Genomic DNA, 144179 nt, shown 5'->3' with positions numbered 1-144179 from the left:
GAAGAATATAGCCTAATTTGTAGAACACAGTGATACAAATGTCTTTATTTAACTTGTTCGTATTTGCTGGCAAGTGGTTTGTGTAGTTAACAGCATTGCAATGTTACAATGTGGAAACTTGGGCAAGTATATCAGTTCGAAGTTATAAATTTGAACTTCAGGGAATTCTTTTTTTAAGCTTGCACTACTGTTAGGAATGCTTCAGGGATGAATCAGTTAATTAGCCCATCAAGTTTGTTAGGGACTTGTTTCCGAGGTGGTGAACCTTGCCTGACCCTTGTCCTGCAGGAAGCTTTGCATTAATAAAATTGATCTGAGCTTTGTGTGGGTAGAAATACGTGCGTTTTCAGCAGAGTGCTGGTTATAAAATTGTATCTCCTTTGTATGCGACACTACAATGGGGTAAGAATATAAGAAGGTATTGACAGGAACAAGACATTCAGATCATGTACAGAACACATTCAAATCATTTGTGTTTCCCTTCTGCCTAGTCTCCAGAAGTACAGTCACTGGTAATGGAATAAGCTGCTATTTTGGGCAGTGAATGTAGACATCGAATAAAACTTTCAGAAGGGAATTGCTTTTTTTTTTGGGATGTTTCATTCCAAGTCTATATTCACTACCCAAAGTGGCATTCTGTTCCATTATGTAATAATTACAAAGTGTGAAGCAGTTGAAGTTTCATTTGGCTTGAGGTGACCTTAGCTTGTAATCATTTCTCTATTCAAAATTTCTCCAAGTTCCATTGTGATCTTTAAAACTTGGATTGTGTTCCTGCCCAGTTTTTTTTTCCCCAAATCAGACAGATTGCTCTCACTGTGAGACAGATTACTCTCTCTTTTAGAACATGGAACATAGAAAAACTACAGCACAAACAGGCCCTTCGGCCCACAAGTTGTGCCGAACACATCCCTACCTTCACAGCTTTTCTTCACAGCTGAATAATTTAAGACCCAGGGTGGAATTTTGTGCTCGAGAGAGGAGTGGAGTTGGTGTGTCTCCCACAGGCTGGCAGGACAGGTTACTTGGTGTGGACCTAGTGGGGTGGGTTATTGGCTGGTGGGCAGGTTGTTGCACCAGATTGACCACTTTTCACCATGTTACGTATGAAAAAAAATGAGCAGCACGTTGTTTCTCGTGCCGGGGAACGCTGGGATTCATCCACCCCACCATTACCTCATCAACTTGCTGTTATAGACACCATATTTACACGGCACTCAGGCACACATTTATTCTCTGCAGCTCAGGACTTATTGTTAAAAATTATGTCCCCCAGAAGAGATGAGTGCTGTGCCCCAAAATTCAGCGATAAGTGTCTGGAGAGATTCCTCCTGGCTGTTGAGGATCTGCAGGAGATCCTTTACCCACATAATAGGAACCAGAAAGCCAGCAACCCTATCACCCAGGCTTAGGAGGAGGTTGCCAGTGCTGTCAATGCTCACCAATGCAGGAAGAGGATGAATGATCTCACTCGCCACCAGGGTAAGTCCCATCACTGATTCTCTCCCACACACACGCACACTTCTACATCTTCATCTCCTGTCACTTCCTGCACAAGTCATGACTTCAGCCCTTGCATGTGTCCACTCGACACTCACAGAAGGCAGGCATGCTTATCATCCATTCTTGCATCCATCCTGCTCACAGTCTGTCCGTCTATCTTTATGAAGGACAAGATTTCCCACGACAAGAGGGAGAGATCCCAGGGAGCAGGGAAGCTGGAGCTCAGGCTACTCAACCCCTTTGAAGAGCAGGCAGCAGAGCTGGGCTGATGAGGACATATGCCAAAGGAGAGATTGTTGTCTCCCAACAAGCCAGTAATGGTCCGTCCTGTAGTCTTCGCCCACCTGCTGACACTGAGTGCTCATTAACATGGATGGATTATCCAGCCAATCACTAATATTCACTTCTTTACATTAGAGCTACCAACAAGAAAAGGAGGAGGCACACTGCCAGCCAGTCCATCAGCCATAGCCCCCAAACCACCTCAGGAGCCACTAGATGTCAACCCATCACTGTGTTCACCCGCAGAGCAGAGCAGAGACACACACCTCGGTGAGACCTGGTTGTCGAGCAGGCTCAGGTCACAATGTGGTGAGCGCAGCACAGATTCTGGACCACAGCAGGTGGAGGCAGTGGCAGCCAAGTTCACCAACACTCAGGATTTCTGGAGGCCAAGATTCTACTGAGTCCATGTCTGATGGTGAGCCCCTGCAATCAGCCCTCGGAGAAACGTTGGAGCTCCAGAGACAGGCAGAGATACAGCAGGCAGGGCTGTCAGAGGCTGTCAGCAGATTAGACCAGAGGATGGAAGAGTGGGACCTCAACATTGTTGCCCTCATTGAGCTCATTCCTTTTGATGCCCTCTTCATTGGAGGAGGTGTACAGCTCCTCCATTTCTCCATGTGGCAACTCATCCGCACTTTGGAGCATCAAGTTTCATGGAGCACAGCAAGCCACGGAGATGAAGAGTGTGAGCAGGTCGCACATGAGGAGAAATAATAAGGATGCCTGGCATGTGTGGCATGTGTGGTGAGTTGAGCCCTGGACAGGATAAGGATGCAAGTTCCAATGGAGATGTGAGGGTTGTGAGAGTGAGTGGTGCTGTTTCTTGAAGTAAGAAGTCTTACACCAGGTTAAAGTCCAACAGGTTTATTTGGAATCACGAGCTTTCGGAGCGCTGTGCCTTCATCAGATGAGTGGAGAGGTAGGTTTCACAAACACGGCATATATAGACAAAGACACAATTGCTAGATAATGGCTGGAATGTGAGTCTTTACAGGTAATGAATTCTTTACAGGTACAGACAGGGCGAGTGGAGAGAGAGAGATAATCACAGGTTAAAGAGCTGTGAATTGTCTCAAAACAGGATAGTTGGTTGGATTTGTCAGGTGTGAATTGATGGATGAACACTTGGATGTCTACCCAAGGAGCCATGGACCTAATGCTGGAAGATGGGATTAGGCTGGGTCAACTGGCACAGACACAATTGGATTGAATGGCCTCCTCTTGTGTAGTCAATTTTCTATGATTTCTGTGCCCTACCAGAGCTACTGAAACTGGGAAGTTTACAGTTTATTTATTAGTGTCACAAGTAGGCTTTCATTAACACTGCAGTGAAGTTACTGTGGAAATCCCCTAGAGGCCACACTCCGGCGCCAGTTCATGGCCAATACACCTAACCAGTACATCTTTCGGACTGTGGAAGGAAACCAGAGCACCCAGAGCAAACCTGCACAGACATTGGGAGAACGCGTAGACTCTGAACAGATAGTGACCCAAGCCGGGAATCGAACCTGGGGCCCTGGCGCTGTGAGGCAGCAGTGCTAGCCACTATGCCGCAGTGCAGTCAGTTGCCCAGGCACCTCATAAGGGCTATCAGTCATTACCCATGAGTCTATCAGACACCCCCATTGGAAATTACAATATTAACAAACCCGAGGTGCAATGGCTGCCAAAATTGCTGCCTCTGACCTATTAATCCATCTGGATCCTTAAACCATTGTTATGACTAGTGAGGACATGTGTCAGAACTCGTCTTTTCTTTCCCACTCCTTGATTGATCGTAACAGCATTTTTGTATTAATTGAAAGAATGAAGGCATCAACTCAGCATTCTGTACTTAACCAGATAACAGCTTTTTGGGTAGCCAGGTTACACAAAGTGCCAAGTCACTCAGCATTTCCAATGAGAAGTCCAACATGTTTGTGTCTCAGAATATCCCATTCCACTTTTTGTTTTTCTTTAGTAACTTCACCCAGAGAAAATGCCACATTTCAAGTTCTCTACAAAGCAAAAATAGCCTGGCAATTTATATGCAGAATTTATTCAAGATTTTGCCTCAAACACAAATTGATTGTACGAGGTTCATAACGGTTGCAGTTCATGTAATTTCAACCCCTTTCCCCCTTTTACTGAACAGTTTATTCCCCATGAGTCCGTGGGCTGCCAAACAAATGCATACATTTGTAGAGGGATTAATGTAAAACCTGGCCAAACCTTCCCAATAAGCAGTTTTATTATTGGCCGGTGCAGATGCAGTGCCTATCAATTTCCTCCAGTCAGACGTTGAAATGTGAATAGTTAGCGATGGAACCTTTTGACACTACATCCTCCAACATTGCCAAACCTCCACATGTGAACAATCATCTGGGTTTTCTAACAGGTCATAAGAATTTTATTATTAATGATGCACTGAGACAACATTTGTGCCCATGAAGCTGACAGCTGTACGGAGCCCCCGCCACAGTTTAAAAGTACAAGGTTTTTTTCAGGTGCAAGTGTCTTTTTTAATTGCTAATGTCTCCAAAGGAGAAATAAGTTAATAAACAAATGTTAATTATAAGTACTTTGGTTTCAAGTGGAAAACTGGAGCTCTTGCTGTAGTAACATAAAATTCTTAAATGTGGTCTGTGAATGAGCAAGAACCCTGCCAGGTAATGGAGAGTGATTGCAAATAAAAGAACACAACAAATATAAACAGAGATATTGTCAGACAAGAAAATCAAGATTGTCAGAAAGAAATAAGAGCTATTATAGTCAAAAGGAACATTCTGTGACCATGGAGAAGTTTGTAATTTGGAACAATAATGTAGGGGGCAGTGTTAAAGATTAACAGTCAAACTTCTGGGTTAGGTTGATTGGCCATGCCAAAAAAATTGCCCTTAGTGTCCTGGGATGCGTAGGTTAGAGGGATTAGTGGGTAAATATGTAGGGATGAGGGGGTAGGGCCTGGGTGGGATTGTGGTCGGTGCAGACTCGATGGGCCGAATGGCCTCTTTCTGTGCTGTAGGGTTTCTAAGTTTCTAAGTTTCTTTGTATCATGGAACAATAAACATTCCAGTTAAACAGGGTGGTTTGAACTATTGTGAGAGGAATGTATATCCTGTCTACTGATATATAGGGGTGAATTTTATGCTGGAGGCAGGGCCCCTCCTCATGGCATAAAGGTCATGGGTGCACCCACGTGTACTTAGCCAGCTTGGCCTGCAGCCATTTAATGGCCATGAGTCAGGTTGGCATGACCTGGTGAGGAAGGTTGGGGGTGGAGGGGTGGGGGGAGTGTTGTCAGGATGAGGGATCTGGAAGATGAAGCCTGGAAGTGGAGAATTACCTTTGATGTGGGTGTGGGAAGGGGGTCCTTCAATGGGCACAGGGGCCTGAAAAGGAGGTACCTTTCCCCTTGTCTTGCCAGCAAACCATCAAGTCTCACATGGTGGGCTTCACACCAAGTGCCAGGCTCCCAAGGTGCAGGTAAAATTGTAGCGGGACTGGGTGGTGGCAGGCACAGTCCCAATGCCATATGCCCCCCCCCTCCACCTCTGCCAACTGCGGGCAGTGTTGGCGGGGCAATAACATTTCAGTCATAATGTGACTGTACAAAGAAATACATCAGCAATGATATCAGCCATATGTGATTAAAGTATAATTTAGGGGGTAGGTTAGTATCCAGCAGCTTTAGTACAGAAAGATACCAGATGACAAAGCCTATTCCTCAAAAGGTTAGGAACTGTTACAACAGGAAGTTTTGTTTGAGAGAAGTGACTTTGGAGTAGAAGTTCAATCTTCCATTGAGCAATTACCCTGTACTGGGAACAATCCAAAACACCAATCGCAAACTTCAGATGGTTCCAACTGTCTTACAGCAATAGTTTAAAGTAAAAGAAATCGAACTGCTGGTAGCTATAGTATTGACTCAACCTCATCACCCAAAGGACCCCTAACCCCTGACTACCTCCAACCCCCCCATGGGGATTCCCCCAAACCCCTGATTTTCCATGGGACCTCTGATGACACCCCCATATCCCCCACTACCCTGACTACCGACCACCCCCCCCCCCAACCCTCACAGGACTGACCCACATCTCCAACCCCCACAAAATTCCCTGACTACTCCCCCTCCTCCCGATTACCATTTCCACTCCCTGACTGCACCCCACAACTGCCATTGACCACTCCCCTGACTTCCCAACTTCCCCAATGACCAAAACTCCAATACCAACTCCTCACTGACCACCCCCCCCCCCCCAATAAAAAATAAATTCATATCCTTAACTTAAATTTCACCACAGACTGTATATGTTCTGGCATATATATTGTATATTGTTGTTGACAAAAAGTTAATTGTTTTGCATCTAAAAGCAAACATGTCTAAACTTCAGCTTTGGAGGAAAAGGAGCTTCCTCACCCTCCAGTTTCTTTCCTCTATTACTTCTAACACTAAAGCCATATTTGTTGGAGTGAATGGCTTTTTCTTGTTCGCAATGCAGTTTAATATTCTTAAATCTCTCTATATCCTCTGTACACTTTCCAATGTGCAAATAATGCAAAAGAAGTACTCCATAGCCTTGATGTGTAGAAACAGCACAGAAACAACTGTTTCTACTTTTGGAAAGATAAATGCCATATGAAGAAAACAGCTAGACCAAGCGTCTGACTTCTCTCAAGAGACTCCTGATGATCCCCAGAAATTTTCTCTTCGAAGATGTGCAACAGAGCCCCAGGGATGAATCTATCTCACTTGCCACTGAAAATGTTTGGCCTCTGTTGATGCAGCTAAGGTCAGGAATTCATCAATGTGAGGGAATCAAGTCTGCAAGCTATCACTGTTGTATCACAAATTACTATTGCTCAGAGATGCTGCAACATCGTGCATATATAGAGACAGAAAAGGTTCAACTTTTTCCATAAACAAAATATGCCTTTTGGCCGTGATTGTGAAGGGATCTTTTTCGTTAAAGTTCGACTTGCTGCAGTCACTGCAATTGTTTGAACTAATAGGGAGAAAAATGAAATAATGTTTGATTGAGGGACATCTGAAACAGAATGTTGGAAATGGAATTCCAGTTGATTAACATCAGAAAGAGAACAACTGATACATTTACCATGGTTTTGTCTGACTAATATGTGAAAATTTACAGCATGTTCTGGTTTTGTGTTAGTTCTAACTGTCTTAACTAGCAAAACTCTTTTAGCAATTGGTTGTGAAAATGGATTGAATTGACCAATATTGAAATGATAATTGGTTCTGAGTTCACTGATTCAGATGACTTAAACTCACTCGCAGAAAAGTGGCCGCCTGAAGGTTTCCACCAAGGTTGGTAATCACAAGTCTATCGAGCCAACTTTGGCTCCAACTGAAATTATTTTTGGCTGACATACCGCCAAGATCCAAAGAGAAGACATTTGGAAATCGCCCAAGGGCAGAAAACCTTAGCTCCTGAGCCAAGTTCTTCTTTGTTTCAAAATCAAACCACACAAGTTGTTTCCGGACCACTCCCTGGATACCATTCCTCATTAACAGGTGTCAAACATGAAGTGACACAACCACTGGGATTAGTAGTACTATACTAGAAACCAATATGCATCGGACATGCACCATTTCCAAATCCAAATCTCTGTTATGCAAGGGAAAGCAATCCAGAGTAATTTAATAAATAATTTAAAGTAAGGCATTAAATGTCATTGGCTCCAAAATGATCACATAGTTCATTTCTGCTCGTTGTTCAATAGTCCCAATCAAGGCTGTCCTTAGGCGCTGTAGTTTACAGTAATACTCAATTACAGTCTGAAGATTTGCATTGTTTAAGCTATTTTTCATTATTTTAATAAGCACTAAGAGAACCAATATGCTCTTCTTCCCTGTTGTACGAGCAAAAGTTTAATCTGAAATCTGGATACTCTACTTTTTAAACAAAAGCTCTTCCCTTCTCCACAATTCCTCTTGAGAAATGTCTGTAGCTGACATCTTAAGAAAGAAGACAGCTCACAGAAGTGGAAAGAAGAGAAGCCACAGGATTTGATTATTTAATTATGCCTCATTACTATTACCTATTGGTGCTCTTTTTATTGATTCTTAGCATGTGGGTGCTGCTGACAAGGGTTCCCTTGAGAAGGTGGTGTTGTGTCTTCTTCTTATACCACTGCAATCCATGTTAGGGAGGGAGTTCCAGGATTTTGACCTCTCAACAGTGAACAAACAGTGATGTATTTACATATGTTCAAGTCAGGATGGCGTGTGACTTGGGGAGAAACTTGTAAATTATAGTATTTCCATGTCCCTGCTGCCTTTGTCCTAGGTAGTGGTGGCCATGGATTTGGGAGGTACTGCTAATAGGGCCTTGGTGAGTTGTGCAACAATGCACAGCAACATAGGGAGGACCTTTCATGATCTGATGAATTGCAATCATCAGTGAACAGTCCAAGGGACAGATCTGAAGCTGAAGGAGGTCATTGATGAAGCAACTGAAAATAGTTGGGCTGCGAATGCAGCGTTAAGGAACCACTGCACTGTTGTCCTGCAGCTGACATCAGTGGCCCTTACTGATCATCCTTAATTGCCCTTCAGAAAATGGTGGTGAGCTCCATTCTTGAACTGCTGCAGTCAATGTGAAGTAGGTACTCCCATATTGCTGTTAGGTAGGGAGTTACAGAACTTTGACCCAGCAACGCTGAAGGATTGTTATATTTCCAAGACATGGTGTGGGATGTAAAGTTTAAAGCTGCTGACTCTGTTCTACATTTATATCATGGAAGTGGTGCCATAGAATAGGGTGGAGGGATCACATTAACAGCAGTAATTTTATCTTAGCTTTTGCAAGCACAGGCTGGTTCAGTATTCTTTGTCCTCTACTTATTACAAACATGCTGTTTGATCCGATAAGCCAATCAAGACAATCTGCAAGCTTGACTCAGAAATAAAGCATATCAAAGCTATCCTTTGGGACAATGGCTATCCTGATCAGATTATTGTTTACTGTGTATCAGGCAAACGCACAAATGCGTCCCACAAATTACCCTGGAAAGGTAAGGCATCTCAAATATTTGAACAACAGATTAAGCAAGCTGTTTCCCACTGCTACTAGGCTTGGCTATGCAGGTTGATGCTGTCAGTCTAAAAAGATGTTCTACCTACCACATAGTTGAGCAACTTGGTGTATGGATTTTAGTACTGGTATGATGTTCAGTACTTAGGCCATACATCCCAAAGACTAGTTGATCAAAGCAAACAGTATTTTCCTTTGGGTGTTTGCAACCAGCCTACCCTTGCAAAACCCAAAACAAAAAAGTCGACTGTTATATCGTGCTTTGGAAGGAATTGCCAAACAATTCTGAGTGCACTAATAGCTACAGTAATAACCAATTTAAGATAATTAGTGAAGCTCATAACACATTTGCACTTGCTAAAAGTCACATAATTTCATATACACAAAAGAACCATGTGCAATCTTGCACCTCTTTCAAATTTCCCAAGAGTTTGGGGAAGGCCTTGACCTATCAGAATTGACTTGCCAGCCAATCACCATCTTTTTCTTCAGTAGTATAAATTGTTGTAATTATTTGAAATTTGGCATTCTTGTATTTATCCTGATGAGTGCAAGATGAGAAACTTCAGCAACCTGTCTCTCTTTTAAGAATATTCAAGTTCAATACGACCAAGCAACTGTTTAAGACACTCCTCAAAATCTAGCTTTTTGGTCATCTGTCTTAATATCTTCTTATGTGGTTCAGTGTCATATTTTGATTTATAATGTTCTTGTGAAGCACCTAGAGTGGTTTTACTATGCAAAAGGCGCTTGATAAAGAAGTTGTTTTTAGTTTGATACAACTGACTGCTTCCTGGGGCACTTCAGAAGGCAGTAAGAGTGGGATTAGTGTTGTATTTGGGCAAAACTGAGTAAGGATGACAGTTTTTCATCCCTAAAAAACATTAATGAACCGGCTGGAGCTTTATGACAATCTGACAGTTTCAGGTTTCCTTTTACTACCACCATGCAACCTCTCCAGTCTGTAATGCTTGAAGGTAAGTCATTTCTGGATTTTGAAATTTTCTGGGGTATAGAATGGCTTTAGAATGCGAAACCACAAGTGCGCGAACCCCAAAACCCTGCAGATATAAATAATTACCTGGAACATACAACATTGATAAAACATTGCAAAGCAGCAATAAAAATTGTATTACTTATTCAAATGCCAATCACCTTTACTGAGCCTGCCTTCTCGACCTATTGCAGGCCCAAACAGTTGAATGGTGAGTCTGTGAACTAATTGCTTGGATCTGCTCAAGACATTTCTGACAACTGGTGTTTTTGCAATGGAGAGGTTACAGTATCCATCTTTCCCTATGCAGATGTTTAATAAAAGTTGAATTAAAAATCTCAAACAATTATAATGGAATTTGAAATCACATTCTCAGAAGGTGCTGGTGCAGTAACATAATCACCATTCTCCAACTGCACTGAACATAATTTCGTAGCTGAACCTCTTCCATCTGGAACTGACAAACATTTGGTGCTATGGTTAACGGTTCAGTGATTGCTATCTTCTGGACTGTAAAAATTAAGCTATTACTTTGTGTATCTCTCCCATTTGTGCTGAATACTATTTCATGTGTTCAGTGGTATAGTAGTGTAGCATAGCTAAGGAGTCAGATTGCAACATTAAATTCAGCATGTAATATCAAAGAATCATAAATCTTATTGCACAGAAATCTCTTCAGAATTGATATCCTTTCTGAAGTGTAGTGACCCAATTTGTAAAGGGTAACCATAACTTCCTTGGTTTTGTACTCCATGCTTCAATTTATAAAGCCAGGATCTGATGTATATTTTTAACAGTATTAGCAACTTGGTCCTGCAATCTTCAAAGCCTATCCAGCTGCAAAGATTCACAAGCATCACACACTGCATATTCTGCCTGTGAACCTTTACAAGATGGCTCTCTGCATTTTGGAAGTAGATCAGATATAGTGCTAAATATCAATTGCTAAACCACAATTTCTGCAGAAATGGGAAATCATTGACTTCTCTGCTAAGTGCCCAGTCTAACTTCTCCCAGTATATCTGTGTTGCCATGTGGGTCAAATTAATGTTCTTGTTCAATTTGCATCCTCTTGCATCTGGTTTCAGTGCCATTTAAAAGAATGGTGCTATCCCATAATTAAAAACATAATTAGAAGAAACCATTTAGAGACATATGAACAATCTGGCAAGCATCTCTTTAGATTTCAATATATGTTTAAAGCGCGGATGGATGGATTCCTGATCGGTAAGGGAATTAAGGGTTATGGGGATCAGGCGGGTAAGTGGTACTGATCCACGTCAGATCAGCCATGATCTTATTGAATGGCGGGGCAGGCTCGAGGGGCTAGATGGCCTACTCCTGCTCCTATTTCTTATGTTCTTATGTTCTTATGTTCAAGAGAACAGAAAGTACCTTGTAACTGGTGTCGAAATTAGAATTGTGACAGTCTTCAGACACAGTGTCAGCACTTGAGAGTGTAATAAAAGTGTGTGATTGATTCACAGATCTCAGATTTCCAACGTCCCCAGTACTTTTCTCCTGTATTGCTTATTCACAGATTGGGTTGTTGTACATAATTGAGGGATGGGAAATAATAACAAATGATTAACAAATGCCTGTATTCACAGCATTGAAGGATTGTACTGGTCATTATCTATCCATTTTGTGATTATACAGTGGTGAAGTACAAACAGCACTGGGGAAATACATACATCAATATTCACACTGGTTTCAAACAAATATCTGGCAGGATTGATTGTGATTCCAACGGTGGAATTTTCATTCTGGAGACTAAGTGAGGTGGTGCGTAGGAAAGTCAGCATCATTCCAGCTGGGCAGCAGGTCAGATTAATGTGTGATATTCCAGTTTTCATCTTGTTAATTATGCACCAGCATGGAGCTCATCTAACGTAATGGCAAGGCAGGCAGGAATTTGTCTGCCCTGCCGTTACCTCATGGAGCTGAAGGTCCTGGCCTTATATTTACATGGCACTCACACAGACATTCAACGACAGCACACCGGGTGTGTTATTTCTTTCCAATTCTCAACAGCACCCAAAAGAACCAAATCCTCCATTCGACAGTTCATAGAGGCCTCTCTGGGGATTGTCTTCCAGGCCACTGGGAAAAGCTCAAGATGGGAGCAAGAGATCCTCCCACCTGACCATGCTGACCTGGGAGGATGTCGCCAAGGAAGTCAGCGCCTGTGGCCAACAATAAAGCACCACCCTGCAGTGCAGGAAAGGGATGAATCTGTGCTCTGCCAGGGTCAGTGGAATTTCTACTCACTCCTACTTCACATTATCACAAGGGCATCAGGCAGTCTCAGGGTTAGATCCCACAGGGATTTCACATACTACCAGCGGATGGGACATCAGCACTCAATGTCTGCCAGTCACTTTAAGCTCACGATCTCATCTAAGTTCTTGCACTAACAGCATCTTCATCCCTTACTGGGGCGGGCTGATCACAAACAACATAAATGCATGCTTCTGAACTGCTCTTTCATCCATAGTGTTCATAATTAATCTACCTGTCTTTATTCAAGACACAATTGACCACAACAGAAGGGGCAGAGCGCAAAATGGAGGGAGGACCCCACAGTTAAGGACACTCTGACCCACAAGGAGTAGGTGGAAGATCTCACTGGAGCGGATAGAGATCATTCATGCATGGGAGGCGAGGTTGGCCTCCCCCAACATGTCAGTTCGGGTCCATCCAGTATACATTGACAACATATGGACAATGGCTGTAATGATTTGTAATGTCAGTACCTGTTCAGACATTCACCAATTATGGGTGGCATGGTGGCACAGTGGTTAGTACTGTTGCCTCACAGCACCGGGGACCGGATTGGATTTTGACCTTGGGTGACTGTGTGGAAATTGCACATTTTCCCCGTGTCTGCGTGAGTTTCCCCTGGGTTCTCCACAGTCCAAAGATTAGGTTAGGTGGATTGGCCATGGTAAATTGCCCCTTAGTTTCCAAAGATGTGTAGGTTAGGTGTATTAGCCTGGTAAATGCATGGGGTTATGGGACAGGGTGAAGGGGAGGGCCTGGGTGAGATGATCTTTTGGAGAGTCAGTGCAGACCAGATGAACCAGATGGCCTCTTTTTGCACTATAGGGATTCTACGGTTCTATTATCTCTTTTTTCTCTTCCAGCTACCAGCAAGAAAAAGGTGAAGGCACTCCTCAAGCAAGCACCTCAGTTCAGGCCTTTAGACCAGCTCAGATGAGAATGTTGAACATTCATTTGATGAGGATCCATCATTGCGTTCACCTGCACTCTAGACCACCTTGCACGTCAGTGGGATCTTGTGCTAGATTAGGCTTGGGTTCACTATCTGGTGATCACCTCACAGACATGGGTCCACAGCAGGTGGAGACAGTGGCAGTCAAAGTCTCTGCCAATCAGAGGACTGCTAGAGACTAGGCATCTGCTGATTCTGAGTCCGATGACTAGCTTCTGGAATTGGGCCTGAAAGAAATGTTGGCAACGCAGAGAGGCAGGGGAACTTCAGGCAGAGTTGACAGAGGCTGTCAGCAATCTGGGACAAGGGATAGAGGAGTCATTCCACATTCTGTCTAGTGCCATTGCTTCAGCATGAGAGTACCTCAAAATCACCATTAGAAGGTAGCAGCCACTTTAGAGAACCAGACAATGGGTTGTTGCTGGCTTTTCACTCAGACATGCACGCCATCACTCCAGGCATGTGCACATTCCAGCAGTGACTGGTCAAGAGAGGGATGGGGCATCCTGACCTCCCTCCAAGTGCCCCATCTCAAGGAGTCAGGGAGGGACCAGGACACAGCAGGGGTATCCATCCAGGATACTCCAAGGATGTCCTGCCATTCCAAATCCCCTCTGCCAGTGACCCCATCAACTCCAGCAGTTCAGGCTGAAGGTGCACCTGCCCTAGAGCAAGAGATCCTTAGCAGGCTGGGGCCCTCCAGACTGCTTCTGTTTTCCATGTATGTTGTATGACTGGGCCACAGTCACCAAGGCAATGCAGGAATTAGACTTGCCAGGCTTCTGACGAATGCAGGGCATGAGTGTTTGTAAATAATTAAACAATGGTCCTGCTGAGCCATTCTGTGTGGGGACAATGTAAACATAACTCACAGTTATGGACGCATGATGCCAAGTAACAGGTCACTGCACCCTGAGGAATACTGGGGCTCAATAGCAAGATCAGGCCTCTGCATTATTCATCCAAGAGATCTGGTATTAAGAGAGATGGTGCTGTCCAGTTGTTGTTCCTTCCTGAGATGATCAAGCACTAACCATTGACAAATAGTTTTTCTGTTGATGACGCTTTGCTAAATTGCTGCCAGACTGGCATGAGTGCATCAATGTGTGTAAAAGCGTCAGGCTGCCATCGCCACTGACTTGTTGATGCCATGGTTGAAAGGACTGCACTATGTACATTATGCTTAAAGAGGTATGCTAATGGAGTTCTAATCATATTCCACCGTGGCCACATGTTCCCAAAGCTATTGCACCTTCCAAGGATGATCCCATCATTAGAGTGGGATCATCTACTACTTTATTGCTGAGATTGTGAGATTGATGACCTTTCCTGATATGTTAATTGTGAGAATTAAGGCTTTGTTCTGTTCCCTGCATTGAAGGCTAAAGAGAACTTAATTTCTGAAAACTTGACTTCACCTTACTCCTCTTGAAATCTTATAGCTATGAAGTTGTCGTGGGTATGTCTGCAGCGCAATGCCTATGCAATGGCATCCTCATGTGGCCCTCTTCAGATTCAACCTCTTCCAAGTCCTCATCTTTCAAGGAGACATCCAGCTCCTTAATGTCTCCTGCTGGCTACACATCCCCCCTATGCAGCACAAGGTTGTGAATGGAGCAGCAAACAAGGATAATGAGGAAACTCTCTGCGGTGGGTTTTGGAGGGCCGTACCTTACTTGTCCAAACATCAGAAATACATCATTAGGAGGCCAATTGTTTGCTCTATTAGGACCAATGACAAAATGTGAAGAATTGTATCTCTCCTCTGTGGCCAATGAGCTGGCACCATTAGCCAAGTTTTCTGGGGTACCCTTTATCACTGAGGAGTCAAACCTCCCCAAGTGCTAAGGTCCCTCGAATATCTCTGACACCTGGGAGTAACTCAAGATGTAAAAGTGGTGAGAGTTCCATGGATACCTAGTACAAACATGCATGATCTACTCTCTGTGATCACAAATTAGCTGGAACATTCAGATAGTGAAATCTTTTTAATTATCCTCACTGTCTCCTCACTGTCTGCAAAAAAATCTGTAAAAAAAGTACTCGTTGGAACCACTCCCTTTGGGTGAATAGACCCATTTGACTCCTCCACGGAGGACTTGGGAACAATATGCTGAGCACCTTGGATATTATTTCCAAGCAAATGAAATAGGAAAGGATGTAAAATACAAAATAATTTTCCTTTTTGTTTGTGGAATTCAGATCTATAACCTTATTCCAGTCTTACAGCCCCAAATGGGCCCAACTCCAAACCATTTAAAGAGCTTATGGATTTAGTGAAGACTCAATTGCAACCTCAACCATCAGTCGCACTCCAGAGATGCAAATTTAATTCAAGTGTGAGAGCCCCAAGCGAGTCGACCATGGCTTGCTTTGCTAAACTGAAGCAATTGTGATTTTGAAGCCATCCTGAATGACATGTTACGGGATATATTAGTTTGTGGCATGAATAACAATGTTATTCAATGCAGATTGCTTGCAGAGGTTGGCATAAATTTTAAACGAGCAATGGAGATAGCATTGGCCATGGAAAGCACTGAAAAAGGTGCAGAAGAGCTGCAGAGCACACAAATTGGCACTGTTCACCAGTAAGGGCAGGAACCTGCAGCCAGCCATGGCACCAAAACTGCCAACACAATCGGAAAACAATTTCAGCCACCAAGAAAACAAAAAGGTACAGAATAGGCATTCAGTCAGTGACTTTTTCCATCATCCAAATTAGTGCCTCACCCATCATAATTTCCGCCGCTGGCAGGAGCAGGAGATCTTGCCCTAATTTTGAACATCACCAACTTGTAGGCTTCCTCTACAGATATGTTTTATTGATCTTGATTCAGTCTCCAGATTAAAGAAGGTAAAATTAGTCCAAGACTCCTGCTAAAAGATACATCCTCCTTTAGATGCCAGTATGTATAGGGCCATCCTCCCATTCAAATCGAATGGAATACTTCCATTCATGGCAAGGACAACATCTGAAGAAGTATATTTTTTGACGTATACAAAGCCCAAAAGTGTATAATTTCAAATCTTGTGGACGGCACAAAATTGGCGCAGGGTGCCCAGCTGGACTGGGTGAGTGTGTATGTTTGTTGGGGGGGGGGGGGTGGTATAATTATGTGAGGGACTAAGACTTCATTCACCCTGAACATTTTTCCTATTAAATATATCAAGGTATTCTCATTGCTTTCATCAAAAATTTAAAACTGGCCAAAGTATGTCTGAATCAATGCCTATCCTAGACCCTTGAACAAAAGAAGCTAGCTGGCAGTATTGGGAAAATTCACACATTGTTGTCCCTGAAGAGCCACTAACAAACAACACATTATCAGCTCCACCGGTCAAATACAAAGAGAGCTATACAAAGATCATCTGCATTTCATAACCAAGGTTGGCTAACAGGAGTCTGCTCACCTGCTAAAACAAAGGACCCCACAACCTTCCTTTCAATTCTTAATAGTTGAGACATTTAATAATCTTGGGGACACAGACGAGGGGTGGATAGTCCTTGTCAAAGGCAGAGTGAGAAGTGGGAGTCATGTGACATGGACCACTAGCTTGTTGAACCAGTAATATTGCCACGTGGAACTGCAAAGTCAGTCTGCCATTTTGCCATCTAACTAGCAGCAACACAGACAAGGAATTGTGTACCATCGCCTACAAGACTGAATCATCTCCGCTCGTGCCTATCTCATCATTTGAAGTCCACACCACCAGGGTTATTAATAGAAAATTGGATCACACCAAAAGCAAGGGATTGGAAAATACATCACAACTTATAGTGAAAAACAGCTTTCTGTTTATGGATGAGAGGTGAAAGGAGAAATTAGTGCTGTTTAAATTCACCCCTCTCCTGTCCGTAACAGTTAATATGAAGAATGAATGTGACAAAATACAAGAAGACATTAATTCATTTGCAGAATAGTTGTCTAATTGGCTAATAAATTTCAATAGAGACAAATATAAGGTGGTGTATTTTGGTAGGATAATAAGAAGGCCACACACTACTTATAAATTGGAATAGGCAAACAAAGGCATCCAGGCGTACACATTCACGAGTCATTAAAAGTAGCAAAGCAAGCTAATAAAGCCACAGTAAAAAGCAAACTAAGTGCTGGGTTCATTTCTAAAGGATTATCATTAAAAGGCAGAAAAGTTATGTTAAATCTGGTTAGGCCCAGTGGCGGATTTACAGTTGGTGGGACCCTCCGCTCAGCTTCATTTTTGGGCCCCAGCCCATCCCGGGACCTCAAAGCCGAAACCCACGCCCCTCACAAACTCCCTCGTCCCCCTATCCCTCGTGCACATATCTCACTCCCCTACACCCCTCACACACACTCTCTTCCCTCACCCTTCATACACACTCTCTCTTCCCCCACCCCCCTCACACACTGACTCTCCCCTCATCTCTATACCCCACCTCATCCACCTGCACTTCTATACCCCACCCCCTCGCATTCTCTTTCCCCCACCCCCTCACACTTGTTCTCTCTCCCTGACTGCCACTGGTGTAGTTGGAAATTTTGAGGTGTAGTTCTAAGAAAATGTGCTGGCCATATAATTTCTCAGTCTTATGTTACATTGTTTTCCTATGTATTAATCATTTGAGGCCCCAAATGTCAGTAAAGCAATGCTGTATAAGTGAAAAATACTAGTGCCAGTTGGCCTTTTATTTCAATCCATGAATCACCGAATCATTAGTTCTAAGCATAGCTAGAATTTCATCATGCAAAAGTTTAATTACATATTCAAGCTTATTAAACACATGAATTATAGAGCTTTACTTACAAGATATGAAGAACTGGATAATTAGAGTTAAGGTACAGGTCAGCCATAATGGCAAAACAAGCTCAAGGGGCCGAATAGTCTTTTCTTTTTCCTCCATATTCCACCGCGACACCGTGGCACAGTGGTTGGCACTGCTGCCTCGCAGCATGGAGTTTCAATTCCGGCCTCAGGTGACTGTGTGGAGTTTGTATGCTGTTCCCGTGTCCATGTGGGTTTCCTCCAGGTGCTCCGGTTTCCTCTCACACTTCAAAGATGTGCAGGATAGATTGATTGGGCATGCTAAATTGTCCCTTAGAGTTCGGGGGTTTAGCAAGGTAAATACGTGGTGTTATGGGGAAAGTTGTCGGTGAAGGTTCAATGGGCCGTATGCTCTCCTTCTGTACTGTCGGGATTCTGTGATTCTATGTTCCTATCAGGATATGAATGAATAGGACTTGGCTGTGTGCAAGCCTTCATGCATCAAGCTCTTTCTCCAGCCATATCAAATTAGACCAGATCTCAAAGAATTATTAGTCAATTAAAGTAATTAGTTTGCAAACTATCTCTCCTATTTGCTACAACATTTGAGGTATCAGGTCCAACGACCAGGTCAGTCTTCAGTGCCTCAAACCAAGCTTAGGTAATTTATGAATTTACATTTAAGAGGTCAATATCTAAAGGATTTGTACTATCACCGTATCATCTTCAAGAGTGAAAATGAATAAAAGATATATATATTTTCATTTCAGCCATATCCTACTCCTCAGTCCTAACCATCATGCCAAATTCTCAAAGGACCTATGTGGCTTTTCTGACCACCAACAGAGCTTTTAAAGCTTTGCCATGGGAACAGTTGTTTTCTCACAATGCATTTTTGGCATTCAATTCTGGCTTTAGTTAAGTTCAGCAGTATCTGATACCTATGCATGCAATATTGCCGCTGTTTTATACTTTGTGAAATATTTATTTTCGAGGCTGCGATGGCACAGTGGTTAGCACTGCTGCCTCACAGCACCAGGGACCTGGGTTCAATTATGGGCTTGGGTCACTGTCTGTGGAGTCAGCATGTTCTCCCCGTGTCTGCGTGGGTTTCCTCCGGGTGCTCCAGTTTCCTCCCACAGTCCAAAAGATGTGCTGGTTAAGTGCTTTGGCCATGCTAAATTCTCCCTCAGTGTACCCGAACAGGCACCAGAGTGTGGCGACTAGGGGATTTTCACAATGACTTTATTAAAGTGCTAATGTAAACCTACTTGTGACTAATAAATGAACTTTACTTACCTTTCCTATGTTCCTTCATTAGGACATTTAGATTTCAGCTTAGCATATATTGTCCTATTTATGAAAAGGACAGAATGTTTTCTGACTATATATGTAAATAACATTATTTTTCATTTCTGTAATGTATTTCTCTCAACCAGCACACCCTATCTCCATTTTTGAAATTTTTTTAATAGTCTGTGTGGAGTTTGCACATTCTCCCCATGCCTGCATGGGTTTCCTCCATGTGCTCCAGTTTCCTCCCACCATCCAATGATGTGCGGGTTAGCTTGTTTGGCTATGCTAAATTGGCCTTCACTGTCTGGAGGATTAGTAGGGTAAATACGTGGGGTTATGGAGATAGGGCCTGGTGAGATTGTTCTCGGTGCAGGCTCGATGGGCTGAATGGCCTCCTTCTGTACTGTAGGGATTCTATGAATCTATCTGAAAATTGAATCCATTCTTACAGCAGGTAGTAAGTTGTCTGCAGCAATAATTTTCTCAACCAAATGAAATCTGATAGTATGGTGGCTATTGATATAAATTGAAGGGTTGTTAGGTCTTGGAATATTCTAGAAAGTGGCAGGAATAGAATTCATAATATTTGTTACATATCTGAAATGAAAAAAACAGAGAAGTATAGGAAATAGGATGACATGGATAGTTCTTTGAGAGGTGTTCAATTACAATGATGGGCCGAGGAGCCTCCTTCAGTGTTGTGAAATTCTACAGTGTCCATGTGGAAATCAGATATCACCTCCGGAGTAATGTGAAAATCTATTACTTCCCAGAAAGCTGAATAAGGAAGGAATTCTTGCTTGCACCCTCACCAATTTTTCCCTGCCATATCTCTGTTAGGTAAGATAACATACCCTAATTTCTGACCAATTATCATTGCTTCATAATACACCTAGGCTGGGATTTTCCGGCCACGCTGTGGTGGGATCCACTATGGGGGGGGGATCCGGTAGACCAACCAAAAGTGCATTGACTTTGGACAGAAGCGGACAATCCTGGTGGCGAGCAGAGCTGGAAAATCCCACCCATGTCCCTTTTTGTTTTATGTATTGTGATTAAGCTTCATATGAAACCTTTATATTCTTTGAGAATTTGGCTATACTAGATCCAAGTCTTGATCCTTGTAAAATATTTATTAGATTGGGAAGCTTATAGGCCATTGCCTAATTTGCTCCTGTTTGTGATAACACAAAGGAAGAATGGATATCAATCAAAAAGCAGAGTACATTGTGCTTTCAGAGGGAATGCAGGCTTAACTTGGACTGATTTAGCCTGGCCTCAGAAATAGGAAGAAGGATTCACTGGCAGAATGTGTTTCTGTTTGCTGGTGAGCTGACGGTGCACTCCTGTGCACCACATCCCACTGCCCTGGTGCCGCCCCTTGAACATTTCTAGTAGTCAACTGTATTGGGTGGAGGCCCTTGTCAGGATCAGTTCACTCCTGAAATACATGGCAATCAGCCTTTGGGGGGGGGGGGGGGGGGGGGGGGGGTGGTGGGGGGGTGGGGGGGTGCGGATGGGGGGAGTGGGGGTTGGTAGGTGGTAAAGGAAGGGTGATTGGGTTGAAGGAGTTGCGATATGGGTGAAGGTGAGGGGATACAGTTTGAAAGAGAGGAATGTGGAGATGAAGGAGTGGGGGTGAACGAGAGGGGATGGAGTGAAAGAGGGGTGATGAGGTGAAAGGAAGGGACATGCGGGTGAAGGACTGGGGATGGGAGGGTGAAGGAATGGGGATGGGGGGTGAAGGAGTGGGGATGGGAGAGTGAAGGAGTGGGGATGGGGGATGAAGACAAGCGGATGAGGGGTTAAGGAGTGGGGATGGGGGTGAAGGAGTGGGGATGGGGGTGAAGGAATGGAGATGGGGGTGAAGGAGAGGGGATGGAGGATGAAGGAGTGGGGATGGGGCAGGGTGAAGCAGTGGAGGTGGTGTTGCAGGGGGAGGAATGGGCTTGTGGGAGGAGGAATGGAATGGAGGGGTTAATCACCTGCGACCCTGCTTCCCACTACCTGGCATTGGGATTTACAGGTGCATACCTCCAATCCCAGCCTGGCCCACATGACAACCATTCCTGCTTGCACTTTCTCAGATTGAAACTCCCAAACGCTGAGTGCCAACAGCCACTGCACTGCCATCAGGCACCAGGGGCTGGGTCTCCCCAGATTCCACACTCCTCACTGCGCAGATACCCAGCCACATGCAGCATGGGTAATGTAGTTCTGAATGAGTGAATGTCTCCACAGCGCCTGCAGCAGATTAGATAAGTCCCACTTTCTCATCTCTGGTTGGCTATTAGTGATTGACTTTTCAATTGAGGGCAGGTTTGCAGTGTATGACTCTAAATGATTGGCTGTGAGTGACATCAATCAGAGAGCCTGCATTTTGGGCAACCCCCTGCCTTTGGATGTGCCATGCCAGGACATGGTCTGTCCGATTGATTGTAAATTCACTGCTGTTAGACCCTTCCGAGTATTGACCTCAATAGTACAACTCAGGTATAGAGGCACTAGAGAAGGGGCAAAAAAGTTTCACAAGGATGACACCAGATTTGAGAGGATATGTTTATCAGGAAGGGCCAAACGAGCTGCAGCTCCCTCCTTTGGAAAAGAGAAGGCTGAGGGGCAAGAGGTTTTTAAGATCACGAAATAATTTGTTTGGAGCAAGAAAATATTTCCACTTGTTGAAGTGTCCATAACTAGAGATCAGAAATGTTAGACAGTCACTAACAAATTAAATAGGGAATTCAGGAGGTTTCTTTAGCCAAAGAATGGTAATTAATTGAGGTAAATGGCACTTTACAGTCAATTAAGTCATTGTTGTAATGTAGGAAACCAATTTGCACACAGGAAGCTTCTGTGAACAGCAATGTGATAATGGCCAGATGGTTTTCATCTGATGGTGATTGAGGGCTAAATATTGTCCAGGTCACTCCTGCTTACTGCGAAAAGATGCCGTGGGATCGTTACACCAAACTCAGAGAGTAGAGAAAATCCATCTGTAGAGTCAGCGAACAACATATCCTAAGGATAGGCCTGACTTCTCCATTGCCCACTTAAAATGGGATTCACGTGGCAGACGCAATGGAAAAATTCCACCGCTTAGCTCTGTTTTTAGGCATAACATAGTAACACATCTTTTCTCCTCCTGTTGCATCTCCCCCAAACAAGGCAGCAGAAACTGGTAAGGTCCAGGACCAGAGCACTTCTCAGTGTACACCACCACCTGAACATCCTGGGGCATGGAGATAATTAATTTGGTCAGAGAACACTGACAGAAGCACGGGTCAATCGTGAGAAAGAACAAGTGGAGTTGGCAGCTAATAAAGAGAAACCAGCTGCCCATACGTTCCGCTTGAGACATTCTTCTGGCCAAAGGGCTTGGTACCCCACTGGGCCAGCCTTCATTAATCAATGACCCAATGAGCTCATGACATTTTTTAAGATGGCTCAAAACACCTTGCAAATGTTTTCAGGCAAGGAATGGCAGTGCAACTTTCACTTCTCAGTTGCAATGAGTTGAGGATTTTCACAACTGTACTTTCATTTTGGAGTATGTGACAACTCCATGGACTGCAAAGTTGCAGGGGATCAGACAGAAACTCATTGTGGGGAAAATTCCAATGGAATGTTTTCAGGCCTGAAATGGGCTTACACCACAATCGAAATTGGACCTTGATCAGGCCTCCTTAATATTATTTACGCAAATCTGCTAGTGCCTTTACAGGCCAATGTAATAAAAGTTAGAATCATACCCCTCACCTCATCATCTCCAGCCCCAAGATAAATTCCCAATGAGGATTAAAGTGATTCAAATATCTTGACTGCTTAGAGAATTAAACGAGCGATGGAATATTTCAAATGCAACATTTAGCTTGTCACATTAGTTTTGTCACACACACAAAAAAAATCAATCAAGCAAACATCCAGAAAGGATTCAGAAACCTCGTTTCCCATTATTTGTGGGAGTTTGTTGCGTTGGCTGTTTTGGTTCCTACATTACAACAGAGATTGTAGTTCGGAAGTGCTTCATTGTCTGCAAAACACTTCGGGACATCCTGAGGTTTGGAATGATGTTATCAAAATGCAAGTTGTGTTTTTCCTTCCTTATGGCAGTCCAGTGGACCCAATTGACTCGTCAAGAACCAGCGTCCATCAGAAGGGAAACAAAGTTAGTACTGGTATAATTTAACACAACTTTCTCTACTTCACCATTCAGTGAATGTGCAACAACCCAAATTTTCATTCCTTGCAGAATGAGCCCCTTTCAAAGCCAGTAAACTTGCTGCCAATAAGCAGCAAGGAAACAGTAGCCCAGATGCCACTCAGTAGCTAAGCAGGGTAAGATGATGGAAGAGTCAATCAAAGCCTGCCAGCCATGAGTATGATGTTCTGATGATAGTTCACAAAGAAACCTCTCTCTGATTTGTTTCTATTTTAAGGGACCATCATGAGATCCAGTAACATATAGTTTCTTTGCCACAAAACATGATGTCTTGGCAAACAACATACTCTCTAGAGATTGTATACCATTTAGTTCAGATGGCACAAATTCATATTGTCCACTTAGTTTAGAATTTTAAGATTTTTCAATAGGGACATTCATAACATAATGTGTGCATTCTATTCTGATTAAAGGGTGATGTGCGTATTGATTTAGTTAGAAAAGTATTCACTACATTTTGACTTTTTTCTGGCATGTTACCATCATGGTATTTTTTAGTCACAGACTTTAAGCTGTCAGGATAAATTAATCAATTCAAAACAGACAGGTTGAATTAATCAAATGACGACAGAAAGGCTAAGCTAATCAATTGAAAGCAAATGGTTCCATCTGTGTTAGGGTTCAACCACAAAGAATTTTGTAACCTAAGAATGTCATTTACATTGGATAACCCAGTGGGTTAGAACATTATCCTTTAACCTTCTGACTGGTGTTACAGGCCAGCTCAAGCAAATGGGCGTAAAGTCTCCCTCATGTTTTGTAATGGTCCTTGGTGAAATGTCTGAGTGGGCAGGGAGTGAAGCATAAGACTGCTAACAACTCAGAAGTCTGTAAGTTAACTTAGCCTTGGGCTCCAAGGATGGGAGTTACGGAAAAAGAAAGTAGCATGCTGGTGTGATATAGTTGCTGTTGTTGTATAGCTCCTGAAGCTGCATTGAAGTATATGTTGAGGTAGTGGGAAAAAAAATGTGTCACGTCCTTGTAATAATTAACGCCTGACCTACAAATGTTGAATGGTTAGACTCGACATCCAAAGCAGACAAATACTTCCCAGCACTCATGTTCCTTACCTTGGTCATAAATCATTCAAAAATATACATTATTTATATTATAACTAAGAATTGCTACATGCTGATTGGTACAAATTTAAAACTGATGCAAGAAGAGAGGGGCTTGGGATGTTCATGCACAGGTGAAGGTGATAGGATGGGTTAACAAAACAGTTTATAATGCTGAGTTATATAAATGGAGGCATAGACTACAGAAGCCAGGAAATTATGTGAAACTATATTAAACACCAGCTTGTCTTCAACTAGGGTAATGTGTTCAATTCTGGGCACTGCATTTCAGAAAGGAGGTGAATGCTTTGGACAGCGTACAGAAGAGACTTACTAGAATGATTCCAGAGATGAGGTATTACAATAATGTGGAAAGATTGAAGAAGCTGGGGTTGTTTGCCTTAGAGCAGAGAAAAGGAAGATTTGATAGAAGAGTTTACAGTCATGAAGAATTTAGATGGAGCAAATAAAGAAAAACTTCTCCCAGTGGCTGGTGTCAAGAGTTTAGATGATTGGCAAAGCCTCAACCAGGATCTTGGGTTCATGTCACCCTACATGTAACCCCCACCATTTGGCCTGGGCTTGCAAAATCCTATTAACTGTCCTGGCTTGAAACAATTCACACTTCTTTAACCTGTGATTATCCCTCTCTCCACTCGCATTGTCTGTACCTGTAAAGACTTGATTACCTGTAATGACTCACATTACAACCATAATCTTGCAATTGAGTCTCTGTATGCCATATTTGTGAACCCAACTCTCCCCTCACCTAATGAAGTGTTCCAAAAGCTTGTGATACCAAATAAACCTGTTGGACTTTAACCTGGTGTTGTGAGACTTCTTGCTATGCCCACCCCAGTCCAACACCGGCATCTCCACATCATGGCAAATTAACCAGCAGTGAGATGAGGAAGAATTTAGACAATAAGTGATTAAGATTAGCAATGCACTGTGTGACAGGCTGGTTACACAGTCACCTTCAAAAGGGTACTGGATAAATACTTGTCGTGAAAAAAAATTGGGAGTCATGGAGGACAGTGGGGGGAGGAGTGGAGCTGATTGCTTTTCAAAAGAGCAATAGATTCAGTGAACTGAATAAACTGTTTCTGTGCTGTGCTGTTCTATGATTCAATGACACACACTCTTACTGCAAAGTAAAAGTTAAAATTGCAGCCTTGCGCCAGTCAAACATTGGATGTTTTATACACCTTTGTCAGCGCATTTTCAATCCTACTCCAAGAGTGCATGAGACAACAGCACCATTGTAAGTAACTTTTACTTCTAAGGAAGGTGGTATTTTGGCATAGTTTTAGCAAATCCATTCTCTTTTGTTTATCCATACTTGTTTATGCTAGCTCAGAAACTGATGGAAAAATAATTGTGAGTTCACAGCTCCTGCAATGATCAATGTGTAAAAATTCCAGCAATTACTGGTGAGCAAGAGATAAACCCCTTAATACTGATTTGCGCCAAATTGCTGAACATATTCTGCTATTAGCCTCAACAAACCCAAACAAATGATTATTTTGCTGTGAGCCTCCCCAGCGTGTGTCATGAAATTTCTTGTCTGGCACGCTAACACAATGGTTAGCACTGCTGCCTCACAGTGCCAGGGACGCGGTTTCAATTCCAGCCTCAAATGACTGTGGAGTTTGCACGTTCTCCTCGTGTCTGCATGGGTTTCCCCCGGGTGCTCCAGTTTCCTCCTACAATCCAAAGATGTGCGGTTAGGGTGATTGGCTATGCTAAATTGGCCCTTAGTGTCAGGGGGATTAGCAGGGTAAATATGTGGGGTTACGGGGTTAGGGTCTGGGTGGAATTGTTGTCGATGGAGGCTCAGTGGGTTGAAAGGCCTCCTTCTGCGCTGTAGGGATTCTATGATTCAGTGTTAATAACAATGAATCTCATCGCAGCAGATTAGGGCTAGTAGTTCATGTTTTTAAAAAGTAGATTGCGGTCCTGACATGATAATCAACCTTGAAAGCTTAGAAGAGAGCAGTAAAAAAACTCGCTCCCACAGTCAGTAAATTGGCCCAAAAGATCTTTTGTTAATTTAGATTTTATTTTTTTCTGACTTTTGCTTTGTGTCTCTTTTTTTATCTCTCTCTCATAATCCTCCCATTTTTTTGCTCTCTACTTTGACTGTCGGCCACCCTATTACCTTCTCCGTTGTTCATTCTGTTACTTTCTCTTTCCTTAAATATCATTGGTAAAGGAGATGGACCATTAGGCCAGAGGTTCAGTAGGTCCTAGATGCCCCATTGACTTTATTATCAATTCCTATTTCCAGCAGTTTGTGGCACAAAGCTAACACAACCTGAGCAGTGAAAAAACAAATTTAATTCATACCATCACAACTTCTAGATCATCATATAAATTTGCAAATGTGCAATGATCTGTAATCAGAACGACAACCAACAGTGGCGTGATCAATATTGATAATTCATTCATGGGATGTGGGCTGGGAAAGCCAACATTTATTGTCTATCCCTAGTTGCCCTTGAGAAGGTGGTGATGCGTAGGATTCTTGAACCGCTGTAGTCCATTGTTTTGTGGGTGTATCCACGATCCTGTTAGAATGGGAGTTCCAGGTATTTGACTCAGTGACAGAAAAGGAGTCGCAATATATTTCCAAGTCAAAATGTTGTGTGACTTGGAGGAATTTGCAATTGGTGGTGTACCTGTGTGCCTACTAGGTGCATTTCTCTGTATTCTTAGTGGTAAATGTTGCAGGTTTGGAAGGTGCTGTTGAAGGCAAGTTGTTGCAGTGCATTTTGTACATGGTGGATATTAATGCCACTGTACACAATGATGGTGTCAAGCTTCTTGAGTGTTGCTGGAGATGCACTCATCCAGGCTAGTGGTGAGTATTCAACCACACATCTATGCCTTGTAGATGGTGGACAGGCATTGGAGACTTATGAGATGAGTTACTTGCCACAGAATTCCCAATCTCAGACATGTTCTTGCTGCTACTGTATTTATATGGCTGGTCCAGTTAAGTTTTTGGTCAATAGTAAGCCCCTAAGATGTTAATGGCGGGGGAATTCAGCAATGGCAACGTCCTGAATGTTGAGGGGAGATTATTAAATTGGTTTTTGTTGAAGATGGTAATTGCCTGACATTTAAGTAGTGCAAATGTAACTTGCGATTAATCAACCAAAGTCTGAATGTTGCCCAGGTCTAGCTGGATGCTGTTATGGACAGCTTCAGTACATAGAGTTGCAAATGATACTGAACACTGTGCAATTATCAGTAAACACCTGCAATGCTGACCTTTCAATGGAGAGAAGGTCATTTTTGAAACAGCTGAAGATGGTTGGGCCTAGGACATTACCCTCAGGTGCTCCTACAACAATAACCTTGGCCTGAGAAGAACGGACTCTAACAGTCATGACTATCTTTCTTTTTGCTCGGTATGACTCTTGCTGGTTGAGAGTTTTTCCCCTAATTCCCATTTACTCCAATTTCACTAGGACTCCCTGATGCCACACTTGGTCAGATGAAACCTTGATGTCAAGGGCAGTCACTCTCACAGTGCCTGTGGAATTTAACTTTTTTTGCCCATGTTTGGACCAAGGCTGTAATTAAGGTTGGAGCTGAGTGGTCCTGTCAGGATCTAAACTGAGCATCACTGAGCAGGTTATTGAAATGTAAGTGCCACTTGATAGCACTGTTGATGACACCTTCCATAATTTGATCGAGAGTAGACTGATGGGCTGTAATTATTTTTTATGAACAGGACATACCTGGGCAATTATCCACTAAGTTGAGTGGACGAAAGTGTTATGGCTGTGCTGGAGCAGCTTGGCTAGAGTTAATATCAGTGTCCATAGACTTTGCTGTATGTAGTATGTCCAGCCATTTCTGAATATCATGCGGAGTGAATCAAATTGGTTGAAATCAGGCAACTGCGATGCTGGGGACATCAGGTAGAGGTCAAGCTGTATCATCCAATTGACATTTCCGGCTGAAGATGGGTGCAAAAGCTTCAGCCTTGTCTTTCACACTCAAACTTTGGGCACCCCCAGCATTGAGGTTGGGGATGTCATGGTGTCTCCTCCTCCTCCTGTTAGTTCCTTAATAATCCACCACCATCTGATATGGCAGGACTGCAGAGCTTCCATCTGCTCCACTAGATCACATGAGTCTGTCTTTAGCATGTTAATTCCACTGTTTAGCATGCAGATAGGCCTGTGTTACAGCTTCACCAGGTTGACACTTGATTTTCAGGTGTGTCTGATGCTGCTCCTGGCATGCCCTGGTATACTCCCTACTAAATCAGGATAGATCTCCTATCGCTGTGGGCCATCTGGTTACAATTTGTGGCAGAATACAATTTTGCTGCTACTGATGGCTCATAACTTTCATATATGCCCAGTTTGAGCTGCCAGATCTGTTCTGAACCTATTCCATTTAGTATGGTCACAATGTTTCACAGGATGATGGAGGTTATCCTCAATGTGAAGACAGGATTTTGTTTCAGCAAAGACTATGCATTGGTCGCTCCCATCAATGGTGCATTAGATAGATGCATCTGCAACAAGTAAGAATAAGGTCAAGTAGATTTCCCCCTCATGTTGTTTCTCTCACAGGTCCATTCTGGCAGATGTGTCCTTCAGGTCTCAGCCAGCACAACCAATTGTGATGCCATTGAGCCACTTTTGGGAATGGGCATTCGAAATTGAACCCAGAATATATTCTCTGCCCTTGTTCCCTTAAAGGATCTTCCAAATGATGCTCAACATGGAAGAGTACGAATTCATCAGGTTAAGAAGGATGGTAGATGATAATCAGCAGGCGATTTCCTTAATCTTGTTTGATCTGATCCATGAGACTTTGTGGGGTTCGCAGTCAATGTTGCAGACTCCCAGGGCCACTCCCTCTGGACTGTATGCCGCTTGTGGGTCTGTCCTACCAGTAGGAGACCTGAATTTGAAAATTACCTCATCTACCACCCAGGGTATGTTATCTGACAGCAAAATAAATCAGTGTTTAGGATGGTCTCATAATCAATCAACCTACAGCTAGAATGATGCAAATCTCTATTATCCAAAAGAATTGACAAATAGATGTTGTTTACAGATTGAAAATTTCAAATCAGCAATTAGCCACAACCAGCCAGATTATTTCACAATTGTGTTGAGAGGATTTCAGATACAGAATGACTTGTTGGCTTCAAGTAACAGCAGGAAGGTTCTGATCTGCAATCTTTCACTGCTTGTTTTCCACATCTGGCCATTTTCTGGTCCTGTTGGAGCTCTTGCAACAGCTTAACCAAAGCAACAATTCTCCCCTGCTCCTCTGGTCAAGTATGAGTCAAGTATGACTCTAGCAGTTTATCATTAAAGACTTGACATTGGCCTGGCCTGGATGGGTTTTGCTCTTATTATTGCAACATTGATCATGGACATGTATGTGCATAAATATGTACAAACCCCCTGACATTTCAATCCATCAATTTTAGTCAGGCGGTCTATTACAGGCAATTGTTACCATATGCTCTATCAGTATGATTACTATTAAGGCAGTTTAATTGGGACAGAGAGATGCTTTAAAAACGTTAACACGAGCTTTAGTTACCCTAATTATTTTCTGCCCAAACAATGAAATAGAGACCATCTGAAAAGTTTAGAAAAACTATTTTAAGTATTTAACCCTTTTCCCACCAATTGCAGATGAAATTCCAAGAACACATTTAAACTATAGAAATATCATTGACAATTCTACAAATTATCTTGGGACATTCTGGGATTGGAATTGGAGTCAAGGGGTAGGTTTTCTTAGAAATAAGTTAATTTAAAGTAGCTGGGAAATAATTTTCCTCCCATTCCAGACAAATGCGATAAATTTCTAAGAGAGAAATAAACCAGGGATGGAAATCTTTTGAGCTTTGAGACAAGGTTTGAGTCTCCACCTGATCTGGTGAGTTGACATCTGTATGATCAGATACCAGGACTGATAAGCATCCTTTGAACTTTATGGATATGATTATCTGATTAAAACTTAGAATGTCACGATGTATATTTCAGTTTCTTTACTGTTTTGGTAGGATATGGTACACTAGTGCTTATGGCACTGAATTAATAACCAGCAATTGCGAAATTGGATTTAGTAAGTTTGGTAATTTGTAGAATTGGCACCAATTAAAATAACCATGAAAGCCAATCCTACTTGGTTTGACACACAACCTGACTCCTGTCCCACACTGTCAGGTGTGGCTCCGAGGCGGCACTCCTCCCCTCTTAGTCAGAAGATTGTTTGAGTTCAAGCTTCACTCAAGAAATTTAAGAATAATCGAATGCTGTATGAAGGAAGTGCTGCACTGTCAGAGGTGCTGTCTTTGAATGAGACATTACACTAGGGCCATATTTGTCCTGTCAGGTGGATGAAAAAGATTCTGTATGGAGAATTCTTCCTAGTATCCTGGTCATCTACTAAATCAGATTATCTGGTCATAATCGCATTACTGTGTGTGGGATTTTGCTGTGCACAAATTGGCTGTTGCCTTTCCTACAATAGTGATTTCCACCCATAGAGCTTGGTGCCTTCCCTCACAAGGCCTGTCTGACACTCTGCAATGCATTGTTCCAGGGATCAAAGGCACCTGCCCTGCATTAAACCACAACACGTGAATCTCTAATTTCATGTAACATCATGCAGGAGTTGTTGTCTTAGAACATAAGAACATAAGAAATAGGAGCAGGAGTAGGCCATCTAGACCCTCGAGCCTGCCCCGCCATTCAATAAGATCATGGCTGATCTGAAGTGGATCAGTTCCACTTACCCGCCTGATCCCCATAACCCCTAATTCCCTTACCGATCAGGAATCCATCTATCCATGATTTAAACATATTCAACGAAGTAGCCTCCACCACTTCAGTGGGCAGAGAATTCCAGAGATTCACCACCCTCTGAGAGAAGAAGTTCCTCCTCAACTCTGTCCTAAACTGACCCCCCTTTATTTTGAGGCTGTGCCCTCTAGTTCTAGCTTCCTTTCTAAGTGGAAAGAATCTCTCCACCTCTATCCTATCCAGCCCCTTCATTATCTTATAGGTCTCTATAAGATCCCCCCTCAGCCTTCTAAATTCCAACGAGTACAAACCCAATCTGCTCAGTCTCTCCTCACAATCAACACCCCTCATCTCTGGTATCAACCTGGTGAACCTTCTCTGCACTCCCTCCAAGGCCAATATATCCTTCCACAAATAAGGGGACCAATACTGCACACAGTATTCCAGCTGCGGCCTCACCAATGCCCTGTGCAGATGCAGCAAGACATCTCTGCTTTTATATTCTATCCCCCTTGCGATATAGGCCAACATCCCATTTGCCTTCTTGATCACCTGTTGCACCTGCAGACTGGGTTTTTGCGTCTCATGCACAAGGACCCCCAGGTCCCTTTGCACAGTAGCATGTTGTAATTTTTTTCCATTTAGATAATAATCCAATTTGCTATTATTTCCTCCAAAGTGAATAACCTCGCATTTGTCAACGTTATACTCCATCTGCCAGATCCTCGCCCACTCACTCAGCCTGTCCAAATCTCTCTGCAGACCTTTTACACCCTCCGCACGATTCACTTTTCCACTTATCTTTGTGTCGTCTGCAAACTTTGTTACCCTACACTCAGTCCCCTCCTCCAGATCGTCTATATAAATGGTAAATAGTTGAGGCCCCAGTACCGATCCCTGCGGCACGCCACTAGTTACCATCTGCCAACCAGAAAAGCACCCATTTATTCCGACTCTCTGCTTCCTGTCGGATAGCCAATCCCCAATCCACGCTAACACCCTACCCCCAACTCCGTGTGACTCAATCTTCTTCAGCAACCTTTTGTGAGGTACCTTATCAAACGCCTTTTGGAAATCCAAAAACACCGCATCCACCGGTTCCCCTCCGTCATCTGCACTAGTCACATCTTCATAAAAATCCAACAAGTTCATCAAGCACGACTTTCCCCTCATGAATCCATGCTGCGTCTGCTTAATCGAACCATTCTTATCCAGATGGCCTGCTATTTCTTCTTTAATGATGGATTCCAACATTTTCCCAACTACAGACATTAAGCTAACCGGCCTGTAGTTACCCGCCTTTTGTCTATTTCCTTTTTTAAACAGCGGCGTAACATTAGCCATTTTCCAATCTGCCGGCACTACCCCAGAATCCAACGAATTTTGATAAATAACCACTAACGCATCCGCTATTACCTCTGACATTTCTTTCAGTACCCTGGAATGCATTCCATCCGGGCCCGGGGACTTGTCCACCTTCAGTCCCGTTAGTCTACCAAGCACTGCCTCCCTGGTAACATTAATTGTATTGAGTACCTCTCCTACTACCCACCCTCTATCGTTAATATTCGGTAAACTATTTGTGTCTTCCACCGTGAAGACCGACACAAAAAACTTGTTTAAAGTTTCAACCATTTCCTCATTTCCCACTATTAAATCCCCCCTCTCGTCCTCCAAGGGTCCAACATTCACTCTTGCCACACTATTCCTTTTAATATATTTGTAAAAGCTTTTACTATCATTTTTTATATTTAGAGCTAGCCTAGCTTCATAACCTATCTTTCCTTTCTTTATCGCTTTCTTAGTCGTTCTTTGTTGTTTCTTAAAGTTTTCCCAATCTTCCGATTCTCCACTATTTTTGGCCACTCTGTACATAGGGTGTGGTTTGTTTAAAAATTATAGTACTAGGGTGCGTACAGCTCGATATTTATTTAGGAGTGATGTTTTAAAACTAAGATGAAATGCTTTGATTTTCTTTCAAGTGGCTTCCTTCCTGATTCAGCTGGTCAATGTTTTCACTTGTGATCATTCTTTATTTAGAAACATAGATAAACTACAGCACAAAACAGGCCCTTCAGCCCCACAAGTTGTGCCGAACATATGCCTACCTTTTAGGCCTACCTATAACCCTCCATCCTATTAAGTCCCATGTACTCATCCAGGAGTCTCTTAAAAGACCCTATTGAGTTAGCCTCCTCCACCACCACTGACGGCAGCCGATTCCACTCGCCCACCACCCTCTGTGTGAAAAACTTCCCCCTAACATTTCCCCTGTACCTACCCCCCAGCACCTTAAACCTGTATCCTCTCGTAGCAGCCGTTTCCACCCTGGGAAAAAGCCTGAGAGTCCACCTGATCTATGCCTCTCAACATCTTATATACCTCTATTAGGCCTCCTCTCATCCTACGTCTCTCCAAGGAGAAAAGACCGAGCTCCCTCACCCTATCCTCATAAGGCATGCCACTCAATCCAGGCAACATCCTTGTAAATCTCCTCTGCACCCTTTCAATCTTTTCCACATCCTTCCTGTAATGAGGTGACCAGAACTGAGCACAGTACTCCAAGTGGGGTCTGACGAGGGTCTTATAAAGCTGCATCATTATCCCCGGACTCCTAAACTCAATCCCTCGATTGATAAAGGCCAGCACACCATATGCCTTCTTAACCACCTCCTCCACCTGCGGGGCCGATTTTAGAGTCCTATGCACCCGGACCCCAAGGTCCTTCTGATCCTCTACAGTACTAAGAGTCTTTCCCTTTATATTGTACTCCTTCATCCCATTTGACCTGCCAAAATGGACCACTACGCATTTATCTGGGTTGAAGACCATCTGCCACTTCTCCGCCCAGTCTTGTATCCTATCTATGTCCCTCTGTACTTTCTGACATCCCTCCAGACTATCCACAACCCCACCAACCTTCGTGTTGTCGGCAAACTTACCAACCCATCCCTCTGCTTCCTCATCCAGGTCATTTATGAAAATGACAAACAGCAAGGTCCCAGAACAGATCCCTGGGGCACACCACCGGTGATCGACCTCCATTTAGAAAAAGACCCATCTATACCCACTCTCTGCCTCCTTCGCTGCGACAACGGATGAATGAACACCGCTCGACAATCACCAGGCAGGACTGTTCTCTTCCTGTTGGGGAGCACTTCAGCGGTCACGGGCATTCGGCCTCTGATATTCGGGTAAGCATTCTCCAAGGCGGGCCTTCACGACACACGACGGCGCAGAGTCGCTGAGCAGAAACTGATAGCCAAGTTCCGCACATATGAGGACGGCCTCAACCGGGATATTGGGTTCATGTCACACTATTTGTAATCCCCACAGCCTGCCTGGACCTGCAGAGCTTCACTGGCTATCCTGTCTGGAGACAATACACATCTTTTTAACCTGTCTTGATGCTCTTTCCACTCACATTGTTTGTATCTTAAAGACTTGATGAGCTGTAAGTATTCACATTCCAACCATTATTCATGTAAATTGAGTCTGTGTCTTTATATGCCCTGTTTGTGAACAGAATTCCCACTCACCTGAAGAAGGGGCTTGGGGCTCTGAAAGCTTGTGTGGCTTTTGCTACCAAATAAACCTGTTGGACTTTAACCTGGTGTTGTTAAACTTCTTACTCCTTTGGGCAAGCGAGTTCTTGGGCAGCAGCCCCTTGGATCCCATGCCCTCTCACTTTTTCTAGAAGTCTTGCATGGGGGACCTTATTGAACGCCTTGCTAAAATCCATATAAACCACATCTACCGCTTTCCCTTCGTCAATGTGTTTAGTCACATTTTCGAAGAACTCCACCAGGCTCGTAAGGCACGATCTGCCTTTGACAAAGCTATGCTGAGTATTCTTGAGCATACGAAACCTCTCTGAATGCTCATAAATCTTGTCCCTCAGGATTTTCTCCATCAACTTACCAACACTGAGGTTAGACTCACTGGTCGGTAATTTCCTGGGCTATCCCTATTCCCCTTCTTGAAAATAGGAACCACATCCGCAATCCTCCAATTCCCCGGCACCTCTCCCGTCTACATCGATGACGCAAAGATCATCGCCAGAGGCTCTGCAATCTCTTCCCTCGCCTCCCACAGTAACTTGGGTACATCCCATCCGGACCCGGCGACTTATCTATCTTGATGCCATTCAAAGTTTCCAGCACAACCTCTTTGTTAAAGTCCACATACTCAATCTTTTCAGTCCACCGCAAGCCCGCAGTACATCCACCCAGGTCCTTCTCCTCTGTGAAAACCGAGGCAAAGTACTTATTAAGCACCTCTGCCATTTCTACTGGTTCCGTACAGACTTTCCCGCCTTCACCTTTTATAGGCCCTATTCCTTCACGTCTCATCCTTTTACTCTTCACATATTTATAGAACGCCTTAGGGTTTTCCTTAATCCTACCTGCCAAGGCCTTCTCGTGACCCCTTCTGGCTCTCCTAATTTCCTTCTTTAGTCCCTTCCTACAAGCCGTATACTCATCTAGATCCCTACCTTCGCCAAGCTCTCTGAACCTTTTGTATGCTTTCCTTTTCGACTAGGTCCCACACAGCTTTCGTGCACCACGGTTCCTTTAACCTACCAACTCCTCCCTGTCTGCTCGGAACGTTGTCCTGTAGAACTCTAGACAAGACATTCCTTAAAAAACTGCCACCTCTCTTCAGTACATTTCTCTGAGAATACCTCCTTCCAATTTACTCCTCTAATTTGCTGCCTTATGTCTTCATATTTCCCCTTACTCCATATAAACGCTTTCCTAGCTTGCCTGATCCTCTCTTTTTCCAATGCAAGCATAAAGGAGATAGAGTTATGATCGCTATCCCCAAGATGCTCTCCCACTGAGAGATCTGACACCTGTCCAGGTTCATTGGTCAGTATCAGATCAAGTACAGCCTCTCCTCTTGTAGGCTTGTCCACATGCTGTGCAGGAAACCCTCCTGAACACACCTAATGAATTCCTCCCCATCCAATCCCCTTACCCTAGGGATATTCCAATCTATGTTTGGGAAATTAAAGTCTCCCATCACAACAACTCTGCTATTATTGCATCTCTCCAGGATCTGTTTCCCTATCTGCTCCTCCACCTCCCTGTTACTATTGAGCGGCCTATAGAAAACTCCCAGCAAAGTGATCGACCCCTTCCCATTCCGAACTTCCACCCACAGAGACTCTGTAGACAATCCCTCCACAGCATACACCTCTCTACAGCTGCGACACTATCCCTGATCAGCAGTGCCACTCCACCCCCTCTCTTGCCTCCCTCCCTGTCCTTTCTGAAACATCTGAATCCCAGCACCTGGAGTATCCAGTCCTGTCCCTGAGACATCCAAGTCTCCGTAATGGCCACCACATCACACTTCCACGATCCACGCTCTGAGCTCATCCCTTTTATTCACTATACTCCTGGCATTAAAGTAAACACATCTCAATCCTTTGGTCTGAGCTCTCCCCTTCTCTATCCCCTGTCCATCCTCCCTCTTGCACGGTCTATAATCCTTCTCTGTTTGCGAGCTAACTTCCTCGCTCGCAGTCACCGCGTCTCGATCCCCTCCCCCCAACCTATCTAGTTTAAACTCTCCCCAGTAGCCTTAGCCAACCTTCCCGCCAGGATATTGGTTCCCCTTGGATTCAAGTGCCACCCGTTTGTTGTGTACAGGTCACACCTGCCCCTAAAGAGGTCCCAATGGTCCAGGAACCTGAATCCCTGCCCCCTGCACCAGTCCCTCATGGAGTCAGTGTCGGATTTAGACTTGGTGAGGCCCTAAGCTATATAAAACTTGGAGGCCTCTTGTTAAAAAGTTACACCAAAAGGTCTCACAAAGGTGTATACCAAAACAGGACCTTGGGTTGCCACAAAAAAATTGAAAACATAATTATGCCTTTTAATTATTTAATAGCAAGGTATTTAAAGTGAAAAATACAAATTATTTTCAAATGAATGCATTTACTGATTACATATTTATCATTTGGCTGGCTTGATCTCGCTCATAGATTTTGGTAATTTTTTGAGTTGCTCTTCAAGCTGGTGCTTTCTTTTTCTTTTCTGGTATCCGCTCTTAAATGTTCTCTTCATTGTAAACCTTCTGAAATTTTGTGAGGCCCTAAGCTGTAGCTTGTTTAGCTTATGCCTAAATCCGGCACTGCATGGAGTGGTTCTAGTTGACTGCAATTATACTCCAGTCTTCAACACTGGCACTGGGACAAAGCATTAGAGCTCAAACATGATACACCACCGAGTTTCTGGTCTTGGCTATGCTGCCACAGTGACGGTGAAATCCACGGCGAGGCATTTATGTGCAGAAGTCAAGGAAGGAAAAATACAATTTGGCCACAGTTTGATGCTCAAAACTAGATATTATTAGCAGAGGTCCAGGAGCATGTTACTCAATTCTCAGTACACTATAATAGGATTGATATGTGGCATGTGGAGTTTATTCAGGAATAGATTTTTAAATATATTTGTTGTTGTGCTGCGGCAGGACCAAATTTATTGCCCAGTCCCGGACTTAGTCTGGATAGATGAAATAAAGACTTGCTCTTATAGATCACCTCTCACGACATCCCAAAGCACTTTTGAAAAGTACCATAAAGTAACTATATTGTGGTCATAAATGTAATGCAGGAAACATGGCAGCTAAGTAGTACAAGGCCAGGTCCCATAAACAGATCAGTCTAATGGTGGTGGCTGAGGGAAAAAAATATTGACCAGGGTAAAATATACGATAAGGAATTAGAAAACAAATTACAGGATTAGTCAACCACAGGCTGTTTTTGCCCATATCTTAATAACTGATTGCAAAATGGAAAGGGAGAAAGTCTATTTAAGTGGGGAAAAACATGTTGAGATTGAAGCAGCTAATATTTGAGGTGTGGGCGCGGTGTTGGTGCACAGCATATCATTGAATGTTAGCATTTTATCATATTGGATCAGTCTGACAGCTCTGAAATATTTTTTACATGAACAGACTTACTTTCAGCAAAATTGCCATTGCAGATGCATTGAGCCTTTTAGTGCTATTTTCCACTATTCCCGCTTTTTCCAATTGGTGGTGGCGTGCAGCTTAACTCTTCATTGTCTCTGTCTGTATTGCTTAGAGACCACTCTTCAGTAGGATGTAAAGTAAATAATCCTTGGTTTTACTTCCATCCTTAAAAAGAGAAATCTCATGTCACTCAGTATGGTCCCTGGTACTTTCTATGCCCCTTGGCCAAGTAACTGCTTTCCATACAGTGGTCTGCTCAGGAACTCAGCTTTAAAGTGTTCACATGCACAGGCACAAATGTTGGTCAATGCCTACGTTCAAACTCTTGGACCATCGTGTGTGGGAAACATCAGTTTTGATTATTTAAGGTCTTTAAAAAGGTGAGGATTTTAAAAGGCGAAGCAGACATGAGATAATAAGTTGGTTTGTTTCTTCTTTGTCTGGAATCCTGTCATTTCAATCTCTGGAGTAACAAAACCAATTGCACTGGAGCACAAAGAAATATTTTTTGACCTAAAATGATTATTATACACATTTTCCCAGAACATTTCAATGCAACCATGACATTTAGTCTCAAATGGAAGGAAACATTCATACTTAATACGAAACCTTTAACCACCTGTGGCTACATCCTACCCACCCTCTTCAGTATGATTGATGCAACTATTGTGTCAGAATATAATTTAATTATATCAACTCGATCCTACATCACAAAAACTGACAGAAAGCTCCACCAAAACCATAAATCCCATTGTTTTTAAGGAATATGAAATATCCTGACACCTTAATCAGGATTTCCTGTTGTGCACAACCAACCGTGAGGAACAGGCAAACTTTGCTGACCTGGTCCTGGCACAGGGATTTAATACTAAAATAAAAATTAACACTTTAGCCACCTTATTGAAATTGATAGAGACAATAAGAATGGAGATAAAATAAATGAAACCCAGTGTAAGTTACACACTAGTTCAAAGGTTTTCAATGGTCTACCACATATAGTTAAATATACCTGCAGGATGGAAACATCTTGGGCCTCATAAGGACCTAATTAATTTTGTCAACATAATGATGCTCTGATCTGAAAAGTGAGAAACCCTGATATTTCTTTATAACAAATATTAAGCACGAATGCAATTAATATTCAGGCATCATTTAACATATTCAATGTTAGTTAAAAAAAGTGTAGATTATTAAATTTAAGTGTTTCAAATTTCTAACTTATTATTTGAAAATTAGACACAGTTGAACCCCTACCCCAATTATTTGACGTATGCTGCTAATTCTCTTGAAATAATGTTCTTCGAAAACTTGATTAGTATCCCCAATTTTTGCCCATGCTACTGTGAAGAATTCATTTATGATGTGAGAAACTTTGCTCAACCATTTGTGTTGTATTATTGCAAATTTGTTGCACAGCATTTTCCCTAGATTAATTGAGTAAAATGGGCAGAGTGAGAGAAGGGGGAGCCAGTCTGAAGCCCTCAAAGGATCAGTTAAATCCATATGGTGCAAGCAAGAGGGGGATCTGGAGGCCTCCTGGTTGTGGGAAGGAGAGGGGGGGGGGGGGGGGGGGCGGTAGTCAGTGAAGAAGGTGACTGATGACGGAGACTCTTCAGACGTGCACGCCAGAAGAATGGTTTGAAAAGCTTTCACCTCCACACTCCACCAGAGCTTCAATTCGGTGAAGCCATTGGGATCCCCCAATGCTCAGGGAACCCAATTAACCAGAGTTAAAGATGAAAACTGATGGACATTAAGGCTGACGACCTCATTAGCATTTTTGGAGTTCACATTCCGCCTCTTTCGAGCATTTTAGTCATTCATTCATCTTCCAAACTCAATTAGAGTTGTGGGTTGGAGCTGTGTTTAGGTCTGGAAGTAAATTTTTCATCGTCTCAATCCCATTTCTTTGTTAAATTACAGTTTTCTCCAAGGTGTGATTTATACATCAAAAAGTGACAGGCTTATTTGTCACTTTAGTGTTTTCCTATTTCTACATCTCTTATATTCTTGCATAACAGATTCCAAAACAAAGCTGAAAGGGTGAGTCAAATACAAAAACACCAATCAAAGCAGTTCACATGATTCATAGAATCCCTACAGTGCAGAAGGAGGTCATTCAGTCCATCGAGTCTGCACCAACTCTCTGAAGAGCATCTTACACCCCCACCCTATCCCTGGACCACAGCTAATCCACCTAACCTACACATCTTGGACACTAAGGGGCAATTTAACATGGCCAATCCATCTAACCCGCACATCTTTGGACTGTGGAAGGAAACCGGAGCATCTGGAGGAAACCCATGCAGATACTGGGAGAATGTGCAAACTCCACACAGACCGGAACTGGGCATCAAACAATGAATAGAACATAGAATATAGAACATAGAACATTACAGCGCAGTACAGGCCCTTCGGCCCTCGATGTTGCGCCGACCAGTGAAACCAATCTAAAGCCCATCTAACCTACACTATTCCAATATCATCCATATGTTTATCCAATGACTATTTAAATGCCCTTAATGTTGGCGAGTCCACTACTGCTGCAGGCAGGGCATTCCACGCCCTTACTACTGTGAAGAGTGAAGAACCTACCTCTGACATCTGTCCTATACCTACCTCTGACATCTGTCCTATATCTATCACCCCTCAATTTAAAGCTATGTCCCCTCGTGCTAGCTATCACCATCCGAGGAAAAAGGCTCTCACTATCCACCCTATCTAATCCTCCGATCTTGTATGCCTCTATTAAGTCACCTCTTAACCTTCTTCTCTCTAACGAAAACAACCTCAAGCCCCTCAGCCTTTCCTCATAAGACCTTCCCACCATACCAGGCAACATCCTAGTAAATCTCCTCTGCACCCTTTCCAATGCTTCCACATCCTTCCTATAATGCGGCGACCAGAACTCTATGCAATACTCCAAGTGCGGCCGCACCAGAGTTTTGTGCAGCTGCAACATGACCTCCTGGCTCCAAAACTCAATCCCTCTACCAATAAAAGCTAACACTCCGTACGCCTTCTTAGCAACCCTATCAACCTGGGTGCCAACTTTCAGGGATCTATGCACATGGACACCGAGATCTTTCTGTTCATCCACACTACCAAGTATCTTACCATTAGCCCAGTACTTTGTAATCCTGTTACTCCTTCCAAAGTGAATCACCTCACACTTTTCCGCATTGAACTCCATTTGCCACCTCTCAGCCCAGCACTGCAGCTCATCTATGTCCCTCTGTAACCTGCAACAACCTTCCGCACTATCCACATCTCCACCGACTTTAGTGTCATCCGCAAATTTACTAACCCATCCTTCTACACCCTCATCCAGGTCATTTATAAAAATGACAAACAGCAGTGGCCCCAAAACAGATCCTTGCGGTACACCACTAGTAACTGAACTCCAGGATGAACATTTCCCATCAACCACCACCCTCTGTCTTCTTACAGCTATGATGTGGAGATGCCGGCGTTGGACTGGGGTGAACACAGTAAGAAGTCTCACAACACCAGGTTAAAGTCCAACAGGTTTATTTGGTAGCAAATTTGGTAGCTTGCCTCCTGGGCTTGCAGAATCTCACTAGCTGTTCTGTCTGGAGACAATACACATCTCTTTAACCTGTGTTTAATGCTCCCTCCACCCACATTGTCTGTACCTTTAAGACCTGGCTGGCTTTAGGGATTTGCATTCTAATCAGTATTCTGTAACTTGATGTTGTGTCGCTGTGCACTGTTTGAGAGCACATTTCCACTCCATCTGACGAAGGAGCAGTGCTCCGAAAGCTTATGGTATTTGCTACCAAATGAACCTGTTGGACTTTAACCTGGTGTTGTGAGACTTCTTACTGTGTTCTTACAGCTAGCCAATTTCTGATCCAAACCGCTAAATCACCCTCAATCCCATGCCTCAGTATTTCTAATTATGAAGTAGCATGACAACAGAGATGGGCTATCATTGTACCTGGAAAGGAAGAACCATTGAATGTCACTTATGGATATGCAATTTAATATTTTCACAGTGCAATCACATGTCACCATATTCAAGCATTTGGAGAACAGTTTTGCAAAATGCTGCACCACAGATAAATATAGTAGTAAGAAGTGAAAATGATTTCAAGAAATGATTTGGAGAAGAGATTTTGTAATATTTGCCGATCATCAATTGAATGAATATTAAGTTTAAAATCCAAAAGGTTAAAGACAGGAGCTCAAGGTACAATAGGGAAAAACAAAGTTTCAATTTATTTTTGAAATAGGGAAAAAGGAAGTTGAGAGAAGAATGGAAAAAACAAAATCAGAGAAGACGTTAGGGAAATTGGATAAAGATGTATTGTGTACACTTAGAGAAAAAAAATCTCCTTTAACGATGAAAGAGGCAATAATAAAGTGGCTCAGTTTTAATTATTCATTTTAAATATATTGCACCCCATGTTCTTCAGAATACTGTACAAGATCAATACAGAATGCAAACGAGATCATAGCTGCCACCAAGTTAATGACCCGTAAACTATGGGAAAACTTCAAGGTACAAAAATTCCACCAGGTCTAGAGGGACTTTCTTTATATTTGAAACATATGCATTGGTAATGGTGCAGGGAGGGAATGCTGTAGTAGAATTTTTAAAACTTCACATGGAGAGATATTCAAAAAATGAGCCGTCATGTTTCTTCACATAATATTTATGGCTGAGGTGAAAGTTCACAGGTGAAAGGCAAATTACAGTAAAATGGAAAAATAAAATCAGATTGGATCTTTAATACAGAAGATAATCACCAGCAGTATTCTCTTTGCTGCATTGACGAGTGACATCAAAGATTGCCTCAAGGGTCTCTAATGTTTGACATTGACAATGGATTTGATAGAAAATTTTACATAGAACATCCATAATTGTTGTTGACATCAAACAGTGCAGAAAAGGATGAAGTTGGAGATCAAAGATGAACACAGTAATAAAAAGGTGTACGGGCGTTCTACTAAAGTGCTTTGTTCTCTCCCAATTCCTCCTTTGGTTCTATAAACTATGCAAGTCAATAATCAGATTCAACCCTTATAATCAATAATAATGAAATTATTTATTTCACGTTGAAAATTGTGGGATACATACAAACATATTAGGAACAGGAGTAGGTCACTCGAGCCTGCTCCACCATTCAATATCATGGCTGATCGATTTTCAACTTCAATTTCACATTTCTGCCTACCCCCGATAACCTTTCATCCCCTTGCACATTAAGAGTCTTGTCAATTTCTTCCTTAAAGATATTCAAAGACATTGCCTCAACCACCTTTTGAGGAAGAGAATTCCAATGTCTCACAACCCTCAGAAATTTAAACAGGCAACCCCTTAATTTGAAATAGTGACCTTAATTATAGATTCTCTTACAAGAGGAAACATCCTTTCCACATCCATCCAAGTCCCCTCAGGATCAAGTCGTCTCCTACTCTTTTAAACTCCAATGGATGCAAGCCTAGCCTGTCCAACCTTTCCTCATAAAACAACCCACCCATTTTGACCTTCTCTGAACTGCTTCCAATGCATTTACATCTTTTCTTAAATAAGGAGACCAATACTGTTCATAGTACTCCAGATGTGATCTTAGCAATGCCCTGTATAATTGAAGCTTAACCTCTCTACTTTTGTATTTAATTTATAAGCAAACCTCCACTACCCAAACAACTGTTTCAACATCCTTAGCTAATTGTGATCAGTTGCATTGAAACTTTCAAGGGGTTCCATCACCAGTTCCAAATATTGCCCCAAATTCTTAATACTAAGATTAAGCAGCAGCCTATGCTGTGGAGCTTTCTCAAAGGCCTTTTAGAAGTATGCATGCAACATCTCATAAATCACAGAAATATAGTAACTGCTGTGGAGAATAGTAACAGACTTCAGGAGGACATAGACTCATAAAATGGGCAGACACATAGCAGATGCAATTTTTAGCAGAAGTGTAAAGCAACATTTTGGTATGCAGGGTGAAAAGAGGCAACATGAACTAATATGAGGTAGAATTATAAAGGGGTGCAGGAACAAAGACTAAATGTGGCAGGTGTGGGATTGTGGTATGAGTGTGCATATTTCTTTGGTAGTGGGAGGACAAGCTAAAACGGGCTTTACTAATTGAGAAATAGAGCACAAAAGCATGGAAGAGTTATGCTAAACCTTTAAAAACATTAGTCAGTCCTCAGTTAACATACTTTGTTCCATTTTGGGCACAACATAATATGAAGGATATCAAAATCTTGAGATTTACCACAATGGTAGCAGTGATAATGGACTTCACTGGCTGGAGAAGCTGAAGTTGTTCCCCTTAGAGTAGAGAAAGTCAATAGGCCATTTAAGAGGTATTCAAAATCATAAATGGTTTTGCTACAGTAAGAAAGGAGAAATTATTTCCAGCGGTAGAAGGGTTGGTAACTGGAGCCACAGATTTAAGATAATTAGTTGGAGAAAGAAGCACGTGTTTAAAAATATGTTTTCAGACTTTATATGATCTAGAACACACTGCACAATAAGGTGGAGAAAACAGATTTAATATTAACTTTAAGCAAAAAAAAAATCAATACTTAAGGGGAAGGGAAGATACAAGGCTATAGGGAAAGAGCAGAGGCGTATGATTCATTAGATAAGTCAACCAAAATGCCATTACAGGTACGACAGGCGTAATGACCTTCTTCTGTGCTGTACAATTATATTTTGTGATTTCTTTAGAAAAGTAAAAGAGCGAGGAGAAGGGGTGGTACTTCAAATTCTAAATCTGCATAGCTTCCTGTTTACTAGGTTATTATACCCCAAATACTCCACACTGTTAACCCCGAAAATCAGTTTGTTTAATTTATCCATTACTGTAGTATAAGTTGATCTATATTTGTCTGGGTATAAAAAACATAAGAAATAGGAGCAGGAATCCACAATTTGACCTCTCGGGCCTGCTCCGCCATTAGATCATCAGATTATAGCTGATCTTCTAACTCAACTCCACTTTCCTGGTCTATTCCCATGTATATTCATTTCTTAGTAATGGAAATTTTATTATTCTCCATCTTGAATAGATTCAATGATTGACATCCAAAGCTCTCTGGGATAGAGAAGCCTTCATATCTGGCATCACAATGGCATTGAAATTCACATACCACACTACTCATTTGTGCAATGGACAGAATGTCTTTTTCCTTGACAGCAGCATCCTGTTAATGGGAAAATACCGCTCATGTTACTGCTGTATATAGTAGCACTGTGAAATGGCTCGCTTCACCTATTGCTCAATTTTTTGGAGACATTTTAGTACCCCTTCTGCCCTATGCCAGGCCAATTCCCCATTCTACACCTGCCATACAATCCCTCCTTTCCCTCCTATGCTAGCGCCTATTCCCCCAACCTCCCATGCCTTTCTTCTCAATCACTGGCCTCACTTCCATGCCGTTGTCCCCTCCTCACATCTCCCATAGTTCATTGTGTGAAGAACTGGCACCAATAGATGCCATACCTCAGGAAATCAGAAAATACCTATTTGGAAAGTATGAAATATATTTGCTAAAGACGGCAAGGGAAAATTATAGAGCAACAGTTGTAATACTCAAAAATAAATCTCAGCAAGATAGTTTGTGGAGTGTAATTATTTAGGGGTGAATAGATTGGAACTTTAATACCTTGGAATTTTTGCTTGACAATCTTCAATGGTTCAGAAAACACCTTGGTAGCTTAAAACATGAGGCTAATGTGATCAGGAGTCAGGCAGTGCAAGTTGTACACACCCTTTTCCAAGAATTGACTGCTTCTGGAGGGAAAGAGTGGAACTTTTGAGGAAACTTTTAAGCATTTTGCAATCACCTGGCCACTCTTATTTATCTTTACAAGCTAGGGTACAGCGACATTGGTGAACAATTTGGCAGTAAGTAGCTTGAAGGATTGAAGTTGATGGGTCACATTGAGAAAGTGGTTGAGTATTCAAATTCCAGAGGTTATTGACCTAAGGCAATGAGTAAAAGAACCAACAATAACATGAAAAATTACTATTGTTATGTGTGAGCGATTGGAGTCTGTAATGTTTTGTCTGGAAATATGGTGGAGGTACATTCAATCATGTCTTTCAATAGGGAAATAGACAATTACTTGAAAAAAAATTGCAGTGCTTTTGGGAAAGCGTAGAGAGGAGAGGAGTGAGCCTACTTGAATTGCTGGCAAAATTACCAAGTTTCTAAGTGATCTTCTTCATCAGACTAGGCACAACAAAAAAAAAATCATAAGACAGCACCATTTAAGAGTCATGATCTTCCACAAGCGGAAGGGAAAGATCAATAAGTGTTGATGAAATATAAGAACATAATAGCATAAGCTCATAAGAAATGGGAGCTGAGGTGGACTATTTGGCCTTTTGTGTGTTCTGCCATTCAACAAGATCATGGTTGATCTTCCACCTAAACTCTATTTTCCCAAACTACCTCCATATCCTTTGATGGTACCCAAAAATCTGTCTGAATTGTCTTGAATACATCAACAACTGAGCAGCTACAGCTCTCTGGAGGAGAGAATTCCAAAGATTCACAACTCTTTTAGTGAAGCAATGTCTTAACTCAGTCATAAATGGCTGACCTCTTACTCTGAAAATGTGTCCCATTTTCTAGATTCCCCAGCAGCAGAAACATTATCTCAGCATCTCAAGAATTTTACATGTTTCAATTAGATCACTTCTCATTCTTCCAAACTCCAGTGAATATAGGCCTGGTCTACTCAATCTTTCCTCAAAGGACAATCCATGATCTTATGAACCAGTCAAGTGAATCAGTGTTGTACATCCTCTAGGGAAGCTGCACAGAGTATTCCAGGTGTGGCCTCATCAATTGTAACGAGACTCCTTTACTTTATGGCAATCCCTTTGTAACAAAAATTAACATAATTTGCCTTCCGATTTGCTTGCTGTACCAGCATATTAACTTACTGGGGATTTATGGATGATGACACTACAATCCTTCTGAATACAATCCCTATTTTGAAAGCCAGACAACAAAGTTATGAATTACCAATTAGGGATAGAATCATAGAATCTTATACACGGCTCATTGTACCTATTCAAGTGCTTTGAAAGAATTATCCAGTCAGTCCCCTTGCACTTTCCCCATAGCCCTGCAAATGTTATCTTTAAAGTATTTACTCATCCATTATAAAAGTTAGTATTAAATCTGCTTTTGCCTCTCTTTTAAGTAGTGCAATTCAAATCATAACAATCTTGATCACCATAAACAACTTATATGTACACATCTCTTCTTCTAGTATCCTAAAAGCTAGATCTTAATGAGTTTGATTCAATTACATGGTAATAGTTTTTTTAAAACTAGGTCCTTTTATAGCCCTTACCCCTTTTCTGATGTTCATTACAAAGTCTAACTGCTAGCTTTGTCCAAAAAGCAGGATGTTGTCATTGACATATCTAAATTAATCATGAAGTTTGTATATATTTGAAAATCACATGCAGAGTGCTTCTGAAGCTTGTTACCCAGGAGACAAAACAAACCTTACGATGTATGTAATAAAGTAGGATGAGGTTTTTTTTTAAAAAAAAACTTTTGTATTGTGCCCGATTTTTAAAAGGGCAGCTAGCTGACCAGTACAGAACCGAGTTGCTTTACATTTACCACAAGCTCCGCAATGAACATCTGCCTGCAGGCAAGGCGAAAAAACTTGCAAAGGACAGCTCGAGTCAGCTACCCTAATATAAATGCCCAAGTCCAGTGGTGCATAACAGGCTTGTTAATCACCCATTACTTCATCCAAATGCTTCTGACAGAAGCTGACTTCCCCTCCACGGTATGTGAAAGTTTATGTGAGCCCTTGCTGCTTTTTATTTTTGACACCTCACGATTCAAATGTGGATTTCAGGCATGAACTTGAGGAAGCACTTGGTTTCTTAAAAGCAGAGGAATTCAGAACCATGAAGCAGAAATATCTGGGAACATGTCTGACATGTTACATGCTTCACATGATGCTCTTTCTCCTTGTACTAGTATGGTGAGAAGATTGATAATTACATGTTATTCACAGAGCAGAGATAGAGGTTAAAAAGTGTAAAAGAACAGGAGGATATTAGTTACATAGGTTTCATGGTCCAGGAATTAATTTGATGATGGACAATACTGTTGACCCTAAATATTTATGGATCAAAATGTAACTTGGTTTTGAAGCAGATTTACATCTCTTTTCATTTTCTTTTCTCTTTTAATCAAACTAGAATGACAATCTCCTATAATGTTGATCATTGTGGTCCAACATGCAGGGCAAACTTGCGGTGTTTGAAAGCTAATCTACTCTGGCCTTATAAGGTCATAGCTTACATATCCTTGATGGGGATGTGATATCAATACATTGTAAGATTAATTACTGCCATCAAAAACATCTGTACCTCTACAATTGTTTGACTCCATTCCTGGTTATTCCAAAAAGGGGGAAAAAAACCAAGAAGATACCTGCTCTCTTTATAAAATGCCAACAAAATCACAGCCGAACAATATGCGACACCTGGAGTGTAATGTAGGCTGTCAGAACTTTTACATAGATAAAATGTTTAATATTTTCTTGTTACATAGTTGAATTTCTAAAAATATTCCAAAAATGAAAAAATAAATGACCACACCACATTTGTTCAGCCACTTTTAATCATAAACAGTATAAATATTCGAAAAAGATCATTTCAAGAGCATCCATACCATCAAGCAATGCAAACAGCTTTCAAAATATAAAATAATCTGTACCAGTCTTTTACAAATAAATAATATTCAGTTCACAGCCAAAAACTGTTGACCTGGACTATTTACACGGTACGTTATTAAAACCATCCCAGTCTGGGATTACTAGTGACACAGAGAACTTTTACCTTGAAGTGGACCACACATAACCCAGTGCATTATGTAAACTAAGTGCCAGTTCTAGCGAATTTATTTTCTGGTTTATATATTTTTCAAGATCAGTTCTTTACTAAGTGATATCGGAATAGCAAATGGAACTATGCTACTGGTCTTACAACCAAAGTAGTCTTTGCATCAGCCATATATCAGCATACCCTCACCAGCCAAGTGAAATCCCACAATAACATATTGTGATGGTCGGTTGTATTAATGCTCTACACCAAAGATGACGCACAAAACTGTAGTGTTAGGAAAGGGAAGGATTGGATCAAATAGGTTTTCATGAACACCAATGCCTTCATTTATTAAATCACTTCTGTGAGATAGTTTGGCGGGGGTTTCTTGCCCTATGTCCCACTTGCCAGTTTTCAGTGTTGCAACCCTTTAGTGGCATTAAGATATACAGTAGAACTCAGCCCTGATGGAAACTAAAACAAATTCAATCTGCTTCTAAAAAGACAAATGATATACAAAGGTGCTAGCCAATAAACACACACCAGTTGCCCCATTGTCTGAGCATGTCTGCAATGAATGTGATAGATTAAGACAGAAGACTCCAACACTCCATGGAACCATCAGTCAATAGAAGAAATCTATGAAATGTTAAGTAAAAGCAGGAATGACTGAAAGTACACCAGTCTGTTAACATCTGTAAAAGGAAAAGATAAATTGACATTTCAGACGTCGGTCCTAGATCAGAACTTTAAAGTGGGGTGGATTTATCTTTCAGTTTGCAGTTCTGGCAAAGAACCCATGTCAAGATCTTTTTTTGCTTCTGCTGACAGATCTGTTGCTCTTATACTTTCTGTTTTTATTTCAACACTTATAATTTCTTCTTCTGTCAAATAATGGTGGAATACACACAGAGCAAGTACTTTCCACTTAAATTGGTGATGCTGATATTAATGATGCCTGATAAAAAAAAAAGCCCACATTGCATTTTCTCATCATCATGTCACATTCCTAGCTACTGTTTTAATGCACTTGAAAGGTTCCCCCCCCCAATCTCCTTTTTCGGAATGAATGATAAGCCAGAGTAAAAAAATCTTCAAGTTAAATACTACAAGATAAAAAAAACAACAAAAAAAAAATCACCATTTTAATTAAATCTGCCTATTTAAGTGCCCTCCCTGGACATTTCTAACTTGTCTGCATTTCAGCTGGCTGTAATGTGTCTACATTGGTAAGAAATGTCTGCTAAGTATCTTTTCACAGCAGTAAATGTCTCTGCTCAGTAAGTGGAAAACATCTGCTGTGAAACTTTTTTTAAAAAAACGGCACAGATAAAAATGTTAAGAGTTAAGTGGTCTCATCATGTGATTATCGCTCCTCATTTCCCCATTTTTCCATTTACTGCTGCAAATAGTAATCAGATCACCATGATCTAATATTGTGACAGTCCAGTAAAGCAACTGATCATCCTTTCTCCACTGTACTTGTTCATCTTAATTCTTGCAACCCTCCCCCACCTATGAATACCATCTGTCTCAGTATACTTACTCTCAGCATTGGAAAGGCTTCTCTCCAGCATTCTTTCTCAAAGTGTTTAATAAATGCTTTCTCCCAAGTATATTCAACTCCATACAATCCCTCATACCAGTAGGCCATTTCCTCACCCTCCTCTTCACTTTTACCACCACGCTCCTTTCAAGCACATTTCTTTCCCAAGTTCTCAGTCCCCACTTCCTCCTTCCATGCTTGCCTACAGTCTCTCCACACCACGCCTATCCTGTCCCAGTAAGATAGCATCTAGGAACCCATGAATGGTTCTCACACCCACACAATTCCCCAATGTGCATAAAATTACTGTGCAAAAAAATGCACAACTATCTCCAAATGTTACGTAAAAAAAGTAATGCAACTGCTCCAATATGTAAATCATTATATTCTTGAAAGGCCAAGCTTATACATTCATACTTGCGATTAATTGTTGAACGTTTGGCTGCTTTCCTGTTTGGGTTGTAATGATTGACTTCATTAAATAAAATTTACCTAAAAAACAATTCTTAAATTTCACAGTAATGAATTTTATATATTGGAATCCTCTCATGTTGCTCAGCAGTCATGTAAAAAAATTTAGATTAGACTCCACTGTTCATATAACAACTTTGAAGTTTAATCCCACTTATCTATTAAAAGACAGTTTGGCATTTTAAAAGAAAGTACTTTCAGATGAGGGAGAAAAGAATGAACGGAGAAGGACCACACACACAAGGAAGCATTACTGTGCAGTGGCTGTATTAAATACACTGGTTCATGTAACAAAACAATATCTACAGTGTGAGAGAAACCCCTGATTATGCATGCCTTCCTGCCCAGTCTAACCTAACAATGTGCTACTTCTGCCCCTTACTTCCAGGAAGACATATTTCATCATTTGCAAGGTCAGTCCTGAGATTTGTCTCTCTAAACCATGCTCATGCTATAATTATGCTTGCAGTCTACTTTGAGAATCAGGAACCAATCTGACCAAGAGGAAAAAAGTGGTCAGACTTGTGGAAGAAATGGTTCTTCCACTTCTCTTTGAAGTCATGTTTTGGCCTCAACACCCACTTACATTTGAAAGTTTAGTACTGTGTTGAAGCCAAAACTATTTTGCTCCAGTTCTATACCTCAACGTGTGAATGTACTGTTAGACAGAGCATTCTCCAGGTGCAGATCATAATACTTCCCAAATTCAAATGCAATCTCCACCTCAACCTAGTCACAATAGTGTTTTAGGCAGCTAAATGTAGAGCTTTGGATAACACATCCAGAAATGAATTTACAATCCAGACCAGTATTTATAATAACTCCACAATTATTCGCACAGAATGGAATTTTTGAATCAACCATGGGAACTTCTAAATTACTTATACCTTCAGGTCATCACCCAGGCTGCAGATGCCCTCATAGATGGAGCAGTGTAGTGCAGCTCAGTTGCTTGCCTCTTTTCAGAGCCAATGTTGAGAGTTTTAGGGGCTGCTAAAAACAACCTGGAGATCTACTAGCAGTAGCAGTGTTATAGGAGAAAGTAGTTTAAAAGTAAAATTATAACTTTATAAAGCACGATTTTAAAAAGAAAACTATTCCCATTAGTAATATATTTACTTGTGCTCACCAACACACCCAGGTAAATGCCTGACACTTTGGCAGAAGTCCTAATGCTTAATCATGAGGTGCCTGCAGCCCACTTCTCCTGTAATGGTTTCGTTACTACAATGCAACCCCTTTAAATTGTGAACGGATGACATTAAGTATCACTGATCCGGGATAGTGACAGTTCAGGATTAGAAAGGATCACATCCCAGCAACAAACTCTTCATGCAGTGGGGGACAAGCTGCACTTAGTTATTGTCATGCGATTCTGGAATTTCTAGAGAAATAAATGGAGAAGAGAGACAGGGAGAGGAAAGGGAAAGAGTGTAAGAGAGAAAGATCGAACCTGGCCTTTACCTGCACTAAAATAATTTTAAATAAAACTCAATCTCTTCATTTCTTCTTAAAGGCATTTAACATGAAGTAAAGTCACTTAATTGCTATGAGCTACAAATATACTTTGATTGTTTAAGGTCACAGCCTTTCTTGCTCCCTGACCTGCGTTGTAAAATCAGTACCGAGAGCTGGCCATATGTGGAGGAATGCAGTTCATGATTTTTTTGTAGAATGGATGAGGGAGAATTTACAGTACAGCTAACTGAAATGCCACCTTGCTACTGATATTTGAGTGGGGATTATAAAAGATTGAAGTAGGTAGGAAAATAGAAACCCTGATTTTGAAATCTTTTGTTTTTTCTGGAGCTGATACTGTATATCTAGCACGCATCATCTTAGCTGAGGTATTGAAACTAGAGGCCGTCTCCACCCTTGGTGCTTCAGTTTGTGATATCCCTGTAATGAAAAGACTGAATCTATGCAGCCCAGCTGGTCACCAGTTGAATTGGGAAAACTGTCTTTAGCCACCACTTTAGACAACCCACAAAGTAATTATCAACTTCCAGTTAGAATTATCTGCAGTATACCACAACCTGACATAACATGCATCAGTCTCATCTCAACCACGCAAAATAATCATTCCTTTTTAACGAGATCCTCATAACAAGGCTCCTAATCACACCTTTGAGAGAGAACTTAGCATGTAATTGAGAATTGGGAAGTTTGTTTATTTTCTGCCTCTAGAATCATAGAATCTACAGTGCAGAAGGAGGCCATTTTGGTCCATCGAGCCTGCACCAACAATAATTCCATCCAGGTCCTATTCTCGTAACCCCACATATTAACCCTCCTAATCTCCCTGACACTAACAGACAATTGAACATGGCCAATCAACCTAACCAGCACATCTTTGGACTCTAGTGGTCTCAAATTATTTAGTGATTATTATAGGGTACTTGATTTACAATAATGCACTGGAGATGGTTAGTGCTCCCACATTTCAATCCCCTTCTTTGTTGATCAACTCATTCTTCTTCCACTTTACTGCCTTAAAATATTCAACTTCTGAAAGTTGCATCAGTTCTGATGATAGTTCATCAACCTGAAATGTTAATTTGGCTTCTCTCTCCACAGTTGCTGCCTGACCTGCCGAGTTATTTCCAGCATTTTCTGTCTTTATTTCAGATTTCCAGCATCTGCAATATTTTGCTTTTGTGTTTGTCCATCTGGAAATATGATTGAAATATTAACACCAACCTGCTACGGAACTGATTGGTTGGAATCTGTCTCAGCAGATCAGCTACAACAAAACACAGCTCACAGAGAAAGTGCAGTTATCTTGATGGTTTGGGAGGTTGGTTCTGACAGTCACTGATCAAAGGGAAGGGCCAACAGTGTGACAATACTTCAATTAACCAGCGACCTCTGGAGACAGAGCACAGAACCTGGCATTGTTTTTTGTTTCTTTCACAGTTGAGTTCCTGGTACCACAGGGTGACTTTGCATGGTCAGAGGTCAGAGCAAGGTCACTAAAACTCTCAACCGCTTGAGACCGGAAGTCCAGGTGCAAGTCTTTATGCAGTCTTATGCGCAAAATGTTGTGACGAAGAATGCTGTGTGCTACAGGAACAGACTGACAAGAAGTTCCGTGATTGCTTGCGAACATTCAGAATAGTCTTTCCTCCATTTCCTGACAAACCAGATGAAGTCTCTAAAGCATCTCCCAGATTAAGTTATTGGTAAATCAGACAAATGCAGAAGGATGTCATTGATCACAACACCTGGAAAACCTCAGCTTTGGAATGGAGTGCTTGTACGAACAGCTGGCATTACAGGCTGAGATCGGGAAGTTTTGACTGCAGCATGCTGGATCGCTCACTGTCTTTGAAACCTGTTCATCCACAGCTGAAGGCTGCATGTGGAAGGGTCGTAAGGACTTGAAACATTAACTCTGCTTCTCTCCCACACTTGCTGAGCTTATCCAAGATTTTCTGTTTTTATTTCATATTTCCAGCATCTGCAGTATTTTGCTTTCATAAAACTGAAGGCTCAGGTTAGAATAACGCAGCGATTACCATTGCTCAATCCATTTGTCTTAAAAGTGTTATGGTAGATATGGGAAGACCGTGGCAATTCTTAACTTGGCCATCACTGGACCCTGTGCTTCTTTTCTCAGCCTGCTGCTAGATATATCCATTTTTTATGTCCCAAAGCCTCAGTTACAGCATCCCAAATCCTTCGCTGCCTTCATTAATGGCCAGTTTCAGCATTTTGTGCAGTTCCTCGTAGGAATCATAGGTAGGAAGGCACAACTGGTTAAAGCTAGGTATATATATTAAAAAAGAGAGTTGATCAGTACAAAAATCATTCACAGTTGATCAATTCCCATCCCTCCACTAAAGTACTTTTCTGATCCAGCACCATTTCCTCAGTGTTAGCAGGATCATTTGGAGCTGTACAAGCAGTGGAGGTTTAGGGGGAAAGAAAAATATCTAGCGAGGGTGGGTAATCTCCCCTGGAAATAATTTTATTTCTGACACTCCAACATAGAGATTTTGCAGTAGAACTTATTGCATTCTTTAAATAGTATGTCTCTTTCCTCCCCATCCCAAAACACCTCTCGCTACTTCTGCTCATAACACTCTCCTTTTCATTGCCACTCATTGTGCCTTCCTTTTACCATATGCCCCTCCAAATAAGGGCTCATGGATAAATTACCATGGACAAAGGGTTGGTTAATGGACAGGAAGCAAAGAATAAGATAAAGAGACATTTTCAATTTGGCAGGCGGTATTCAGTGGAATGGATCTGTATTGGAGCCTCAGCTATTTACAGTCTACATTACTTACTGACTCCTTGTCAAATCATTAATGTGTCCATGTTTGCTAATGATATACAGCTAGGTAGGAATGTAAGTTGTGAAAAGGATACAGAGTCAGAGGTTTACAGCATGGAAACAGGCCCTTCGGCCCAACTTGTCTATGCCGCCCAGTTTTTACCACTAAGCTAGTCCCAATTGTCCACATTCAGCCCATATCCTCTATACCCATCTTACTCATGTAAATGTCTAAATGCTTTTTAAAAGATAAAATTGTACCTGCCTCTACTACTGCCTCTGGCAGCTCGTTCCAGACACTCACCACTCTGAAAAAATTGCCCCTCTGGATCCTTTCGTATCTCTCCCCTTAAACTTATGCCCCCTAATTTTAGACTCCCCTACCTTTGGGGAAAGATGTTGACTATCTACCTTATCTATGCCCCTCATTATTTTATAGACCTCTACAAGATCACCCCTAAGCCTCCTATGCTCCAGGGAAAAATATCCCTGTCTATTCAGCCTCTCCTGATAACTCAAACCATCAAGTCCCAGTAGCATCCTAGTAAATATTTTCTGCACACACAGGAGCAAAAAGATATAGACAGGTTAAGTGAGTGGACAATAAGATGACATATAGATTGGAATGTGGCGACGTGAGATTATTCATTTTGGTCGTAAGAATTGTAAAGCAGAATACCTTTTTAAAAAATAAAACTTATATATATTGAAATTAAGAGGAAGATTTGGACCTGCTTGTGCAACAAACTTGAAGTTAATATGCAGGCACAGTAAGCAATTAGGAAAGTAAATAGCATGTTGGCTGTTAAAGCAAGGGGATTGGGAGTACAGGAATAAAGAAGTCCTGCTACAATTGTACAAGGCTTTGGTAGGACCCCATCTACAACAGTGGGTGTAATTTTGGAAACCGGCGCACCCGGAGGAAACCACGCAGACACGGGGAGAACATACAGATTCCGCACAGTGACCCAAGCCGGGAATTGAACCTGGGTCCCTGATGCTGTGAGGCAGCAGTGCTAACCACTGAGATTGAGTAAAATGGGCCTATATTTCTGGGAGTGTAGACGAATGAGAAGTGATCTAATTGAAGTATACAAGATTTCGAACGATTTGGAAAGGTTAGACACAGAGGTTGTTCCCACTGGCTGGGGAATCAAGAACATGGACAGGGTCTCAGGATAAGGGGTCGATCATTTAAGACTGAGATGAGCAGAGATTTCTTCACTAAGAAAGTTGTGAATCTTAAGAATTCACTATCCCAAAAGATTGTGGATGCTGCTTAATTGGCTATATTTGACAGATTTTTGATCTCAGGGAATCAAGGGATATGGGGAGCAGATGGGAAAGTGGAGATGAAGCACAAAGCAGCTTTGATTGTATTGAATGGTGGAGGAGGCTCGACAGGCCATTTGGTCCACTCCTACTCCTGTCCCTTGGATACCCTGTCCTGCTCTCCCAAAAGGACTCCTCTATCACAGTGCTAGTATTAATAGAGAGGAACTAGATTTTCCTACCTCCAGCATTGCTCCGTGTTGATCGTGGACCCCTATCCTATCCCCAACAGAGGAACATAACTGTCCAGTGCTTGTTATTAAAAAATGGAATTCCATCTGTGTACTATATATGGAAACTCATTGATCTGAGAAGTTCTGCCTCCAGCATACACAGGCCTCCAGCATACACAGGAACACGAGCCAGCCATTCAGTCCCTCGAGTCTGTTCCATTCAATGAGATCACGGCAGATCTGTATCCAAATTCTATCCATCTGCCTTGGCTCTGTATCCTTTACTACTGTTGTGTCTAGCAATGATTTATTGATCTGAGCTTTATTGAGCTAACATTTTGTAGGAGTGTTCTCCAAAACTCTACTAACCAATGTGCCAAGAAGTGTTTGCTAATTTCTTCAGGCATGATAGCAGTACTCGAGGGGTAGCTATGGAGGGAGACATGAATGGTGCCATTTGCAGCAGCTGGAAAATTAGCACATATCCTGAAATGCCAGAGGATATATGCCATATGCCCACAATTTTACCCCGGCTGCATCCCTTTTGCCTAACTACTTACCAAGTATGGGCTGTGGGCAAGGTACTGTGTGTAGGTGCTGCGATGATCTGAAATGAGGGGCACATCGCCACAAATCCTCCTGGAGGGAGCTGGGAAGAGCCTGTTGTGAACTGCAACAACCGAGCAAGCTCTTCCTGGGTGAAACTGGACACCACTGTCCAAAACCACTTCATTACCTGCAGGGTGTTTGGGGGTGGGTAGGAGAGGAGGAGAGCACAATTTTCAGAATTCTGTCCATCTTATTCACTACCAATGTCACTAACCTGGCTGCAGTTGTTGTTGGCGAAGGTACCAGACCACAACACGTGAAGGCTTCATCCCTCGATATTGATGAACAAACACCAAATCACCTTTCCACAAAAGCCACTGACATTCACATTTGGCCCCATCATCCCACACACAAATGCAAGCAAAACTTGTCCTATTTCATACTAAGCTGATTTATATAACAAACACCAGTAAAGGGTGAGTTATATATTAGGAGAGAAGCAATTAAATTTATTAAGACAAAGCAGATATACCCAAAGCACTATTCAGGGCTGTGCATTTCAAATATTTTGTTTTATATTAAAATCCTTTGTTTGCTTATAATACTCAAAACTCCCAAGTTGCACCAAAAACCAGTTACAGCTTCACATTTTGTCGCTATCAAGAGTTTACCTTCTCTCGAAAGTGCCAGGATCCTCCAACAATGACAGCATGTGTCTTGAAATCAGGTACATTGATGTTGCCAGTCCCACACATCAACAGCTGGGGGTCAGAATTTAACAATGAGAATTGAAAAAGTTCCATCAACTTGCTAAATATTAAAGAGCAGCAAAGCAAAGTCAACACGTATGAATTTCATTTCGAAAAGAACTGCGGATTTGCTGCAATATTGCCCACAGTCCCAGCATTGAAGCATGTGGTACAGGAAGGGAGGCTATTGCTCAAGAAACAAATAGGGGAAAGACTGGTGGGAGGTTGCAATTAAAGAACGACAAGTTCACGTAGGTCACTTCCATTATAATCATGGGTATAGGAATTTAAAATTGAAAAGCTGGCAGGGGGTGCGAAAGAAAAGGGATAGCTTCAAAAGGCTCTGGTTGGATGATACACCTGGTGAAAAACTGTCACACCTCAATGACAAAAGGAAAATTGTGAATGCTGAAAATCTAAGACAAGCCAGAAGCACGCAAGAGAAAGAAAGGCAAATTTTCAGACGTCGCACTGTCTGTCTCTTTCAGAGACCATAGACACCCATTATGCATTTTCAGCTTTCAACTGCAGGACTTTAGTATCACACTGGATTAGTTCAAGATTGTAACACTGAGTGAGAACAGAGAAACCACAAGTTGCAAAAACAGGGCGATATGAATAAAGGCATAATCTGAGAAACAGTGATGACAGAGCTATTAACACTCCTGGGATTTTTGAAGAGCAGGCAGAAACAGGTTGGGAAAGTGAAAGAACAGCAAGCGAGAAGTCCAAATTTAAAGAAAAAAATATGTATTTATACATATATTAAAAACAGCTCTAGGGGAGGAGACAGAGAAGGAGAAACAAAATAATATGCTCAGTTTTCTTGTACAAGTCAAAGACCTTTAACAATGCCACAGTATTGTATGTACATTCAGAACAGTGCCACACCTAGCCATTGGGTATGGGCCTTCACCCATATTGACACACATGACAGGGTAAATTCATGCCAGATACTTCCAGGAGAAAGAGTGGGTCAGCAGTCTAGTAAAGTTGTGTGCATATATTTCTTAAACCTGCAGACTAGACTTACCAAAAGAGCCCACCTCTTTGTCACAGAATGGTAACCTTACTTATCCACCAAGGACCTCAAATTAAAATCACCTGTGTTGAATATCATAGCATTGTACTGTTCCACTGCAGGACTACCCTCAACCTGCAAACAGACATTAAAAACAAAGTGCTGAAAAAGCTCAACATGTTCTTGAGAAGAGTGATAATGGACTTGAAACGTTAACATCGTTTCTCTCTCCACAGCTGCTGTCAGACTGGTTGAGCATTTTTAGCTCTTTGTTTTTATTTCACATTTCCAGGATCTACAGTATTTTATTTTCATGAGCATAAATCGATGTTGCTGACACCAGTTTGCATTCTAGCTGCATCACTGCCATCTAGTGATATGAAGAGATTAGTGCAAAGTTAGCTTCATAATTGTCGTAGCAAAACCAAGAATCAAAATCAGGAGAATTAACAGCATAGCATTTCATTGGTTGTCCAAAGGGCCAGATCCAAAGTGAAGGCTCTAGGTTCAAAGCTGTTTTTCTGCTGATTGTGTTTTCTGACATGGAGAAAAACAAAAAAGAAAATCAGCTCAGCTTCCTGTGAAATGCATATCTTAATTTTAAGACAAATTTGCCAAAGCATTGAACGGAAAGCGAAGTCACATCCAATGCTCCCGACAAACTCTTATGTTTGGCCACGCAGCAACCGAGGTGGCGCAGGCTGCTCACATGTTGTCTCCTTTAAAACACCACCACACACATAGTGGTACAAAAAATTTAAAGGTGCCGTGTATTCAAATAAACAGGCCATGCACATGAAAAGATTTAGGAGGGACGTTGATCACAGTGAGACTGAATGAGCCACTTCATGTGCCATTACATACCTCCAATTCATTTTCATCAAATATAGCCAAGAGATTTTCTGGAATTAACTCATTCAAACCTGTATAAAACAGAAAAAAAAAATCATTAAGAGGAAAGTTTCCTTAATTCATATTCTTTTTGAACAGTGACATCACTTTGAAAGTAATTAATTAGCTGGAAACACTCTGAAATGTCCTGAAGGTAAGGAAGGTGTAATAATTCCAGCTTTGTTCTTCCTGCTTGTTTCTTCATTTCACTGTTTTTTGTTGTTAGGCCTAATGCTTACAGCTGGCAGACAGAGGTGCACCATATTCCCTAGTCACTGTCAATGCCCTCATAGCTAAGAAACATCAGATTACATAAATATAACTGAAAGATTCTTTTGTCTTTGCTTGTTGCCTTCCTTCTCAATGTGGAAATTTCAAGAAGTGAGGGCAGCGATTTAAACTTGCATCCCTCCAGAACCTAAGGCAACAGTTACTTTTCTCACTCACCTTTAGAATTCTTCTTCTTTGGGTGGCACATGGTTAGCACTGTTGCCTCACAGCACCAGGGACCCAGGTTCAATTCTGTCCTTGGGCGATTGTCTGTGTGGAGTTTGTACATTCTCCCTGGGTCTGTGTGGGTTTCCTCCGGGTGCTCCGATTTCCTCCCACACCCCAAAGATGTGCAGGGTAGGTGGATTGGCCATGCTAAATTGCCCCCTAGTATCAGGTGGATTAGCGGGGTAAGTACGTGGGGCTAAAAAATCAGGTGGGATTGTTGTCAGTGCAGGTTTGATGGGCCGAATTGGCCTCCTTCTGCACTGTAGGGATTCTGTGATTCTCTTCACCTCTTCTGCACACATAAGTGCCAGAGGAGTATTTAGCATTCATGAGGCTTTCACAATCGACACAAGACTTGGGGAGAACACATGGCTAAGATGGAGGAGATAACGCTTCCCACTTTAAAAGAAACATCTTAGCCCAACCAGCCCCAACATACCGGGCACAAACATACCCTGCTACAATAAGTATCTTCACTCTGGGTTTATTTTAGCGTTGGAAAAAATCTCTCCATTTATATTGCTGCAACTAAAAATAAAGAGATTGAAGTGTAATGTGGTACCAAATGCATGGATAACAACGCAAGAGGAGGAAAGTGAATACCATTTATACTTAACGACTTTACACTCAAGTTGATAAACATGTGGAAAAGACAGTGCTAGAATATAAGAACTGTCCATACAGTGGTCAGCAGCATCAAGCAGGATGCTGTTCTTAGAATAAAGGACTGGACGGTGGGTTATCTAAGGTAGCTCCCTAACATCTCTCAACAGACATTTGCAGAGACTAAACTATGGATCTATTGGAAGGCTCAGAAGAAGGAATTAGACAAGGAACATGAAATTAATTGCGCTTGCATAAAAAAATTGGAAACTTTGGGTTGTGAACAAAGGGTAATGTTTGGTCCTTAGGTCAAACATTATGATTTATGTTTTGGCTACTTGGACCAATTACACAAAATTCCACTTCATTTCTATTAATTTCCCATCACTGCTGACGAGGTAAGATATCATACCTTTAAGGAAACACTCCACTTCCTGCCGCACCTGAGTGGCCAGTCTGTACTGTGCCAGCATGTTCAGGTAGAATATCTTGTTGTCATTGGTTACTGGTATCTGTGCACCTCCTGCTATCAGCTCGATAACCTGAAAGGTAGAAAATGAATAATCTCAAAGTGGTGATCCAAGAAAGGATACAGTGAAGCTCTCTCATTGAGACTGCCAGCAAATTCAGTGATTCCAGAATGGTGCCAGGGTATGGCACAGGTGCAAAGCACTGAGTCAAAAAATGAAAGTTAACCAGAAGTTGAGATTCAAGTCAGAGCCTTCAATGTAACAGGTTTCACAATCTACAAAGGGTGCTTCATGAGCTAGGGGATTGACTTACGTGTCTTAAATGCAGTAAGATTAATATCTTTCTCGGCCATCAAAGACAGGAATGGACAGAATAGTAACATGCTGCTCCTCTCATAAGCTGTGGGTAATCAAGCAGAGCAAGTAGATCCAAAGGTAGGGGAACATAAATATATTTAGGTTCAGTGTATGAAATGAAAAAAGAAAAAGAAATGATGAGGATAATGATCACGAAGGGAAGTAGAAAAAAAAAAATCAGGAAATTACAGGCCAGAGAGTCTCACTTCAGTGGTAGGGAAACCACTGGAAAAAGTTCTAACAAGGGACAAAATTAATCTCCACTTGGGAGGCAAAGGCTAATCAAAGATAGTCAGCATGAGTTTGTCAAAGGGAGATTATGTCTTAAAAATGTAATTGAATTTTTCAAATGATTAGGTGTGTAGATGAAGGTAGTGCAGTTGATAGACTTCAATAAAGCTTTTGATAAGGTCCCATGTGGGAAGCTGATGAAAGCAAGAGTGTATGGGATCCAGGGCAATTTGGCAAACTGGATCCAGAATTGGCTTAGTGGCAGGAGGCAGAGGGTGACGGTCGAAGCTTATTTTTGTGACTGGAAGCCTGTGTCCAGTGGTGTTCTGCAGGGATTGGTGCAGAGTTCCTTGTTGTTTGTAGTGTACATTAATGATCTGGATGGGAATGTAGGAGGTACAAGTAAGTTAGTTTGCAGGTGACACAAAAATTGGTGATGTGATAAATAGTGAGGAGCAAAGCCTTAGATTAAGGAAGATATAGTAGGGCTGGTTAGATGGGCAGAACAGTGGCAAATGGAATTTAACCTTGAAAAGTGAGGTTATGCATTTTGGGAGACTAACGAAGCAGGGGAATAAACAGAGGGAGCTTGGTGTCATGTCCATAGATCCCTGAAGACACCAGGACAGGTAGATGAAGTGATTTAAGGCGGCATATAGGATACTTGCTTTTATTAACTGAGGCACTGAATATAAGAGCAGGGAGGTTATGATGGAGCTGTGTAAACAGTGGTTAGGCCACAGCTGGAGTACTGTGGTTAGGCCACAGCTGGAGTACTGTGGTGCAGTTCTGGTCACCACACTATAGGAAGGAAGTGATTGCACATGGAAGGTGCAGAGGAGATTCACCAGGATGTTGCCTGGACTGGAACATTTCAGCTATCGAGAGAGACTGGATAGGCTGGAGTTGTTATCCTTGGAGCAGAGAAGGCTGATGGGGGACCTGATTGAGCTATATAAAATCAGGATGGGCATAGATAGGGTGGATGGGAAGGAAAGGATCCCTTAGCAAAGGGATCGATAATCAGGCGGCATAGATTTAAATTAAGTGGCAGGAGATTTATAGGAGATGTGAAAGAAAACCCTTCCACTCAGAGGGTGGTGGGAATCTGGGACTCTCTGCCTGAAAAGGGTGGTAGAGGCGGGAACCCTCACAACACTTGAAATGCCATAGCATGCAAGGCTTTGGGCCAAGTGCTGGAAAATGAAATTAGAATAGATAAATGCTTGATGGCCACAATGGGCCGAAGGGCCCCTTTCCATGCTGTAAAACTCTGACTCTATGAATTAGTTAAAAAGACCAAAAAGGACGTTTTGCTCAGAATAAGTGGAAGGAAACATTAACGAATGGTACAGAAACTTTACTATTGAAACTAAATATGTAAAGTGTTAAAATCAAGCACATTCCAGTTAATGAAATAAAGGAGTGTATTGAAGATTGGGATTGATTAGATTATATAGCAATAAAAAAAATCAGGTGAAATAGGATGAGTCAATATAGGAAAGTACAAAATGGAAATTAAGAGTAAGAATGAGTGTGATTGGAATTTGAAAGGTTTTTGAAGACAGATTAATAACAAAGATAAAGTAAAGTTTCTCAGTCTGGAAACAGATGCGCAATGCTCCACAAATATCTATATTAGGCACTACTTTTACTTAAGATATAGATAGATGATCTGGCCTTAGGAATGGAAGGAGCAATATCAAAATTTGCTAATGACACCAAATTATTGGGAGAGGGATTCGCACAGAAAATGTGAAAAGACAGCAGGAAGGCAGATGCAGAAATGTAAAGTTATACACTTTAAAACAGCGAGAAATATTTATACCTTAAAAGAGTGGCATGCAAATATGTATGTTATCAAAAGTTGGCAGCACAAGTGAGTAACAAGAAGTCCTTGGTTTTGTGTCTAAAATATAAAACAAATGGTATAATAGTGAACTTGTAAGTAGTCTTAGCTAGGCTGCAGTTGGAGTATTATATGAAGTTTTTGGCTCCCCTTTTAAGAATCACAGAATGACACAGCACAGAGTGGCTGTTCAGCCCATCAAACTTGTGCTGACTCTACGGCAGAGCTATCCAACTAATCCCACTCTCCCATTCTTTCCCAAGAGCTCTGAAATTATTTACCATTCCCTCTTGAAAGTTATTATTGAATCTGCCTCCAACACCTTTTCATCAGTGTATACAAGATCACAATAGCGCAATGTGTAAATAAATACTTCCTCATGTCACCTCTGGCTCTTTTGCCAATCATCTTAATCTGTGACTTTTGGTTATAAAAAGGATATAAAGTCTGGAAAATTAGGTTCATTAGGATATTATCAGGAGTTATAGGCTGGTTATAAAAAGGAAATTAAGAAATTGTGGCTTATTTTTACTGAAATAGAGAAGGACGAGGCATGACGTGAAAGAGATCTTCAAGATCACAATAGAGTAAATAACGCTAGATGGTTTTCATTGGGCAGAAAGGGGGCACAATGTTAGATTGCATAGCAGACCTATCAAGTGAATTTAATGAACAACGCTACCTTCTCCAAGTGTCCCGATTTGTTATATTTTTCCTCAGCAAAAACAAGATCCATTTCACTCACATCATTCTTCAAGATGTAACATACTTTACTCTTGTAGAATTCTGGATCATCCGTCGCAAAATACTGCAAGCAGAGGTGAGAAGACAGAGGGGGTGTGTAAACTGTAATCACAAAGGTCAACACTCTGGTACTTGCCAAAGCAATATAGACACGAACAGTGGAAAGTGATTCTTCTCTGCTCGTTTGGGTCACTGACACTATTTCAAGGAAAAGGCATATTTATGATTTCCTTTCATGTCAACATTGAGCAGTGGCCCACATTTATAATCTGTGCCAACATCTAGTCAGAAGCTAATGAGCAACTTAAATCAAATGCAGAATGCAAAGTAATAAATGAAGGCTTGTAGCAAGAAATTTGCAACCAACCCCACCACCAAACTGGTTTCCAACAGACCAACATATTTTCAACTTTCCATGGATTCTAGTAATTTACATAGAAAAATGCAAGGGTATAGTTAAGTATAATTGACGAAAAGCATTTCATCAACAAGTTCTGCTCTTAATCTGAATGCTTTCATCTGAAGTTTCACTTTCTGAGTAATCCACAGCTCCATCTGGAGGCAACCATTTCCTTCAGTGGTATCGGAAAACTATTTCAGGCTGGAGGAGGACACAGAGAAAGAGAATCCATTCAGAGCCAGAATTAAAAGCTTAGCCCTGTAAACACCAATCAGGTTTGAATTTTGTTGAACTAGGAGGGATGTTTTTGGGGGGTTTTAAATTTTTGTCAGGTCAACCAGAAATCATGTGGGACTTTACACAAATATATGCATCTTCAAATGAAAGTGAAATACTGTGGATGTTATAAATCTGAAATAAAAGCAGAAAATGCTGAGCTGGTCATGCAGCATCTGTGGAGGGATAAACAGAACTAATATTTCAATCAAAGACCTTTCATCATTAAAAGACCGCTAATAATGAACACCTTCCAGTTCTGATGAAAGGTCACGTGTATTCCAAGGCCACTATGAGCACAGTAACCAATAAACCCACATTACCTTGTAGTGCATCCGGAGTCCAATAATTTGTGCCAAGAATGAACGAGTAAAGCGTGCGCAAACCAACTGTTTGTAAGCTCCACCCAGAGCAGATTCATACAGGCACTTCCCAACTACTTTTCCTGCAAACTCATACAACTTTAGTCGGAGGTGAGGTAATCGTTCTGGGTTTGGGTGTACCTGAACAGCCAAAAAAAATAATTCCTTTTGTCATTGAGAAAATACATATTTGGACAAAACCTAATATGGTCTCAACAATATAGTAGATAATCCCTAAATTGGTACTTCCTACCTGCAGCAAGAGAAAACAACAACTAGTGTTTATATAGTGCCTTTCACAACCTCAGTCTTTCTGAAAGTGCTTCATAGCCAATCAAGTACTCTTGCGAGATAGATACTGTGGTAGCATGAAAAAATGCTTAATGTCACAATGATTTTCAATCTATCAGCTAGAAACCCGAATTGAACCTAGAGACTTTTTAAATGTAGAGATTAAAGGTGACTTGAGCTCAAGTTAAAGATGGGTACCCCAATTTGCATTCCACATCTCAATCCATTGGGATGGAGATAGCATGTCTACAAAGATCCATCAAGGGCAACGACTTGGGGAATATGAGCAAACCACATGTCCTATCCCCATTAGCAAGGCAATCACCCGAGATATTCAACTGTTGGAAACAAACCATTAAGCCTAATCGCTTGGACAATAGGACCCTAGCCAAGAGGGGATCCCCAAACACATTGCGTTGTTATGGGAATACCTCAAAGGCAATCACAATAGGCACAGTAAGAAGTCTCACAACACCAGGTTAAAGTCCAATAGGTTTATTTGGTAGCACGAGCTTTCGGAGCATTGCCCCTTCATCAGGTAAGTGAAGAGTTCGGTTCACAAACAGAGCATATATAGACACAAACTCAATTACAAGATAATGGTTGGAATGCGAGTCTTAACAGGTATTCAAGTCTTTTACCCGTTAAGACTAGCATTCCAACCATTATCTTGTATTTGAGTTTGTGTCTATATATGCTCTGTTTGTGAACCGAACTCTTCACTCACCTGATGAAAGCTCGTGCTACCAAATAAACCTGCTAGACTTTAACCTGGTGTTGTGAGACTACTTACTGTGCCTACCCCAGTCCAACGTGGCAACTCCACATCAAAATCACAATAGGGACCTTGCTGTGAGAAGGCAGTTCCCAGATATGAATTGATTAAAGTTGCAAGGGGGAAATGTACTGGGGACAACCACGTTTGAATCACTGGGTGATGGTCATGTGACAGGCCCACCTTGTGTGTTTTAAGCTTCTGCTTTCTCGGCAGTAAGGCAACAAGCAACTGAGATACTGATAAGAGGAGACTGAGTGGGTTCCTCCTTCCTTCCTCTCTGTTCAGCCCACATTGCAGGCTTTAATCTCTGTTTTCTGACTGTGACCACCCGGGGAAGAGTCATACAGTCTGGAAACATTAACTCTGTTTCTCTCTCCATAGATGCTGCCAGACCTGCTGAGCTTTTCCAGCACTTTGTTTAGTTCAGTCTGCGTCTTTAAATTGGAAGCATCAGAACCGCCAAAGGAGTCACAAGACCGAATTCTGCCTGAAGCCAGCAGTCATTAAAGTTTAGAGTGCATGTTCCTTCTATTTTGATGGACTCTAATTTGACCAACACATGCTACCCTTTGAATAAGGAAATCACTTTAAGCTCATTTCAAGTCGTGCTCCTAAAACCGGCAAAGAGGGACTTTCCCCAACAACACAGGGATCAGTGGTGAAAGAACAGAATTTGAGCTCAATGCATCACCCAATCAGCCTACCCATCACATTTAAAATATAATTTATTTCCGAGAGAGAAATACTATTTTCTAGGGCTTTAATAAACAATTTATTACAAACTGAAATTAACTCTTACTTGTCGAATTTTGTGCGAAATATATACTCACCAGCCCCTGGTTATTGTCACTGAAGTGCATGAACAGACCATTGCTTTTGTCAAAGAGCGCTTTACACGTCAATTCAAACCATTCCCTGCGTGGACCACCCCAATCCAATGCTGAAACAATACACAAATGCATCCTTAGATTCTTCCAGCATTACTTCAGGAAAGTAAGGTTACAACATAATTGTTGATTCTATCAACAATTTTCCAAGGTAAATATGGTATTGATATTTGGAAATGGCGATTACTGCACACATAGTAGTAACAATGAAACTATATTAAAAATTAATTACTACAATGGGGTAACTTTAGAGCCATCTAGATGGGTGAATTAAGATGACCTGAATGGCTTCCTTTAATTACAATTAACTTGTGATCTTGGAGCAAAATGCTTTGGATAGCTGATAAATGTGGCAACATAGCCACAAACGTGTGTCTCAAGAAGAAGAAGGAGCAGCGGCTGGAGGAATGCAAAAGAGGGTGTGAAACAGAATTGGGTGGAATTTAACTTGGAATAAGTCAGAAGCGAAGACAGTTGCCAAGGAAAGAGATGTGGCTGTGAAAGCAAGTTTTGACAGATACACAATTAAACAATCCACTCTATCACAATTTGTCCCTTTTGTTCTTTCCCCATCCACCCCCTTACTTAAAACCTATTACATTTCTAATTCTATTGAAAGATCATTGAGCTGTAACATTGGTTAGAATTTCACATTGACTGCGCCAACACGCGCCCAACCTGGACACCAATGTAGCACACAGGACATTTTTGGCTCGAGTGAAGAATGGTGAGAAAATTCACATGAAACAAATCCATCTCGATTACTAACAAGAGTTCTTTGAAATGACAAGAAAACAAAAGTGCCCAATGCAGGCCCCTGTTTGTGACTAGTGTGCCTCGAGTTTTCATTTACAGGCGCTACGTCTCATTCCCCCTGTTCACTGACAGCGGCATTTGACACTTTTGTCGCCCTGCTGCTTGGCGGCTGTCCTCTGGTCGGTGGGGCCTGAGCAGGCACTGCCTGGGAGACTTCGCTCAGTAGCATTGTCGGGCAATTGTCAGTCACCATGACCTGATGATCTCCCTCTTCACTCACCCTTGAAATCCAGGGCTCCCAGTGAATGGCTGGTGAGGATCACCAGGTTTGGCACCTCATCACTAGTGACAGATCGCTCACCATTGTTGTGGCTACATCTCTCATGCAAGTGTGTGCAGAGCTCCATTGAGTGCTGAAGCCTTCAGCTGTAACAACATACGATGCTGCCCCCAACTCAGAACACCCCTGCGAGGGTTGAGAATGTTACCACCCATTGAGACACCTGATACTTTGATTGACTAAAGGCTGCTGATTCATATCTCTAGCCCTGAGGTGCACTGGCATGTGCGCGCTCTGCTACATCCTGAAACCTACTCATGGTCTGCAACAAATGATGCACACCCTTCCTCAATGCCCCATTCTGCACAATGCCCACTCAGAACCCACCCCTGCCAAGCACAGATCACTAAAACTTTTCCATCACTAAATCCAGGTTCACCGGACCAGGTCATGCTTGCTGACCTCTGCTGCCACCTTGGTCCAGGCCTTCTTGGTTAGATGGGGTGGTCTCCTCCTTCCATCCCTTGGCATCTGGGTGTTCTTTTTGTAATAGCTTCCAAAAGGGCTCTAATGCAATCATCAGGGAAATGAAGGGCTTGCTGGCCACCAGGGCTCCCCTCCCACCTGCTGTGGCTACCTGCCGTGGCCACAGATTTATGTGGACACCGCTTTTAATGTTTGCGGCAGACCACCATTGGACATGGTGCCTGGCATTTGCCCACTCCCACTCACCCATTGTGGCCACGATTCATGCTGGTCGCCACAATATTGCAACTTTTTATTAGACTCGGGCGGGAGCAGGATTCACAGCTGCTTCAGATTCCACCTGCCAAGCGCGCACATGCTAAGCATTAAGTTCTATCTATTAACTCTTTCTCTCTCCATGCATGGTGCCAGACCAGTTGAGTACTTCCAGCATTTTCTGTTTTTAGTTGAGTATTTCCAGTATCTGCAGTATATTCCTTTTGTGCAGGAATAATAATGAGTAAGCTGGGCTACTCTTATTCAATTCATAGAGAATATTTATATAGTAGCAAATGTGCAAATCCAGGAGCAGGTTGCCTTAAGGTTCTCTCAACTGGAAATGGCACACAAATGTAGAAAAGGGAAAACAACAGTAACTAGCACACATTCGCACCAAGTAGAGCAGAACTGACATTTTATTGCCTTAATACTTCTCTTACTGCTTCCTATTACAATGCTGTTAATTTATGCTTTTTGTGATAGATTATGAATATAGGTGCAGGTTGTGGGTTAAACCCCAAGGGTGGGAATAACAAAAGTAAAATTCTCAAGGCAATAAGGTTATACGAAATTCCACACCCATCCAAAAGGAAATCTAGTAGAGTCTCAATCATATCAATTTATCATCACAGCCTACATTTGTCAACCATGACCAATTAGATTTTACAGCAAGTAGGGTTTGTTCTATTAAAGCATACACCATTTTTGCAAATGTTGATTACTCTTTAGCACTGACCTTCTTCATCCTGAAAGATCACCTCAAAATTCTTGCTCCAATCAGAGACTGAGAAGTTTCGTGTAGCTTTCAGGGACTAGTGGGATGCAGAAATTTAAACCAGGAATTAAAGACAAACCAAGTTATAATTAGAATTGCCGTCAAATTAAAGCATTTCTAAGCTATACATTAGACTGGATTCCTCAAATTACTATGTTCTCTTGTCAGATGAATGCCTGAACTTACACACTGATGAAACACTCATAAATTAGGTGAAAAACAAAAAAAATGAATGGACGACATTAAGAACATTCAACTAATAACCTTACTTATCAGAGCATGTAGATCTCAGACAGCACATTAAACTCACCGACTCAAGAAAACTGTGGCGGCTGACTTTTAGGGCAATTTTTGTATGTGATCGTTTCATGTGCATTTGACGAAGCTCCCGCTGAAAGAAATTCATTTTGTCTTGGAAAGTTTCAGAACCTCCTGGAGAGAGAAGAACGAAATGTACTTTTTAATCTAATTCGACAACAAGAAACAAGAGAAATAGCCCCTCAAGCATGCTCTGCCATTTAGTACAATCATCTAACTTCTGCCTCAACTCCACTTTCCCACATCCAACGATTCCCTGAGACACTAAAAATCTGTCCTTAAATATACTCAACAATGGAAGGTCCACAACATTTTGGTTGGAAGATTCCAAAGATTCGCAATCCATCAAGTGAAGAAGTTCCTCCAAATCTATATGATTGCCCCCTTATCCTGAGCCCACATGTTCTAGATTGCCCAATCAGGAAAAACACCCTCTTAATGTCACCCGTCAAGCCTCTTCAGAATCTTGTACGTTTTAATGAGATCAGCTGTCATTCCTATAAACTCCTGAGAGCATCAGCCCTATTTACTCAGCCTTGCATAACAGGACAGCCATCTGATCCCAGGAACCAATCCAATGAACCTGCGCTCTACCACCTCCAATGCAAGTTATCCTTCCTTATACATAAAAACAAACTGCACAGTGCTCCAGGAGTAATCTAACAAAGTCCTGTACAATTCTAGCAAGACATCTTATTGCTGTGCTCCAATTTCCTTGCAATAAAGGCCAAAATTCCATTTGGTTTCCCAATTGCTTGCTGTACCTCCAGGCTTACTTTTTGTCTTCATTGTACTAGTACACCCAAGTCTCTATGGACATCAACATATCAAAATTTCAGGCCTCAAAATTCTGCTTTTCTATTCTTACTACCAAAGTGTGTAACCTCACACTTGCCCACATTATACTACACCATCTTGTTCACTCAATTAAGCTGTCTACATCGCGTTGTAGCATGTTTCTCACTGCTTGCATTCCCATCTAGCTTTGCAATGGCAGAAAGCTTGCGTACAAAAGTCACAGTATCTTTGTCCAAGTCATTAATATAGATTAATTAGATAAATAACGAAGGCGCCAGAACAGATCTTTGCAGCTAGTTACAGTTCACTCGCTACAGCCTGCCAACTTGAAAATACCTGTTCATCCCTACTCTATGCTTCCTGTGGATTCATCTCAATCCATGTTAATATTTCACTCTCAATACCATGAACACTTATCTTGCATATTAATCTTTTGTGTGTACCTTATCAAATGCTCTATGGAAATCCAAGTAAACAACATCTACTGGTTCTCCTTTATCTATCCTACTAGTTACATCCTCAAAAAATACTAATACATTTGTCAAATATGATTTCCCTTTCATAAATCCATATTGACTTTGTCTTATCAGATAATGATTTTCTAAGTGATTTGTTAAGTTTTAAGAATAGATTCCAGCATTTTCCTATTAATTTTAGGCTAACTGTAGCTTTCTCTCTCCCTCCTTCCTCAAATAATGGGGTTAGATTTGCGAAGTTCCAATCTGCTAGGACTGATCTAGACTAGAGAACTTTGGAAAAATAACTATCATAAATCATAATATAATCTGTACAGGATATGGAAGAAATACAATAACAATCCATGTGATTGGATTTGTCCTCACAGTGGGCTAAGTTGATCAATCACAGAACAACAATGCCTAGAATACTCCACTGTCATTATCCCAAGTAGGATACATAATGGTTATCGAAGTCCTTTAAGCAGCCAATTGAGCCCTCAGTTTAAAGTATGTCATCCAAAGTACATCACTCTGACAATGTAGAATGTCCCTTTATGTTGCCTAAAGTACCAATTTCGATTATATGTTCAATTCCTATGGTTGGAGCAATTTAAAATACATGGTAGAATACATGGTAGACTATAATTTCATATGACCGATTTACAATGTGACAAGCATGTAAATGAACATTGTTGCTGACTGTATAAAAATCTTAAATGTCTGAAACAATTTTGCACAGACATTTAATACCAAGTATGTTTATACAGGAGAGTGAGAATGAACTGAAGTGGCAGAAGATAGTTGAACATGGTGATGTAGACTGGTCTCAATACAACAAACCTTTTCTTTTTCTTAAACAAATTTTGCTTTCCTCGAATAGTCTCTCATGCCCATTTATATGCAGTAGTCCTGAGGCAATGGGATAGACAGCTGTAACTTGATCCAGCCACATGAAGACATGATCGAATGATTCAAATTGACTCAGCTGCCAGTTTTTCTTCCCTTTCACACCCTAATAAGTGCCTAGCCACCACTTGGCAGCTCCTCAAAACCCCTCTGTTGCCTGACCTGAAGACATGGGCGATTTGCCGGATGGGAAATCAGGGGATGGAATTCTTATCCAAGCATTATTTGGCACAGTTCTGATGCTAATGCGTCCTCTTTAGCTGTCCAGTTTAATTTTTCCTCAAGTTAACAGCAACATGCTCTCTCACGCAAAACACCTACACAACAGAAAAGTACAAGAATTGAAAGTTTTAATCATTACCAATGTTCTTGTGTAAGAAACGGATAAATGTTGCTGCCATAATGTTTCTTTCTTTGCAGCTGAGCTCCACAGGAGGTTGTATCCCATCATCCACCACTAGAGTCAGGAACTTGTGCACTGGGTCTGGACCATGGTAGTAAAACTGAGAAAATAAAGGGCACAATTTTTTTTTCCATCAATTTTCCCTCTTCACTTCTTCTGTATTCTACTGAAACTACTGACTTCTGCTGAGTTTCTTCTTCAGGACCTGTTAATCTGCCAGCAACCTATCCAAGCAGCCAATCTATATTATTGCGTTTGGACAGAAGCAGACTGTTTATGTTACAGTGGAAGATGGGGGAAGCATCACAACTGATTTTGAGCCTGCCTTCACTGGGTGCCTACATTTGGTAGCCGGCCAGTGAAAGTTCACTGATCTGTAATGAGGACTGATAACACCACAGTTAATTCTTCCCATAAACCTGTGATGGATGTCAATTGTAGAACCTTCCTGTTACTTTAGCTGAAATTAGTTAACTCTCAGAAATTAAACATTGGATAGATCTGGTCAATACCACCTTGCCCTTACCATATAACATAATTAAACACCAATTGAGAATCAGCACACCACCCACCTCAACACCCACCTCAACACCTGCTGCCAGCCCACCAGCCCCCCCCAACCCCAACAACACCCACCGCCACCCCGCTGTGCCCCCCCTCAAAAAAAAACCTCATTGTCAGTGTGGACTCCAGACCCACCTTTGTTCCCGGACATACTCTGGAAGTGAAAAGTCTCCAAGGGATGATTTTCAAGTAAAACTCCTTCACCGAGAATTGCTGGAAAACAAATATTCTGTTTACTGTTCCGCTTACCAAGCACTTTGCTGTGAATTGCTTAGTTTAAGCATGTTCCAGTGGAGGTTAAGAGATGAGAGATCCCACAAGTTCCCAAGTAGTGACTTTCTGCATTGGCATTGCTGGGCCCAGTGGAGAAGAAGTTGTGAGATAATAGGATGCAGTAACCCTTAGTTAAAGGAAATGAGAGAACAGAAAATTCAAACGGCCAGGATTGCAATTCCTGACTTTTATGAATCACCCTTCATGAAGGCAAGGACAAAAGGGCACGAGGTAAAGACAAGTTTAGATTCAGTTACAGTTGCCTCAGCAGCTAAATAGCCTCTTAATCCTGACTATGAATCGCCAGAGGACGGTTAGCACTTAGGTAACAAGAAGGGAAGACAAAATTGGCAATAACTTATAAACCGAATGCTCCTTAGCTTTTCCAGTGGGGAAAATTCTGAAGATAAGGGTGGCTTGAATTTAGGAGACTAGAACTAGTGGACTCGCTTTAAGAATGAGAGGTCTCTCTTCTAAGATGGAAATGAGAAGAAATCTTTTCTTCAAGGATCATTAGCCTATGGAATTCTCCTCCCCAGCAGGCAGTGGAGACTGGGTCATTGAATTTCTTCAAAGCTGAGTTAGATAGATTTTTGGTAAACAAAGGAGTCAAGGGTTATGGGGGACAGACAAGAAAGTGGAGTTGAGACCACAACCAGGACAACCATAATCTTATTCAGTAGTGGTGCAGGGTTGAAGGGCCTACTCTTGCTCCCAAGTCCTATGTCCTTATGAGATGGGAATAAAATGTACATGGTTTAATTTGTATAAGCCAAAGGGCAAATTACAAAGAAGATAGCTTGGTGTCCCTCATACCAAAACAACATAACCTATCTGATGAATTCTAGTAAAGCTACACATTAAACTTGGACATGAAAATATTTTCATAATATTGAACATAGGCAGTTCCAAAAATGTTCTACTCATCTCAAGGGGAGACAATCATTCATTCTGGTTGACCCCAATCCACAAAGAGCTCAGGAAGGGCTTAATCATGCTATTCTATGCTATTATTTTCAGTGGCACTGCATTAAAGACAGCCTTCAGCCAGTGTGACCTTATTGGCCATGCCCAGTAACACATCACCAAGCTTTAATACACCTATTTGACAATGATGTTGTGGAGTTGCCTTCACATATTCCTGGTCAGCATAGGGTTACATACAGAGTTGTACCACTTTGCATGGAAATCTGCAGCTACCAGGCAGAATACAGATGGAACATCCACTGACAGCAACAGTCAGCTATAACCCAGTAGCTGGATTCACCACATTGCAAGGATGCTGTAATCTTTACTGATGGGAATGATGTTGTAAAAGGTACAGACAATAGTAATTAAACAAAAGGTCAAGTGCTGGATTGCACCATGACTTTTCTGCAGACACACATTGGCAGCTTGGGTTTCCTGTAATATATGGGAAGCCATGGATGTTACTGGTGTCCTAGACAACCACATGTGCAGGAAGTGTCACTGGCTGCAGAAACTTGAGCTCGGGCTTTCGGACAAAGATAGAACAGGACTAAAAGTTCTAAATTGAGGGAAAACAAATTTCACAAAGCTGAGAGGTGAACTGGTGAAAGTGAACTGCATACAGCTACGAGAAGAGAAAACTGTCAAATCAGTGGAGGTATTCAAAAGCAAGATTCTAAGGCACAGTATAGACATATTCTCAAGGGAAAAGAGTGGTGCTGCCAAATCTAGAGCTCCCTGCTTATCCAGAAGCATGTTGGGTAAGATAAAGCAGAAAAAGAAAGCTTGACAGTCACAAAAAGTTTAATACTGTAGAAAGCCTAGAGTATAGAAAGTACAGGGTGAAGTAAAGGAGGAAATTAAGAAAGCAAATGAGAGAAAGCAACAAAAAAAAATGAAATCAGCGAAAATCCGAAGATGTTTCATCAATACATTAGGAACAAGAGAATAACTAAGTGTAGGGCCTATAAGAAATGTCCATGGTAACTTGTGGGTTGTTTCAGAAGAAGCGGGCCGAGTTCTCAATGAGTACATTGTCTACACTGAGGAGATGAATAATGCAGACATTCTAGTTAAAGAGGGGTGTGAAATTTTAGATACAATAAGCATAATGCGAGAGAAAATACTGGAGGTCAGCGAATGTTGTACCATTATTTAAAAAGGGTGCAAGGGATAGACTAGGAATTATAGGCCTGTCAATCTGACTCGGTGATGGGCAAATATCGGAATCAATTTCGATAGACAGAATAAGCTGTCACTTAGAAAGGCACAGATTGATCGGGGATAGTCAGCATGGTTTTGTTATGGAAAGATTGTGTTTCACTAATTTAAAATTTGTTTGAGGAAGTGACAAGGAGGAATAATGATGGTAGTGCACTGGACGTTGTCTACATGGATATCAGCAAGACATGTGACACATGGCAGACTGGTCAGAAAAGTAAAGACCCATAGGATACAGGGGAATATGCCGAGTTGGATCCAAAATTGGTTCAGTGACAGGAAACGAAGAGTAATGGTTAATGGATGCTTTAATGAAGGGAAAGCATCCACAGTGGCATTCCACAGGGCTCACTATTGGGGCCTTTGCTGATTGTTGTATGTATTCATAATTGAGGTTTAAATGTGGGAGTTATGATTGGGAAATTTGCAAATGACTGAAAAATTGGCGTGTAGTTCATAATGGAGAATAGCTGCTCGTCCAGAATATCAATGGTTTGCTTAAGTGGGTGAAACGTGGCATATTAATTCATCTCCACATCATATTAATTCAATCCAGAGAAGCGAGAGGCAATACATCTGGGGAGGGAAAACAAAGCAAGAGAACACTCAATAAACAGGAGGATGTAAGAGTGGCAGAGGATTCAAGAGTAAGCGTATAGACGGCTTTCCTTTATTGGGTGAAGCATTGAATACAAAAATAGGGATGTAATGCTGGAACTGTATAAAATGCTGGTTAGGCCACAGCTGAAATTGTGTGTACAGTCCCAGTCACCACATTACAGGAAGGACATAGTTTCTCTGGAGAGAGTGCAGATTAGAATTAGATGAATGTTGCCAGGGTTTGAAAATTGCAACTATGAGGAAAGACTGAATAGGCTAGGGTTGTTTTCCTTAGAACAGAGGTGGTTTAGGGGTGACCTAATTATGGTACACAAAATTATGAGGGGGCTAGGTAGAGGAGACAGGAAAGACGTGTTTCTCCTTGCTGAGAGGTCAATTATGTGATTCAGCTGATTGGTGGAAGGATTAGAGGAGACATGAGGAAAAGCCTTTTTACCCAGAGGGTGGTCGGCGTCTGGAATTCATTGCCCGAATTTCACAACCCTTCAGTCTTGGCAAAGGTTAATAATGATTTTTGGAGCTCTTTAAAGATTTGCAGATTTTTGTCTCCATTTCAAATGTCTCCACATATTTAAACTGCATGAACACACTATTTTCCACATTCAAAACTTACACCCTGTCTTGATCTGCACCTGAAGCTATTCCAATGAGCTTACCTCAGAATGGAGTGCACAGTTACATTCGAGTCTGGTAAAACCCAGCACAGTCAATTATAAACCATTCTAATATATCGCAATTCTTGCTTATTTGGTCCAGAGTTTCAGATTCAGTTGTAGTTTGATATTGTATAACATTAAATTAGTTCACATGCTGTGAATCCCTAGAATATCCAGGTTTGAGACATTTTGATACAATAGTGACACTTCAAAAGTACTTCACTGGCTATAAAACAGTTGGGAACATGAAATTGTGACAGGCACAGCATAAATACAAGTCCTTTTTTTCACTTCCTTGCATCTTGAACTGAAAGTAGAATCAAGAAAAAACAGCCACTTTAAATGTGAATGTTCACTCTTACATTCAATTTCAAACATCAAACTATTTGAATGGAAACTAGACTGCATGCAAGATTGTGCTCTGCCTGACTAAACTGCCAAGGTACAAAGGTATCGTCCCCAGTAAAATGACCCATGTGCTTTTGGGGAAAACCTATATTTTATGATGGGGGGTGATAAGAACCAGATTTCTCTGAAAGGGGATTTCTGGTAAAGCACCTGGCTTCCAGTAAATGATCATGTGACCAAGTTGCATGGGAGATAAACAACAGAATAGCAATGAGTCAACCAGAATTATAAAGGCGAGTAAATTGTGGGTGCAGCTCAGTTTCAAGCAGGAGTTCAAGTTTTTGTTTAGAACAGGTCTGGTGCAGGAAACATCACTTTCAAGCAGCAATCAGTGAAATTCTGTATGTTGACAGAAAGTTTAAAACTCTTCCTAACTGAAAGACTCCTAATAGGGAGTTAATGGCTAAGCTGAGAAGAAGAGCAAGACCCAGGAGTTAAAGAATAATAGAACCAGGTGAGTTCTGCCCATGGTGGCTATGCTTATGAGGCTAGCAAAGCCTTTGTTGGCCAGGCAGTCTATGGGTGAGATACTGTCGGAGGAGATTGAAAGGACACCTTTGCTGGAAGCAAACAGAAGGTCCAAGAAATCTCAACCTTTAAATTAATCTTTGAAACAGTCCTCAGACAAACTTTTAATTTCTGCTAAGTATCTGACGGGTTATTGGGGGTGGGGTGCAAGTCAAATGGGTGTGGAAGGAAATTTGATTAGAGCAGTTTGGATGAGATTAGTGACTGTTAATTATACTTCTAATATCTTTAATGTAACCAACTATTTACATTAGAGTAATGTTCTTTTATTTTAATGTCGTAAAATTCTTTTGTTTAAACCATGAATCTTGTGGCTTCATCCTTTCAGTAAATACCTGGGTTTCCAGTTTTTAAAAAAGCAAAACATGTTACTGGGGTCTCTACCAAGATCATAACACAACAAACATGCTCTAAAGCACCTGCCAATATTACTACTGAGCTGCTTGATAAGAAGTGCATAATTCATACTGTAATATTCTCCTCCCTATCTAACGATAGAAGTAACTAGCTTTCACTTACCACCTGTCTCTATTGACTTTCTCTCCCAGCTAAGCAATTACAAGCATTACCTTTAACCTATGGCTTCACAGTAGCCGATGTGGGAAGTATCACCTTGTAGCAGTAACATTTGTATACATGCCATCTTTGGGGGTAAACAGTCAGTGTTCTTTTTTTAAAAAAAAGAGTTTTCCTTCGAGATTAGGAGCCATGAAATTGTAAGTGATCCAGAGACCTGAGGCAAAATTCTATGGAGGTCACAAGTGTCCTGCCACAAAGACCAAAATTGGGGGTGACTGCTTTGGTGCGACATAGGGTCACATTTTGCTAGTGGCATGATGCCAGGGCTGCTGCCAATCAGAAGGCTGGCAGCACAGCAGCCTCAGTAGTGACCATGACCATACTGAGACTTCATCATGAGGATGAGAACACATCGATGGAACATGCACCCTCAAAATCAAGTCAATGGGGATGGAAAGCATTGGGGTCAGGTAGGCAGGCTGCAGCAAGGATCAGGGCAAGATCATGGAGGGCAGGCTGTGCCACTGCAGCGATTGTGTCCATTGCTGCCAGAAACTCCCCACCCTGTGAGCAACCTACCCCTTCTGGAACCCGCCTGGGAGGTTACTAGGGATCGCCTGCAATCTCCTCTTTCTGCTCGCAAAATGCCATGAAGGGATATAGAGAAACCTTTAACTGGCCACTTCAGTGGTTCACTTGGGTCCCAATGGGCATCGTCAGCCAGCTTTCCAATTTGTGCTAAAATGACATGGCATCAGGAGGGCACCTCCTCTCACCCCCCAGGCCGTTTCCAATGCCTTTCTGTACCATTTTGCTAGCCTTCCCTGTGTTCCGACCCATATTTCAGTCTCTGATGCTTTAGTTCTAATGTTAACTTTCAGGACAATTTCTCAACGCAGTGGAAGCTTTCTTACCTTTGGTGATATGTAACAATAAACCTTTTTGGGTTTCTTCACTTTCTCAGCTGTCAGATTTTCCTGATCCAAATCTTTTTCATCTTCTTCTTCATCTGTGTTAGTTGATGGGTGTCGACCCATGGTGGCAGTTGTGATTGGTGACATTTGCCACTGAGAGTGAGCATAATTTGCTGTGCTGTATAAGTACGCTTCGAAGTAAACACTGGTTCCTGGAGTTGACACGTTCTTTTCTACTGTGTTCTTTTCATTTTCTAATGTCAAGAAAAGACAAATAGTTAATACACAATTCTTTCCACACAGAAACCCCTTTAGTCAGGAATGCAGGTTCCTTTAGGTCAGTATTAATCACTCATTTTTTGTCAAGTGCTACAATCCCAAGCAGTGTCTTTCTCAAGGGTCTTTTCAGGAAAGCTGTAACAAGGAATGATGGAATGCAAGTCTACTCATGCGATTTCCCCAGACAGTGAACTCTTGAGTTCACTTCTGCAAATAGTAGATAGTTGCCACGTTCCCAGCAAGGCAATTTCCATGTTCCCAGCAAGGCCGTTTCCTCAGAAAAGCTTAAAGAGATTAAAGCCTTAAGTCCTAACATTGCCTTCTGTTATTGAAAATCAATGACCAAGACCATAAGCATCAGCACCTGATCTGAAATAGTACTCTGGGCAAGCTGGTCTGATGTGGAATTTCCACAACAATAACCATTTATATAGTACCTTTAAAGTAGTGCAATGCTTCAAGTTACTTCATAGAAGCATTACCAAACAAAGCTTGACACCAGGCCACAAAACGAGCTAACAGGACAGATGGCTAAAAGCTTAGAGGTTAAAAGAGGAGAGAGAAGTTCAGACAAAGGTTTAGAAGGGAATTCCAGAGCTTCGGGCATTGGCGGCTGAAGGAACATTGGAACAGGAACAGGCCATTTAGCCCCTCAAGCCTATTCCATCATTCAATGAGATCATGACTGATCTTCTAACTAACTCCATATAGCTGTCTTTGGCTCAAATCCCTTAATACCCTTGATTAACAAATAATCATCAATCTTAAATTTGAAATTTAACAAAGCTCTAAAGTTTCATCACTCTTTATAAGCAGATGTATTCTCTAATTTCCCCCTGCAAGGCCAGCTCAAATTTTTAGACCATGCCCCCTTAATGCCCAACCAGTAGAAATACTTTCTCTCAATCTACCTTATCTATTACCTTCATCATCATGAAAACTCCTCCAATCTTCTAAACTCCAGAAACACAACTCTGGTTTTTTCAATTTAACCCATGGCACTCTGGTATAAATTTAGGTAATTTTATGCTACACTCCTTCCGAAGCAATACTTAAACTGTGATACTCAGAACTGCTCTGTAGAAGAGTCATATTTGACTCGGACTATTAACTCAGTTTCTCACTCCACAGATGCTGAAAGACCTGCTGAGTTTTTCCAGCATTTTCTGTTTCAATTTCAGATTTCCAGCATCCGCGGTACTTTGGTTTTATTATGGAGAAGTGATTATAGAAATCATAGAAACCCTACAGTGCAGAAGGAGGCCATTCGGCCCATCGAGTCTGCACCGACCACAATCCCACCCAGGCCCTATCCCCACATATTTACCCGCTAATCCCTCTAACCTACGCATCCCAGGACTCTTAGGGGCAATTTTTAACCTGGCCAATCAACCTAACCCGCACATCTTTGGACTATTATGGGGATACAGAAAATGTTAGAGCTGGAGGAGCACAGAAATCTGACCAAGGTGTAGGTTTGGAGGAGGTTTCAGAGATAGACAAGGACAAAAGGCCATGGAGAGATCTGAAAACAAGGATGAGAATTTTTAAAATCTCAGAAACTAGCAAGTAAAGGTGTCATGGGAGGACAGGACTTGGTGTGACCTAGAATACAGACATCAGTTTTGGATAAGCTGAAGTTTGTGGAGAGCGGAAGATGGCAGGATGTACAGGAGAATATTAGAATAATCAAATCCAGTGGCATCAAAGTTATGGATGAGGGTTTCAGACACATAATATGAAATGGGTAGAATCAAACAATGTTGCAGACTTGTAAATAGACAGTAAATAGAGTGGTACATCGAAGTTCATGCCAGCATTAAATATGACATCAATATTTGAAATATTGACTTAGTCTCAAGGCAATTAACAGGGACAGGGATAGAGATGGCAGCTAGATAATGACTTCAGTCTTCTCAACAATTTTGGTAAAGATTTCAGCTTGTTCAATACTGGATTCATCAGTATGACAAAATCACAGATGGTGGAGGCACTAGGTCGGGAGAGATGTGGTAAGTTGAGCTTGATGTCAGCAGTGTAAATGTGGACCCTGACAACATGCTGTCCAATGATGATGCAGAGGGGCAACATGAGAAATACAAGGCTATTGTGGAAGAGTGGGAAGAAAAGCCTTTGCAGGTGATTCACAGGCTATGACTAGACAAATAAGAATGGAACCAAATGAAAGCAATGTCAACACCCTAACTGGATGATGGAGGTGAGGCATCAGAGGTAGATGATGAGGTTGACCCTATCAAAGATTGTGGGCGAGTTGGGATGGATGAGAAAGAATGGTTTTCATTGGTCACAGTCAAATTGGATGCTGGTTATGATTTTGATCAGAGCCATTTCAGTAGTGTTTCGGGGACTAAAACTTGATTAGAGGAAGTCAAATATGGCACTGGAAGAAAATGAGCACAGATCTGGTAAACAACAAGACCTTCAAGGACTTAGAAAGCTAAGGATGGTTGGGGATGGTTCAGTAGTTTGCAAGGTCAACTGAAAAAGGTGTAAGCTTGGATCTCAAAATTTAGGCTTCAAGTTTTACTCACCACTAAGAATGATGATGTCAAATACCCCATTACCAATCAATTGATCCCAATAGGTAACAGATGCTCGAAAACAACCTTTTCTCCACAACGTCAAGTTCAGGAGCACTAGGCACATTGTCTTATTCGAAGAAATGGTTTTGTTAAACAAAACATCTGATGCTTCATTTTCAGGGGCACCAAGCTGAAATACAAGTGACGGATAGAAATACAAGTGATTTATAGATTTGCAGCAAGTTATGTTTTTTATAGACTGTTTTCACAATCTCAGTGAAAGTATTTGAAAATTCAAAAACCTACAGGCAGTAGAGTGCACATAGCATAACGTATTGGATACGGTTACACCCATGATCTTCCATTTACTGAGATAATTGATTTCAGCTGCTTTGCTATGGGGCTGTGCAGAGTCGAGGCCAAGCTCTTCCCAAAGGGAGACAGAAAGAGAGCCACTCAGTGCTTATGATGCACATCTTCTAGTGTTTATCCCACAGCAGAATCAGTGGAAGCCTGAATGTGCAGTACCTATCAATTCCTTCTCCTTTATCGAAAACAGTGAACAGGATGGAAACAACTTAACTGGGTGAAAAGGGGAGAAAGTAGCTTACAAATAAATTCAGTGTTTTGAATCTCATCTACTAAAAATAAATGGCCCATTGAGGAACATCAATCCTTACATTTAAACATATTTCCATTTCAGGGTAAAAGTGAAGTGTCTTGATTTTTTTCCACCCTTCACTATTCTGCTAGAGTCTCCTACCACCTGCGGCCAAGACAATTTGCTCCCTGGGGGAGCCGGTGTTTAAAATTCTACACTTTCAAATCCGGAATTACCTCATTGTAGAAGCTTTACATCTTAGAGTACTGTAAATGTGGATGACACTAATTAGAACACCTCATCCAATATTTTGCCTCAATCAATTTCTGAAACTTGGCAACTGTGCTAATTGAAGCAATAGTGTTATGCCATTTCTGAAGAGGAGTTTTGAAAGCCTGTAACATCACATCAAGGTGTGTTATTGAAACTGCAGAAACCAAACACATCTTAGGGTTAGATTCAATGAAGCATTCCAACACTCACTGCTTCAATTTACCTTGCTATCCCGTTATAATTTTCCCAAGGACATCTAGAACATAGAACATAGAACAGTACAGCACAGAACAGGCCCTTCGGCCCACGATGTTGTGCCGAGCTTTATCTGAAACCAAGATCAAGCTATCCCACTCCCTATCATCCTGGTGTGCTCCATGTGCCTATCCAATAACCGCTTAAATGTTCCCATCTAGATAAAAGTAAACCTGTCTTTGAAGCTACTTGATGGAATAATGAATGGAAGGGAGGAAGGTTAAAGTTGGCACTACCAAAAAACCTCCTGGCAAATAACCCCTCATACACATCAGATTGGGGAGGCCTTCTGGCACAGGGGGTAGCACCCCAGCCTCTGAACCAGAAGCTGTGGGTTCAAATCCTACTCCAGGACTTGATGGCAAAGGAGGTGTGTTCATAATATGGTCAATCAGGTTGAGTATCATTCTGGAACTCCTTCCAACACATACCAATGGCAGGGGACAACAGCTGGAGAGATTCCTGGTCAGCCATGTAATGGAAAGAATGTTGTAGCCTCTACCATCACTATCCATACATCCAGACTATTGTCTCTTAAAAAGCTTAGGTTGGCAACAGGGAGAGCAGCAACAATAGAAGAATAATCTGCACTCGAGCAAAATGTCTGCAATACTACTTCAAGAATGTTAGGAAACGTCAGAGCAATAGGAAAACTAGGGGAATATATTTTCAGATTATCTGCATCGCCCGAATATAACATTCTCTGAAGGTTGGAGGACAATGCAGAATTTTAGTAACAGCAGGCATTTAAGAAAACAGTAAACAGACCGAGTTTTAATGCAGGATCTCTAAAAATGCTTGCTTGCAGGCAACTCATTACTCACCTCTTTGATCTGCACTTTGTAGTTATCCTGATCAATGAGGGCCAATGCATTACTTGTCGGGTTATCATATTCATCACGTGGAGCAATCTGCAACGTGTGCTGTTGTCCGCTGGTCAGTACCAGAGTGGAGAAGTGGTAGAGAATTTTTGTTTTTGCTGGAAATACAACTCCTATAAAATGGGGGGGAATGCAGGGGGGAGGGGGGGGCGGTGGGGGGAGAAAGAAATACATTTGAGCTGTTTCAGTATCAGATACTGAAATGTATGATTTATTTTGACTACTGAGAAGAGAAAATTACCATTTTTCCAACTTTTGGTCCTGGCATCAAAACTACTCATGTGAAATTTAGTGAGGTCAGACATGGAATGAAATGGAGTTTCATGCAGTTATAATTTTGTGTAATTGGTGGAAAATAAACTATATCGCATGAAGCCCAAGATACATAACTGCTTATAACATAAACACTGAAATCCAGTATCCTTTTTCTGTTGGATTGTATGGTGCTTTTGTTCACAAGTTCAGATAAATGGCGACTTTCATTTATATGGTGCCTTTAGCTTAAATGCTAAAGCACATCTTAAACATTATCAAATACCGAGCCATATTTGGGTCTGACAAGCATCGGGCAATGACCATTTCTAGCAAGAGGGAATCCAACCGATATTCAATGGTATTTCTATGCCTAAATTCCCATCAACATCATGAGGTTACCATTGATTAGACAATTAAAGGACACAAACACTGAAGCTACAAGAGCAAGTCAAAGGCCTTAGTCTGTGGTGAGTAACTCACATGATTCCCGTAGCCTGTCCACCATCTACAAGGCACAACTCAGGTGTGTGATGCATACACTCTGCTTGCCTGGATAAGTCAGGCTCCAGCACTCGAAGCTCAACACCACGCAAACAAAAGCATTTGATTGGCCACCCATCCACCATCTTAAACATTCAGTAATCCACAACCCGCACAGTGGCAACAGCGTGTACTGTTTACAAGATACATTGCAGCAACTCACCAAGGCTCCTTCCAAATCATGGTTTTGCAAGTTGGAAATCATGTTTAACCAATTTATTGGAGTTTTTGAAAGAATCACATGTGCATTGGATAAAGGGAAACCAGTGGATGTACTGTACTTAGATTTCCAAAAAAGGTGCCACATCAAAGGTTACTGCAGAAAATAAAAGCTGATGGTGTACAGGGTAACATATTGGCATGGATTGAAGACCTAACAGGAAATGGAGTTAGCACAAATGGATCTTTTTCAGCAAAATTGTACTTTTTAAAAAAGTTTAAACACTTACCACCGTGTTCTAGCTCACTCTTCTCTTCGCTCTCACAAATCTCTCCCTGCAACCCCTGGTCTCAAGTCCATCCCTCTTCTCGCTCTCACAGCTCTGCCCATCATGGCAGTCTCTCTGGTGTCTGGTATCGCAACCCCACCCAGAGGCGGCCGTGGCAAACAGGGTAATTTCCCAATTCTGCACACCCACCTCATGCTTAAAATTCCAGATCTTTGGCTCCACTTTGCAGTGCTCGAATGTCTCTTTTGTAAAGAATTGAACTCAGCATTCAAGATACGATCTAACAAGAGTTCCATGCAATTTAATCACTGCTTCCTCTGGCTCAGTCTTGTTTCGTCTGTGTTGATTGCAGTTCTATATTGTTGGATATGTTGAGTTGATTATCTACTAGACCTCTGGGTCTTATTCAGCATCATTCTTAACAATTTCAATTTAATTCATTCAATGTGCGTGTCATTTATTTTTCCTTCCTACGTGCATTATTAGTATGCATTCAATATTGTGAAATCATGGACAATATTTACAGATGAAGAATTGGATTATGAATGTACAAATTCATTTCTAATTGAATCCACACAAGCAGCAAAGAAAGGAGACTTCTATCTTAGTGGTCCAAGCTTTATTATAACTTAAATTCCGGACAAGGTAGGCCATGTATTCTAATCATAATTTTTATTCATGGATCTACTGCTGTAGATTAGTATACAACCAAGTCTTATTCTCCTGTCCTTCCCAAGAACAAAATTTAATTTCCTTTCTTTTTGAGCAACAACTTGAGCTTTATAAAATTCAAAGCCTTCACATATGTTGAACTATAACCAACCTCATCCACATATAGAACATAGAACATAGAACATAGAACATTACAGCGCAGAACAGGCCCTTCGGCCCACGATGTTGCACCGACCAGTTAAAAAAAAAAACTGTGACCCTCCAACCTAAACCAATTTCTTTTCGTCCATGAACCTATCTACGGATCTCTTAAACGCCCCCAAACTAGGCGCATTTACTACTGATGCTGGCAGGGCATTCCAATCCCTCACCACCCTCTGGGTAAAGAACCTACCCCTGACATCGGTTCTATAACTACCCCCCCTCAATTTAAAGCCATGCCCCCTCGTGCTGGATTTCTCCATCAGAGGAAAAAGGCTATCACTATCCACCCTATCTAAACCTCTAATCATCTTATATGTTTCAATAAGATCCCCTCTTAGCCGCCGCCTTTCCAGCGAAAACAATCCCAAATCCCTCAGCCTCTCCTCATAGGATCTCCCCTCCATACCAGGCAACATCCTGGTAAACCTCCTCTGCACCCTCTCCAAAGCCTCCACATCCTTCCTGTAATGTGGGGACCAGAACTGCACACAGTACTCCAAGTGCGGCCGCACCAGAGTTGTGTACAGTTGCAACATAACGCTACGACTCCTAAATTCAATCCCCCTACCAATAAACGCCAAGACACCATATGCCTTCTTAACAACCTTATCTACTTGATTCCCAACTTTCAGGGATCTATGCACACATACACCTAGATCCCTCTGCTCCTCCACACTATTCAAAGTCCTCCCGTTAGCCCTATACTCAACACATCTGTTATTCCTACCAAAGTGAATTACAGAAAACAGATAAGCTCATCCCTAGAGACAAAATACACATATATGGGACAATGGAATTGTTGGCAGGGTCAATAACACACAGTAGACAAAAGATACAAGCATTGTTACAGTTAAGTGCCAATAAAACCACACTTGGAACATCAACACCCAACTAAGCAATTGACAATGATAAGACGACAGAGCAAGGGAAAGAAGAGCCAATATGAGTGAACTTGTAAGCACATCTCCACATGCACTGAACTCCTGATTTCAGTCACCGCTATGAGGAAGGACAAGTATCATTCGATACCATCCTGCTCCCCCCACAACAAAGGAAAAAAAATCTTGCAGTGAAAATTAAAGGACAAGTGTATGGAGCTGCATTTTTTGACCAACTACCTACTCATTTATGGAGGCGTGAATGCAAGCTAACAATGCGGACCAACCAATAGAGAGAAAATAAAACAGATAAGCTCATCCCTAGAGACAAAATACACATATTCACACCTACCAGGTTGAAATGTCTTGTAGTATGGGCTGTAGGCAACATTCAATCCTCCAAGCTTGACAGAGATTTCGTACCTTCCTGCCTTCCGCACTGTGAAGCCCACCTTCACCACATTGTTCTTCTGTGCCTGAAGTACCTCCTGTGTGATGGGAACATCCAAACCAAGCTCCATGTGCGAGATGTGAATCCGTAATCCCACTGGTCGATGTGCAGGGAATGGGTGGCCATTCTTGTAGAACAACTACACAGCAATATAGTGAAATAACTTGTTTTCAGAAATAAGTTCTGTATTAACGCTTCTCCTGGTTATATAGGCTCATACAACTATAGAAAGATTACAAGACAGGAGACCATTCAGCCCATTGCGTGCATGGCAGCTTGCTACAAGAGCTTTCCAGTGAATCCCATTCCTCATTTTTATCCCCTTAGCAATGTAAATTCTTACACATCAGGTAATTATTTAATTCCCACTGGAAAAGACAATTAAACCTGTCTCCACAATAATCTCAGTTGGTGCATCCCTGAACCGAACCACTCATTACGTAAAATAAATATTCTCCACATATCACTTCCAGTTCTTTTACTCTCAGTTTAAATTGCTGTTCTCTCGTTCTCAACCTCTTCCACCAAGGAGAATGCAATTTCTCCTTACCTACTCTGTCCAAATCCCTCATGATTTTGAACATCTCTATCAAATTTCCACTCAACTTCCTCTTCTCAAAGGGGAAAAGCCCCAGCTTCTCCATTCTATCCTTGTAACTAAAGTCCCTCTTTCCCAGAAGCACTCAGAATTTTCTTTCTCCAGCGCTTCAATGTCTTTACTTATTCGTAAAGTAATGAAAGATGCTATATAATGTGAGTTTGTCTTACTTTTACTTCCAATTTCCCAAACCCTCCACTCGCAATCAGCCATGACAGTCTGATCCTTTGAAAAGCCCTGCCTATCACCCTCTCCACTTTCAAAAACCTACCAGTCTTTAACTCTGACTCCATCCCAACATTCTCAATTTTTCCTTTTTGCCTCTTGATCCAAATTTTACCCTCCTTGATATAAGGTACATGAAGATATCATTCTGAACGTGAGCAATTATCAAACTGTCAGCTGTGATCTCAAAACCCAAGAATGGGGAACTGGGAATGATCTGGTAGTTCAGAACTTGACTGCACGCAACTTCAAGATGGTTAGCTTCTGCAGTAGTTGACTGTCTAAGGTGATAGCATCTTTGAATCAAAGGTTGAGGGTTTAAATCTTAGTAGTCCCTCCTGAAAGTTCCCCTTCAAGTAACACACCATTTTAATGTGGAAATATCGAACTGTCCCTTCATTGTTAGTGGGTCAAAACCCTGGAAATCCCTAACAGCACCGAGGGAGCGCTTTCGGCAACAGAAACAGAAATGCTGGAAAATCTCAGCAGGTCTGACCGCATCTGTGGAGAGAATAGAGCCAACAACAGCCTAGTCTGCAGCGAGTGGTCGGAGGGCGGAGCTGAGCATTACTGTGAGTATAAAACTAAACTTACCTCGGGGATTCGCGGCTAGTCTGCAGCGAGCGGTCGGAGGACGGAGCTGAGCGTTACTGTGAGTATAAAACTAACTTACGATTTTTTTCAGAGCAGCCGGAAGTCGGCCATGGGGAATTCTGGGAAGGTTTGTAGTTTGCTTTTATAGTGCAGGTCCCAGTGGTTGCTGGTTAAGTGTTTTATTTTTACCTGTATATAAATTGGGCGGTTATCTAGAGGGGATGGCAGTGAAGGCAGTGCAATGTTCCTCTTGCAGAATGTTTGAGGTGAGGGACGCCGTCAGTGTCCCTGCTGATTTCACTTGTGGGAAGTGCACCCATCTGCAGCTCCTCAAAAACCGCGTTAGGGAACTGGAGCTGGATGAACTTCGGATTATTCGGGAGGCAGAGGTGGCCATAGATAGAAGCTTCAGGGATATAGGTACTCCGAGGAATGAAGATAGATGGATGACGGTTAGAGGGGCTGGGAGGAAGCAGTCAGTACAGGGATCCCCTGTGGTCGTTCCCCTCAGCAACAAGTATTCCGCTTTGGATACTGTTGGAGGGGGGGGGGGGGGGGGGGGGAGGGAACCTACCAGTGGTAAGCCACGGTGACCGGATCTCCAGCACCGAGTCTGTCCCTGTGGCTCAGAAGGGAAAGGGGGAGAGCAGGAGAGCAATAGTTATTGGGAACTCGTTAGTTAGAGGGATAGATAGGAGAAGGGACGGGGATTTAAAACAGGAATTTAAGGAGCTGGGGTGGAAGCTGAGAGCCAGGACAAACCATGTTGTCATCTCTGGTTTGTTGCCAGTTCCACGTGATAGCGAGTTGAGGAACAGGGAGAGAGTGCAGATAAACACGTGGCTGCAGGGATGGTGTAGGAGAGAGGGTTTCATCTACATGGATAATTGGAACGCATTCTGGGGAAGGTGGGACCTGTACAAACAGGATGGGTTGCACCTGAACCAGAGGGGCATCAATATCCTGGGAGGGAAATTTGCTACGGCTCTTCAGGGGGGTTTAAATGAATTTGTCAGGGGGATGGGAAAAGGAGCTGTAGTCCAGAAGTCAGTGTTGGGTGTAGTGAGGTACTGAGGAAGATATCAAGGTCGCAGGAGTGTACCGGCAGACAGGAAGGTGGGTTGAAGTGTGTCTACTTCAATGCAAGGAGCAACCGAAATAAGGTAGGTGAACTTGGAGCGTGGATTGGTACTTGGGACTACGATGTTGTGGCCATTACGGAGACATGGTTAGAACGGGGCAGGAATGGTTGTTGGAAGTTCCGGGGTATAGATGTTTCAGTAAGAGTAGGGAAGGTGGTAACAAAGGTGGTGGAGTAGCATTGTTAATCAAGGATAGTTTAACGGCTGCAGAAAGGCAGTTCGAGGGGGATCTGCCTACTGAGGTAATATGGGCTGAAGTTAGAAATAGGAAAGGAGCGGTCACGTTGTTAGGAGTTGTCTATAGGCCCCCAAATAGTAATAGAGATGTGGAGGAAGAAATTGCAAAGCAGATTATGGATAGGTGTGGAGGTCACAGAGTAGTTGTCATGGGTGACTTTAACTTTCCAAATATTGATTGGAATCTTTATAGGTCGAATAGTTCGGATGGGGCAGTTTTTGTGCAGTGTGTGCAGGAGGGTTTCCTGACACAATATGTGGATAGGCCAACAAGAGGTGGGGCCACATTGGATTTGGTACTGGGAAACGAACCGGGCCAAGTGTTAGATTTGGTTGTGGGAGAGCACTTTGGAGATAGCGACCACAATTCGGTGCCTTTCGTTATTGCCATGGAGAGGGATAGGGCCGTATGGCAGGGCAAAGTTTATAATTGGGGGAGGGGTAATTATGATGCGATTAGGCAAGAATTAGGGAGCATTAGATGGGAACAGAAACGGTCAGGGAAAGGCACAAATGAAAAGTGGAGCTTGTTCAAGGAACAAATTCTGCGTGTCCTTGATAGGTATGTCCCTGTCAGGCAGGGAGGAAATGGCCGAGTGAGGGAACCATGGTTCACAAAAGAGGTTGAATGTCTCATCAAGAGGAAAAAGGAAGCGTATGTAAGGATGAGAAAACAAGGTTCAGTTGGGTCCATTGAGGGTTACAAGTTTGCAAGGAATGAGCTGAAAAAAGGGCTTAGGAGAGTTAGAAGGGGGCGTGAGAAGTCCTTGGCAGGTCGGATCAAGGAAAACCCCAAGGCCTTTTACTCTTATGTGAGGAATAAAAGAATGACCAGGGTGAGGTTAGGGCTGGTCAAGGATAGTGGGAACTTGTGCATGGAGTCAGAAGACATAGGAGAGGCGATGAATGAATACTTTTCTTCAGTGTTCACCAAGGAGAGGGGCCATGTTTTTGAAGATGAGAGTATGATACAGGCTGATAGGCTGGAGGAGGCGGATGTTCTGAGGGAAGATGTGTTAGCAATTTTGAAAAACCTGAAGGTCGTTAAGTCCCCTGGGCCAGATGAGATATATCCTAGGATTCTTTGGGAGGCAAGGGATGAGATTGCAGAGCCTTTGGCTTTGATCTTTGGGTCCTCTTTGTCCACGGGGATAGTGCCAGAGGACTGGAGAGTAGCGAATGTTGTTCCTCTGTTCAAGAAAGGAAATAGGAATGACCCTGGTAATTATAGGCCAGTTAGTCTTACTTCAGTGGTCGGCAAGTTAATGGAAAAGGTCCTGAGGGATAGGATTTACGACCATTTAGAAAGATGCAGCTTAATCCGGGATAGTCAACATGGATTCGTGAAGGGTAAGTCTTGCCTCACAAATTTGATTGAATTTTTTGAGGAGGTAACCAAGTGTGTCGATGAAGGTAGAGCAGTTGATGTCATATACATGGATTTTAGTAAGGCGTTTGATTAGGTCCCCCGTGGTTGGCTCATGAAGAAAGTAAGGAGGTGTGGGATAGAGGGAAATTTGGCCGATTGGATAAGTAACTGGCTATCTCATAGAAGACAGAGGGTGGTGGTGGATGGAAAATTTCCAGACTGGAGACCAGTTACCAGCGGAGTGCCACAGGGATCAGTGCTTGGTCCTCTGCTCTTTGTGATTTTTATTAATGACTTAGAGGAGGAGGCTGAAGGGTGGATCAGTAAATTTGCTGATGACACCAAGATTGGTGGAGTAGTGGATGAGGTGGAGGGCTGTTGTAGGCTGCAAAGAGACATTGATAGGATGCAGAGCTGGGCCGAAAAATGGCAGATGGAGTTTAACCCTGATAAGTGCGAGGTGATTCATTTTGGTAGGACAAATTTGAATGCGGATTACAGGGTCAAAGGTAGGGTTCTGAGGACTGTCGAGGAACAGAGAGATCTTGGGGTTCATATCCACAGATCTCTGAAGGTTGCCACTCAAGTGGATAGAGCCGTGAAAAAGGCCTATACTGTGTTAGCGTTTATTAACAGGGGGATTGAGTTTAAGAGCCGTGGGGTTATGCTGCAACTGTACAGGACCTTGGTGAGACCACATTTGGAATATTGTGTGCAGTTCTGGTCACCTCACTATAAGAAGGGTGTAGAAGCACTGGAAAGAGTGCAAAGGAGATTTACCAGGATGCTGCCTGGTTTGGAGGGTAGGTCTTATGAGCAAAGGTTGAGGGAGTAAGGGCTTTTCTCTTTAGAGCGGAGGAGGTTGAGGGGCAACTTAATAGAGGTTTATAAGATGATGAGGGGGATAGAGTGGACGTTCAGAGACTATTTCCTCGGGTGGATGTAGCTGTTACTCGGGGGCATAACTATAAGGTTCGTGGTGGAAGATATAGGAGGGATGTCCGAGGTAGGTTCTTTACTCAGAGTGGTTGGGGTGTGGAATGGACTGCCTGCTGTGATAGTGGAGTCGGACACTTTAGGAACTTTCAAGCGGTTATTGGATAGGCACATGGAGCACACTAGAATGATAGGGAGTGGGATGGCTTGATCTTGGTTTCGGCACAACATCGTGGGCCGAAGGGCCCGTACTGTGCTATACTGTTCTATGTTCCCTTTTGAGTCTGGATGACCCTCCAGAGTATTTTCAGTACACAAATTGTTGTGGTTCAAGATGGCAGCTCACGACCATCTCAAGGACAACTGGGGATGGGAAATACAAAGCACCTATATCCCATGAATGGATCAAAAAAGTCCACAGAATTAAATTAAATAATACAAATAAAGCTGACACATCAGTGGTGTGTAGGTGTTAATCCCTGTCACAGGTACTGTCCTTTGGATGAAATGCCAAATTAAGACAAAAGTCCAGCACTCCTGGTTCACATATACTTTCAAGGGCTCATGACACTTGTGTGTGAACACTTCTGGTGCCTGACAATATTGCTGCCTCAACCAACTACACTGATTAACTGGTCAATCATCCCAATGTTGTTGCAGACCTTTCTGTACAAAACTATCAGGTTGATTATGTGCAAAGCTCATTGAGACATTTTTAAGAGGTGTGATGAAGTTCGGTATAACTACAAGTCTTCTTTATCCCCCCCAAAATGGATGCAGCTTTTGGGCCTTTACATTACTCACAAAAATCTGGTTAAAATTAAGATTTCAGCAAATCCAGACTTTACACACTCCTACTAATCTATAATATAATTTAAAAATTTATATCTGTTTTGCATGCATTTGCCCACAAACTTCCTTGTCATAGTTGTGTCATGCTTTCATGTTCTTATAAATTTCAACATCCACATTTGCAATGGAAACTTCCTACTTAATTACAACATGTATAGTTTATACCCTTCCGCCAGCGATTGTGCCTATAGTATATTCATAAGCTTTTCAGCCTTACAGCAAAGCTAAGTGCTCCAACAAACTTCATTGCAATCAGTTTTGCTACTAATTAGTACTAAAAATCGTGGTATTAAAATAAATGGAAATACTACTGGGTCAGTGAGATCTGGTCCAGACATCCACTGCCCTTTAACTCCACTTCAATTTAAGATTACAATTAGAGTGAATATCCTCTGTGCAATGAGACAGACCACAGTGTTAAATATTTATTAAAATTTTCAATACTTTTGAATTGGAGGTATTTAAATTATGGTTACTTACATGCACTCTAAAGGTCATGATACGGCCAACTTCCTGAGGGTCCTTCCAATCCCAGGTGACTAAGCATGACCTTGGATCCAGATAGTTCCCACGGACATAGTCGTAAATAGTGCGGTTCCCTCGCCTACCTCTATTGTCATTTTGAAGAAAGCTGATGACCCGTGCCAACAGCTCATAAAGAAACTTAGCAGTATAGAAGAATGCAATGATGGAAACTGCGACTCCACCTATACATGGATAGACAAATATTCCTGAGCAAACATTTTTTTCTAATTAACAAAATGGAAACACAAATATTACAAAAAGACAAAATTTTTAGTGGTTCAGCTAACAGAAATTAGATGCAAAAACATACAACGATGAATTCCTTGATCCCAGGCACAGCACTCTAAGACAGGGTGAATTGTGCTTGATAGTAGGGATTGGTGCTACCAGTGAACTATGTCAAATCCTACTCACAAATCATTCCCACAGGCCTGAGCAGACTTATTGAATTTCTATTAAGAGTGCGTGTATGTGTGCGCGTGTGCGAGAGAGAGAGAGAGAGACTGGAATTTTCTGGCCCCTCCCAGCCACAGGTTCTTCCAGTCCCACCAAAGTCAACGGACACTTGAATGGCTCGCCGCATTCGTTGTGGAGGAACCCACTGCAGCAGGGCCAGAAAATCCTGGCCACATGCAAGAGATTTTCTTTATAAAGTAGCCCTCCCCTCAAAGAGATCAGTCACTGAGCTTTAAACCAGGGATTTAAACGTACTCACCAACAACGATAAACATCAGGTCTCTCTTTACAGTGCAAAGTGTGACACTCGAGGCGAAAACCACTGCTCCCACTAAAGAAGAGAGTTTAAATTAATAATAAACAAACTCCACCTAAATTGGGGAACAAGAAGAAGCAGAAATGCATTTTTTTTAAAATGGTTGAATTTTCACATACCCACAGACCACTTTTCAACTCTGCGCCTTTGGACTAAGTTGTGAACAAGATTTAGCTTGTGCTTCCACTCCAGGTGTACCCTTGAAATCTCAAGAATCTTCCTGCCAAATTTGTGGTAGTCACCGTAGAAATAGCCCCAGGCTCTGAGCGCTATCTGTGACTTGCTGTCAAACTGAACCAAATCAGTAAGGGTGCTGCAGCCCAATGATTTTAGCCTGTATGGAGGCAAGGAATCAGAAAGCTGATATTGATACTCAAGTCTAAAACATACTGTCTTACATTTGGGGTGCATTAGGAAAGAAGCAATTCAAAAAGGTCTAGTGAGAACAAAGAATAAATGCAACCCAATCCCATCTTTAAAAAGCAAATACATTTAATTGAATGTTTAGGAACCAATAAGTTTGGTACATGGTGCATGCTATATGTTTGCACTTTTAGGGGATATTTGCCATGGCCCAAATTTGAAAGAAGGAAGAGAATCAATAACATAGATGTAGTAAGGATATATTAATATGAAAACCAACAAAGGAGAACCAGAAGGTAAAAACCTTAATATCGTTATTGTTAAAGCAATAAAATGATTTTGGCCTTTTATGAATGGACAAATCACATGCATTGCCCATTTCATTTCACACCTGATATACAGATTGCGTTTCAATTTTTCAACATTTCTATGGCTATGCCTCTCGCTAAGTTATTACTTATTCATAGTTTTTGCTCTGTAGCTCTCCTTTCCATTGTCAAAGATGACTGTTATCACTAACTGTATTTTGAAACTTCCTCTCCGCATTTATTCATCTATTTACTGTTTCCTCTTTCCTCTCGTTTTCTGATGCTATTAAAATGTTCATTCATTTTTCATATTTCTGTTCTAAAGATGAACATAGCCCATCATCTACACGTCTCTACTCTCCATAGACGTGGACTCACCTGTGCGATTCCAGCAATTTCTGCTTTTGTTTCAGATTTCTCACATTTGTAGTTTTTTGCTTTTTGTTTGTGAAAAACACCTCTGTTCTGAAACAGGACCTAACAAATGGGTCCTTCTTTTTCCCTAGCTCCTTTCCCAGCAACATCTCACCAGACTCCAGAGCCCTCTTTTGAGCCAAGTGCTTTACCCACTGAATAACTCGTTGATCTCCATCAAGTCCAAATGCAACTAAGAAGTCCTTCTAATAATTGAGGAGGAAACTAGAGAAATCCTGTTCAATAGGCAATCTCTCTCTCATCCTGTACCTCTGACATCGCTCTAAAATAATTTTTGCCACTTTAAATCAATACCACTATCACACAAGGCTCCTGGGCTTTCCCCTTTTATTCTTCAAAAGATTCAATCACAAGCCCGTTCATGCATCTTTTCAGAGTTGATACTGAGGCTCATTACATAGTGTCATAATCCATAATATTTCCCAGGACTTCAAAACCACAGAATTCATTTTCTCTCAACCTTTTCTTGTTCCTATAAATCTTTAGGCTTTTAAAGCCTGAATCTGGTAACATGCAATCACTAGTTCTTGATTTTTTTAACTCATTTTCTCTCCTACTGTTGTGAACCTTAACAATGGACCAGGGGACCAGTGTACAGTTTTTTTCAAATTAAGTAAAACAGAGATTAGTAATACTGTTTCAGATATTTGCCTTCAGTGGCCATCAAGGCAAATGGCTCCTAATATTCTTACATTGTCCACACGTTGAATGTGCAATTTGGGAATATTAATTGGATAGATGGCAGGAAATGGAAGCCTCTTATTAAATGGTAACAGCTTTAATTGGACATTAGTGACCAGTGGAGCTCTCAGTGATCAGAATTCAGATTCCCCCTTTTCCTTAAAGCTAAAAAAGCTTCAAGCACTTTGACAAAATTTGAAGACACCAAAGTTGATTAAACAGCATATTCCAATAAAAGGATCAAACACTCAGATGGGCAGATGTGTTGAAAATTTAGAATGATTTCTTATAGTAGCTGCAATTTTATAGGTTAAAGCTGTACAGGCCTCATGTTCAATCCTTCAGCCAATCTATTAATAATGTAGTAAGGCTTTAGATGGGAGAAAAAAGTTGATCCATCTCTCTCACCTATCTTCAGTATTCCCTTTGTGCATTTCCAAAATCCCAGAGTCTCATTTACCGAACCCCTCTAATGCCTCTCTGAAAGGTGGTTTCTTGTTTCACCACCCTTCTTCCAAACACACAGCCTACATCACCTAGAAGGCCCAGTGCAGCAAGTGGATGGGAACACTGTCACCTGCATGTTTCCCTCCTAGTCACACACCATTCTGAACTGGAACTTTCTCACTGCCCTTCATGGTGACTGAGTCAAGCACCGGAAACTCCCTGCATTACACAGGCAGCAGCTCACCACTACCTTCTCAAGGGACATTAAGGATTACCAATAAATGCTAGTCTTACAAGTGACGTGAACGTCCCATGAACAAAAAGGAAAACAAAAAATCTATGTACTTACCAGTCTTTTAGTAGAAAGTTCATCCTGCATTTATTTTCTTTTATCGTCCTTAATTTGTAAGTATGACCTGTTACACTTGCACCTGCTGCAAGCTTTTAAATTGATAGCATTCCCCACCTCTGAATCACAACTTACTGGGTTCAAACGCCACTCCAAACAGTGCAAATGAGTGGAGACCTCAACTCCAACTTCTGGTGAGTATTAGTGACCCTCCCTCCTCATCATATGGATTATGGAGGCTCATAAAACCTTCCTGTATATAAGGATAACTACCCTTCGTGTTTCAGCCTGACTGCAAATCATTCTATTACTTCACATTATTCTTCAATGGAAGGGTATAACAATATGAAAACAAATACCTCCTTATTGCTGCATATGGCAGAAGTGCTTATTTTAATTCAGTCTGTGCAAATCTTTCATAATTTTAAACAGACTTCAAGAGAGGGAACAGATATAATGTGGTCAATCTTTCATCACTCATCATTCCTTTAATCAATCTTATAGCCCTTTTCTTCAATCCCTCCAATAACTGAAAATCCTTTTGAAATAGGGAGACCAAAGCTGCCCACAGTGCTCCAGATGTAGTCACCCAGCAGGACAAGTAGTTTTAAATTACCTCTTTTGTTAGTAAGTTTTGCTCTTTGCTATGCACCCCACAATTCTCTTTGTATGTATATATATATTTTCTTTAAAATCAGTCTGAGAACATTGTACCAATGCTTTTAGTGACCAGTCCAGTAAAACCCCAAGATCTCTCCTGCTCTGATTGTAGAAGCGCATTCCCATTTAGCACATCATCAACATTTAACCTTGGTCTAACCTCATAAGCCCTCTATTAAACTGCATCTGTCACATCGATCCTTTTAGACACTAAAAGAATCAAGGGACAAGGTGATGGAGAGGAGCTAAGGTAGAAGATCAGCCATGATCTAACAGGGCAGCTCAAGAGCAGCAGGGCCTTCTTCTATCCTGTTCCTTACGTTCTGATAATCTTATTTCTCTGGCCACCTATCAAAATGGTCAAGAGCCCTTTCAATTTGTGCACACTGTTGTTCATCATTTTTCACTTCAACATCATCTGGAAATTTGGACACAATTTTCTCCTTGTCTATTTATTTATCAGCTAGCCATTTTAATATATCGCCATTTAACCCCAATGGAATTGGAATGCAAAATTGTTCTCAGCTTCTCTTCATACCAGCCTATAGTTGTCCATTGGAGTGATGTGTTGAGCTAGTAAAGTTTCACTCTTGTACTACCTATCTCCAAATCGAGAGATTATTCTCCTCTAAAACCCCAATCAAATCTCAGGATGAACATTTGATTCTTATTCTATAGAGAACCATAGCACAAACATTAATTCTAACATGCTGTGGGACATTGGGCGGCACGGTAGCACAGTGGTTAGCACTGCTGCTTCACAGCTCCAGGGACCTGGGTTCGATTCCTGGCTCGGGTCACTGTCTGTGTGGAGTTTGCACATTCTCCTCGTGTCTGCGTGGGTTTCCTCTGGGTGCTCCGGTTTCCTCCCACAGTCCAAAGATGTGCTGGTTAGGTTTGATTGGCCATGCTAAAATTGCCCCTTAGTGTCCTGAGATGTGTAGGTTAAAGGGATTAGCAGGTAAATATGTAGGGATATGGGGGTAGGGCCTGGGTGGGATTGTGGTCGGTGCAGACTCGATGGGCTGAATGGCCTCTTCCTGCACTGTAGGGTTTCTATGATTACAATCAAACCTCAATCATTCAACATTAAGTTGAGGACTCAGTTAGTTGGCAAGGGGTACCTAATAAGATACCAAAGTTTCATCATTTTAATTAATGCTACACAGACTATTTTATTCAATCCCAAGTCCACAAATATACAGGCACTGGTAGAAAAAAGACTAAATTACCATTATCCTATCAAAACTTTTGAACTGATTGCACAGTAGTATTGCAATGTGTTCCTGGCTGAATTAGATTTTTAGAAATTAAAAACAATTCACTGAAACTCAACTTCTTGGTCTGGTACAGCACAGTTCAGAATCAGGTGAAGCTCTCTGTTTAGCTTATCTTACAGAGAAGGGATATTTAGTAGAGGTTAGCTGCAGAGTACACTGCACAGGTTGCGTGCATTCCCATACAGTATTCAAACACATTCGAATACTGTAACAGAAGAATACCCCTGGTGCAACAATATGACATCCATTTTGCACATCAACCTTCCTTTAGGGTCGCAGACTGAAGTTGCCAAGTTGGACTAAAAAAACGGTAGCTTTTTACTGTGGCCCATGCTGTGGGCCTACTTTCTAATAGAAGATAAAATCACAAACACTCCTTTTTAAAACCATGGATTGTGTATAACTGCAATTAGTGACTTCAAATCTATATAAAGTTAAACAAAAAAAAAAATTCAATGGCTGGACCGGTGGATGCTGGATATAGGGTGAGTTTGAATCCAAAGCATGCCTGATACTCACAACATCTGCCTACCATGATCATGAGGAGTCTACTGGGTTCTCAGCCAGACTGCGAGATGATGTACCTCACAACCAAGGCACTTTTCGACTCTGGGAGATGGAGAGAAATAACATGACAATTATTGCCAAGCTTTGTGTGTCTCCGGCTGTCATAGGGCGATATATTTGATACCATTTATGGACAGGCACTTATCTGTGGACAGTCTGACCCTTCCCAGCTAAAGTAGGCAGCATACATGCAGGATAGAATGGAAATTCAGGGATTATTTTCTTTTAAAACATACGTGTGGAAGTAATGCTCCAGACCCTGGCTGAAGAGCCACTCCTGTAAGGCTAACTCCTTCACCAGTTGGTGTTGGGCTGCTTCTATCTTCTGAAATGCACCGTCTTCCAAGGAATCTCTCTTCAGAAGGGGCAAAGTACTCAGCACTGCTATCTCCTCTAAGTTCTGCACATCTGCAAATGAAAGACATGGAATAAGATGACTTTGACCTTTAGCTCTTGGACTGATGCGATTACCAGCATTATAATAACTCTGTTGGGCAAACAAGATGTGTATTGTGCAAAAAGACGACATTTATATAACACTTTTCATGAGCAGACATTTCAAAATGCTTTACAACCAATAAATTACTTTTGGAAACGTAGTCACTATTACAATATAGGAAATGCGGCAGTGAATATGCACTCAGGAAGCCCCCACAGAAAGCAATGCTATAATGACCAGATAATCCTTTTTGTGTGATATCGATTGAACGATATATATTGGTCAGGGCATCAAGGATAACTCCCTTGCTTCACTTTGGAATAGTGCCATAAATGGGACCTTTAACATGCATCCGAGAAGGCAAATTGGGCCTCAGTTTACTGCTTTATCTGTAATTATTCTTTCAGGACAGCATTGGAGTGCTAGCCTTGACTATTGTTCTCAAGTTTCCGCAATGGGACTTGAACCCGGAGAGAGCTACCAACTGAGTGATGGCTGACAAGTGAAAAGTGAAGTGAATGAAGTAAAGGGTATAAAAATCCGATCTCCAGCTTGATTTTATAGCATTTGCTTTTAGATTTTTTTTAAAAACTCTACAGTAGCTTTACACTCACGAATTCTATATTTTTACTTTAAGGGGAAGAAAATACCAAACAGTGGTGAACTTTTCAACTTTTTCAAAATGGCGCCTCGATCTCTGTAGAGCCGGGCTGGCTGGCGTGTTTTACAGCATTAATATTTTTAAATACTCAAGGTCAGAGATTCCCATCTGACAGGCGGTGCTAATGCCAGTGGGAAACACTCCAGTTGGGAGTGTTTCCCACTGGCGGGAGCACTTAAGATTGCAGTCGGGTGAATCGCGCACCAAATTTTCAGACCTGGACATCCTGAGTAAGCGTTTCCATACACTGAGGAAAAGAAAGCCTCACCTTATTAGCTAAGGCACACTCACTTATCAACAAAAACCTGCTCAACTTTCCTATCCAGCCCATGGCCTATTTCAGTGGTCCCCTCCCACATTTCTCAGTACCTTTGTCTAAGAGTAGCTAATCCGATGTTAAACAGGCAATCTTGGGTTATATATTCCAAAATATATTTCCTGACTGAGATAGTGCCAGGACCTACAGCATTTTACCAGGAGTTGAGAATTTATTCACCATGTTTCAGCCTCTCAATCTTCAATCCAAAATATTTGATTTAATTTGTCACATGTATTAGCATACAGTGAAAAGTATTGTTTCTTGCGCGCCATACAGACAAAGCATACCGTTCATAGAGAAGGAAAGGAGAGAGTGCAGAATGTAGTGTTACAGTCATAGCTAGGGTGCAGAGAAAGATCGACTTAATGCAAGGTAAGTCCACTAAAAGTCTGACGGCAGCAGGGAAGAAGCTGTTCTTGAACCGGTTGGTACGTGACCTCAGACTTTTGTATCTTTTTCCTACAGAAGGCGGCGGGAGAGAGAATGTCTAGAGTGCGTGGGGTCCTTAATAATGCTGGCTGCTTTGCCGAGGCAGCGGGAAGTGTAGACAGAGTCAATGGATGGGAGGGTGGTTTGCGTGATGGATTCGGCTACATTCATGACCTTTTGTAGTTCCTTGCGGTTTTGGGCAGAGCAGGAGCCATACCAAGCTGTGATTTTAATTTTAATTTCCTCTGTTCCGGTTATGCATTACTGACATAACAGCACAGCAGAAAACAAAGAGTTGCACGTTCAAATACAATTAACTTACTTAGCCCGATTTGATTCGCCTTAATTTGTCTTGTCTGTGGAAGTCTGCATAACTGCCAACTAAGGGATAAATGGCAATCCATTCTAGAGAGTTTTTGTTTGGAAAAAGTCTGCACGACTCTGTTATGCAAACTTGCATAAACAGCACACTTCTGAAATCTGTAATTCAGAGTTAACCCTCATCTGTTTTCAGTAATAGAGAAGTGAACAGATTTTAGATAGCCTCCATTTTCACACGGTAATCACACAGCACACCCGGCTGTAAACATCCTGCCAGTCAGTTTTGAAGAGTGAAACTATCTGTAACAGAAGCAGCTGAATATAACCAGTATATAAAAAAGATCCACAAATCTAAGGTGGACATGAGGATTAAGAGCTTTTTTTTTTCCCGGGGATGAGAGGGACAGACTTTGGACTATGGGCAGTCCATAAAGCTTTCAAAAGCAAATTGCCAACAGTACAGAATGATTGTGGATATCAGTCTAAATCAATGCACTAAAACATATCACCAGCTCCCTCTCCTGTTAAGGAATAGGTGGTACCAGAAATTGAGAGAGAAATGAAGGTCACTAAGTCCTGAAATAAAGTTGTGGTTGCACTCCTGAAAAGTGTGATTTTAAGCAAATCAGATTTTCCCATTAAAACCAATATCTTGTTTATGTGCCTCCTTAACCACTTATCTGCTTATTCTGCTACCCATGATGTGGAGATTTTGGCGTTAGACTGGGGTAAACACAGTAAGAAGTCTCACAACACCAGGTTCAAGTCCAACAGGTTTATTTGGTAGCACAAGCCACTAGCTTTCGAAGCGCTGCCCCTTCATCAGATGACTCACCTGATGAAGGGGCAGCGCTCCGAAAGCTAGTGGCTTGTGCTACCAAATAAACCTGTTGGACTTGAACCTGGTGTTGTGAGACTTCTTACTGTATTCTGCTACCTTCAGGGATTTTTGGACATGCATTCAAATGCTTCCTCTGCTCCTCTATGCTTTTCAGCATCCTACCATTTATTGTATATTCTAGGGTCTGGTTTGCTTTCCCACATTTCTAAAAGAGGTATTAGAGATAGTGGATCCCTTTGAGAATTACTTAAATTCTACAATGGTCCCCATGGATTGGAGGATAGTTCAGGAAAAGAGAGAGAACACAAAAAACTGCTAAAAACTCAGACCGGGTGACTGTTTTGAAGTCCATGACCGTGAGCTCCTGGTTGCTTGTCATTTTAATCCTCCACCTTGCTCTCGTGCTGAACTTTCTGTCCATGGCCTGCTACAGTGTTCCATCTTTATCTCTTCATGTTGCATTCAGATGATTTTATGTAACAATTCACTCCTCATTTGGACGCGACCTTTGTTTCTTTACTATACCCATTACCATTCTCATTGGCTGTTGTACCATTAAATCTTTTATTTAATCTCCCCTGGCCTCCACCCTATCACAGACCTTCTCCTTTCTCCTGCCATCCATCCATAAATACTGCACAATGTAAAGATATTTACACAAGTGCAGCATCAATGAAAAGTGTTTTTTTTCCCCCACCATGGTTAACTGGGACTTCAGTTGCAGAGAAAATTGAACTCCAAAACACCAGTTAAAAATCTTGCAATTGCACATGCAATTTGCTCACCACTTCACTCATCCAAACCCTATGCCTGTAACCCCAAGCACATAGCATGGCTAATCGACCTAACCTAAACACCTCTGGATCCTAACCAAATCCATCTAATTCAATACAGACTCCTCATCGCCTCCCTTCCACGTGGCGCCCTGTTCCCTCGTTTTCTACAGGTAACAAGGGGGATGGCGAGCAAAGACATCAAGGATTGAGAGTGAGTCGGTGAGCAAAGCGGCCAAGGGTTCAGGAGTGAAGCAGTGAGCAGGGTGGCAATAAGTGACAAGTGAGACGGCAAGCCAAGCAGTGAGTGAAATGTGAAGTTGGGCGGTGAGAGAAATGGTAAGTGGGGTGGCCAAACAAGCAGTGAGCATTCAATGGGCGCACAACAATAACAACATCATCAGCAGCAGCACCAAGCACTTGCCTATTGGCCGGAGTAGCTGCTGACTTCCTGTTCCAGGCACATATCTGATGACATCAACCACACTGACATCCTGTTCCTATGCAGTGACAGGAAATATTGATATTTCTATTTCAAGGTCTTCAACCTGAAATGTTAACTCCATTTCTCTCCACAAATGCTGCCTGGCCTGCTGGGGTTTTCCATTTTTTTTTCTTATTTATGAATTAACAGGTCTCTTTCAGAATGGCATGGTAGTGGACTGCCACAAGAATCAGAGCTTGATCATCAGCTATTTAGAGTCATAGAGGTTTACAGCATGGAAACAGGCCCTTCGGTCCAACTTGCCCATGCAGCCCTTATTTTTTTAAAACCCCTAAGCTAATCCCAATTGCCCGCATCCCTCTATACCCATCGTACCCATGTAACTATCTAAATGCTTTTTAAAAGATAAAATTGTACCCGCCTCTACTATACCTCTGGCAGCTTGTTCCAGACACTCACCACCCTCTGTGAAAAGAAATTGCCCCTCTGGACACTTTTGTATCTCTCCCCTCTCACTTTAAACCTATGCCCTCTAGTTTTAGACTCTCCTACCTTTGGGAAAAGATATTGACTATCTACCTTGTCTATGCCCCTCATTATTTTATAGACCTCTATAAAAGGTCACCCCTCAGCCTCCTATGCTCCAGAGAAAAAAGTCCCAGTCTATTCAGCCTCTCCTTATAACTCAATCCATCAAGTCCCAGTAGCATCCTAGTAAATCTTTTCTGCACTCTTTCTAGTTTAATAATATCCTTTCTATAATTGGGTGACCAGAATTGCATACAGTATTCCAAGTGTGGCCTTACCAATGTCTTGTACAACTTTAACAAGACGTCCCAACTCCTGTATTCAATGTTCTGACCGATGAAACCAAGCATGCCGAATGCCTTCTTCACCACTCTGTCCACCTGTGACTCCACTTTCAAGGAGCTATGAACATGTACCCCTAGATCTCTTTGTTCTGTAACTCTCCCCAACGCCCTACCATTAAGTGAGTAAGTCCTGCCCTACTACAAAATGCATCACCTCGCATTTGTCTAAATTAAACTCCATCTGCCATTCGTCAGCCCACTGGCCCAACTGATCAAGATCCCGCTGCAATTGGAGATAACTTTCTTCACTGTCCACTATGCCACCAATTTTGATGTCATCTGCAAACTTACTAACCATGCCCCCTATATTCTCATCCAAATCATTAATATAAATGACAAATAACAGTGGGCCCAGCACTGATCCCTGAGGCACACCGCTGGTCACAGGCCTCCATTTATAATCTTGATCAATGGCTTAGATGCAGGGACTGAATATAATATAGCCAAGTTTGCTGATAATACAAAGCTGGATGAAAAAGTAAACAAGGAAGTCACAAATGGATATAGATCAGTTAAATGGTTGAGCAAGGAGGAGGTAGATGGAGTATAACGTGAGGAAGTGTGGATTAACCAGCTGAACAGGAAGAATGGAAAAAGACTGGTTAGCCTTTATGGCACAGGTGTTGCAGTATTAGTGAAGAAGGTTTGTTGCAATTATATAGGGCTTTAGTGAGACCACACTGGAGCACTGTCTGCAGTTTTGGTTTCCTTATCTAAAAGGAAAGTTTTATTTGTCTTGGAAAGGATGTAACACAAATTCACTGGATTGATTCCTGGGATCTGAGGGGTTGAATAAAATGGGCTTATGTTCCCTGGGGGTTAGAAGAATGTTCTCAAGTGAATACATAGAAATTTCTTAAGAGGCCTTGACAGGGTAGATGCTGAGGGGCTGTTTCACTTGACCAGAGAGTCTAAAACTAGGGAGAGGTCATTGTTTCAAGATAAGGGATCTGCCATATTTATTATGTTCTCGTAAAGATTACCAAACTACAATCCAATGTCCTTCATTTTCACACTATAGAACCTATGTACCTTCAGTAATTGCCAGTTATCTACCAGAGGGAAAAGTTATTGAAGCAGTTCTCACCATTTATTTCAAGTCAGGAAAAATCTCTGACCTTTTCCTGATCCCCCACTACATAACATCTTCATTCACAGACTACTGATGGAGCCGGGAAGAAGTTGTTCTTGAGGCAGTTGGTACATGTTTTCAGACTTTTGTATCTTTTTCCCAACAGGAGGTAGTGTAAGAGAATATTTCCGGAGTGCGTAGGGTCCTTGATTATGCAGGCTGCTTTTCCAAGGCAATGGGAAGTGTAGATGGAGTCAAGGGATGGGAGGCTGGTTTGCGAGATGGACTGGGCTACGTTCACAACCCTTTATAATTTTTTGCAGTCTTGGTAAAAGCAGGAGCCATACCAAGCTGTGATGCATCTGGACAGGATGCTTTCTATGGTGCATCTGTAAAGATTGTGATGAACATGCCAAATTTCCTTAGCCTCCTAAGAAAGTAGAGATGTTGGTTGGCTTTAACTATAACGTCGACACGGAGAGACCAGGACAGATTGTTGGTGATTTGAACACCTAGAGACTTCAAGCTCTCAAACATTTCCACTTCGTCACCTTTGATGTAGACAAGAGCATGTCCTCCACCACTCTTCCTGAAGTCGATGACTATCTTCTTCGCTTTACTGACATGGAGGAAGAGATTATCATTGCACCACTTTGCTAGATTCTCTATTTTTTTCCTGTTTGAGATCCGACCCACTACGGTGGTGTCATCGGCAAACTTGAAAATAGAGTTGGAGGGGAATTTGGCCACACAGTCATAGGTGTATAAGTATAATAGGAAGCTGAGGACAAAGCCTTGAGGAGCACTGGTGTCGAAAATGATCGTGGAGGTGGTGTCATTGCCTATCCTTACTGATTGCGGCCTGTGAGTTAGGAAGTCTAGGATCCAGTCGCAGAAGAAGGAGCTAAGCCCTAGGCCACAGAGTTTGGAGATGAGATTTGTTGGGTAATGGTGTTGAAGGCTGAGCTGGAGACAATAAAAATGAGTTGGTGTCCTTGTTGTCCAGGTGTTCAGGGTTGCTTATGAGGCCAGGGAAATGGCATTTGCTCTGGACCTGTTGGAGAAATAGGTGAACAGTAGTGGGTCCAGGCAATCTGGGAGACCAGAGTTGATGTGTGCCGTGACTAACTTTTCGAACCACTTCGTGATGATGGATGTCAGAGCCACCAGACGGCAATCATCAAGGCATGCTGCCTGGCTTTTCTTTGGTATAGGGATGATGGTCATCTTCTTGAAACAGGTAGGGGCCTCAGATTTGAATAAGAAGAGGTTAAAGGTGTCTGCAAATACCCCTGCCAGCTAGTCCGCGCAGGATCTGTGTTCATCCAGGTACCACATCCGGGCCAGTCGCTTTACTTGGGTCAACTTTCAAGAAGGCTGATCGGACATCTGCGATAGTGACCTCAGATACCGGTCTACTTTCAAATTATTAGCAAAATAATGGAAGGGCTCATCAACAGTGCTATCAAGTGGCACTTACTCATCAGTAACCTGCTCATGGATGCTCAGTTTGGATTCCCATAGTGTCACTCAGCTCCTAAACTTCTAGCAAAACTGGAGTCAATTGGAATCAGGGGCAAAACTCTCTGCTGGTTGGAGTCGAAGGAAGATGAGTGTGGTGGTTGGAGGACAATCTTCTCAGTTTCAGGACATGACTGCGGGAATTCCTCAGGATTATGTCCTAGGCCCAACCATCTTCAGTTTCTACATCAGTTACCTTCCTTCCATCATAAAATCAGAAGTGGGGATGTTTGCATATAATTGCACGATGTTCAACACCATTCACAACTCCTCAGATACAGAAGCAGCTGTGTCAAAATGCAATATCCAGGCTTGGGTTGAGAAGTAGCAAGCAACATTTGCACCACATAAGTGCCAGGCAATGATCATACAAAGAACAAAGAACAGTACAGCACAGGAAACAGGCCCTTCGGCCCTCTAAGCCTGTGCCGCTCCTTGGTCCAACTAGACCAATCGTTTGTATCCCTCCATTCCCAGGCTGCTCATGTGACTATCCAGGTAAGTCTTAAACGATGTCAGCGTGCCTGCCTCCACCACCCTACTTGGCAGCGCATTCCAGGCCCCCACCACCCTCTGTGTAAAAAACGTCCCTCTGATGTCTGAGTTATACTTCGCCCCTCTCAGCTTGAGCCCGTGACCCCTCGTGATCGTCACCTCCGACCTGGGAAAAAGCTTCCCACTGTTCACCCTATCTATACCCTTCATAATCTTGTATACCTCTATTAGATCTCCCCTCATTCTCCGTCTTTCCAAGGAGAACAACCCCAGTCTACCCAATCTCTCCTCATAGCTGAGACCCTCCATACCAGGCAACATCCTGGTAAACCTTCTCTGCACTCTCTCCAATGCCTCCACGTCCTTCTGGTAGTGCGGCGACCAGAACTGGACGCAGTACTCCAAATGTGGCCTAACCAGCGTTCTATACAGCTGCATCACCAGACTCCAGCTTTTATACTCTATACCCCGTCCTATAAAGGCAAGCATACCATATGCCTTCTTCACCACCTTCTCCACCTGTGTTGCCACCTTCAAGGATTTGTGGACTTGCACACCTAGGTCCCTCTGTGTTTCTATACTCCTGATGACTCTGCCATTTATTGTATAACTCCTCCCTACATTATCATCTCCAACAAGGGAGGATTTAACCATCACCTCTTGATATTCAATGGCATTAACATTGCTGAATCCCCCATTATGAACATCCTGTGGGTTACTATTGACCAGAAATTGAACTGGACTAGTCATTCAAGTACTGTGGCTTTAAGAGCAGTTCAGAAGCTAGGAATCATGTACCAAGTTACTCACTTCCCGAGCCTCCGAAGCCTGCCCTACATCTACAAGGCACAGATCAGAGTGTAATGGAATATTCTTCACTTGCCTGGATGAATGCAGCTCAAACATCACTCAAGAAGCACGTCACCATCCAGGACACAGCAACTCACTTGATGCTACCCCATCCACAAACATTCAATCCCGACACCAATGAACAGTGGCAGCCATGTGTACTATCTACAAGATGCACTGCAGGAACTCACCAAGGTTCCTTAGAAAGCACCTTCCAAACACACGACTACCATCTAGAAGGCCAAGAGTAGCAGATACCTGGCAGCACCACCACCTTGGAGTTCCCCTCCAAGTCACGCACTATCCTAACTTAGAAATATATCACCATTCCTTCACTGTCACGAGGTCAAAATCCTGGAATTCCCTCCCTAACAGCACTGTGGGCGTACCTACACCTCAGGGACTGCAGCGGTTCAAGAAGCCAGCTCACCACCACCTTCGAGGGCAACTAGGGATGGGCAACAATTGCTGGCCTAGCTAACGACGCCTACATCCCATCAATCAATTTTTTAAAATAGTGGTATCAACTGAAAATTGCTTGTCGTAGACAGGATTACAGCATATTGCAATATCAACACAGATAGGATTCTGTCGAGAAGAAAATAGTCTCCTTTAGAAGAGGTGAGCGAGGGAAAGAATCACAAGTGTGACTACACTTCAAAAGTGCCTTATCTGCCCAGGTCCTGTAGGATAGCCTGAGAATGTGAGAAGTATTGTATAATGAATGTTATCCCTTTATTCCACCATCATTAAAAGAATCATTCAAGTCTATTTTTTTCCCATTATGCCTTCGGTCAGTATCACTGATATGCCTATTAGCAGTGAATCTGTTCTATCCGACACAAATAGGACATTAAAATGTAATATGCAAATACAAGTAGTTAGTAACCTACAACCCAAAAATTACAGGCCCCCAGCCAATCTGCAAAATTCTCTCAAGAGAGCAGAAATTAACTTCAGACTGACAAGGAATCTGCTCATTTACAAAAATTATTATATAATAAACTAAGATTGCTAATATAAACAAATGCATTGACTAGGAGACAAATGAATCACTTCATTTTTCAACTACTACAATGAACGTCCTTAATGAGATTTTCTTTGAAAAGCAATAAGCTAAAATTGATTTAAAAGTAAACATTCTACATTTTGAATATTTTAACTTGGAAAACAGCCTTTGCTTACTGTCAGTAGAATAGTCCCAGATGTTACCGCAGTTAGAAAAGGACTCTAGAGAATTATTTTATCATTTCCTCTGCAATAACAATAAAGAGGCTATCTGTTAACGTCTTTGAGAAAGTATCACTAAGGTCCACTGCATGATTCAATAGATTGCACAATTTGTAGGGCACCGAATAAAATAATGGCACTTGAAGCACTAATCAAATGGTGAATTATATATGTAGGGCACATCATAGAGATTTCTCTTTTATCATTTGAAGCAGATGCATAAAGCATAAAATTCTACACCCACATTATGTAACAATGAACTGGAAGGAATTGCATTGGCTGCAGCTGCTTTGAAACCAAATTAAAAATCAAATGAATTGGTTTAACCCCATTTTAACAATGTTCTCTGTAGGAGACATCAAAACCTTTGCGATATTACATATATTCAGTACTTCAAGTATTTATCCAATGTCTATCCCACAATTGCTAGGCCATTTTCAGAGGCCAGTTATGAATCAACCACATTGCTGTGGGTCTGGAGTCACCTGTAGGCCAGGTATAAGGATGGCAGATTTCCTTCCCGAAAAAGGACATAAATGAGCCAGTAAGACTTACTCTATAAGTGAATCAGTAAGAAAACAAAGGCAAACAGTGTCTAAAGGTGTAGAACACAAAAGTGAAGAGGATATAGATTTTTTCATGGGTAAGAGGATTAGGGTTACTAAACCATGGAAGGGGGGGGGATAGATGGAGCTGTGGTACAGTTCAGCCATGATTTAGCTGAATGGTCTCCTTATATGCAAGTATGTTCTAAGAATTAAGAAATTATACTTTTTCCTGTTTATTCACAAGATGTGGATCTTGCTGACAAGACCAGCATTTATTGTCCATCCCAAAAGCCACCAAGAAGAGGTGGCGAGTTGACTTGAACGCCTGCAATCTGTGCGAGTTGACAGACCCACGGCACTGTTAGGAAGGGAATTTCAGGATATCAGTCCAGTAACACAGAGTAGCAATACATTTCTAAGTCAGGATGGTGTGCAACTTGGAAGGTTTTGGTGTTCCCATTTGCCTGCTTCCCTTTTCTTCTCGGCGATACATCCCATACAGAAGATACTGTCAAAAAGAACCTTGCCGAGTTGTTGCAATGCATTTTGTAAGTTGTACACATTGCAGCCATGATAAACATTCCATTGCAGGTGTAAGGTGGTGTTTGGAATAACAATCAAATGAGTGGTTTTGTCCTAGATGGAGTCAAGCTTCCGGAATGTTCACAGAGCTACACTCATCTAGGCAAATGGGAGTATTGCGTCACATTCCTGACTTGTGCCTTACAGTGAGGTTTTAGGGAATCAGGAAATGAATGCCACAGAGTATCAGTCTCTGGCCTGCTCTTACATCCATAATATTATGTGGCTGGCCCAGTTACGTTTCTGGACAGTGGTGAGTCCCAGGGCATTAATAGCAAGAAATTCAGCTGTAGCAAATCCACTGAATGTCAAAGGACAGTGGTTAGATTCTCTCTTGTTGGAGATAGTCATTGTCTATTATGAATGTTACCTGTAACTTATCAGTTCAAGTCTGAATGTTGTCCAAGTCTTGCTTCATGCGAACATGGACTGCTTCAGTATCTGGGGAATTGTGAATGGAACAGAGCCTTGGTAATCAAAATCAAACTTCCCCACTTCTGATTTTAAGCTGGGGGCATGGTCATTGATGACGAGGCTGAAGACAGTTGGGCTCAGGACACTTCCCTGAAACTACTGCAGCAATGTCTAAGGACTGAGATGATTGGACCCCAAAGATAACCATATTCCTTTGCACTAAATAGGACTTCAGGCAGAAGAGAGGTTTTCCCCTCATGATTCCCATTGACTCCAGTTTTGCAAGGGTTCTTTGATGCCATACTTGGTCAAATGGTGCCTTGATGTCAAGAGCAATTAGTCTCATCTCGCCACTTGAGTTCAGCTCCTTTTATGTTTGGACCAAGGTTGTGATGAAGTAGGAGTCAAGTGGCCCGGAAGAATCCAATCTGAGCAACAGTGAACCTGTTATTAATGAATACGTCCCACTTGTTACAAACCCCGCTGATGTTAGATGGGAGTGTCCCAACATACTGGTTCGTAGTGGTGTATATTTGTTTGTATTAATGTGAGGAGCCACGCACGTGAGAAAACAGTCCAGTCTTTATGTAATCCATTAATAAAGAGTATTTATTTAAGTAAAAGAGAAGAAAAATACATGAGACTATAATACACTATAACACTTAAGTATATGAATGGTTAAACACACACCGTTTGTCTGAGATTACCTCTCATTCCCAAGCTATACCCAAATTTGCTGAACTCAGAATCACCCCTTTTCCTGAACAGCATATAATTTTGTAACTCCAAGTCAAATCTAGCTCATAGTTACGACACAATACAGCTTAAATGACCAGGTCTGGGCAACCGTCTTTTGCTGATACAAAATTGTGTCTTGTAGAGGAGAATATCTACAATCTGATATGGCTGTAACTGTTAGATGGAACAGGCCTCTCTGAAGATTGCCGTCTGTCTGGCTGTTGGATGGGAACTGGCCTCTCGGGCTGCTGAATGTAATTAGCCTCTTGGGCGGTCGTATGTACTACTAGCCTCCTTTCCTCTCAGGATGCTGGCAATTACACTGTTTAGCCTCTATTTCATTCTATGGATATGGTTGTCTGCATCTCTCAAATTACTTGATTCTAAAAAGATTAGCATCTGTATATTTCCACTGATCGCTCTGTTGTCTCGGTAAGCGGTTTCTACTAATAGGGCAATTTACACCCGATTTTGTCTAGGTGTCTGCTAATCTTGTTACTGGGCAAATCACATCTCATCATGCCTTCAGAATGCTGGCTAGGCAGATTTCTACCTATTGCTGGGCAAATCGCATCCTATCATGCCTTATTCTTGTTACTGCTGTTGCTAGGCAGATCCCTCTTATGCTTGAGAACATTATCAATGACTTAAACTCATCATTTTGTTGGTGATGGAGAGTAGACTGATGATGCAGTGAATGGCCAGAATAGATTTGTCTTGTTTTTTATGGGACAGCATATACCTGGGCAACTTTTGCATAGAGTAATAAACAGCTGCTAGAGGACAGAGAATCAATGAGAGGTCGGAACAAAAAGGGATATTCTAACTATTGGCACATTAATCAGCCTTTTTTCCCCATTTGAGTTCCACCTGGATAAGATCTAGCTTGAATAGGTAAAAAGCTCTCAGTGAGAATTTACTTGAGATAAAATAGGTCAACAATAGCCTAATTGAAATATAATCAGCTTGGATGGTTTAAATTGAAATAAATGCTGTAATTAAAATCATTAAATTTTAGATACTGGCTGTTAGGATCGTCCCTGAACAATTGGTGTGAAACAAAAACTAAAACTATTGGAATATTGGCTGCCAACTGGTCTCTGGCCCTTCATTCACCACTATTTCTGACGCTGTTGATTTGCTCAGCCACCCCCGCACCTCCTCATTTGATGCCTTTGTTCCCATTAAAAGCTAGAACCATTTCAATGATAGCTTCCTTTGCTCTGTTCCAATCTTCACTCTCTTAAGTCCAAAGGTTTCAAACATGATGCTTTGCTCGCTCCTCTTTATTTCTCTTTCCCTCATTTGCCATCTAGTTTTTATTGTTGTGCCTCAAATGAAATACCTTGCGGTGTCTTGCTATGTTACAGGCATATATAAATACCAGTAGCCATGTCATGGCTGTTCTATATCAGCAGCAATGATCTATTATTAAGCGTGTGTGGGGTATCAGGGAACAGCCCACAGTGGGCATTCATAGCAAGAAGATGCAGTCGTTAAGTCAGATCATTACTAGGATATCTCGGCTGGGTTTCATGGGGATTTTCAGTATAACTTTGGAAAAGGTCATCAATACTGATGCAACATCACAATTGGCTTACAGCTCTCTTTCCAGACTTACTTTTAATATAAGCACTGTGGATTATTAATTACTGCTGAGACATCCAAGCATAGTTCTAATAAAAGAGCAGTCCATAGTCCCAGACATAATATTAATGTCGAGAGCAGGACCAGGTAACAGCATCAGAAAAGCTGTTCTTTCTCCCCCCCACCCCCGCCATTCTCAGACAAATGCTTTGAAAACTAAAAAAAGGGGCCAAACGAGGATGTGAAAGACACGCAACAGCAAACCACACACCCGATCAAGAAATCTCCCTTTGAAAAAAAATGTTGTTTAATTAAACAATGGTTGAGGAATTACTAATAATTCAATTGTCACATCTGCCAATTAAAAACAACAAAACATTTGAACAATGTAACTTCAAATCTAGAGCACTTCAGTTATCTAACTGTGGGTAGCAATGAGCAGATCAGAGCTGCACATCTCCACCCACCTGCAGTCTGACCCTGTTTTACAGATTACCTACAGGACAGCAAGAGACAGAACAGAAAAATTTCTATTCAGCTCTCCAATTATTCTACAGCAAGGTGTAAATAACAAGTTACAATATTTGTCAATCTTGTTTTAAAAAGTAATCCAGAAAGGACTGATTAACATTTAAGAAGATTAATAATGAACCTTGTCATGGAAGAGTGGAGCATAAATTCATTCCCTCACTGCACTAAATTTCAAAACATAGGTAAGCAAAAATCAGATGCGTCCCAGCAAAAAGCAAAAAAATGATTTTGAGGCAACTGCCATTGGGCATTCCTGCTCGTCAGCTAAAAATGACACTGCTGGTTGCATGAGAAAACCTGGCCAGCTGCCCTTAGTTGCAGCACCGGTGACCTTGGAAAGCTGCCATTGTAGTAATGTAAGCATCCTAAAGGAAAAGGTGCATTAATTCTTCACCATTAACAGACTGAAAGGACTTGACTTTCAAGTGAAACGTTTAAAACGTCTCATGGTGTCACTTGAGGACCCAGTCCTGACCCCTAACCACTAACCCCAGAAGAAAGACTTGCATTTCTAAAGCACCTTTCACAGCCACCAGGCTTTTCAAAAAGCTTTGCAACCAATGAAGTACCTTTGAAGTTTCTGTAAAGTAGGAAAATCAGTAGCCAATTTGCACACAGCAAACTCCCACAAACAACATGATATTCACCAAATAACATACTTTTATGATGTTGGCTGCCATGGCACCAGGGATAATTCCTGTACCCTTATTGACACGAAATTTTGGAACAATGATCCTTATTCTTCTAAAAAAAAAGACCAAGAAGATATTTTATCCTCTTTCTATAACAGAGCTATTTTCTACCAGTATCAAGCTTCTTTCCCATTCCCCCTCCACTCATATTTTCTAATTCTTACAATAGCCTTATTAATCCTGCACTCCATCCCTAACCCCAAGCCTTGATCTTCCACCTTCCCTTTTATATTAATTGTATTCTCTATTCAAATATTGCTACAAGGGTATCAGCGCTCATTTCAGATCAGATGAATGCCTTCCCTTGTACCAGAACTTTGACTAGAATAACGCAAGTTGGAAATCATGCTACAGCTGCAGAAAGCACTGGTTAGGCTCCATCTGGGATGCTACATTGAATTCTGGGCACTACACCTCAGGAAGGATACAGTGATCCTGGAGGGAGGGCAGCATTGACCCTCCAGAACCACAAAGGGCTAAATTATGAGGATAGGCTGCATTGGTTAGGTTTATATTCCCATGACTATGGCAGATTGAGATATTTAAATGATTTGATCTGGTAGATAAAGAAAACCTTAAACTAAGAGCTAGTAATTGAAGGATTTGATATGGCAGATAAAGAGAATCTTAAAATAAGAGCCAGATTTTTTAAAGAGTGACTTCTTCATGCAAATAGCAAGAGACATCTAGAATTCCCCTCAAAGCTATGGAGACTATGTTAATTAAACATTTCAAAACTTGGTTGATAGTCAGATAATGGCATTAAACGGATAGCGAGAATATTCAAGTAACCAAAGCCAAGACAGAGATCAGCCATGACCTAACTGAATGGCAGATATGAGACTGAATGACCTATTCCTGCTCCTATGGTTCTAATTCCATCCATTTCCCTGCAGGTAGGTCTGGAACTCTCCTATTAAATTGAAAGGGTTAAAAAGGTGCTGCACATTTTCCTTCTGTGTTTCACACAATAAGAATCAGTGGTGACTGCATGCCAAAGAGCAAAAACATAAATTCCAACCTCTCAATAATTACACTATCAAAATCAAGAGACCACAGCTTTTTAAAAAGAAAAGTAACCAAAACACATCAACACAAATAATCAAGTAGACCTTAAGGATCAGAAGTGACATATTCACTTGATTCTTACCTTGTGAACCATGGTTGATACATACAAGAGAAAGTGAGAGAATCTGACTTGAGACTTACCGTCAAACAAGATCCTATATTTGAGAAGATTGTTAGCATTGAGCCATTCTTTAATCTGTTTCTCTCCAAGGTTCTTCCACCTCAATTCCCAGGCCAGCACCCAAAAACAAAAGGACAGCAGGAAAGTCAAAATACACCGGTCCATCAGGCCATCGTAAATGAGCACATGTATAATGCAATCCTGGGTCTTGGAATAGAGCTAAATATTGAGACTCTCACATTTCCTTGTTGAGCTTGCTGTTAATTTGCTGTGGCAGTCTGACAACATCTGTACTCTTGGAAAATGCCAGGGAAAAAAAAGGGCATCAGTCACTCCAGAACTAGTCTATCAGCAGTTTGAGGCTTTAATTACAGTGTTCCAGCGCTTCTGCAAAGAAGAAAATACATAATTTAAGAAAAACAGAACTAAAGAACACAATTTAGTAAACTCCATGATTTCTGCCACATTAAAAATGTAATTTGGTGATGTACACCATGGTGTGAGAAAGTCGACAAGATAGAGTCTACCTGATGTGTATAACAGCTGAAGGGCAATAAATCATGTGCAGCTTATGCCAAAATGTTCAATAAGCACTTCCGCCCACCAAGCTGTTGTACTAAAGTGCTACAGAGGAAAACCTTCCCGGATTACATCTCCCAAACACCACAGAATACTGACTTTAGATTTTAATAAAACCATAATTCCTGGCACCTGCCATCTGTAAACTGAGCAGAAACACTGAGGTGGGCAAGTGCACTATCCACTAAAACTCACCTTTTGGCCATGGAGCTAAAACACAACCTGGACTGATGGGATAAAAGTCTCCTCTGTCTGCTGGCTACAACAGTTCTACATTAAATTAATTCACACACTCTCAATCCATTTCCTTATGAGCCTGCAACATAAACTGTCCCTAATTGGGCTACTGAAGGCTGGCTGAGATATGGCAGCATAGATACTACAGGAGATAGTCTTAATCACTGAGCAAGGTTGAGGCATATTGTTAAGAGAGTCAGACTACTGTCCTTCAATTATTTTGGAATTTGTCTGTTGATGACACTGGGAAATATTCCATTGTGCCGCACTAACATCCCTCAAGTGAATAAATAAAAGGAAACTGATAAACACATGACAGAGTGAGTGGCATTGACCCATATAAGCCAGCCATGAACATACCAGCTTTGACTCCTGGCTCATGGGGAGTTAACTGATCCTAGTTGTCCTTGCTGCACCTTGCTAATATGAACAAAAATGCAAAAGTAAATAGAGAATTGTCAACAAGCTTCTATACCTTTAACAATTGTAATGCTTTGATGGTTCAACATATTCTATCACAAAGTACAATTATTATTGGGGAAGGGGGTTGTAAATTCAGCACATACTATTATTTATTTGAGTTTTTCATAATCCTTCAGGCTCTATCTACAAACAAGGATTCCTATAAATATATCAACCACCTGCCTTTTCAACTAGGAACCTGAAAATGTACCATTAATAAATAAGATTGCTGTCTAAAAATTTCTTCCCCTTTCTCCCAGTTCAACCGTTCTTCGGAATGACTTGTATTTCTTGACGTACTTGGAGCACCTCATTGGAGTGAGACCACCTGTCCCCTCTTTGTTGATCTTCCATCCCAAATTGTGAATCGTTCGACCAAAAATGGGCTTCCTAAGTTACCTACACCAAATAAACCCCGAATTTTTAAAAGATCCTTGAAACCCAAATTAACCCATTAAGTTCTCAAAGACGGCAGAACAGAATCACGCATCAATCCCTTCGATGGAGAAAGCACTCGACCCTTCGTGCCCGTGTTGGCTCTCTGAAACAACTGTCCGATTTGTCCCTCGCACTTGTTCTGCTGTTTCGACAGTCGCTGATAAAAATACTATTTAAATAAATGTAATGATCCCTAAAGGGAGAAACAAAATCGCATTACCACAGTTTGGCAGTCCAGTGACAGTTTCGACCTTCTTGCATTTGTTATCATTGGTGACTTATGATGATGGTGATTCCGCACCCGCCATCACCACGCCCTTGAGCAGACACCAACCCAAGCCCAGCAGCCTGGCTGTTCCTGCCTCTCCCATGTTGTTTCTATGGCCCTATAGCAACTGGGAGGGGGAGGGGGAGGGGCGCTCCCTCGATGACGTTGCCCCGCGACGCTTGCTGATGACGTCTCGGTGACGGGCCGGCCGACATGGTGAGGAGAGCGTTGGCGCCTTTGATTCTTTGCCCCACGCGAGCTTGTCGTTCGCCTTGTTAATGTTCGTCCGCGTGTTTTGAGAGAAGAGTTTGACTTGGGCTCTGGCACAGGGCGAAATAAACTCAGGAGCGCTCAAACAAGGCGGGGGGCGGTCGGGTTGCCAACCCTCCCGGATTGGCCTGGAGTTTCCAGTAATTGGACGTCAATCCCTAGCCTCGTTCTCTGTGCAGCCCTGAGAGAAAACACAGGGACATAGACAGGATTGCTTTTTTTTGCTGCCGTTTTCTTCCCCCCCCCCCCCCTCCCTTGCCATCCATCCCTCCTTTTCAATATTTTTACATCTTTTGATTTGATTTATTCTTGTCACATGTATTGGGATACAGTGAAAAGTTTTGTTTCTTGCTCGCAGTATAGGCAAAACATACCATTCATAAAGTACATAGGGGAAAAGGGTGCAGAGTGCAGAATATTGTGTTGCGCTTACGGGTAGGGTGAAAAGAAAGATCAGATAATATACGATGTGACCATATCTGGTAAAAAGGCTATTTGGCTGACTTTCAAACATCATCCATTTGAGTAATGATTTTTGTTTTCCATATGGCGTGGGAAATATGTAACAAGGATAGATGTGTTGGCCAAATAATGACAAGAACATTACAGGGGTGGATTGGGAGAGTCATGAAATGAAATGTCAAAAGATGCATTTAATCAGAGTTAATGACCAAAATTGGTGGTGACCACTAGAAACGGTTTGGGGTTTCAAATTAACTAATACTTAGAACTCCAGGTGGTGGTGTTCCCAGATATCTGCTGCCCTTGTCCTTCTAGATGGTAGTGGGCGTATGTTTGGAAGATGCTGCCTTGGTGAGTTCCTGCAGTGCATTTGTTTGACGAGCATACTGCTGCCACTGTCCATCGGTGGCGGAGGGATTGAATGTTTGTGGAAGGTATCACATTCAAGTGGGCTGCTTTGTTTTGGGTGGTGTCAAGTTTCTTGGCTGTTGTTGGAGCTGCAGCTATCCAGGCAAATGGGGTGTATTCCATTACAACCCCCTGACTTGTGCCTTCTAGATGGTGGGCAGGCTTTGGGGAGTCAGGAGGTGAGTTACTCACCACAGGATTCCTAATCTTTGACCTAACAAAAACTAGAAGCAGGAGTAGGCCATTCAGCCCTTCAAGCATGCTCCGGTCGCTACAGTATTTATATGGCCAGTCCAGTTCAGTTTGTGATCATGATAATCCCCAAGATGTTTATCATGGGGGGATTCAGTGAGTATAATGCCATTGAATGTCGCGGGGTGATGGTTAGATCCTCTGTCGTTGGAGATGGTCAGTGCGTGGCACGAATGTTACTTGTCAGCGGTTAAATAAGACTAAGTGGCTTGCTGCGCCATTTCAAAGGGTGTTTAAGAATCAATCACATTGCTGTGGGTCCAGAGTCACATGTAGGCCAGACCAGCTAAGGACAACTGGTTTCCTTCCTTAAAGAACATTAGTGACAATTGACGATGGTTTCTTGGTCATCGTTAGACTTTTAATTCCAGATAGTGCATTGAGTTTTTTTTTAAATGACCATCTGTCATGGTAGGATTAAAACCGAGGTCCTCAGAGCATTATCCTGGATGTCTGGATTACAAGTCAAGCAACAATGCCACTTTACCACTGCCTCCCAGTAATGTTGTTAACATTAGAACTGTTTGCATGTAGCATATGGACCTGCCCTCTGACTGTTTTATTTTATTTTTTCAGGGAAAAGCAAAGAAAACTAGAAAATATGCGACCATGAAACGAATGATTAGTTTGCGAGATACAAGAATGTAAGATTTTTGAATTGTCATGGGACTCAAAAGGATAAACTAGCCTAGTATTTTCTCCGCTCTATTGCATTGCTGTTGTGAAACATTCTACTTGAAAAGCGATGGTGCCTTCCGATCCAGGCAGAAGACTTGTATTCTATTAATTTTTTTACTATTTGTATGAGAGGGGTTTGCTATACTCTAAGTATTTTTCTTAGAAAAATGCATAATGGGTTTTAAATTTCTTCAAATTGCCCGCATAAAGGCAGGTTGCAACTCTTGGTTAAACCCTTGGTTAAAGGCACGGAATGTGAGCCAAAGCTTTTCTCCAGTCGGAGCACAAAAGTCTCAGGCTTAATCCAGGTAGATCCCAAGTTGGTAGATCTCGGTAGGGACAGTGGTAAGATCTTGGTAATTCACCTCCATCCTGCTGCATTGAGAAAGAGAAAATTAACCTATCATTACTATTCCTGATCTTTGTTTGGTGACTATTGCTATAAGTATGGTGTTGTATAAAGGAGGGGGGAAGCTTGATTAAACTGTAGTTTAAAGTTTATTAGTGTCACAAGTAGGCTTACATTAACACAGCAATGAAGTTACTGTGAAAATCCCCTAGTCACCACACTCCGGCGCCTGTTCGCGTACACCGAGGGAGAATTTGGCATGGAAAATGCACTTAACCAGCATGTCTTTCTGGCTAGTGCTCCTGTAATCAAAGAACCAGCTGACATTTTCTGTTATGATTGTTACATGAATATCAGCCACTATGCAAGGTGCTGTTGGATGACTGACGCTTGTGAAAGCCCAGTAGGAGGTCAGTATGTTTTGTGGAAGTGAAAACATTGACAGAGCTTATGTCTAACTCAGAGTTTTGTGCTTTCTCTCTGAAAGGTACACATCTGTTACTTTCATCCAATGGAAGCCATGTTATTAACTATAAACTCAGCTCCCTATCATAAACGGTCACAATCCCTAAAGAACTCTGGAGTTCCAGTATGGAGTTGGGGCCACAATCAGTTCAGCTATGACCTTATAGAATGGCAGAGCAGGCTCAAGGGACCAAATGGCCGCCTCCCTTCTTAATTCGTATGTCCATATGCATTGGTTGGTTTAATATATAAGGTACTAAATTTATATTCTCTTTTCCAGAAAAGAAAAAGACAGAGCAAAAGCTCAGAAAACGATAAAAGAGGATCCCAGTGCCCTGAAAGTAAAAGAAGTGTATGTTTGAAGCTAGCTTTTACAGATTATATACTTTAAAATAGCAGTTTTATGTTGTTAAAAAAATGGAGGTGACAAATGCTAGGAATAGAATTTTTCTCTGCTGTCTATATACAGACAGCAATGAGCTTTCTGTTTTTGTCAAAGCAAAACTTGGTTTATTGGAATTTTTATTTCATAATTATTATTATTTAATCTCAGAAAATGGGGATTCATTTCTTGGAAACAGGACTAGTATGTTGAACCATGAATATTCTACATTACAGTATTTGGGCCCAGAATACTCAGCACAATGAATTTTCAATCTTTGCTCATTCTTCATCAGCCAAGAGAGTGACAGACATGGAAACCCATTGACATGTTTGGACCTACAAACCAAGATGCTGAGAAATCCAGACCACTTAGAATTTCTATTTGCCTGCTTTGCGCACACTTCCTCATGTAAATAAATGCCCTATGGCTTATTTATGTGCTCATTGGCAGTTGTCATTTAGATTAGGGACCACAAGGTACTGAAGTATAATGAGCTAAAACTGTAGTCTGTCCACATACTGCTTCGGCAAGCATCTCACTGCTTTTCCAGTCAGGAACTGGTACCTCTGCATGGTTTGCAATGCTAGCTAGAATTCCAGCACCCAGTGACAGGACCACTACTACAAGTTCAATTAATCCCTGTATATCTGTGTGCCTGTTCACATACCTAGCCTCTAATTCATGTCACAGATCATAGGATCTTTTCAACTTCCTGATGGCCACTTGCCTTCAGGACATTAGAAAGGCTTACACAATGCATTTTGCTGCCTCGTTGTTCCTGATGTATACACACACACTGCTACTTATTAGTCTCATTCATTATGGGCTATTTTATCCAAATTATTATCTGAAGAACTTTGGCACAGAGGCAGTGGCTGATGCACTCTCAATAACAAAAATAGAAAGAGAAAATAATTTTCTCTTGACCAAATTTCTGTGCATTGCCTGGTATGCTAACAACATTTGGTAACAGGATAAAGTACTGCAGAACATTTTGTTAAGTTGTTAGGATTTCTGAGAACCTGAACATTTTCACACTGCTGATTCATTGACAAGCATTTTTGTCAAAAATTAAGAATATGATATGTTTGTTAATTAAAAGAGACTGAAGATAAAATGTAATCAATAGAAAAATTACAGACCTTTTTCCTTTTACTTTCCCAGGGTAAAGTATCCTTCTTGCCTGTTTTTCCAATATAACACACAGCTGGGTCCTCCCTACTACATCTTAGTTGACACCAATTTCATCAACTTCTCCATCAAAACCAAGCTCGACATTATGCAATCTATGATGGACTGCTTGTACGCAAAGTGTAAGTGCTCGTCAGTTATCTGGTCTATTAACTTAATTATTTATGTGCTCCACTATATTATCTCCTTTTTGATGGTGTTTTTTTGGCGTGAGGATATCAATTCCTTTATTTAAAAGAGGTCTATCATTTAACATGGAAACGAGGAGGAATTTCTTCTATTGGAGGTTTGTTAGTGTTTGGAATTCTCTTCTGTAGTAAGCAATGGAGGTTGCAGCATTGAAAATATTCAACGCTGAGTTTGATAGATTTTGGTTGACAAGTCAAGGGGGACAGGCAGGGATATAGAGTTATGGTCACATCAGATCAGTCATGATCATGTTGACCTATGGAGCAGGGGCCAAATGGCAGCTGTCAGCTCCTATAATGTTCTAATTTCCTCCCATCTCCCACCAGTTCTTCTGGTCTCCCTAAGTCATGTGCTAACTGCAGATGTCTCCACCAGCTTGAAAATGGATGGTCCTGCACAACGTTATGGGTATTTCCCCCATATCTGGGATGAAACCTTGGTATTTTCCAAGAACAATACACAAGGGATTAAAAATCAGAGGCTTGAGAAACAAATGGAGCTTGTATTACTATCAATGGGATTGGACAGCTAGAGGAAGATAAGGAACAGGACATGGCCTCTTGGGTCATTGAGTCTACTCCGCATTTATTCTTTATCCTGACAGCTCTTTTAAAATCCTATTTCTTTGTCTTTTCCCTGATCTAAATACATGCTCCCATCAAGGAGAGACATTCACAAGAAGCCATTGTGGCCCTTGCTTATTTTTTTAAAAACAGTGTAGCTTCTTTTCAAACCACAGCTTCCTGCTGGAACTGCACAGTTGCCTTTCACATACCTTTACTTCAAAAATAGTGATCTCCTATTTATATACTTCAATTGTCTTTGAATTGGCAGATTTACATTTTCTCACATCTGTGTGAAGAAAATCAACATAATCAACACTTCTAGCTGCCTATCCTTGTGTATATGTTTTGCACAAAGGAAGTGAACGAGCACAATTTCAAATGTTATCTTAGCATTACAATTAGTTTCTTTCTGGATTTTGAAGATGGGTATCAGTCTCAAAGAAGCAAGTGTCGTTGTCTTTTGCCGCAAGGTAACATTTTCAAAAAGTCCGGAGAGTAACACAGGTGATCAAATATGCAGCAACCAATGGCTTGTGAATACCTAAAGTAAAAGCAAAATGCCACAGTTGCTGAAAATCTGAAATTAAACCAGCAAATGTTGGAAAAAATCAGTAGACCTGGCAGCATATGTGGAGAGAGAAACAGAGTTAGCGTTTTGAATCTCTATGGCTCTTTTTCAAAAGAAGATTCAAAATGTTAACTCTGCCTTTCTCTCCACACATGCTGCCAGATTTTCTGAGCTTTTCCAGCATTTTCTGTTATTATCCTTTTGAATACCTCTTGGTTCAGCTACATCTTCAGGTTGTAGGGATTGCTGGTAATGGGTAAGGGAGAAAGGAATTTTGTTTCTATGTTTTTGCATTTTGAGCTGTGAATTCTGCATCAGACATTGTCGATTCAAAAGTACTACACAACACTGAATCTAGGAGAACACAGCAAATGCTGAATATTGCAGGAAGGGAGGTAGGTGGGAAAATATTCTGCAGAATTAAGATTTTTTTTATTAATTGCCTGGTTTACTAATACACGATCTGTATGGTTTATGTAATAAGCTAATCTATACAGGGGAAAATGCCCAACCACTTTTGCATTTAAATTAATCTCAGGAAACAGGCAGTTCTAAGTGATTTATATTTGTATTGTTAAATATTAGAAATAAGGTATAAATTTAAATGGGTTTAATTCACTGTTTCTGTGTAAGAAAAGGTAAACCTATAGTTAGATTCATGCTAGACAAAGATGTTTGCATGTGTTTGGTCAGCCCAAACTATGCTTCTGTTATGCTGAGAGAGGGTTACGATGTGAAAAGTAAACAAGCTGGAAAAGTATAAAATCATTGCTTAGTAACCAGGGGCACTTTTAGGCTAGGAAATCTTTTTTGAGTTTTTTTTAGCTGTATTCATTGCAATTGGTTATAGAAGGCTAGAGAATGAACATCTCTCTCAGCTTTTCTGGAAAAAAAGCCATATCCTTTAGTATTGGTTAAGAAAACAAATGCAGGAAACTTAAAGAAAAGCTAGTGAGAAAACAAGAGAACCAGATAGAAGTTTCCAAGTCTGAAGTTAAAGGAACAAAGAGGAACTATCTTTAGAACAGCTGTTTATGGAAGTCAAAGTCAGACCGGGGCAGAGAAGACCTGATGAGGTTGACTACAGACAAGCTACGTACCTGAAGCAATCGTAAAGTTTGAGTGTCCTAATGGTCAGTGTTTGAAGCAATAATCTATCAGGGACTGAGTTTATGTAGACTTTTGGATGCATGTTGCAATTCAAGATAAAGGAAGCCTGAAAGGAGAGGTGGAAAACCTGGTGGTGGATTCCTTGTTAAAAGTCAAACGGACTTTTGTAAGGATAGTTGGAAAATCTGGAGTGGATTTTTTAATACAAACGGCTGATGGAAAGCATTGTTTGAAAGAAGATTTTAACGTGTGTCTTTTTGGGAGCGGAGCCATATGACAATCATTGGAGGGGAGACGGGATTGTTAGAGAAATCCACAGAAGATCGGTTGAGTGGCATTGACCATTTCATTGACCATCGTGTTATTTTTGAAAACTGTACACATAAGGGTGGGGGGAGTAAAGGAGTATTGTATTATAATCAAACTTTTTATGTTTAATAAATGTTTTTTCTTGTTGATAAAAACTAATTTTCTGCACGTTTTCTGAAAAAAGCAAAAGTTATGGTCCTTTGAGCCAGGGTTCCATTCTGGGATCCTACTTTCCAGTTATAACATCAACTGGAATCGTGACATTTAAAAACTTAATTTAATTCTACGTTCTCTCACACCTTGCTTGCATACACACTTGTACAAGCACTCTGATGTTCCCAGGCGCTCAATTACTAATCATAGCACCAGAGAGAGAGAATCACATATACACACACACAAAAAACTAATATATATTGGGACTGAGAAATGGATGCACAAGAACACAAAGAGAACCACAGGAAAGAGGGCAGGGGAGAAACAGTCACATTGGAGCAGACAAAGAGGTAAAATACAAACAGGCAGAGTGTGATAACCATAGACATAGAGTGATAGAAATTGTAATATACACACTAAAAATACAATAATAGAGAATTAATTTGATCATTTACTGTAAGGGATGGAATTGTTGAATGTATTAAACTAGAAAGAGTTCAGAAAAAATTTACTAAGATGATACTGGAACTTGATGGTTTGAGTTATAAGGAGAAGCTGAATAGCTGGAACTTTTTTCCCTGAAGCATAGGAGGCTTAAGGGTGATCTTATAGAGGTCTATAAAATAATGAGGGGCATAGATAAGGTAGATAGTCAACAACTTTTCCCAAAGGTAGGAGAGTTTAAAACTAGAGGGCATAGGTTTAAGGTGAGAGGGGAGAGATACGAAAGGGTCCAGAGGGGCAATTTTTTCACAGAGGGTGGTGAGTGTCTGGAACGAGCTGCCAGAGAAGGTAGTAGAGGCAGGTACAATTTTGTCTTTTAAAAAGCATTTAAACAGTTACATAGGTAAGATTGGTATCGATGGGTATGGGCCAAACGCGGGCAATTGGGACTAGTTTAATGGTTAAAAACTGGGCAGCATGGACAAGTTGGGTCAAAGGGCCTGTTTCCATGCTGTAAACCTCTATGACTCTTAAGTGATTATTTCAATAAAGTTGTGCAAAATTAGACAAATAACCAGATATTAAGCATTACTTCTTGTAAGATGGACATTGTTGGCAAGGCTTTTTCTGTAAGTTGAAAGAGAGAAGTTCCACGATAAAACTAAACATACGATATAAGGTGTTATCTCTGAATTTTCTTTAGGTGTTCCCTGTATCACAGACTGTGTGATGGCAGAAATCGAGAAGCTGGGACGGAAGTACAGGGTTGCACTCAGGTAAAACAATTTCCCAAACAGGCTTGTCACTGTTTCTCCTAAACACAAAAACCCATCCAGCAATGTGTGTGTGTTTTATTCATTTATTGGATGCGAGTGGTGTTGGCTCGGTCAGCATTTATTGACCATCCCCAACTGCCCTTGCAAAGGTGGTGATGAACTGCCTTCTTGAACAACTGCAGTCCATGTGGTGAAAGCTTTTACTCAGTGCTGTTAGGGAGGGTTGCTAGGATCTTGACCTAGTGATGATGATGAAATAATTATATATTTCCAAGTCAGGATGGTGAGGGACTGGGGGGTGATGGGTATCCCCATGGACTAGCTGTTTAATCCATTACTGATGCTAGCTTTATAATCTAGATTTATTAGCTGAATTTAAATATCGCAGCTATTACGTTGGGATTTGAACTCGTGCTTCCAAGTCATTAGTCCAGGAATCGAGCTCGGCAGTCCAGTAACATAACCTTTGTGCTACTGTGACGTACTAATGTTTTGTCCAAGACTCAGAGTTTTAAGTACAGAGTTCCAGAGGCACTGAAAATACAAGTTTCCAAGCAATGGCAATTCAATTTGTGCAGTGAATCACTTTCCTAAGCATGAGATTTTCTGTCCTTGCCACCACGCTGCATTGCATTTATCCAGTCTTCCTTGGGTACGTAAAAAAATTATCTAGCCAGCTAGACAGGTGAAAACATACTAGGATAAGAACCTAAGGTTCACTGACAGGAGCAGTTCAACACATGGAGGCCAAAAATATCTAGAACAAAGAAATTGCAGATCTGTTCAGTGTAGGTCATTGGGCAAACATAACACGATTCCTGAATTTGTAACATTTTTGTTGTACATTTCCAGAATAGCTAAGGATCCACGTTTTGAGCGACTACCCTGTACGCACAAAGGAACATATGCTGATGATTGTTTAGTGCAGAGAGTCACACAGGTAAGAAAGAAAAACACTGCTGGTCATTTATCGAAATATTTTGAAAACATTTCTGTTATAGCTATTTTTTTCCCCACTAATATGTGTCTCCCCTAAAGGCCACAGTTTTACAAGCAGCCTTTTAGCATCTCACACAAATGGCCATTTTTCATTTGTGTCTAGGAGGTACCATGAGGCCTTGCCCATTCCAGCAAGGTTATGAGGATTGTAATTGGAGCATCCCGCTATTACTCCAGCTGTGATAATTTAATGCAGCCAAAATCAGGACTTGAATGTGACTATCTATTCCTGTTCTGGACTACATTTACCTGCCAAATTGCAGACGTAAACCAGACTATTTGTATTTGATCATGATTGATATCCCTGTGCACAAACTCAAGTGATCAAATGTCCAAGAAAATCATAGAATAGTACAAGCACTAAAGGAAGACCTTTGGTCCATGGTGTCTTTCAAAGAGCAATTCAGTTAGTTCTTGCCCTATATCTCTGAAATAACCAGACGTGGATAACAAAGGAAATAAAGGAGAGTATTAAAATAAAAACAGATGCGTACAGAGTGGCCAAGTATTTATACAATTCCCTATTTCAACCTGTATCCATCACCTGTCAGGCTGTGCATTCCAAATCCTAAACACCTGCTGCATAAAAATGTTTTCCGTATTGCCTCTGGTTCTTTTAACAATTAACTTAAATATGTTCCTTTGGCTATTGAAAACAGGTTCTCTTTATTCACGCTATCTAAATTCTTCACAATTCCATCAAACTTTCTCTTGGCCTTCTCTAAGGGGAACTAAACAGTTACACTGAAAATCTCCAAGAAAAACTAGGCAGCCGAGGGACTTGTGAAATTGAGGAACTAAGAAATTATTATTAGTAAAGAGGTAGTATTTGAAAAATTAACTGAATTGAAAGTTGATAAATCACCTGGACCAGATCAGCTTCATCCCACGGTATTGAAGGAGGTGGCTAGAGAATAGTCGATGCATGGTCCAGATAAAGGCTGGCATAAAGACACTTTGCCTGAATGCACGAAGCATTCGAAACAAAGTAAACGAGTTGATGGCACAAATCCATACAAATGAGTATGATCTAGTGGCCATCACAGAACCGTGGTTGCAGGGTGACGGGGACTGGGAACTGAATATCCAGGGGTATCAGACATTTAGGAAGGATAGACAGGTAGAAAAAGGAGGTGGGGTAGCTCTGTTAATAAAGGATAATATCAGGACGGTAGTGAGAGACGACATAGGCTCTAAGGAGCAAAACGTGGAATCGTTGTGGGTGGAGATAAGGAATAGTAGGGGGGAAAAAGCCACTGGTAGGCGTGGTCTATAGGCCCCCAAATAATAACTTAGAGGTGGGGAGGGCTATAAACAAGCAAATAATGGATGCGTGCAAAAACAGAATGGCAATAATCATGGGGGGTTTTAACCTGCATATTGATTGGTCGACTCAAATTGGATGTGGAGGGCTTGAGGAAGGGTTCTTAGAATGCTGTCGGGATAGTTTCATTGAACAGTATGTTACAGAACCTACGAGAGAGCGAGTTATCTTAGATCTGGTACTGTGTAATGAGACAGGTAGAATTAAGGATCTTCTTGTGAGGGATCCTCTTGGGTTGAGTGACCATAATATGATTGAATTTCGGATACAGATGGAGGGTGAGAAAGTAGGGTCCCAAACCAGTGTCCTCTGCTTGAACAGAGGGGAGTACGATAGGATGAGGGCGGAATTGGCTAATGTAGACTGGGCGAGCAGACTGGTAGGTAGGACAGCTGAGGAACAATGGAGGATTTTTAAGGAGATTTTTTTAAGTACTCAGCAAAAATATATTCCGGTGATAGAGAAGGACTGTAAGAAAAGGGATAACCAGACGTGGATAACGAAGGAAATAAAGGAGAGTATTAAAATAAAAACAGATGCGTACAGAGTGGCCAAAAATAGTGGAGAATTAGTGGATTGGGAAAGCTTTAAAAAACAACAAAGAACAACTAAGAAAGCGATTTAAGAAAGGAAAGAGTGGCTGTGGAGGGGTCTTTCTCTGCATGGAGGTCAGTGACCAGTGGAGTGCCCCAGGGATCTGTTCTGGGACCCTTGCTGTTTGTCATTTTCATAAATGACCTGGATGAGGAAGTGGAGGGATGGGTTGGTAAGTTTGCTGACGACACCAAGGTAGGTGGTGTTGTGGATAGTTTGGAGGGATGTCAGAAGTTGCAGCGAGACATAGATAGAATGCAAGACTGGGCGGAGAAGTGGCAGATGGACTTCAACCCGGATAAGTGTGTAGTGATCCATTTTGGCAGATCCAATGGGATGAAGCAGCAGTATAATATGAAGGGTACCATTCTTAGCAGTGTAGAGGATCAGAAGGACCTTGGGGTCCGGGTCCATAGGACTCTTAAATCGGCCTCGCAGGTGGAGGATGCGGTCAAGAAGGCATACGGCGTACTAGCCTTCATTAATCGAGGGATTGAGTTTAGGAGTCGGGAGATAATGCTGCAGCTTTATAGGACCCTGGTTAGACCCCACTTGGAGTACTGCGCGCAGTTCTGGTCACCTCATTACAGGAAAGATGTTGAAGCCATTGAAAGGGTGCAGAGGAGATTTACAAGGATGTTGCCTGGATTGGGGGGCATGCCTTATGAGGATAGGTTGAGAGAGCTTGGTCTCTTCTCCCTGGAGAGACGAAGGATGAGAGGTGACCTGATAGAGGTTTACAAGATGTTGAGAGGTCTGGATAGGGTAGACTCTCAGAGGCTATTTCCAAGGGCTGAAATGGTTGCTACGAGAGGACACAGGTTTAAGGTGCTGGGGGGTAGGTACAGAGGAGATGTCAGGGGTAAGTTTTTCACTCAGAGGGTGGTGGGTGAGTGGAATCGGCTGACGTCGGTGGTGGTGGAGGCAAACTCGTTGGGGTCTTTTAAGAGACTTCTGGATGAGTACATGGGATTTAATGGGATTGAGGGCTATAGATAGGCCTAGAGATAGGGATATGATCGGCGCAACTTGTGGGCCGAAGGGCCTGTTTGTGCTGTGGCTTTCTATGTTCTATGAAAGATAGATTATGAAACTAAACTAGCTCAAAATATAAAAAAATGATAGTATAAGTTTTTACAAATATATAAAAAGGAATAGAGTGGCTAGAGTGAATGTTGGACCCTTGGAGGACGAGAGGGGGGATTTAATAGTGGAAAATGAGGAAATGGCTGAGACTTTAAATAAGTTCTTTGTGTCGATCTTCACGGTGGAAGACACAAATAGTTTACCGAATATTAGAGATCAAGAGTTGGTGGGAGGTGAGGTCCTTTAATACAATTACTGTTACTAAAGAGGTAGTGCTTGGTAGACTAATGGGACTGAAGGTAAACAAGTCCCCGGGCCCGGATGGAATGCATCCCAGGGTACTGAAAGAAATGGCTGAGGTAATAGCAGATGCGTTAGTAGTTATTTATCAAAATTCGCTGGACTCTGGGGTAGTGCCGGCTGATTGGAAAACAGCTACTGTTACGCTGCTGTTTAAAAAAGGAAGTAGACAAAAGGCAGATAACTACAGGCGGGTTAGCTTAACGTCCGTAGTTGGGAAGATGCTGGAGTCCATCATTAAAGAGGAAATAGCAGAGCACCTGGATAAGAATGGTTTGATCAAGCAGACGCAGCATGGATTCATGAAGGGAAAGTCGTGTTTGACGAATTTACTGGATTTTTATGAAGATGTGACGAGTGAGGTTGACAGAGGGGAACTGGTGGATGTGGTGTTTTTAGATTTTCAGAAGGCATTCGATAAGGTGCCTCACAAAAGGTTGCTGCAGAAGATTGGGGTACACAGAGTTGGGGGTAAGGTGTTAGCGTGGATTGGGGATTGGCTATCTTAACAGGAAGCAGAGAGTTGGAAATAATGGGTGCTTTTCTGGTTGGAAGTTGGTGACCAGTGGCGTGCCGCAGGGATCGGTGCTTGGGCCTCAACTGTTTCCCATTTACATAGATGATCTGAAGGAGGGGACTGAGTGTAGGGTATCAAAGTTTGCTGATGACACGAAGATGAGTGGGAAAGCGGAAAGTCTGCAGAGAGATTTGGATAGGCTGAGCGAGTGGGCGAGGATCTGGCAGATGGAATATAACGTTGGCAAATGTGAGGTTATCCACTTTAGAAGAAATAATAGTAAATTGGAATAGTATTTAAATGGAGAAAAATTACATCATGCTACTATGCAGAGGGCCTGGGGGTCCTTGTGCACGAATCGCAAAAACTCAGTCTGCAGGTGCAGTAGGTGATCAAGAAGGCGAATGGAATGTTGGCCTTTATCGTGAGGGGGATAGAATATAAAAGCAGGGAGGTCTTGCTGCAACTATACAAGGCACTGGTGAGGTCACAACTAGAGTACTGTGTGCAGTTTTGGTCCCCTTATTTGCGAAAGGATATATTGGCCTTGGAGGGAGTGCAGAGAAGGTTCACCAGGTTGATACTGGAGATGAGGGGTGGAGCTTATGAGGAGAGATTGAACAGATTGGGTCTGTACTCATTGGAGTTTAGAAGGCTGAGGGGTGATCTTATAGAGACATATAAGATAATGAAGGGGCTGGATAGGGTAGAGGTAGAGAGATTCTTTCCACTTAGAAGGGAAACCAGAGCTAGAGGGCACAGCCTCAAAATAATTGGGGGCTGGTTCAGAACAGAGTTGAGGGGGAGCTCCTTCTCTCAGAGGGTAGTGAATCTCTGGAATTCTCTGCCCATTGAAGTGGTGGAGGCTACCTCATTGAATATGTTTAAATCACGGGTAGATAGATTTCTGATCGATAAGGGAATTAAAGGATATGGGGAGCAGGCGGGTAAGTGGAACTGATTCGCTTCAGATCAGCCATGATCTTGTTGAATGGCGGGGCAGGCTCGAGGGGCTAGATGGCCTACTCCTGCTCCTATTTCTTATGTTCTTATTAGCGGCTATCTTTCAAAATTCAAAATCCAAGACTGAAATCGACAGATTTCTGGAGATTAAGGACATCAAGGGGTATGGAGATACTGCAGGAAAATGGCACTGGGGTGGATGATTAGCCATGATCTAATTGAATGGTGGATCAAGCTCAAATGGGCAGAATGGCCTATTCCTGTTCCGATATGAACAAAGTAAGAAGTCTCACAACACCAGGTTAAAGTCCAACAGGTTTATTTGGTAGCAAAAGCCACCAGCTTTCGGAGCGCTGCTCCTTCGTCAGGTAAGTGAACAACCCAGCTTCTCCAGTCTATCCATATAATTGTAATCCCTCATCCCTGGGACCATTCTAGCATATCTGTTTAGAGCCCCCTCCAACGCCTTCACATTCCTTTCCTGAAGTGCAGTACCCAGAATTGGACACTTGTTTTTAAAGAAGGCAACTTTTAACTTTCCTTTTTTTTCACTTGCAGCACAAATGTTATATTGTGGCAACAGTAGACAGGGATCTCAAGAGGAGAATCCGGAAAATTCCAGGGGTTCCTATTATGTACATCTCTAATCATAGGTAAGAACATAACAACTAGAAAAGGCCATTATCCTGTCCACCCTCATCAAACAGGACACAATTTTGGCCATAACAAAAACAGAAAATTCTGGAAAATCTCAGCAGGTCTGACAGCATCTGTGGAGAGAGAATAGAGCCAATGCTTCGAGTCTAGATGACCCTTCATAAAGCTCTGACATCTGGACTCAACATTGGCTTTATTCTCTCCCTACAGATGCTGTCAGATCTGCTGAGACTTTCCAGCATTTTCTGTTTTTGTTTCAGATTCCAGCATCTGCGATATTTTGCTACAATCTTGCCCATGTTTTACTTAAATAGAATTAACCTTCTAGTTCTTATTATTTAAATTAAAAGGTTATTTAAATAAAATAACTTTCTAGTCTGCTAAACCCAAAATCTATCCACTTCCTTTCTGAATGCTTCTCGTGAGTTGCTGTTTATTAAATTTGAAAGTTTCTAGCTGTTGGTTCATTATTTTCCCACATTGGTCCTCATTGTCCTCTCATCGGGCTCTGTGTAGCACTTTGCTTTGTTGTGGGGGCGTGTTTCTTGTTTGATATTCCTTTCCTCCTCATCAAGGGTAACATTTTTCTGATTTCAGATAAAGTATGTTTTCCAAAGTGTTAATCTGCAAGCCTGTTGGGGAAACAAATTGCCAATGATGAATTTGGATAGACCAATGCTGTTGTGCAATCTGCAATATAGTGAGGCTACACCTACAATTTCCATTGAGGCCTTTTACTTCTACAATGTGTGCCCGAAATCCAGTAGATAGGATAGACAGCTGTTATGAGCCAGATAGTTACTCTCGTCTCCTGTATCTCTTAAAACCTTTGTTCAGTCATAAATGCATATTCATACATTCTCAATCTGATGAATACATACATACTTCTAGCCCTTCCACACCAAATATATGTATTGTGTATTTAAAAAGATATTCAGATTCATTTTTAAACTTAAACAAAGACAATTATTGCAATGAAACAAAATACCTTTCTTTCTCTGTGTGCATCACTGGCAAGCCCAATCTTAATTGCCCTCATCTTGAGCAACCATTTCAGAGGGCATTTCAAATTCAACCACATTGCTAAGGGTCTAGAATCACATGTAGGCCAGACCAGGTAAGGATGGTAGATTTCTTTTCCTCAGGGACATTAGTGAATTAGATGGGTTTTTATGACAATTAGTGATCGTTTCATACTAAGATTGAATTTAAATTTCACCAGTTGCTGCACTGATTCCCCAGCATTAGCCTCTAAATTACTAAATAGCAGATAGCAAATTTCTTCCCTAAAGAATCAGATAGGATTTTAGGACAATGGTTTCATGAGCCTTTTATTTCCAGATTTTTATATCCGCTGTGCTGGGATTGTACCTCGGACCCCAGAGCATTACCCGTGAGTCTCTGAATTACTAGTCCAGTGACAATTCCACTATGCCATCGCCTCCCCTTTATTGCCAATACACCACCATCTGCCCAAATGTGGCTAATGGAAATCTAAAATTAAAATAGAAAATGCTTAAAACGCTGAATTTGCCTTTGTCATTTACACCTACGTAGTTAATTATTTTCAGCAAAGTGTGTGTGTTCACACATCACTTTGACAGTTCATTGTAAAACAGTAGCTTTGGTAACACTGGGAACACATCGGCTCAATAAAATATTATTTGTTAAGACAAATGCTACTTTCCAAAAAAACATGTCTGGACATATGACTCAAGCTGAGGTGTTATTAATTATGTTCACCTTGGGCTACTGTTGATGAACTAACACATTCTAGATATATTTTCTCCTGTATGCTGACAAGACCGGTCATTTGATACTGGACACTTGAGAAAACCAAAGCTTTAACTATTCACTCCACTGTTACAACCACATCAAACTTTAGCTCCCCCCGCCCCCGCCCCCACCCCCTGCCCACACCCTCAAACATTTCTTCCCCCCCATCCCCTCACAGTTTGTCCCCACCCTTGACACTCTTCCATTCTCTCAATCTCACCTAGGGTCTTCGCTCCTGTCTCACTTAGCATCTCATGGCTAAGGCTTTATTTGGGGTCTTGCACCTTGTTGTTGGTGGCCTGCCCTGGGTTGAGTCGCAGACCTGTTTGGTGGCTGACCTCACTTCGTGGTGGCTTGATCTCGGCACCTTGCTGTTGCTGGCCTGCCTGAGCCCAGGGTGCAGTTACCTGCTCCTCTTACTCAGTGGCTGACCTCACCTCGTGGTGACTTTCACGCCTCGCTGACCTGATTCGAGTCACAGACCTGCTCGCCTTTCTCAAAAATGATAAACCCTCTGCAGCCTTTGCCTGTCCCACCTCGCCTAGTCGCCTTTCTTCGTTCCTCACGTATGTGTGCCTTGAACTGTTCATACGGTTCAGACTAGTGTTTTCCAGCTGTTTCAGAAGCATCAATCAGAGTCTGATTTCGCTCTGCATTGCCTGGTGATGGGCTCAAATGAGCCTATCAGCAAATACAATCAGGCCCTGATTGGACGTCCAGTGCACCAGCCGACAAGGGGACCCCCTCCATTGGTTGGGACCCTGTGACTAGACATGGTTTGCTTCATTGTAAATCCGCCTCTGATTCTGGGATATTTGACATTTTAAGAGGTTAGGAAGAAAGAGAAAGGAGATGCGTTAGCTCTAGTAATTAAGGATGAGATCAGTACTGTAGTGAGAAATAATCTTTGGATAGAGATTTGAAACAGCAAGGAAAATAAGTCACTGGTGGGATTCACTTAGAGACCCCCTAAACGCATCTGCACTATAGGACAGGCTATATATCAAGAAATAATGGGGGCTTGTAAGAAAGGTACTTCAACAGTTGTGAGCAACTTTAATCTAGTTTGGCAATCTAGTTTTCCACTTCCATATGACATCTCTGACAATACAGCAGTCGTTCAATAATATCTTCATACTGGTGAGTGAGGGGGCAGTGGGATGGTTGCCTTTTGGATGTCTTACTAAAGCAGGTCTTTTCAGTAAACATAAAGAATTCCATGACATTACTTGAAGATGAGCAAAAAAGTTCTACTAACAACACGGCTAATGTTAATTCCGCAACAAACAGCACTAAACACATGAACTGGTCATTTATCTCAGTGGAAATTTTACTGTATGCAATAATTGGCTGCTTTATTGCCCTAAATTACAGAAGTGACTGCACTTCAAATTTAATTGGCTGTAAAGCACTTAGGAACATTCTGAGGTCATGAAAGGTACTATATTAAACACACATCCATTCTCCCTTGCATATATGCTGGACAGATTGTGTTGATAAGCAGTTTTGTAACGAGCACTTTGCTGTACAAAATTATTTTTCTTTCAGGTACAACATTGAACGGATGCCGGATGACTACGGTGCCCCGAGATTTTGAAAAGTCAACCATCTTCTACTTGCACCTGAGGATTGGTGTTTGCTCAGTGTCAACTGAAATACACTTGCCTGAATAGACATTTGGCATGTGCATGCTCTACATTTTTTGGAAAAAGTTTGTTTGTTTGTAAAATAAATTGTTATTTTGAGAAAACTAGTTTTAAATCTGTACATGGGATTGCCTTGTGCTATTTTTTCTTCCAATGTTTTCCCCTCCTCGATTATGGTTCAGTAGGTGTGGTTACATTCCAGTGCCGAAACAGGGCACTGTCTTTGAACCTTGACAATGGGGTCTCGCCTTCCGATTGAAGCAAATGACAGCTGAGCCTCACTTTAGCGTTATTACGTCTTCATGTGGTTACTTCCAACTGGAGGTATTGTTTACCAATTGGAAACAGGAACTGTAAATAAATTTTCTTAAACCTAGGCAAGTTATGTCAGATAGCTTCCCTCCCCTGGTGCTGGCTGTGATAAGCTTTTTAAAGATGAAGGACCTGGTGTTGTTAAAACTCTTACTGTGTTTACCCCAGTCCAACTCTGGCATCTCCACATCATAAGCTTTTTCAGCAGAGGTGAAGAAATGAATCAATTCTATTCCCTGAATGCTTAAAACATAGTTTTATCTATGTATAATTTTGTATCGTTTTGCTCTTCAATATTGCATCCACTAGTCAATTACTGTCACTGGATCTGTTCTTTGGTGGTTTACTTTGGACCAGTAGCTGACATTTAAACATACAACTCAAGACCAGGAAACATCCTTGCTATAGTACAAATGCACAAACTATGATAGGCAGAATTCTGTGTGGTCTGCCCCTCCTGTCTGACACGATTCCTCGTGGATCACATATATATCGCTTCCAGGGTGTTGTCCAAAAGAAATCAACTGGAAAAATACCACAATTTGGGTTTCTTATCATCAGTGCTGATTAATTCATCGATATTGAAGGCTCGTTTATTTTGCATGCACCAAATCATTCTCACAGAATCACAGAATAGTTACAGCACTGAAGGAGATCATTTGCCTTAGTGTACTACTTTTGGGTAACCAAATATTTGCCTTGGTCTGTGCTGGCTCTCTAAAGGAACTATTCATCACCCCCGCCTTCTCCATTCTGAAAGATACGAGTCGAAACTTCACTGTTTCATGAAGTGTCACTGATTCATCTAAAGAAAGTTTCTATTTTCAGAAACAAGCATCCTCAATGTGTTAGAAATATTTTATTGATAAATCTCCATATCGACCTATGTTATTGGAAAGATACCAGCTGAATCTTTTTGGAGAGAGTACAGAGAAGGTTTACCAGGATGTTGCCTGGTCTGGAGGGTCTTAGCTATGAGGAGAGATTGGGTAAACTGGGGTTGTTCTCCCTGGAAAGACGGAGGATGAGGGGTGACCTAATAGAGGTGTATAAAATTATGAAGGGCATAGATAGAGTGAACAGTGGGAAGCTTTTTCCTAGGTCGGAGGTGACGAACACAAGGGGTCACGGGTTCAAGGTGAGGGGGGCAAGGTTCAACACAGATGTCAGGGGGACGTATTTTACACAGGGTGGTGGGGGCCTGGAATGCACTGCCAAGCAAGGTGATTGAGGCGGACACGCTGGGATCATTTAAGACTTATCTAGATAACCACATGAACAGACTGGGAATAGAGGGATACAAAAGAATGGTCTAGTGGGCACATGAGCGGCGCAGGCTTGGAGGGCCGAAGGGCCTGTTCCTGTGCTGTATTGTTCTTTGAATCTTATTCCTTTACACGGATGTTGCAAATGTACATCTCAGAGTGAAATCAAAATCTACTGTTTTGTCTTTAGGTTTTCATACACAGTATGTTATCTAAATTTGCTCAGTCTGGGCTGCCCTACATAATCTAGTCTGAAAGATGTCAATAATTGACTGAAACGAGTTAGTCAACAGACATCAGACAAGGCAGACACAGTATTACACACTTCTTAACTAAAATTTAAGGATATGATAAATGTCACTATTTGATAAGGATCGGCAATTACAGTAAAGGTAACTGGATATTTAATAATGACCCAAAAATTTAATCGCAAGTACTAAAGTAGCTTAATCCTCAGCTGGATTGAATTTAATAACAATATAATAGAATTATGTTCATTATCCATGATAATGCTCTAAGGTTACTTTACGGGTATCTCTGGGGTGAATAATTTTCCTGTCTAGTGAACTTGGCATGTACTGTAATTTGCGAGCTTGTTCCATTGTACTTAATGCTTAGAAATTTAAACTATTGGAACTTAATAAACTCAACTTCATGAATCTTCCCCGTATTAAGGACAGTTAACAAATAGAGTCCAATTTTAAATAATTTACCCTGAAGAAAACCCAATGAGGACCCATTTTGCTTACCTTGTTCCATGATAGCAGTTATTCCATAACAGAGTCACATAAAGTCATACAGCATCATAATCAATCCTACTATATGACTCATTCTTGTTGAAAGACCAAGGCTGCTGAACTCAGAATCCATTGTTCGTCTGATACTACCTGTTATTGATTTACCAATTTGCTATGTTGTCTGAATACAAGGAAATTAACACCTTAGGTCGGTTTGCAAGCCTCTCACAAAACAGGTAAACTCAGGTTTTGTTGACCTGGTGGGGACAAATCCACATTCTCTTGTACATGCATCACAATGTCAATATTATGTATGTTTTTTTTCTGTTAATCATTCTATTTGAAAATAAATATGGGCAGTAAGCTAGCCTGCACCCAGAATATTGCATACAATGTTGGTCTCCTTATTTAGGGAGGGATATACTTGCATTGGAGGCAGTTCAGAGAAGGTTCACTAGTTTGATGGCTGGGAAGATGGGGCTTTCTCATGATGAAAGGCTGAGCAGCTTGGGCCTATACTTGTTGGAGTTCAGAAGAATGAGAGGTGACAATTTTGAAACAAGATTTTGAGGGGTAAATACTCAGACGATGTTTCCTCTTGGCAGAATCGAGAATGAGCAGAAGTAGTTTCAGAATAAGATATGAGCATCGGAATTCTTTAGTAGGTGCTTCATTAGTCGAGGTAGTTATGTTTTGAACAACAGCAGGAAAGCTTTCCATTTGTGAAGGTGCTCTTGTGCAGATAACCTCTCCAGTTCCCACTGGAATGTTACTTGACCCCTCAGGGTTGTTGGATTCAGTTCCATTTGCAGTTGCTGGAGCCACACTAACAGGCTTGGCAGGGACAGTTTGCTCATGTGGTACTGTGCATAGCTCTCTTCTCCTCAGGTGGTCCACATGCTTCTTCATTCTCTTCCCTTGCACGTCAACTATGTATGACACTGGACCTGCCTTGGTCATGACCATTCCAGGGACCCAATTTGGACCAGCATTGAAATTTATTACATAAATAAATCATTTATCTGAATGGTCCTCTCAATAAAGGTGGAGTCATGATATATTTTCTCTGCATTCTGTTTGCCTCAACCCTCCCCACCAAATTTGGAAATATTAAATCAAGTCTTGTCTAAAGATGTCTTGCCTTGAGCAATTCAGCAGGGGCAACTCCTGCCATGGCATGTGGCGTTTTTCTGTACAATAGTAGAAAATGGAACAGTCAAAGTTGTAAAGGCACAGTTTTTTTCATAGCAGCTTTAAACGTCCGGACACCCTTTTCAGCAAACCCATCTGAGGCAAGGTGGTCGGGGGTTGTTCTAACATGCTGAATCCGATTGGTTTGCATGAAGTGTTGAAATTCCTTACTTGTGAATGCCGTCCCATTGTCAGAGACCAGCACTTCAGGCACCTCATGGGTGAACATCTGCCATATTTTATCAACCGTGGTTAAGGAGGTTGTGGTCATCATCTCATGAATATCCATCCATTTTGAGTGAGCGTTAATAATGAGGAGAAACATGCTGCCACGAAGGGCCCACAAAATCAACATGGAGTCGCACTCATGGCTGACTTGGCCATTCCTATGGGTGCAGAAGAGCCAAGGACATTAAACTTTGCTGTACTTCTCACTGGTTACTGATTACTTATCGATGAAGACGAACATCTCACCAAAGCCATCCCCACACCTCCACTTCTTGCCTTCAAACAATCGCACAACCTCAAACAGACCATTGTCCGCAGCAAACTACCCAGCCTTCAGGAGAACAGTGACCACGACACCACACAACCCTGTCACAGCAACCTCTGCAAGATGCGTTGGATCATCAACACGGATGTCATTATCTCACGTAAGAACACCATCCACCAGGTACACAATACATACTCTTCCAACTCGACCAACATTGTCTATTTGATACGCTGCAGGAAAGGATGTCCCAAGGCACGGTACATTGGGGAGACCATGCAGATGCTACGACACTGGATGAATGAACACCGCTTGACAATCACCAGGCAAGAGTGTTCTTTTCCTGTTGGGGAACACTTCAGCAGTCATGGGCATTCAGCCTCTGATCTTCGGGTATGTGTTCTCCAAGGCAGCCTTCACGACATACGAAAACGCAGAATCGCTGAGCAGAAATTGATAGCCAAGTTCCGCACACATGAGGACGGCCTCAACCGGGATCTTGGGTTCATGTCACACTATCTGTAACCCCCACGACTTGCCTGGGCTTGCAAAATCTCACTAACTGTCCTGGCTGGAGACAATACACACCTCTTTAACCTGTGCTTAACCCTCTCCACTCACATTGTCTGTACCTTTAAGACTTGATTACCTGTAAAGACTCACATTCCAACTATTATTTTGTAAATTGAGTTTGTGTCTATATATGCCCTGTTTGTGAACACAACTCCTCACTCACCTGAAGAAGGAGCGACACTCCGAAAGCTTGTGCTACCAAATAAACCTGTTGGACTTTAACCTGGTGTTGTGAGACTTCTTACTGTGCCCACCCCAGTCCAATGCCACATCATGGCTTCTCACTGGTCACAGTGTCTAATGAGGTCTTCAATGCCTTTATTGATCTCAGGCCACCGCATGTAACCCTGGGCTAACATTTTCATTTTTGTCATTCCGGGATATGCACAGTGCAATTCTTGTGATAGCGGTGTCCGAACAGGAGCAGGAATGATCACTCTGGCTGGCTCCCCACAACAGTACTTCATCCTTGCAACTCAGCTCATCCTTTGATTTGGAAAGGTCAAAATTGTTTGGACTTGTTATGATGCTATCTGTGAAGGACCATCCGTTTGAATTTAGATAAAATGGGATACGTTTGGGTCTACAACTTGATTTGTTGTGCTGATACCAGTAACATGTACGGAAAGTTAAGAGTGAGTACAGTTTCTTAGGGCACTGGTTGCTGGGTGTCATACTTTGTGGCAAAGGAAGGCAGCTTAAAGCATCCACATTGGCAACGTGGGTGCCTGGCTTATGTTCGAATGAATAGTCATATGCCACTTACAGTACAGCCCAATGTTGGACCCTTGTTGAAATGATGGGGAAGGCTCTGTCCTCCCTTAACAAACCTAAAAGTTGCTTATGGTTGGTAATTATCATAAAGTGACATGCATAAATGTACTGATGAAACTTTTTCACCCCATAAATAATAGCCAAACCTTGCATTTTGATCAGAGAATAGGCCCTCTCAGCATCTGTTAGTGTTCTTGAAGCAAAAGCGATAGGTCTGTCTACACCATCCTCAGGTCTGTGGGGCAATACTGTTCCGATTCCGTAGGTGAGGCATCACAGGTCAGCACTATTTCTTTTTCAGGATCAAAATGGACCAAGGGGCTTAAAGACTGCAATGCCATTTTAATCTGTTCAACTGCTTTCTTTTGATGTTCACTGCAATGCTATCTTTGGTACTTCCTGAGAAGCACATGTAAGGGTGCAACAACGTAGACAGGTTGGTAATAAATTGCCCATAATCATTCACCAACCCGAAAAATGATTTTAGTTCTGATACATTTCTGGGGGCTGGTGCTCCCTGGATCGCCTTAAACTTCTCCTCCATAGGACGCAGTTCTTGATTGTCAACCCTGAATCTCAAATACGTTACTTTGTTGGCTTGGAATGTAAATTTTTCTCTCTTGAGCCTTACCCTTGCCTTTTTAAATCTGGTGCGGGTTTTGATATCAGCCTTTTAATTGATCATAACTTTACCCTTCAAGTAACCAGACAAATCACAGAGTTCTCTTAACAGCTGTTTTAATACAAGCTATAGCAAGGACGCTGGGAAGGTCCTGTTCACATCCCTGTAGCTAGCCAGAGTGGTGTATTCCGAGATACAAAGGCAATTAAAGTTTTCAAAATTGATTACAAGTAATTAGCATAAACCAATCATAATCACTTTACGCTTGCTTCATTATAATATCCAGTCAGCATGAAAACTTCATAGTACAGCTTGTTTCTGTATCTGTGAATCACTCCCATTTTCCAGTTGCAGATGTCTGATTTATGTGCTTTGTCAGACTAATGGCCTTGGTGTCTGTCTGTGACGGCTCTTACAAGAAGACCTTTGTTTTTCAGCTTGTGTGATTTTTAAACTTGTGTGATTATTAACCTTTTCAAAATCTGTTCAACACTTCCTCCAAATTTACTGAGTGTTCTTCTTCAGAAGCTCCCATAATTAATATATCTCTAAATAGACAACTACCTTGGGCAGGTCCTGTCATAAGATTTCTATGGTACGTTGGAATATGGTTGAAGATACTCTGAAAGGCAACCGAGTATATTGATGTAAGCCTTTGTGGGTGTTGATTGTTACAAATTCCCTAGATGTCTCATCTAACTCTATCTGCTGATAAGCATGGTTCATGTTGAGTTTTGTTTAATTCAACCCTCCAGC

The 144179-nt window shown here is 41.7% G+C and overlaps 2 protein-coding genes across 6 annotated transcripts; one reads left to right on the top strand and one right to left on the bottom strand.

The window, feature by feature from the left end:
* Nucleotides 1-42798: 42798 nt before the first annotated feature.
* On the bottom strand, nt 42799-119159 carry arel1 (apoptosis resistant E3 ubiquitin protein ligase 1). Of its 4 annotated transcripts, none has more exons than XM_078234339.1 (22): nt 118975-119159; nt 117059-117425; nt 100727-100898; nt 95520-95734; nt 95344-95415; nt 94584-94810; nt 88052-88289; nt 84645-84814; nt 82701-82881; nt 79870-80123; nt 73896-73973; nt 73155-73296; nt 70624-70745; nt 70275-70350; nt 67702-67811; nt 65764-65943; nt 64703-64828; nt 61526-61655; nt 59986-60044; nt 58023-58112; nt 57363-57538; nt 42799-44518 (listed from the first exon to the last, which is right to left on the bottom strand). In XM_078234339.1, the coding sequence occupies exons 2-22, from the start codon at nt 117201-117203 to the stop codon at nt 44338-44340; spliced, it is 3144 nt and encodes a 1047-aa protein (XP_078090465.1). In that variant the 5' UTR covers nt 117204-117425; nt 118975-119159; the 3' UTR covers nt 42799-44337. The 4 variants fall into 4 exon arrangements, with proteins under 4 accessions (XP_078090465.1, XP_078090466.1, XP_078090467.1 ...); XM_078234340.1 differs by having other exon boundaries at nt 42799-44458; nt 118975-119110; XM_078234341.1 differs by lacking the exon at nt 42799-44518 and adding an exon at nt 48590-54783 and having other exon boundaries at nt 118975-119110.
* A 13-nt stretch (nt 119160-119172) lies between these two features.
* On the top strand, nt 119173-140159 carry fcf1 (FCF1 rRNA-processing protein). Of its 2 annotated transcripts, none has more exons than XM_078234336.1 (8): nt 119173-119238; nt 120991-121058; nt 122187-122258; nt 123456-123604; nt 127525-127597; nt 128450-128537; nt 133939-134033; nt 137362-140159. In XM_078234336.1, the coding sequence occupies exons 1-8, from the start codon at nt 119236-119238 to the stop codon at nt 137408-137410; spliced, it is 597 nt and encodes a 198-aa protein (XP_078090462.1). In that variant the 5' UTR covers nt 119173-119235; the 3' UTR covers nt 137411-140159. The 2 variants fall into 2 exon arrangements, with proteins under 2 accessions (XP_078090462.1, XP_078090463.1); XM_078234337.1 differs by having other exon boundaries at nt 119232-119302.
* The last annotated feature ends 4020 nt before the right edge of the window (nt 140160-144179 follow it).

Source organism: Mustelus asterias, chromosome 18, assembly GCF_964213995.1.
Source record: "Mustelus asterias chromosome 18, sMusAst1.hap1.1, whole genome shotgun sequence".
Taxonomy (NCBI): domain Eukaryota; kingdom Metazoa; phylum Chordata; class Chondrichthyes; order Carcharhiniformes; family Triakidae; genus Mustelus; species Mustelus asterias.
The sequence above is the reverse complement of the archived record's forward strand: the minus strand, read 5'-3'. Positions and strand labels throughout refer to the sequence as shown.

Bases quoted from the DNA above. Each gene is read 5' to 3' on its own strand.
- arel1 (XM_078234339.1), bottom strand. From the start codon at position 117,203: ATGGACCGGTGTATTTTGACTTTCCTGCTGTCCTTTTGTTTTTGGGTG. The intron at 95,735-100,726 runs GTATGTTTTAAA...GCCTCCATACAG, and splicing joins CTGGAGCATTACTTCCACAC to GCTAAAATCATTGGGCTGCA. The intron at 44,519-57,362 runs GTAAGTAGTTAG...TTCTTACTGTAG, and splicing joins TTGCCCACAGCCCATACTTG to CAAAACCATTTATGATTTTG.
- fcf1 (XM_078234336.1), top strand. The intron at 121,059-122,186 runs GTAAGATTTTTG...TCTCTTTTCCAG, and splicing joins AGTTTGCGAGATACAAGAAT to AAAAGAAAAAGACAGAGCAA. The intron at 134,034-137,361 runs GTAAGAACATAA...TTTTTCTTTCAG, and splicing joins ATGTACATCTCTAATCATAG to GTACAACATTGAACGGATGC.